The following is a 144179-nucleotide window of genomic DNA, read 5'->3' as shown; positions in this document are numbered from 1 at the left end:
AATCTCCTTTCTTTACCTTTGTACTTTACATTCACCACTATATCTTTATTACTTTATTAGCTATATGTATCTTCACATTTGTTTGGTTTTCTTTCTTTATTACTATAGGCTAGAAACTCTTTGCTGGAGACAGTTATATATTTTGATTTATTTATTAAACAAATTTATTGAGGGACAATGTGTTAACCATCTAGGTGCTCCTCTTTCTTCTTCTTCAGTGTACAGTAAAAATGGAAGTCCCCAAACTCCTGTAGTTACCAAATGCGACTCTGAGTTTTTAGGTTGCATAAGGGTTTTTTATCTATTTCGCTGAGAAGAGAGAAAAACAAGAGATTTTGTTTTATTCATAAGTTTTTTATACTTTAATTCTTGGAATCTTAAATTGACAATCCATACTTAGGGATTTGAAACTCTAGATGTTCCTTTACATTTTGATTCCTCTTAATCACATCCTTTTGTATTCCTAGACAGCATACTTCAATCCTATTCTTAATAAATGAGAGTATAACTTTCCTGTTAAGTGTTATTTCCATTGGAAGTGGATTTGTCTATCCACTTATCTTTGAAGCTCTTTGATACATTATTTAAAATATTCTAATGTTAATGCTTTATTTCAGAAATAAACAGTATTTAATTGCATTGTGAATATCTCTATTACTCTGTGATTTTGTGTTTTTCCTCAGAAATTGGCAGAGTTAAAACGACAGACTATACCTCTGAAGAGAAAACTAGAGTCCTATTTAGATTTAATGCCGGTAATTATTCTTACAAATTAAAAAAAACCTCATTCCTTCAACCTTCCCCAAGGACACTTACATGATCATTAAAATAGTCTGTGTTTTAAGATTTAAAGTCAGTGCTCAGCTATGCAGTTGCTTCTGTATATAATCCCAGAACTTTGGGAGGCTGAGGTGGGAGGATTAGCTTGAAGCTAGGTGTTTAAGACCAGCCTCAGAAATATATCAAGACCTTGTCTCTGCAAAAAATAGAAAAATTAGCCAGATGTGGTGGTGGTGCATGCCTATAGTCCTAGCTACTTGGGAGGCTAAGCCAGGAGGATCACTTGAGCCTAGAAGTTGGAGGTTGCAGTGAGCTATGATCACTCCACTGTACTCCAGTCTGGGCAATGGAGTGAGACCCTGTCTCACCAAAAAAAAAAAAAAAAGTCAGTATTGAATTTCAGTATTATATGTACATTGGATATTCCCTCTGTAAGGTTTATTTACCTTTTGAAAAAGATTGTGATTTTTTTTTTCTCCTTGAGTCTGAATTAAGGCAATATAACCTTTCTTTGTTTTATTTTTCTTCTAAAGAATCCATCTCTTGCTCAAGTGAAAATTGAAGAAGCAAAGCGAGAATTAGTAAGTAGTTTCTAGTTTTTTTCTTCAGATTTTTTTAAAAAGAAATAAAATAAATGCTGATATAGCTAAAGCCCCCTTCATCCTTCTTTCCTTTCTCCTCAGAGGTAAACTGCAGTCCCAGAGTTGCTGTGTTATTCCCATGCATCTTTTAATACTTTTTTGGCTGTGTGTGTGTTTTCCATTAAAAAATACATAGCAGCAATGTTATAGCTCTTTTAGAATTTCTCTAGCAGCTTTTCCAGCCCTCACCAGAAGACCTCCTTAACTCCCAAAGACATAGTGGTGTTTTATGCCTTTTAAAATTTTGCATACATTTTCATAGTGAAAAAGGGGTGCTGAGAGATATAGAATATTCTAGGCAAAAAGAATTAGTAAAGTCATAAGACTGAAAAATGGAGAACGTATCTAAGCTGTGGCAAGTGATGAGGTCCCAGCTGCTTAAGAGCAAGCAACGTAAGACAGGGTTGAAAAAGGTCACTCGATTTATGATATAAAGGTCCTCCAATATAAAGAGGGTTGAACTTAGAGGCTATAGGACCACTGAAAGTTGCTGTATATTTCCTTGTTTTTTAAGCTCAAGAGAAATGTGATCGAAGCCAGGCTTTTTGATCAGGGTAGTGCTTTAGGAAGATTATTCTGTAACCGGTGTATAGGGTGGATCGGGACAGGGAGAAAGAAAATTGCAGAAACCAGTTGGCCTATTTAGGCCAGACAAGAAGTAATAACAGTGGTGATGAAAATGGAAAAGAGGTGATATGAGAGATATTGTGGAAGTATTTGCTTTAGGAGTAAAGGTCAGAACAATCTATTCATGTATCATTACAGATCTAAAGATTTTTTCCCTTTCCTTCTGATATTTATTAGAATTAATTAGGAGTCTGAAAACTTTCTGGGGAGGGTTTGGGGGAAATTGAGGGGGAGTGGAAAAGCAAGGAAATGTCTAAAAGCATATTTGATATTCATAATAGGATTTTTAAAAATTTCTGTTTTAATGTTTTTCAGTTTTGCTTCCCTTATTTTAAATAATATTAGAAGTTAAAACATCTGTTTTATGGTATTTCTCTATTCCTCTAGGATTCCATTGAAGCTGAACTTACAAAGAAAGTGGATATGATGGAACTGTGACCAAAGCCAAAATAAACAACCTTTTCCCTAACAAAGTAAATTTAATAGGACTTTACAGAATTTGTTTCCCTTTATCATTTCTTAATAATGTAATTTCTGTGTTCTTAGTTGAGATGATAATGTCATTATTGATAGAATAATGGTTTCCTGTTGTATATTGCATTTTTGTGCCCAAATATAAAGTTTTCTTATTAAAAAACCTTTTCTCTTACTTGTTGGTTTTCTATGTGGCTGGTGGTTAGGAATCCTTCAGGAGCTCTATTAGGTGAACAGTACAACAGTTGTCATGCATGTGCTTATTAGTTCAGCTGCAGTGAAAAGGAAAGGTTCTGCCACTCCGCTTATGTTTCTCCCACTCTCTTCCTTCTCCAGCGGTTTGCTGTCATTCTTTCTGATCAGCTCACCTGCCTACCTTTAAATGTTAATATATGCAGGATTTTAGTTTATGAAAAAAATGACCTTTTAAATGAGTAGTAGAAAGATGGATAATTCAACACTTGGCACTAGATCCATGCCTTATACCTTATGTTGGGATAATTCAAAGGATCAAAGATTTAAATATAAAAAATTTAAAAATAAAGGTGCTAGAACAAATCATAGGGGAGTTTTAATGTTTTGATTTTTAAATAATCATAGAGTTGGAAATACATGACCAAGCCCAGGAATCATAAATGAAATGATTTAAATATTTTGAAATATTAAAAATAGCTGCATGGCAAAATCTTTCATAAGTAAAATCAATGGACATGACATATGCAGTACAAGGAAGAGGAAAGAGATTTTTCCACTATGTATCTTTCTGTACTTTTTAAAGTTTTATACCATGTAATTAAAAATCAATCCATTTTTTAAATATTATCTAATGCCATTAAAAATTTTCCTCCTCTCCTTTCCCTTGTTCCCAGCTAAGAAAGACATTTGTGTTTCCTTTTGGAAACTGTCTGTATCCTTTAGCCATCATGTATTAGCTTCTCGTCTGTTTCTTAATTTAGTCAAGCTTCTTGAGTATTAGTTAAATTAACCTTTTGTAATTTGAGTTGCAAATGGTTTTCCAAGTTTGTCATTTGGAAAGCATTTACCACGCTTTCTGTAAGGCAATTGGTAGACTGATTATGGAAATGACCACAGTAATTCCTCCCATCCCTGTGCACTCACCCCTTTGCAACACGACTTTGCTACTTCTTTCATCAAAAGGCAGAGTCTGTATCTTCACCTCTTACAGGAGGGCTTGGTCCTGTGACTTGTTTTGACCAAGGAGACAGCATCAAATGTGACAAAAACTAAGGAATAAAAACTGTTTGTGGGCCGGGCGCCATGGCTCACGCCTGTAATCCTAGCACTCTGGGAGGCCGAGGCAGGCAGATTGCTCGAGGTCAGGAGTTCGAAACCAGCCTGAGCAAGAGTGAGACCCTGTCTCTACTATAAATAGAAAGAAATTAATTGGCCAACTAATATATATAGAAAAAATTAGCCGGATATGGTGGTGCATGCCTGTAGTCCCAGCTACTTGGGAGGCTGAGGCAGTAGGATCGCTTGAGCCCAGGAGTTTGAGGTTGCTGTGAGCTAGGCTGACACGACGGCACTCACTCTAGCCTGGACAACAAAGTGAGACTCTGTCTCAATAAAAAAAAAAAAAACTGCTTGTGGGCTGGGCACGGTGGCTCACACCTGTAAATCCTAGTGCTCTGGGAGGCCTAGGTGGGAGGATCACTTGAAGTCAAGAGTTTGAGACCAGCCTGAGCAAGAGCAAGACCCAGTCTCTACCAAAAACAGAAAAAATTAGCCAGACGTGGTGGCGAAAGCCTATAGTCCCAGCTACTCCGTAGGCTGAGGCTGGAGGATTGCTTGAGCCCAAGAGTTTGAGGTTGCAGTGAACTATGATCATGCCACTGGGTTCTACCAGGGGTGGCAGAGTGAGACTTTGTCTCAAAAAATAAATACATAAATAACAGTGCTTGTGCATTGAAGCTTGCCATCTCTTACTGCTCTTTGGAATTTTGAGACCACTTCATAAAGAAGCCTGGACAAGTCTACTGGAGGATGAGAAGCTACATGGAGCAGAGAGACAAGTAATTCCAACTGAACCCTGCCCTCAACCCTCAAGGCCAAACTGGCTGCCAACTGCTAGATGTATGGATGAGGCCTTAGACTATTTAGCTGCAACTGAGTCACCAGCAGACTGCAGAGATCAACCAAGCTAGCCCAAGCTAGAAGCCCAACTGATTTGAAACATTAATTACATTTGCAAAATCCCTTATACAGAAGGACCTGGCTAGTGCATAACTGAATAACTGAGAGAAGGTGTGTGTATGCTACAAATCGTCTGCTGCCCCTCCGGATTTTACTCTCTGGCTCTCACGAGAGGATCTCCCATGTAACCCACCCTAAGTGAAGACATACTAGAAAGGGAAATCAATAGAGCTTACCCTCTCTTACTCTACCCAAGTTTACCCATCACAAAGCCATCCCACCCATATTCAAGAAGTTAGAAAATTCCAAGCAGGATATATACAAAGAAATCACACATAAACACAGACAAGGAGAAACTCTTGAAAGCAGAGGAAAAAAAGTATTTTCAAGAGTGCATAGTTTTTGTCAGAGAATTTATGTGTAAAAAAAAAAAAGTTTAAAAATTTTAAAAAAGTGCATAGTTTTAACTGACAGTGAATTCTCAGTAGTGACAATGGGAGCAAAAGTTCAGAGGAATAATATCTTTAAGGAAAAGTATCATTCAAGAAAGCAAATGAAATAAAGACCTCAGACAAATGTGGAGACAGTTCATTGACAGCAGAGCTACCTTAATAGAAATTTTAAAAAAATTTCAGAAGGAAAATGATTCCAGATGGAAGGCTTGGAGCACAGCGAAGAATCAAATGCAAAAATGTGGGTAAATATAATAAACATTAACCAAGAAAACAGTAACAAAATGATTAGTGGATTAAAAAAAATTCAGGAAGAAGAGGAAAAATATATTTTGATAACTTAAGTTTATGTTGTAGTTTTTAGTTGTGTGAAATATATATACAATTTTACACTCATGGAGAGAATGAGATGTCCAAAATATTTAGACAGTCCGGGCGAGGTGGCTCATGCCTGTAATCCTAGCATTCTGGGAGGCTGAGGCAGGTGGATTGTTTGGGCTCAGAAGTTCGAGACCAGCCTGAGCAAAAGCAAGACCCCGTCTCTACTAAAAAAATAGAAAGAAATTAGCTGGACAACTAAAAAATATATATAAATAAATTAGCCGGGCATGGTGGCGCATGCCTGTAGTCCCAGCTACTCGGGAGACTGAGGCAGAAGGATCGCTTGAGCCCAGGAGTTTGAGGTTGCTGTGAGCTAGGCTGACGCCACGACACTCTAGCCAGGACAACAGAGTGAGACTCTGTCTCAAAAAAATAAAAATAAATAAATAAATAAAAGTAAGGATTCAGAAAGGGTAAAAGCTAAAGGATTTTTATGCAAATACTAACCAAACAAAGATGGATATAGCTGTATTTTGTTTTCTTAGACACAAAATCTCACTATGTCACCGTGGCTAGAGTGCAGTGGTGTCATCATAGCTCACAACAACCTCAAACTCCTGAGCTCAGGCAATCCTCTGCCTGAGCCTCCCTAGTAGCTGGGACTATAGGTAAGTGCCACCATGCCCAAATAATTTTTTTTAATTTTATTTTTTGTGGATAATGGGGTCTCGATATGTTAATATCAGATAAAATAGATTTTATAGCAAAGGCCATTACTAGAGAGAAAGAGGCTACTTTATGACAAACCATATTTTCAGAAAGGTAAAACAATTTATATGTACGTAAAACATCTAAAAATATATAAATCAAATTTACTAAAATCAAAAGAAAAATAGATGGGTCTACAATCTTGGTAGATAGATTACACACTTCTCTCAGTAGTTGATAAAACAGGCAGGGAAAAAAATCAGCAAGTTATTGAAAATATTTAAACAACACCATTAGGCCTAGCATGGTGGCTTATGCCTATAATCCCAGCACTTTGGGAGGCCAAGGTGGGAGGATTATTTCAGGTCAGGAGTTCAACTTTAGCCTGGTCAACATAGTGAGACACCCCCATCTCTACACAAAAAAAATTAAAAAATTAGCCAGGCATGGTGGTGCGTGCCTGTAATCCCAGCTACTAAGGAAGTTTATGTTGGGGGATCCCTTGAGCCCAGGAGTTCAAGGGTACAGTGAGCTGTGGTCGCACCACTGCACGCCAACCTAGGCAACAGAGAGAGACTCTTGTCTCAGAAAAAACAAAAAACAAAAAAGGCTGGGCGAGGTGGCTCACATCCGTAATCCTATGTAATCCTAGCACTTGGGAGGCCTAGGCAGGAGGACCTCTTGAGGCCAGGAGTTCAAGACCAGCCTCATTAAGAGGGAGACCCTGTTTCTGCAAAAAGTAGAAAAAACTTAAGAGGGGATGGCAGCACACACCTGTTGTCCCAGCTACTCAGGGGGCTGAGGCAGGAAGATCACATGAGTCCAGGAGTTTGAGCTTGCATTGAGCTATGATGATGCCACTGCACTCTAGCCCTGGGTGAAAGAGATAAATTCTGTCTAAAAAAAAAAAAAAAAAAAAAAATTATGCACTAAGTGGGATTTATCTCAGAAACATAAGATTGGTTTAACAACAAAAGACTTATGTAATACAGGGGTATCATTAGAATTTAAAACACAACTCACATGATCATCTCAGTAAACACAAAAAAAGCATTTGATAAAATCCAACACCCTTTCATGATAAAAACACTCAGCAAACTGGGATTAGAAGGGAACATCTTCAACTTGATAAAGAGCATCTATGAAAAAGCAACAGCTTTTTCTTAAAGGATTGAATACTTTTAAGATCAGGAATAAGACAAGGATGTCTGTTCTTGCCACTTCTATTCAACATTGTACAAGAGGTTTTGGCCAGGAAATTAGGTGAGAAAAATAAATAAAAACCACCCAGTTTAGAAAGAATGAAGTAAACTATCGTAATTTGCAGATAAAAAATTATAATCTTGTATATAGAAACTCATAAGGAGTCAACCAAAAAAGTGGGTTCAGCAAGGTTGCAGATACAAGATCAACACACAAAAAAATCAATTGTATAGGCTGGGCATGGTGGCTCACACCTGTAATCCTAGCACTCAGGGAGGCTGAGGAAGGAGGATGACTTGAAGTCAGGAGTTCAAGAATAGTCTCAGGAAGAGCAAGACCCTATCTCCGCTAAAAATAGAAATTAGCTGGGTAACTAAAATAGAAAAAATTATCTGGGCATGGTGGTGCACACCTGTAGTCCCAGGTACTCGGGAGGCTGAGGCAGGAGAATTGGTTGAGCCCAGCAGTTTGAGGTTGCTGTGAGCTAGGCTGGTCCCATGGCATACTAGCCCAGGCAACAGAGCAAGACTCTGTCTCAAAAAAAAAAAAAAAAAAAAAATCAATTGTGTGCACACTTGCAATTAAGAATCCTACAATGAAATTAAAAAATAATTTAATGTACAATATAATCAAAAAGAATAAAATAGGAATAAATTTAATGAAAGGAGAAACTGATATTCTGAAACAAAACATTATTGAAAGAAATTAAAGATGTAAATAATTAGAAAACATCACATTCATGGATCAGAAGAGTTAATATTATTAAGATAGCAATACTCCCCAGATTTATCTACAGATTCAATGCAGTTCCTATCAAAATCTTGCCCGACTTCTTTGTAAAAATCAACAAGCTGATCAACAAGCTGAAATTCATATCAAATTGCAAGTGACCCAGAATATAAAAAAATGATCTTAAAAAAGAACAAAGTAGGAGGACTCTCACATTCTGATTTTAAAACACTACAAAGTCATGGTAAACAAAACAGTATTGTACTGTATACAGGAACAGACATATAGATACGATCAACTTGTTTTTGATAAGGATGCCAAAGTCATTCAACGGAGAGAGTAGTCTTTAATAAATGGTGCTGGAACAATTGGTTTTTTGTTTTGGTTTGGTTTTTGGTTTCTTTCTTTTTGTTTTTTTTTTTTCCCCATGGAGTCTTGCTCTGTCACCTAGGCTAGAGTGCCATAGTATGGCATCAGCCTAGCTCACAGCAACCTCAAACTCTTGGGCCCAAGTGATCCTCCTGCCTCAGCCTCTTGAGTAGCTGGGACTACAGGCGCGTGCCACCACTCCTGGCTAATTTATTTCTATTTTTAGTAGAGACAGGGTCTTACTCTTGCTCTGACTGGTCTCAAACTCCTGAGCTCAAGCGATCCTCCTGCCTCAGTCTCCCAGAGTGCTAGGATTACAGGCGTGAGCCACCGCACGAGGCCTGGGACAATTGAATCCACATGCAAGAGAGTAAAGTTGAACCCTTACCTTATACCGTACACAAAAACTAACTCAAAATGGATTAAAGACCTAAATGTAAGAGCTGAAATTGTGAAACTCTTAAAAGGTCTTCGTGACTCCTATTTCTAGGTCTATGAAAATGTCTTCCCCAAATTCAGTTGTCTGAGCTAGTCAGACAGGGTGGTATAAACCTACAGACCATTGCAAATTGAGGTGTAAGCCATGAAAGGTCACTATAATTTGCCCCAAAGTTCTGCCCTGTGGGAGGGACAGTACTGTCAATAGATATGCCTTTGCCTATACTAAATTAAGAACTCATGACCTAGGCAGAGGCTCCAGTTACCAGCAGAACAGAATTACAAGTAACAGCTTCTGTTCTCTGGGAAGCACACAAAACTAGATCTTGGGTAAGAAGTGCAGCATGAATGAAAAGAGGTTCCTTGTGAAAATGTGTCGGAAGCTATTTTAAGGGTGGACTGAGGATTGTGTGTGAATGTCCTTGGAACCCATTTGGTTGCCAGGAGAACATTTTCTTGTGGGTTGTCACAGGAGCACGTGACAGATGGCTCACCCTAGGCTAGCTGCGACCCTGTGCCTGGATTGCTGATGTTGTGGGTTAGATGAGACGCCACCCAAAGAGGCCAGCCTGTCAGCTTTATTTAGCACCATGCTGCATGGACGTCCTTCAGATCTTAGCACAGCTTCCTCTCACGTTGTGCAGGTATATATTTTTAGGCTTATCTAGCAGTGCCCTGAGCTCACATTTACAGTTTTCTTTAAATTCTGCAGCAGCAGTTGTGGGCTGACAGCCTGCCCCCACAGCTTTGGGAGGGAGAATTGCGCTCTCTCTCTCTTCAGGATCCAGATTTTCTGCAGCATGTTCAGACACTGGGCAGGAAACCTACCTAGCAATGTGACCTTACAAACATCATGTAAACTCTGGGGTATCAAACGGGTGTCACAGCTGCCCTGCCTTCCTGACTGCTCGCTCACTCATTTATTAGCAAGCATTATTAAACACTATGTGTTAGGTAGTAGGGTTACAAAGATAAGTAAAAATTTCCCTTTAATCTCAGAGTGGCAGTTTATAAATTCACAAAACACCAAACTGAAAGGTACTGTCTAGTCCAAGTTTCAGTCTTGTAGCCAAGGAAAACTAAGGGCCAAAGAAGCAAAATGGATGCCCAGATGTCACACTCAGTCAGGGTGGAAACCCAGACTGCTCATTTCTCAGCCCCAAGAGCTTTCCTCCCCATCACTTGCTTTTGGCTAAACTGTAATAAGTCTCAATCTCCCTAGTTAGCTGTTAGCTACTTTAGAAATCTAGGCTGGGTATGCCTAAGCTCCTCAAATGTAAAACAAAAACAAAAACGAAACAATAAAAAACTTTTAGCCTGACATTTTGCCTGTAATCCCAGCACTTTAGAAAGCCAAGGTGGTAGGATTACCACTTGAGACCAGAGTTGGAGACTAGCCTGGGCAACATAGCAAGACCCCATCATTACAAAAAATAAGAAAAATTAGCTGGGTGTGGTGACATATGCCTGTAATCCTAGCTACTTGGGAGGCTGAGGTGGGAGGATCGCTTGAACCCAGGAGTTTGAGGCTGCAGTGTGCTATGATGGTGCCACAGCACTAAAGCCCAGCCGACAGAGCCAGAGCCTGTCACACACACACACACACACACAAAACGACTCCAAAGTACTTTTAACTACAAAAATACCTGCTTATTCTAAACAATTCTAACAATCAAATGTATATAAAATTTAAAATTTTAAGCTCTTTCCTACCCTCATCCCCAATTCTAGTCCATAAGAGTAAATAACTGCTATCATTAGAGTATGCCTCTCTAGACTTTTATTGATGCAAACCCAAAATGTACATATATTTTTATATTCTTTTTAACACAATGTAGTATTTTAACTTCAAACTCTTGGGCTCAAGCTGAGGCAGGAGAATAGCTTGAGTCCAGGAGTTTGAGCCTGCTGTGAGCTAGGCTGACGCCACTGCACTCTAGCCCAAGTGACAGAGAAACTCTGTCTCAAAAAAAAATTACTTCATGGGCCGGGCGCGGTGGCTCACGCCTGTAATCCTAGCTCTCTGGGAGGCCAAGGTGGGCGGATTGCTCAAGGTCAGGAGTTCAAAACCAGCCTGAGCAAGAGCGAGACCCCGTCTCTACTATAAATAGAAAGAAATTAATTGGCCAACTGATATGTATATAAAAAATTAGCCGGGCATGGTGGCGCATGCCTGTAGTCCCAGCTACTCGGGAGGCTGAGGCAGAAGGATCGCTGGAGCCCAGGAGTGTGAGGTTGCTGTGAGCTAGGCTGACGCCACGGCACTCACTCTAGCCTGGGCAACAAAGCGAGACTCTGTCTCAAAAAAAAAAAAAAAAAAAAATTACTTCATATTCTAGAATTACTTCTGTCTTCATCTACAAATTCACAAATATATATTCTTAAGTAAACTTTAGCTTGATAAATTGCCACGAAGGAACACAGTCATGTAAACATTATCCAGATTAGGGTATATACAGAGTATTATAAGGAGACCACCTTTCTTCTTCTTCTTTTTTTTTTTTTTTTTTGAGACAGAGAATCATTCCATTGCCCTGAGTAGAGTGCTGTGGTGTCAGCCTAGCTTACAGCAACCTCAAACTGCTACACACAAATGGTCCTCCTGCCTCAGCCTCCCTAGTAGCTGGGACTACAGGCCACACCACAATGCCCCGCTAATTTTTCTATTTTTAGTATATGGGCTCTCACTCTTGCTCAGGCTGGTCTCTAACTCCTGACCTCAAGCAATCCTCCACCTCAGCCTCCCAGAGTACTAGGATTACAGGTGTGAGCTACAGGGCAGAAGACCACCTTTCTTACATTCCTTCCCACTCATTATTCTCCCCAAAGTAATGAAAATCCCAACTGCTATTAATTACATAGATCAATTTAGCCGGTTTTAGAACTTTATTCAAATAAAATCATATAGCAAGTACTCTTGTGTCTAGCTGCTTTCACACACATTATATATTTGACATTTGTCTGCAATGCTACATGTAGCAGAAGTTTGTGTATTTTTATTGCCCTAGAGCAGTGATTTTTGGAAGTGGGAGTGGGAGGTAATTTAATCTCCCCAGGAAACGTTGGACAATGGAGACATTATTGGTTGTCACAACTAGCGCACTACTACTGGCTTCTGGTGGATGGATACCATGGGTGCTGCTAAATATCCTACAGTGCACAGGGCAGCCCCTCACAACAAAGAATTGTCTAGCCCCAAATGGCAATAGTGCCCGACTTTAGAATACTTCATTGTTTTATTTATCCATTCTATTGTTGATGGACATCTCTGTTCCTTTCATTTAAGGTTCTTATGAGTAAAGTTGCTAGGTACATTCTTATGCATATGTATGTGTTTATGTAAAGTGTATATCTAGGATTAAAATTGCTGGTATATTCAACTTTAGAAAATTCTACCAAAATGGTTTCCAAGATGATTGTATCAACTTACACTCTCACCAGTTGTGTGTGTGAGGGCTCCGCATCCTCTTAAATCCTTGGTATTGTCATTAAAAAATATGTTTAAGCCATTTTGTGGGTGTTAGTAATATCCCATTATAGTTTTAATTTGAAGTTTCCAGATAATTAATGAGGTTTAGAACATTTTCACATACTCGTTAGCCATTTGGGTACCCTATTTTGTGAATTACTTGTCTAGTCTTTTGTTTATTTTTATATTAGACTGTTTGCCTTTTTCTTATTGATTTGTAGGAATTCTTTGTATATTCTGAATATGAAGTCTTTATCAGCTATAAATATTGCAAATGTTTTCTCTCATTTTGTGGTTTGCCTTTTTACCCTTTTAGTAGAATCTTTTGATGAATGGATTTAATGTTAATATCTGATTTATCATTCTTTTTTAAGAGTTAGTATTATACTTTCACCTGCAATTTTAAAGATATTTTCACTGCGTTTATAATTATAGGATGGCAGTAATTTTCTTTTAACACTTTAAATACATAATTCAAGTGTTTTCATTCTTCCATCATGTATTAGTTTTCTATTGCCAAGTGACGTTATTACCACATACTTAGCATCTTAAAACAAAACAGATGGTTGTCTGTAGATCAACCATCTGAACACAGTTTAGCTGGGTCCTGTATAAGGCTGCAATTAAAGTGTTGGCCAGGGCCCGGTGTGCTGGCTCACTAATCCTAGCACTTTGGGAGGCCAAGGAGGGAGGATCGCTTGAGCTCAGGAGTTCGAGACCAGCCTGAGCAAGAGCGAGACTCCCATATCTACAAAACAAACAAACAAACAAACAAACAAACAAAAAGAAAGTAAAATGTTGGCCAGGACTTGCTTCTCATCCCGAGCTTAGGTAGAAATGAATATGCCTCCAAGCTCATTCCATTTGTTGGCAGAATTCAGTTACTTGAGGTGGTAGGAATGAGGGCTTCAGTTTCTTGCTAGCTGTCAGTGGAGGCAGCCCTCAGCTCCTAGCCACCACCCACAGGTCCTCGCCAAGTGAGTGACCCCAGGATGACCACCTATTTCTCAAAGTCAGCAAGGGAGGTGAGCCCTCAGTAAGACAGGTGCTAAAATCCTATTTAACAGTATCATGTAGTCTTGTAATCCCGGTAGTCACATACATGTAACTACGTATATCTCGTCACCATTGCCCTGTTCTATTGGTTAGAAGTAGGTCACAGGTCCTGCCTGCACTCAAAAGGAGGGAATCACACAAAGGCATGAGCACCAGAGGCAGGGGTCCTGGGGCCCACCCTAGGAGTCTGTCCACACAGCATTTCTGCAGAGAAGTCACCTGTCCATCCTAACATCATTCATGTGAAAGTCATGTGTACTTTTTCTTTGTCTTTTTGCTTTCAAGATTGTCTATCTTTGGTTTTCAGCAATCCTGTGATGTGCTAGATTTTTTTTAACTTTTCTTAATTGGGATTCATAGAATTCCTTGTATTAGTAGGTTGATTTATTTCCGCTGTTTGGAAAAATTTAGCTGTTACCTCCCCTAAGTATTGCTTCTGCTCCATCCTCCTTCTCTTCCTTCCTGATACCTCTGATGATCTAGATCAGGGATCCTCAAACTTTTTAAACAGGGGGCCAGTTCACTCTCCCTCAGACCGTTGGAGGGCTGTTGGAAAGTGCAGTGCACATTCTACACATGCGCACTGTGGGCCTGGGACAAGTCGGCTGCTAAGCAGGACAGGCAGCGGGGGCAAAAACACCAGGCGGGCTGGATAAATGTACTCCGCAGGATGAATATGGCCCTCAGGCCGTAGTTTGAGGACCCCTGGTCTAGATGTTAGACTTTATCACTGTCTCCTATATATCTCTTACACTCTTTTCTGTATTTTCCATCCTCTTTTTCTCTCCATTTTTTCCCATCTTTTTTTCCTCCTTCAGTCTGGATATTTTTACTGTCCTCTGTATATTCCAGATCACTAATCTTGTTCTGATTAGTCTGCTGTTAGACACATCAATTGCATACTTAACTTTAATTGTTATCTTTATGAGTTTATCATTTCACTTTTATTCTTTTTAAAGAAATAATTTCTAGGCTGGGCGCGATGGCTCACGCCTGTAATCCCAGCACTCTGGGAGGCCGAGGCGGGCGGATTGCTCAAGGTCAGGAGTTTGAAACCAGCCTGAGCAAGAGCGAGACCCCGTCTCTACTATAAATAGAAAGAAATTAATTGGCCAACTAATATATATAGAAAAAATTAGCCGGGCATGGTGGTGCATGCCTGTAGTCCCAGCTACTCGGGTGGCTGAGGCAGGAGGATTACTTGAGCTCAGGAGTGTGAGGTTGCTGTGAGCTAGGCTGACGCCATGGCACTCACTCTAGCCTGGGCAACAAAGCGAGACTCTGTCTCAAAAAAAAAAAGAAAGAATTTCTAGTTATTTAGTGAAATTCTCCATTTTCTGTTTTCCTGAATGCATCAATCACAGTTGTTTTAAAGCCCACATCTGACACACCAGTATCTTTAGCTCCCATGGGTCTGTGGGTATTTTCTTTTTTTCTCTTAGTTCTGTTGCTTGGCACGTCTGGTAATTTTTGACTGAACATAAGACATTGAGGATGAAAAATAGGAGAACCTCTACATCTGTGATTCTATTAATAGACTCTGTATGCATCAGCATTCCTTGAGAACTTGCCAAAAATGAAAATCCTGGCCCAGCACAGTGGTTGACACCTGTAGTCTCAGCTACTTGGGAGGCTGAGGCAGGAGGATTGCTTGAGCCCTGGAGTTCTAGCAAGACTTTATCTCAACAAAAGAAAAAGAAAGAAAGAAGAAAGAAGGAAAGAAAGAAAAGAAGAGAAGAGGAAAGAAAAGAAAAGAAAAGAAAAGAAAAGAAAAGAAAAGAAAAGAAAAGAAAACTTGGTCCTACCCTAAGCCCACTGAGTCAGAAACTCCAGGACAGTACCCTCATATCTGTGTTTTAACAAGCCCTCCAGGTGATTCTGGTAGATGCTGAAGCTCAAAGCCCACTGCAACTTTACAATATTATCTTCCGCCATACGGGAACGTTTTTTTTATTTTTATTTTTTTTTATTTCGGCATATTATGGGGGTATAGATTTTAAGGTTTCAATAAATGCCCATTTCCCCCATACGGGAACGTCTAACTTCTGGCAGGCAGTTAGACTGTGAACAAGGATCGAGCTGAGGCTGAGGTGGGTTTCAATACTCGTGAGAACTGTTTTATTTCCAGTTCATGCTTACATTGAGGGTCTAGCCCTTCAGGGCTTCCTTCACACCACCCCTTCTCCGTGGTGGCCCCTGAGCGCAGAGGGTTGTGTCCCCAGCACTAGGACGCTGCTGTGTCCTGCACTTAGTGCCTCTGCTTCTTCCCCTGTGCTGCTTACACTGGGAAGAACGCCTTAGGGAGAAAAGACAAGGAGACAGGTGGGGCCACTTCCCTGAGCCTCCTTTCCTTCTCGGATCTTGATGTCTCAAGTTCTGACTGTTCCGATTGTCCAGAACTCCAGGTTTTTTCTTCCCAGCCCTTTAAGACCATTAAAAACAGATTCCCTGCCTCTTGGCAACCTTTGTTTGCTCAGCTTTTTAGCATGTCTATCCCGTACTATTTATGATTCAGCGCTAGAGACTCTGCTCCTTGTTTTCCTTCTCTCTGCAAACTTAGCTCTTCAGATGCTGGCTGCCTGGGCAGCTCTCTCACGCTTTCAAACAGATCCTTCCCTTTTCGTTTTTCCAGCGTTTCTAGTTGTTGTCAGGAAAAGTCCACCCATATAGGCCTGCATTTATACGTCACATAATAATTTCTCCTTATCACCCTAGCTGGTCTGAAGTTAACCACTACAGTTCACATTCTTTTTACGGGAAGCGAATATCAGATCACAATCCTGATATGAATGGGGCATATATTTGTAACTGACTTACAGATCTCAGCAACATTGTAGATATATAAAGGTACAAATACTTGAAATTCATCTTTTGTCTCCTCTTTTATTATTCACATGGGATGCAAGAAAGAACATACCCATTCAATTCAACACTGGCTGGGAAAACCTCTAAGCCCCTGGCTCATCTATTATGAATATACTAAAATCATTGCTCAAGCAAGATATTCCTGAGGGAAGGTATCCAGGCTTGCTCTCTGAGCAGCAGTTTCTATTTGGAATAAAATGGATTTCTCAGGAAAATTTATGAAAGGGGTGTCGGATGCCTCTAAGTAGCCCGCAATGATCCCTGCCTTCTGGTATCGCCTTCTTTATCTGATCTCCACCTCGAGGGGGCTGAGTTTATGGACACGCTTCTAACAAGTAGAAACCATGGGACATAGTAATACCAACGAGTTTTCTTTTTTTTTATCTGAAATTCACCATTAACTGGGTATCCTATATTTTTATTTGCTATCTTGGCAACCCTAAAAGAAACAATGTGCACCCTCCACGGATGTTTCTAAGTTAGACTTCCAATTGGGAGCAGTCAATGTTACAGAAATCTTGACAATGGGAGTCACAGCTTTTTTATTTTTGTTTTACTTTTATTTTTAATATAGCAGAGACGGGATCTCACTATGTTGCCCAGGCTGGGTTCAAACTCCTAACCTCAATTGATCCTCCCGTCTTGGCTCCTGAGTTGCTGGGATTACAAGCATGAATCACCGCACCCAGCTGGAGTCACAAATTTGCCACTAAATCGGTCATTAAAAGAAGTGAAAAATGGAAAGAAATTAGGTTTTTAAGTCAGCCCTTTACTGGAATTCTCTTATTGTTCCAATACTTTTTCAGTTGATTCTCTGGGCATTTCTAGATATATTATATAATTAGTTCACATGAAAATAATGATAACCTTACTTCTTCCTTATCAATTTTTAGTTATTCTACTTTTTTTCTCAGGAGGTACTATCATGTTATGATTGAGAACCACCGAATTCTCAGAACATAATGACTCTGTTTCAATCTCTGCTCGAACAGACTACCAAACTAACATGACTTCTAGCAGCATAAGGCCATGTCCCTAGCATGACCCTGGCCCCCCATTGAAATGTCTGCCTAAAATAGCTCAGCACTGTCAGGAGAATTGACTGCTTGTTCCAGCCCAAACCTGATGACAGCCGCACCCCATTGTTAGAGCATTTACTAAGAAAGGCTTACAATTATGAATACTCCATTTGTCCCTTTGAGGAATGTATGTATTTCCTACGATTCAGAAGTGTCTTTCTCAAGGACCTGAGAGTGTCTCTGGGCAGGTAGAATCGTACTTCCTAACTGCCAGTCAGCAGACACAGCAGGCCCAACTGCCTTGACACCGACCAGCCCTTTGCAGCTTCTCACTTCCCTGATTTTACTGAGCCCTGCTTGTCGGTGTCTCTCATTCAAGCCCGTGGTCTCTTCAGCACACCTCAGAATGGAGCTCTGCTCTTTCCGCACTGCCAGTAGTTACTGAATAACATGTTTTCACCGCTCTACCTACCGAGCAGCTGCGTTTGCCTTCGACAGGTAATACCAGCGTGGTGATGGCGGCACTAACAAATGTTCTAGTCATTATTGCCGTGTAACAGACTATTCCAAAACTGGCATAAAACCTTCATGGATTCTGCAGGGCATGGTGGCTCACGCCTGTAATCTTAGCACTCTGGGAGGCCGAGGTGGGCGGATCGTTTGAGCTCAGGAGTTCGAGACCAGCCTGAGCAAGAGCGAGACCCCCATCTCTACTGAAAATAGAAACAAATTAATTGGCCAACTAAAAAATATATAGAAAAAAATTAACCAGGCATTGTGGCGCATGCCTGTAGTCCCCAGCTACTCAAGAGGGTGAGGCAGGAGGATCGCTTGTGCCCAGGAGTTTGAGGTTGCTGTGAGGTAGGCTGACGCCACAGCACTCACTCTAGCCTGGACAACAGAGTGAGACTCTGTCTCAAACAAAAAAACCATCATGGATTCTGCGGTGAGAAATTAGGACAGGGTACATCGGGCATGGCTTATCCTTGCCCCTTACTGTCTGGGTTCTCAAGTTAGGAATATTTAAAGACTGGGGATGCTCCAGTAGCTGAGGGGTAGAGTCATCTAGAGATGTCCGCACCCACATGCCTGGATGTTCTTGCTGGTTGTTTGCTGGGATCTCACCTGGGCTGTCAGCCTCTGGCTGAAACACTTGTACAGGACCTGAGTTGCTTCTCCATGATGACTAGTTTGGGTTTCTTCCCAAAATGATGTTTGGCCTTTTTTTTGAGACAGAGTCTCACTTTGTTGCTCAGGCTAGAGTGAGTGCCATGGCATCAGCCTAGCTCACAGCAACCTCAAACTCCTGGGCTCAAGCGATCTTCCTGCCTCAGCCTCCCGAGTAGCTGGGACTACAGGCATGCGCCACCATGCCCGGCTAATTTTTTCTATATATACTAGTTGGCCAATTAATTTCTTTCTATTTATAGTAGAGACGGGGTCTCACTCTTGCTCAGGCTGGTTTCGAACTCCTGACCTCAAGCAATCCGCCCGCCTCGGCCTCCCAGAGTGCTAGGATTACAGGTGTGAGCCACCACGCCTGGCCGGCTTTTTCTTTTAATTGCAATATCTATCTATCTATCTATCTATCTATCTATCTATCTATCTATCTATCTATATTTATTTCAGAATATTACAGGGGTAAAATGCTTTAGTTACATATACTGCCTTTGCACTGCCCAAGTCAGAGCTACAAGCACGTCCAACCCTCAGACATCGCACACCATACCCATTAGGTGTGAATTCACCCACCTCCTCCTGCCCCCTCCCACTCACCTGACACCCTGTGAATGTTACTTCCATGTGATGGTTGGCTTTTAAGAGTAAAGATCTCAATAGAGCAAGGCAGAAGTGTGTGACGTTTTTATGACCTAACCTGGGTGTCATAGAGCATCCACCACACGATATCAATCAAGGCAGTCACAAAAATTCACCCAGAGTCAAAGGAAGGTGACAGGTACTTTCCACCCAACGGGTGGATTATCAGGATTACATCATAAGGAAAGCATGTGACCACCTTTGGAAAATACAATCTGCCAAAAGGAACAACCTTGTTGTGCTTCCTGAGTTGAGTGGAAATCCTTCTACTAAAGAGGCTTCGCCTTTAAGCTTGGGTTCAGATTTTATTTATTTATCAGGTTAAGGAATCCATCTAATCCAATTTTATTGGATATTTATTTATTTGAGATACAGTCTCACTATATTGCCTAGGTTGGCCTCAACCTCCTTGCTTAAGTAATCCTCCCACCTCAGCCTCCTGGGATTGCAAGCACATGCCAATACACCTGCCTTGGGTTTTAAAAAAATAAATACAAAATAAATGATGGGCCGAGCATGGTGGCTCACGCCTGTTATCCTAGCACTCTGGGAGGGCGAGGCAGGAGAATCTCTTGAGGTCAGGAGTTTGAGATTGCTGTGAGCTACGATGATGCCACTCTAGCCTGGGCAACAGAGCGAGACTGTGTCTCAAAAAGATATATATATATATATAATAGGCTGGGCACAGAGGCTCACACCTGTAATCCTAGCACTCTGGGAGGCCAAGGAGGGCGGACTGCTCGAGGTCAGGAGTTCGAAACCAGCCTGAGCAAGAGCGAGACCCTATCTCTACTATAAATAGAAAGAAATTAATTGGCCAACTAATATATATGGAAAAAAATTAGCCGGGCATGGTGGTGCATGCTTGTAGTCCCAGCTACTCAGGAGGCTGAGGCAGTAGGATTGCTTGAGCCCAGGAGTTTGAGGTTGCTGTGAGCTAGGCTGATGCCATGGCACTCACTCTAGCCTGGGCAACAAAGTGAGACTCTGTCTCAAAAAAAAAATTAAATAAAAATAAATAAATTTAAAAAAATATATATATAATAAATAAGTAAATAAAGAAAGAAAGAATGGGGAATTTTTTCATATGCTTTTATTAGCATCTATGAAGAGGCAGCAAAATGAGGTAAAAATGAATGAGATCGTGATTGCACCCTTTGAGGAAGCAGTTCATTCGTTCATTCAATAAACATTTTTGAGCACTTATTGTATGCTAGGCAATCTGCTAGACACTAGGACAAAACACTGAGCCAAACAGAGCCCTGCCCTTGTGAAGGTTACAGCTGAAATGATCCAGATCCAATTAACTACCTGAAGTCTGGTTTCCATGCCAGCAAACACAGAGAGAAGTGTTATCACCCATTCTCCTACCCCTGATCCCAAACAAAGTCAGTAACCTAACCCAGCAACTCTCATCCCTGTGACACTGAATCATTTGTCTGGATCATGTGTGAAGGGCATGGGGCACTGACATATGCAATTTCAGCCACCAGAGGGCAGTCGTATCTTTAAGATACTTTCAAAGCGAACAGGAAAAGGGACATACCCAGCTGGTAATAAGGCTATTCCTGGGGTCCTGGAGCCAGAGTCAAATCCCATGGTAAGACTCACTCCCAAAGGGACACAAGCCCAGCACCCAAACCACTCTCCTCCTTCAGGCCTGCAGATTGCACCAATTCATGAGGCTCTGATCCCTTGAGTGGAGGATGATGTCATAACATCTGATACAAGCCATGATGAAATAGATCAGAGGGTCTCCTAACTAAAGGAAACACTTCAGAGGAAGTTAACTGGACAGGAACCCCTAGAGGGAGGGGCCCAGAGACCCACAGACCTGCCACCTTTCAAGTACTCACTGAAGAGAGTCTGTCAATGAGCACTTACTGAGCAGTATCTATTCAACAACCAGCTCTGTGCTTGGGCTAGAGAGAAATAGGCTTGAAGAAAAGACTTAGCTTACACAACTTTATGAGAACGCAATAGGGCCTGGCACGGTGGCTTACACCTGTAATCCTAACACTCTGTGAGGCCGAGGCGGGAGGATTGCTTGAGGTCAGGAGTTCAAGACCAGCCTCAGCAAGAGCGAGACCCTGTCTGTACTAAAAAAGTAGAAAAGAAATTAGCTGGGCAACTAAAAAAAAAAAAAATAGAAAAAATTAGCTGGGCGTGGTAGTGTGCCCCTACTTGTAGTCCCAGCTACTCAGGAGGCTGAGGCAAGAGGATTGCTTGAGCCCAGGAGTGTGAGGTTGCTGTGAGCTAGCCTAATGCCACGGCACTCTAGTACAGGCAAGAGAGTGAGACTCTGTCTCAAGAAAAAAAATTAATTAATTAAATTAAAAAGAAAAAGGAAAAAATGAGAAAGCAATAAGGACAGCCCGAGCCAAGCAGTGTGGAGATAAGAAACGCCTCCCTCCACTGGAGGGGACGCTGGTTTATCTGGACCTGGCTGCAGCCCTTACCCTTGTGGTCCTGCCAGCTCAGGAAGCTTCCAGAAGCCCCCAGCCTTTCTTCTCTCCGTAGCCTGGCGTGGGGAATCTATTTCCAGTCTTTGATTTTTTGTTTGTTTGTTTGCTTTGTGTTTTGTTTTTACTTGTCTGAAGTATTTTTATCAAAACTCTACATCCTCTCCGCATTCTGGGGCTTGAGCAGCTTTTGGGCAAAAGCAAAGCATAAGTGAGAGAGAGTTCAGGCTCTGCCTCCTACCCCGCATCAGTGAGTGCAGAGCCCACTTGAATGAGAAGAAGAGAAGGAGAGGAGATATAAGGAGGAAAATGGTTAATATTTTTAAAATTCATATCCGCCCACAGGGCTGTGAGAATGTGTGTCATTTTTTTTTTTTAATTGTATTGTTTTTTTCTTCCCGTCTTGGGAAACTGGGAGAGAATGCGTGTCCTTAGCCTAAGTCTGGCATATGGTCAGAACTCAATGAGTGTCAGTTATTATAGGTTCACAATCCCTTACTGGAATTTCCAAAGCCCCCAAAGGTCTAAAAACCCAAAAGGTTTTTCATAATTCATTTGGCAAAACTTGATCTGACCTGAATTCATTTGGCAACAGCACCTCACCTGAACCACCGTTTTGGTCTACGGCAGGAATCTGAAGCATGTGACTACTGGGTGCTATTCCAGAGCCCACTGGGGCTATTGGCAGTTTATAGTGTAAGCACCTGATTACCTTTTTAAAATCTGGAACATTCTGTAACACAACTGGCCCTGGGGACTTGTTTCTATATGAAATCTTGTCTCTGCTATTCCCCAGCTGTGTGACGTTAGATGTGATGGACAGACGCTGCGGTGGCCCTGAGATTCCCATTTCCTGCTATTCCTGCCCTGTGCAGCCCCCTCTTTTGGAGGGGGGACCTGTGGCTTGTGGGTGGGACCTGTGACTTGCTTCTAACCAACGGAATAGGGCAAAGGTGAAGAGACTGGGAAGATGTAATTAAGCTCTCAAATCAGTTGATTTTATTTCATTAAAAGTGAGGTTATCTGGCATATATATAAAGGCTTTTACCTGATCAAGTAAAAGCCTTTAAAAGAGGATCTGGGCCGTCCCTGAGGTCAGAGACTCTCTGGCAGTTGTTGGCTTTGAAGAAGTTGCCCTGGCCCAGCTTGTGGTGGCTCATGCCTGTAATCCTAGTACTCTGGGATTACACTCTGGAATGAGGCGGAAGGATCACTTGAGGTCAGGAGTTTGAGACCAGCCTCCACAAGAAGACCCTATCTCTACTAAAAATAGAAAAACTAGCTGGACAACTAAAATATATATGTATAAGAAATTAGCTGGGCACGGTGGCATGTGCCTGTCATCCCAGCTACTTGGGAGGCTGAGGCAGGAGGATGGCTTGAGCCCAGGAGTTTGAGGCTGCTGTGAGCTAGGCTGACACCACTGCACTCTAGCCCAGGCAACAGAGTGAGACTCTGTCTACAAAAAAAAAAAAAAAAAAAGGAAGTTTCCCTGTTGTGCAAAGACCTATGGATGGAGAGGGGCAATTGGCAAAGGAGCGGTGAACAGCCTTTTGTCGTGACAGCATCTGGCCTCAATGCTGTGCATAGAAACTTGAAAAAAATGAAAAAGAAAGAAAGAAAATGGGGACCTCAGTCCTACAACTACTTGAAGATGAATTCTGCCAGCTACCTGAGTTAGCCTAGAAGCAGACCTTCCCCCACTTGAGCCTCTGATGGGACCATAGCCCCAGGTGACACCTTGATTTTGGCCTGGTAAAATCCTGGAGCCGAGGAGCCAGCTAAGCTGAACTCAGACCCTGACCCATGGACCCCAGCCAATAAGTGCGTGTTGTTTTAATCTACTAGATGATAGTGATTCGTTTTGCAGCATAGAAAATTATATGCTAGGGCCATCCCTTAACCTCCCTGGGCCCCGTTTGCTCATCTGTAAATCAGGAAGATGGTTGTACTAGGTCATGCTTAGGAGTCTTTCAGGCTCTAGCTTTTGGAGACTCTATGTAAGAGGCAGGTGCTGAGTGCTGCAGTGTTGGGAGAAGGAAGAATGGTCCCCTAATGGGAGCTGTGGGTGCCAGGGAGGTGTGCTGTTGCAGAGGCTGGTGCACAGGCAGAGAAAAATGCAGACAGCTGAGGACTCACCCTGAGTCCCTGATGACCCATCTGCCAGGCTGGACGCTGACCACGGCTGGCACTGCTCCTGGCTGCAGAGGTGATCAGCTTTCAAGAGCAGGAAAAACAAACATCCTCTTCTCCCTGCTCTGTAAAAGAAGCTCCACCATGCTCGGCATCCGCCCCCATCTCTCTTAGTGTAGCAGGGGGCAAAGGGCCCGCTCTCAGCAATCTTCTTTCCTTTAGGTGGAGACACATAAAGCTCATGGGCTTGTGACCTCAAGAACTGACCTGGGGAACTCAAGGGAAGCTGAGTCAGGGAAGGCGTCAGGTTTCCTGCTAGCTCTTGGCAAACTTCTAAAGTAGGTGAGCTTGTAGCTTCTGTGTTCTCCCAGCCGGGCGACCTGCCAAGGCTGCCTGCTTCCCACATCCCCTGCTGCCTGTCCCAGGGGTCCTGGACCACCAACACACCCCACAGGGGGAGGATCATCCCTCCGCCTTCCCTCCCCCAAACACTTCCTCACACACAGCTGGCGCTCTCATCTGACTGGCTAAAGGGATTGTCCCTTATTAAATTCCTTGGGGGATGATCTCATTAAGCCTTGTTATGGGTCACTTCTATTTCAGGGAGAGTAAATTTGCTGCAATCTATGGACAGCTAGTTAATTGAAACCTGAGGAAGGGGCTGGGGGGAGGGGGAGGTGCAGGTGCGGTGGCAGGGGAGGTCTGACTGACCGTGGGACTGTCTGGCCCGGGGAGGAGCTGGGCAGTGGTTGGAAGCAGGCTGGGGGCACATATGAGGGGAGCCGATAAGGGGAGGGGGAAGGGAGACAAAGTCAAGTGTCAAGTGCAGCCTGATCTACTGAGATAGCCTCCCCACTGCCTCCCGGGTCTCTGCGCTCGGCCCTGCCCAGACACATGAGTCCGGACCAGCACGAAATGATAGGGACCTAGGCCAGGACGTTGCAACAGAGAATGGAAAAGAAGGAGATATGAGAGAACTTGGAAACGAACTTGATATAGGGATGAAGGAGAGGAAGGAGCCAGAGATGACCTTTAAAGATCCCTGAAGAATGGGGAGAAGTGCCAGAGCACTAGCCCAGCAGAGGCTTCAGGGCAAGGCCAAGTTCACGGCTCTGTTGTTTGAAGAATCCTTCTTTGCCCATTTCCAAAAAAACGTTTCCTGTCTCCAGTCTTCTGGCTCTACAACCATTTATTCATGCCAGCGTGCATTCGCTTCACAGTAACTGACGCCTACTGTGGTCCTCTCCCCATCAGCCCCTGTGCTGAACACTGGCAATGCAAACATAAGCAAGTATGTTTCCTGGGCCAAGTTACTTGAGTCCACCCAGAGCGGTTAGCTGCTTTCAAATCTCTTTTACTTCAATCCCCTCTTTTCAAACCACTGGGCTGATTTTCAGGTTCGCTGCTGGAGAGAAGAGAATACAGAGATGGAGGATTATGCTTTGGGGACCTAAAGTCAAAGGAACTTGTGATTTTCAGTAGCGCGGGGAGGCAGCTGACCACCAACTAATTGCGTGGCCCTTGGCCGGTCTCTTAATGGTCTACGCCTGGGTTTTATCATCCGTAAGAGGAGGGAGTAGGCTTAGGTGATTTCTGAAAGCTCTTCTACTTTCTTTCTGTGCTCTTATTTTATGGATGCGAAAGTGCTTTGAAAAGTTTGACTCCTACATAAACGTAAGGCAGTTCTTTGTTTCAGAAAGCAACACCATGTGAGTAGCTACAGAGTGGACGTGGATTGTGACTCCATCCCCTACTTTTTGTGTTTCCATGTGGAGGGGGCTCCATTTCAGCCATATTCCTGGAGACACTCTGGCCTATCTCTCTTGGGAAGAAGAATGACTGATTGGATTGGAAAGTTTCAGGAGAGAAACTGAGCATGCTTAGCTCAGCCTTGCTGGGTCTTCCCTTTAGGACACACCTCCCGCCCATCGTGCAAGGCACCTGCCTTTTGTGGGAAGGGCTGAGGTTTTTCTGCACTCCCTGCACCTGGGTGGATGTCGTCTGCATTAGTTGTGACATATTGGGAAGTCAAGGGGGAACTGCACATTTGCACTGCGTCCCCCAGTCAAGCTTTGATCTGCCACAAGGCTGACATTTCAATGTTCACCTGCTACCTGTGTCTTATTTCTCAATAGGTTCCCAGCTCGAAGAGAGTAAGAGAGTTATTTATTACACACACATACACCCCGCCTCAGCAGGAAAAAAAATACAATTCATCACAGTCCTTGTTATGAATAAGTCTTCCTTAGGGGTGTAGTTCTTTCTTTCTAAACTCCACCCTCACCGTTGGTTTTGCCACTTCCAGATGAGTATCTGCAATAAGGCACACTCGCTTCCAGAATGGCCTAGTTCTTTCATTCTACTGTGACATCTTTCAAGAATGCTTTTCCTCTTCTTCTCTATGCTACAAAATTCTTTTCATTCTTGGAGTGGTGGCTCAGGGTTCGTCTACTAGGTGAGCCCTCCCCAAAGAGGGCCAGGCTGAGTGTGCAGCTTCCTTGTCTCCGTTCCGAGGATCTGGGTGCATATTTCTATTATGTTGTCATACAGTCCGAATGTGTAGCAACACGTGAACAGGCCTCATGTGTGTCTTCCCCACTGCAGCAGACCAGCTTGAGGCTGGACCAGGAGGGGCTTCCTCTGGGCTTCAGAAGAGGAGGGGTCTGCACGGGTGGAAGAGCCCTTGAGACTTTCTACGCACTAGGACTCTGGGATGACAGGGTGGGGACGGGAGGTGAGGCTGGGCAATGACAGAGACAGACTGTCCTACTTGGGTGGGGACCTTACAGTGGAAATTAAATTGATGTATAGGAAATCAAGAAAGTGATGTTTCCACTTCCATTTCCTTATAGGCAGAAAAGAAAGAAAGAAAATAAAAACTCCCCAAAAAGCCAAAAATAAAGTGATGCTTCTTGCATTCTGGAGTGGAAGACTAGCTCATCACTCACTACATGTGAATTCCAAATCCCTTGTTTATTTCCTAAAATGTTGCTTTCCCTCCTTGTATTGTACCCTAGAAATTTTGCTAAGGCCTGAACTGACCCAAAATTTACTCTATCCTTCCCTCACCTGCTGCCTGCAATGGGTCAGTTTAGGGAGTGTTTTTCTTTCTTTCTTTCTTTCTTTCTTTCTTTCTTTCTTTCTTTCTTTCTTTCTTTCTTTCTTTCTTTCTTTCTTTCTTTCTTTCTTTCTTTCTTTCTTTCATCTTTCCATTCCTTTCCGAGGGTAGTGTTCTATCATTCCTGAGACCGCAAGCCCGACACAGAGGGGGAATCTTTCCAGCAGTGGGTGCTCCCTGCCAAAGATGAAAGGCCCCATAAATAAAGTTTTGTCGGTAAGGACAGAGAGAGGAGGGACTGCGTAAGGCGAAGCTGTACACCTGGGAGGCGGGGAAGGAAGCCCCATGCACGGAGAGGGCCCAGCAGAGCTGTGCGGGGTGGGAAGAACACCTTGAGACCTGAAGATCACACCACCAGCCAGCACCAGGCCTCCCCCCAAGGAACACGGGGGCCCCAAGAGGAGCATTTCTCTCTCTCTCTGTCTCAGTCTGGTCCAGTCCCTTCTATCCCAGAGAAGACATCTTAGGGCTGCAAGCATCTCTGTCCTGCGTTTAGCCCCTCTCTTGTCCTGCTGTCCTCCTCTCCCTGGGTGCTGAGCCCAGAGCTCCAGGGAACCACAAGGAGAGGGAATCTCCAACTTCCTGGCACGTGGTCTGTCTCTGAGCAGACTGAGGAGGAGACCTTGAGACGAGGAGAAGAGCAGCACCGGGAAGAGGGAAAAGCAGAGTGGGGAACGGGCAAAAGGACAGAAGGAGAGAAGGAAAGAAGGTATTGGTCAGGGTTCCCCAGATGCAGAATCTGAGCCAAGAGTTTGCACAAGGGTCATTTGTTTTGGGAATTACCCCAGGAACAGGAGTGAGGGACTGGGAAGAACAGCCCAAGGAAGGGACGGCCATGCCAAGGTATGTCGTCTCATCAAGCTGATCTCCTGGTCCTCCTGGTTGCCCCTAAAGAGACCCATACAATCAGCTTCAGAATTGTCCACCTGAGCAAAGAGGAGGAGACATTTCCCTACCAGCTCCTGCCACCACCGGTAAAGGTTGCCCTGTAGGGTGTTAATCCCTTTTCTCTTCCAGATTTGTCCCTGCATGGTTGTCCCAAGTGCCCCAGGAGGGAGCCCCAGGGCAAGTGACATCCACGTGCAGCTGCAAGGATGGCTGGAGTGGAAATGTGGGCCAAGATGGGGGAGGGCACCATTCAGAGCGGACGGGGAGGAAGAAGATGCAGGCACAAATGGAGGTGAGAAGGAAGGGGGCGGTACTGGGGAGGAGAGGACAACTCAGGAGGACAAATCAAACATGAACAGTCCCTGTTTCTGGAGAGATTGGAGCAGGGCAGAGCAGCTCTTCAGCAGCTGGGGACCGCTGCCGAGCTCCTGGAACTGGCTGGGACAGGCTAGTGTCACAGAGTCCTTCCTGCCACGAGACTGGCAGGACCGCTGGCAGGGATGAGTGGCCTTGGCAGTGACCTACATCCCCACCCCATGGTAGCCAGGGGCTATCTCTTTTGGGCTTCCCAGGATCATGAGCTGTCTCCTTGGTATTCCTGGCCCTTCCAGTTCAACAACATCCATGTAGGGTTTCTGGATAAGAGCACACCTGTCCCACAGGGCAGGTTGAAGGATTATGTAAAAGGGTCATGAATTGCCAGAGTGGAAGCAAGCTTCCTGCAGTCCATATGGCCACGGCCCTCCAGTTTGGGTTACGGCTGCCCCTACTGCCACCACAACCCCCAGTGTTGGGTAGATTTGAGGAGATGGGCTCTAGAAGCTTCTGAAATTGAAGTGGAAATCTTGGGAAAAGTGAAGGGGCAGGAGAACCTTTTTAGTACCTTTTGAAAAGGTCTGGAATGTTCCATATTTATATCCTATCTACAATTTAGACTCAGTCTCCCCCCCATCATAGAGTGGGACTCTTTCCACATAGCAATGATCTTTTCCTTCTGTGAATTATTACAGCTCTAATAATCAATAGCACAGATTTAGCTCTCAATTGTCTACTTGTTGTTCTTTTCCTTGGAGTTATTCTCTTTCTTCTAGGACAAGAATATGATTTGAGGATTCTGTAAAACCTGGCTTAACAAAAATGTCTCCCTCTCCTCAGTGGACCTGCCTTGCTGCCTGAAATTCCTATCTTGTGGGTCACTCCTTGATGGCTTCTAGAGAAGTGTTTATTTTAGTTGGACAGAAGTAGTCTGTCTCCTAGGAGGGGTAATATATAAGTCTGCTATCACTCTAGTAAGAGTTAGTTTCCAAAATTAGTTGTTAAGACATGGAGTCTGGAAGCTTTAGAGATCGAGTCCTAGATCAGGAAAGTCTGGTTGTTGTTAGTGGGGAGGGACAAGGAGAGCTGAAGTCTTAGGGTCTTGAGTGGTGACAGAAGGCACTGGCTGGGTTAAGGAGGGTCCTCAGCATAGTGGGGAAAAACACACCAGACAAACTTTGATTTCACAGTTTTGCCTTAGGTAAAGCTTCCTGTAGTGAAGGTAACTCATTCAGGAGACAGTGTGCCGTTCATTTTATTAACAACGTCTTAGCTGTCCAAGGACAGGGACTGGCTCTTACACATCTTATACGCCCCTCAGTCTGACCCAAAGTGCAGGGGTGTGTGTTCTCTTGGATTGCCGGGATGGGGCCGGCTTCCCAGCTCTCCTTCCAGAACTTTGCAGGCCGCCTGGACTTGCGGTGGGACTGGCTCCACTCAGCAAGGCCTCCCGGTTCTCCCAGGGAGGGATTTGGGGATGCCATCCTGAGGAGCTGGACTTCTGCCCTTCTGGCGACTTGAACACGCCATATTTGTATTCTGTTTACCATTTAGACTCAGTCTTACCCTATCATGGAGTGGGACTATTGCAAGGACTAATGAAAGAAACCACAAGCAGAATGAAAAGGCTAGAGCAGCTGTCCTAAGCACTTTAGGAACGGATTTCTCCAAAAAGTGAAGTTAGTGAAAAGACACTATTACTCAGGGCCTTGGCACCCACTCTTGCCAAATAAGACGGTGATCTCCAGGCCTGGCGCTTGCTCATGGAAATGAGTAAATAAATGACAGCTACTTATGAATCCAGGAGGCCTTTGGAAGCTTCCAGTGTCCTGTGGTCCTGGGGGCTTGCCTGCCTGGCTGGGGGCCCTCCCAGCCTGCTGCCCTCCACCCACCGCCAGGTTCTGTAAGTCTCTGTTTTGTCTTTCTCCCAGGGAGCCCCATCCTGTTTCCCCAAGGCCTGGTGCTTTTGCACTGGCTCCTCAGGAGAAGAGTCACATGAGAGACACTGCTTCATTTAATTTTAGGTTATTGTTGCTGCTGTCCGTCTGTTGAAGTACTTTAATGAATGCTTATATTGTTCTCATGCCCAGAGCTTTTTCCAATGGTCAGCACATTATAAAACACAATAATGAGCCTAATTCCCCACCCCCCAATACACACACACAATGGCATTGTTAAGTCCCCCAAATATGTATGATTGTAAAAAGAGTTTGGGATTTGGAAGCAGCTAAATAAGGTTTGGTCCCAATTCTCCCATTTGGTGTTGGTGACCTTGACCAAATCATTCTGTTAGGGTGGAAGGCCTCGTAGGTGCTCACGGAGAGAGTGGAGAAGGATTTCTCATGCAGAGATTAGGATAGAAAAAAGAGGTTTATTTACTTTTCCTTGGGAAGGACCAACACCAAGGTGGAAATAGAAAGAATGTGCTGGCCGGGTACAGTGGCTCATGCTTGTAATCCTAGCACTCTGGGAGGCCCAGGTGGGAGGACTGCTTGAGCTCAGGAGTTTGAGATCAGTCTGAGCAAGAGTGAGACCCCTTCTCTACTAAAAATAGAAAAAAAATTAGCCTGGTAACTAAAAATACAAAAAATAGCCAGTGTGGTGGCACTTGCCTATAGTCCCAGGCACTCGGGAGGCTGAGGTAGGAGGATTGCTTGAGCCCAGGAATTTGAGGTTGCAGTGAGCTATGATCACACCACTGCACTCCAGCCTGGGTGACAGAGCAAGACTCTGTCTCAAAAAAAAAAAAAAAAAAAAAAATGCTGGCCCGAAAACCAGCTATTGGGACTTTTTTAAAGGGGTTGTAAAAATGGCAGGGTACATAGTCAAGAAACTGCTGCATCCACTCCTTTCTTTCTTCTTGGTGGCAGGTAGATAACAAACACTGCAAGGATGTGAAAGTCCAAGAGTTGGCTCTCCCGCCTTTCCCTGGAGAAGGGACTATCACAGGAGATGCGACTCTGTCCTGGAGATACGGTTGAGGCTTGGAGTTGCTCACTCAGGAACTGTTTAAGCTGCAAACAGCAGATTCTCAAGAAGAAAAAAAACATTTTTTTGAAAGAGAGAGATTTACATCTCTTTTCTGTTCATTCAGCTCTTTTCAGAGGCTATGTAAACAGAACTCCTGCAGGGTTTCTGTTAGAGAACTCATAGGATTGATCTTTAACTGTTACTTGGGAAATTCTGGAATTAATATTTTCCTGTTATTTCTGCAAGGCCGCCCCTTTGAATTCTTTCATTCATTCATTCAATAAGTATTTATTCATTCTGAAATAAATCTCCTTGTGTTAGTCATGTAATCTCTGCACAATGGTAGCAATACCCACTCTAACTGCTTTTCAGGGCTGTTTTGGGAGCTAATGAAATCCTAGTTATGAAAAGGTTCAAGTTAAGCTTGTGAACTAAAATAAAGTCTTAAGACTCCTAGCTGACTGAATGGACCCTCTCTTGGGCCAAGGATCCTAGAAATACTTGAAAGCTGAGTTGTTGGCCACGTGAAAGGAGGTCAGACACAGCATAGTCTTGTCCCACTTCCTTGTAGGAGATGTCTTTTGTAACTCATTAGCAGGCCTAAGGCTACACAAGGCAAAGCTTAAACCACACCTGCAGGTCCTCAATTTACCCAACAGATCTCTTGAGTCTATGTCCAGTGGTGGCTTATCTCTGATTAACAGACTTCCTTATCTTAAAACATTCCAAGCCTTTAGAAAAAGCTTCATTTCTTCCTTTTTTTCCTGAGGCAGAGTCTGGTTCTCTTGCCCTGGCTAGAGTGTTGTGGTGTCAGACTAGCTCACAGCAATTTCAAGCTCCTGGCCTCAAGGGATCCTCCCGCCTCAGCCTCCCAAGTAGCTGGGTCTATAGGTGTGCACCCACATGCCCAGCTAATTTTTTCTATTTTTAGTAGAGACGGGGCAGGTGGTGTCGCTCTTGCTCAGGCTGGTCTCAAACTCCAGAGATCGAGTGATCCTCCTGCCTAGGCCTCCCAGAGTGCTAGGATTATAGGAATGAGCCACCACGCCTGGCCTTAAAGCTTCTTTTCTTTAACCACTTACAAATCAAAGAATCTTTAAATCCACCTATTACCTATAATTCCCCCACTTCTAGATGTCCCACCTTTTTGGGCCAAACCAATGTACACCTTCCATATATTGATTTATAACTTTACGTGTAATTCCTGCCTCCCTGAAATGTGTAAAACCAAACTGTAGCCCACCCACCATGGGGAGACCACTTGCTCAAGGCTTCTCGGGCATGGCTCCTGACCACGGTCCTCAAACTTGACTTAGAATAAACCTCTTTAAGATATTTCACAGAGTTTGGGTTCTTTACAGTTCTATACAAATGTACATTGTTGGTATTAATAAGCAAAAAAGATAAAAACGAAATTGGAGGGCTGGGAGGTAAGGGCCCAAACCACAACACTTGCTATGTCATCTGTATGAACGATGCTCATATTCGAGGATCTGGCTGTGCCCTGCACTCTCCCGACCCCAGCCTTTCCTCATACCAGACTCAGCCCAGAAAATGCCATTCTCCTCATATCTGTCCTTGGAAGTTCTGTTCTTTCTCCAAGGCCCTCATCAAAAGCTTCCTTTTTCAGGAAGTCCTGGGTGCTCTTGGGAGTTAATTTCTCCCTCTTATGTGTCCCTATATTCTATGGATCCTCCTCTGCATTGCCACTTGTTTCCAGGCTGAGCCCTGTTACTAGACACACAGTGCAGCGGTGTTCTTGTGGGAGGTGACCACGTTCTTTTCCAGGAATCCTGAGAATACCCCTATGACCTTGGTCAGGTGAACCATTTTCTCTGAGCCTCAATTTCCTCCTCCTTTAAACCTACCCACCCTTGCCGGTTGTCTTGAAGGTTACCTGCCAAGGGCCCAACACGTGCCTTCTGTTCAGTGAGCAGGCTTCTGATCAGCATCTTTTGAATAAACCTGAACTGCCTGCATCATTTGTCGGGCTCTCCTAATCCACACATAGAGGTGACTACTTAAGATTATGTGCAATGCAGAATGTTGGGGTGATCCCAACCCAGTAATATTTACCCAACCCAGATTTTGGTACCTGAAATGTCACCAGGAAAGATTAATTCCTGTGGATGCCTCCTTAGAGGCACTCACTTATGTTTCAATACCACTGGGCGAGGCAGAGCATGAAACCAATTCCCGTTCTGGTGTCTGGGGTACTGACAGCTTTGGCTGCCACCTGAAAGGTGAAGAGGGTCACATGGAAGGGAGGCAGGAGCCTCCAGTACCAACAGGAAGTTCTCAAACCCTGTTGTTTTGGGGATTTTTAATGAGGTTTCCTTACACAGAAATGGATACTAAACCATAGGCCTGGGCTGGGTGCAGTAGCTCACACCTGTAATCCTAGCACTCTGGGAGCCCGAGGCCCGAGGATTGCTTGAGCTCAAGAGTTTGAGACCAGCCTGAGCAAGAGGCAAGACCCCATTTCTACTAAAAATAGAAAAAATTAGCTGGGCATGGTGGTGCTTGCCTGTAGTCCCAGATACTTGGGAGGCTGAGGCAGGAGGATCGCTTGGGCCCAGCTGTCTGAGGTTGCTGTGAACTAGGCTGATGCCACAACACTCTAGCCCGGGCAACAGAGTGAGACTCTGTGTTAAAAATAAATAAATAAATAAAATAAACCATAGGCCTGGAAGTTGGGAGTGGGAGGTGGGACTGAAAATTCCAACCCTCTAATCACCTGCTTGTTTCCAGTGGTGACTGGCCCCCATCCTAAAGCTATCTAAGGACTCTCCAAGAGCCACCTTATTAGCCTAAACTCAGGTGTGTTGCTAAGGGACTTGTTTGAACAACAAAAGACACTCCTATCTCTCAGGAAATTCCATGGGTTTTAGGAGCTCTGTGCCAGGAACCCGGGCAAAGACTAAATGCATTAATTTTTAAATCCACTACAGATCCCCTGATGTTGCTCTAATTTAAAATACTGTAGTTCTCAGAGCTGGGGAGGGGAAATGGAGTCATTCTCCGTACAGCTGGTGTTTGAAGTGTTTTCGGAATCCTTTCTTCCAAAACACAGGGTCTGCTGTCGCCATCCACATGGAAGATCCCTAGGGCCGGAGGGCCTTCTCTCCTTTCCTAATATTTTCCTTTCTCTCTTCTTTCTGCAGTCCTTAGTTTGAGACTTTTCTTCTCGCAGAGGCCTACCTGCCTCCTGGTGTGGTCAGCATGGAGCCCTTCTTCCTCGCCAAGTTGTCAATGCGCTAGGGCAGGATGCGGTTTCCTGCAGGTCGTGGCTACACCACTCGGTGGAAGTCTAGTGAGCACATCACACCTGCTTCCTCATTAGTGCTGCAAAAGTAAAGTGCAGACCCCTTGCACTCCATTCAGCCCCCCAGCTTCCCTTGCTGCCTTCTCCGTCCTCACTCCTCTGCTGGCTGGCCCTTGGGTTGTTGTCCTCCGCATATCCCAGGGGCTGTTACACCTCTCCACACCCCCCAGGTCAGCTTCTGTGCACACTTGTCCCTCCAGTCACAAACATTTACTGGACGTGTCCCATCTGCCAGGCTCTGTGGAGACACGCAGGGGGGCTTTGAGGAGGGATGACCTGCTGGAGCTCTGCCCTCCAAGGCCCTGACACCCTCCCTCCTTTTTAACCTCTTGCAGGCAGGTTCCAGACCCTCCCCGAGGTATTCCCCATTGCCCTGTCTAAAGGGCTCCCTGCCTCCTCCCAGCCTTTCACCCACTTGGCACCTGGCACCACTTCCTTATTTTGACATCCTTGCAGTTTCTGAATCTTACATCTACTTCCTCCACTCACTACACGTGTACTGAGTGTGTCTGGGCCCGGCAGTGAGGCACGGGCCCGCTCCCTCGAGGCTTTGGTGTGTCAGATGGATGAGAAAGAGGAAATGCACAGCAGGAACACACCAGGGCAGATGTTATGAAGGAAACAGGTGTTGTGATGGGGAGTGGGGTGCTAGTCGAGATGGGGTGTCAGAGGAGCCTCCTCCCCACTCAGGAGGTACTACAAGGTCAGGCACTGTGTCATACAAGACAATCTTTTTCATTAAAAAATGAGAGGCTGATTCATACTTGTTAAGAAATTTAGGGTTGGATGTGGAAGCTCATGCCTATACTCCTAGAACTCTGGGAAGCCGAGGCAGGAGAATTGCTTGAGGATAGGAGTTCAAACCAGCCTGGGCAACATTGCGAGACCCTGTCTCTACAAAAAAAAAAAAAAAAAAAAAAAAAATATATATATATATATATATATATATATATATATATATATATATATATTAGCCGGGTGTGGTGGCACATGCCCGTAGTCCCAGCTACTTGGGAGGCTGAGTCAGGAAGATCACTTGAGCCTGGATTACAGTGAGCTATGATGACGCCACTACACTCTATCCAGGGCTACAAAGTGAGACTCTGTCTCAAAAAATAAAAAAATAATAAAAGAAGGAAGAGGGGCCAGGCGTCCCAGTGGCTCATGCCTGTAATCCCAGCACTTTGAAAGGCAGAAGCGGGAGAATTGCTTGAGGATAGGAGTTCAAGACCAACCTGAACAACATGGCAAGATCCCATTGATACAAAAGAAATATGGTTGGGTGCAGTGGCTCATGCTTGTAATCTTAGCACTCTGGGAGGCCAAGGTAGGAAGATAGCTTCAGCTCAGGAGTTTGAGGATGCAGTGAGCTAGGATGACACCACTGCACTCTAGCGAAACTGTCTCAAAAAAAGAAAAGAAAAGAAAAAAAAGAAAAGAAATTTAAAACGGTCTTTTGCATTCACTTCCACTTTATTTTAGAAGTTACAGACTTTAATATAGAGTTTCAGGGGGACTCACCTGATTGGAAAGAGGAACTTGGAGCTGGGTCCCAGAGCACTTTGCTCAAGAGGAGCCTCAGTCAGTTGTCCAGCCCAGGGTACATGGGGGGCACGGTGCTGAGGGAGATGCCCCTTCCACCCTTGCCTCCACTTTCCTGAGGTCCTTCTGTACCCATCCATTCTCCTTCCCCATGAACTTTGTCACTTTGGACAAAAGAGTCCATTGAGATGGAAATGTCACTGTATTTGACCAGTATGTGTGGCCTAGGAGGTGCTGGCCTGGAGTGCTGTCATAAGAGCCACAGCCCCATTCTACAGTGTTCTCTCTGAGCCAAGCATGGATGGTATGAGAGCTTTGCATATATAACTCATTTCACCTTGCTCCTCATGACAGCCTGCAAGGGAGTAGTAGGGAGTCATGTGTATTTGACAGGTGACAGCACTGAGGCCCAGTGAGGTCACATAACTGCCTGAGGGTCCCCATCCTGGAGCCCAAAGACAGACCTGTCAAACTCCAGAGCCCCCGGTCCTGGCGACCATCTGAACCTCCACTACCCAAATCCCTAGAATATTTCTGGACGGCTTCCTCACAGAGGGCGTGATTCAATTCTGTGGAATAACACCATGAGGCAGGGCGGCTCATGTTAATCCAGGAAGTGGTGACTTGTCTGAGGTGCTGGGGTCACCACAGTGCAGAGGGCCAGCATTTCCCCAGCTGTCCCTGCCTTATGGCAGGAGTTGGGGATCCTAGTGTGTCCTTGTTACGCTGGGGGAGGCCAGATTGCCCAGTTCTTAGCAATCTGAGAAGGAAGGGAAGGGGTGGCCCAGAGCCCAGAGATGATGGTTCTGTCCCTTGTATCCCCACACCTTTGTCATCTAAAGAGTAGTTCTAATAAGAGAACCCACCTTACGGGGCAAGTGGTGGGCAAGAGATGGTGGGCTAGAGTACGGGGCAAGAGATTCTGTCCGATTAACTTGCTCGGTCAGGAGGGAACAGACAAAGCCAGGCCAGTCACACTCTGATGCTGCTGTCCAGGCCAAGTCTAGCAGGCACCTGCTATGGGCTCAGCTCCAGTCCAGGCTCTGCGACAAGTGCAAGAAACGATGCTGAAGAATGATTCTGACAAGCTTAGCTCTGGCCTCTAGGGCTGCGACAGAAGTTGAGAGGAAACACATTGATATGATTTAGTAGTAACTCCACAGACAGGCCAAGGGACAGACGTGTGTAGGAGACTGTCTGTGAACAGAGGAGTCTTGACCAGCAGTGAAGGGCCAGGATTGAGGGGGTAATGAGGGTAGTGGTGATGCAGGTGGTGTGTGGGTTGAACTGGTTTTAAGGGGGAGATAGCATTTCAGGCGTAGATAAGATATGTAATAGGCACACAGTATGTTCTCTGTGAATCTCAAGAAGGCAGTTGGTGGCTGTGGTTAAGAAAGCAGGCTCTAGAGAGGACTGTCTCTTGGAATCTAATACAGCCACTTACTGAGTGTCACCTTGGGCGGGTCACTCTGTGCCTCAGTTTCCACCTTTGTAAACGGGTGGAAACTGACACAACTCATAGGATTGTTATGAAAATTAAAGGAATGAATCCATTTAAATGCATAGCACAGTGCTTGGCACTTAGTAAGCATTCAATAAAAGTTACTATTACCTCATTTTCTTAACTTACTCATTTGGTCAGGGATGGAAAACTCCCATGCCTGTAGGCAGTTAGCAAAAATGAGTGAAGTCAAGGAACTGAAGGACCTGGTCTAAAAGGGAGGCTGATGTTAAGGGGTTTATGCTGTCAGATGTTCAGAATTTCATCTTGAGGCATCTCACCCACGGGTTCCAGCACAGCTCTTTAAAAGGTAAAGATCTTGGCCAGGTGTAGTGGCTGACGCCTATGGTCCTAGCACTCTGGGAGGCCTAGGCGAGAGAATCCCTTGAGGAGTTTGAGATCAGCCTGAGCAAGAGCAAAAGCAACATCCTGTCTCTACTAAAAATAGAAAAAATTAGCAGGGCGTGGTGGCATGCACCTGTAGTCTCAGCTACACTGGAGGCTGAGGCAGGAGGATCGCTTGAGCCCAGGAGTTTGAGGTTGCGTTGAGCTATGATCACACCACTGCACTCTAGCCAGAGCAACAGAGACAGATTCTGTCCAAGAAAAAAAAAAAAGTAAAAACCTTTTGCATTTTTCTCCTCAAGTCTATTTTTTTCTCTCTCTCTTCCTCTCCTCCACAACCCTGCCCTGCTTTTACGGAGTGCGAGTGCGGGCCGGGCCGTTGGCCAGATCTTGAGTTGTGAGGTTTGTTGTCCTCAGCATCTCCTCTTCCTCCTTGGGAAGCCCTCTACCCGCCAGGTGGCTTGTGCCCACCTTGACTTTCTCTAGTTCCGCGTCCACCACGTATGCCCCGTCCCCTTGAACTGAACTCAAGTGTGGGGCTCGGAAACTCATAGAGCGCGCTGGCGCGCCACCCTTCCCAGGGCGAACTGCAAACCCGAGGAGTGACTCTGCAGAGGCGGAATTCGGGGCGTCCTGAGCGCGCGGGGGCGGAGCGGGGTCTCCCCGGCGGGTGGCAGTCTGTTCGCTGGGCCTGCAAGGTGCCCGTGCAGAAACTTGAACGGGGTGTTGGCGCCACTGCACGAGAGGAGCACGGCCGATCCTCCCCGAGCCTAGCTGTGGGCATCCGCGAGAAAGTGGGGAGAGGCGGGAGCGGGCTCCTCGCTGGAGTGACTCAAGGACTCAGACTCCGCAAGCTTCAAGCGGGAAGGCTTCCGGAGGGAGTGAGTGCTGGGCAGCGCACGGAAAAGGGAGCGCCGTCCTATTCTTAAGGCATTGTCCTTGGCTTCCACTGACTGGCTTTCCCAACCTCAGAGAAAGACATTTCTGGAAGGGAACTGCCTGAACCCAAGGAGCGAGCACAGGAAAGCAGCCCGGGAAGCCGGCGCCTGCACGCCCGGCTCTCTGCAGCGGGAGGAGCGTGGGTTCCTCTCCGCCAGGTGGCGCTGTTTGGCTTCCCCCCCCCCCGGCCTCCGGCTCTGGTCCCCAGAGGCCCCAGCCGCAGTGGCCGCTCTAGCCGGCCGGCGCGGGCTCTGTGGTTCCGGGCGGAAGTGAGGCGCGGAGCGGAACGGCCTCTGGTGACATTTTCTTGGGGCGGCGCGGACGACTGAAGGGACTTGGTGGTGAAGGCTGCGGAGGCGACGAGGTTCACTCTGGTCCCGGCGAGGGCTCTGGCCGCGACCTTCTGCTCGCCACTGGGGCTTGTGCCGAGGAGGCGAAGGCGGAAGTGGCCGTCGCATCCCGAGTCACCGCGGCCGGGACAGTCCCGGCCGGGGGTCCGTGCGTGCCCCGACGGGGCGCGCGGAGCGGGTGAAGAGGCACGGAGCCGCCGCGGAGCGCAGGTGAGGCGGGAAGGGGCGCAGGGCCGCGGCCTGGCTACTAGTCGAGCTGCGGGGCCCGGGCTGCGTCCCAAGGAGGGGTCGGGCGAGTCGGAGGGGTGCGGGCCGCAGGTGAGGGATCTGCGGCGTCTGGGCGCTGGGGTTCCGAGGAGCCCGGCTGGTGGGCGCCGGGGGTTCGCACCCAGACTTGGCGGGAGGCGCGGCCTTGGGGGGGCTGACACAAGGGGGCCGAACAGCTCCGACCTCCTTGCTCGCCCGCCGCCGGTGACCCTCTCGTCCTCCGGCCCAGCTGAGTTGGCGCCCCCACCCTCCCCAGTCGCTGGGACCAGGTCGCGGCGAGTCCTTTCCCGCGGGGGCTAAGGGGAGCCTAGGGATGCCGCAGCCTCCGGCCTGCGCGGGGAGCGGCTTCGCGGCCCTGGAGTTGTCTTCGAGCAACTTTCCGGCTCCCCGTCCCGCAGGGGAAGCAGTGGCAGCAGCTCCGGGAGCCGGAGGAGCTGGGGTCTGGCGCGGGTACCTGCCCCTGCGGCGGCTGCCGTGGCCTTGGAGGAGGGAGAAAAGGCTTTCTTAGGCTTGGCGCCGCCTGCCTCTAGGCGCTTCTACTAACTTCCGTTCGCAAACATCTCCAGTCTATGCGAGAGATGTGTCAGTCTTCAAAATTGACCTCTTCTGGAGAGTTTGTCCAGTTTATTTAAAAACCGGCGAGTATGTATACATACTGATGAGCCCTGGGTTAAAGACTATTGCCTTCCCGGACTCTTCCCAGAGAGTTCTTTTTCCCGGGAGCATTTGGTACCTTATTTTTTATAGCACGGATCTTAATGTATTGTGCTAGCAGCCCCTATCGGAACTGCACGTCATTCATTCTTACTTTTAAATTGCCCTGCCCTGTCACAAAATATTAATAGATGCTCACTGGTTGAAGGAAAGAACGTCTGTACTAGTCCTCCCAGAATCTGGAACTCAGATTCTTAACTTCTCTGGCAGTTTGTTCTTGGATGGACTTTTGCGTGAGCTTTTGCTTTCTGAATCCCTCCACCCAGTAGGATGGAAATCCCACCGATGATGCTTTGTCCAGGTTGGGCCTCTTAATTATAAATACATCTGGCAGTTCTGGTTAGGCTGTTATTATGTAGTATCATTGGGCACTTGCTAACAGTTTGAATCACTCCCTTTCTTCTCTTGGGATATTTTAAGAATGGAGGCTATTAACTTTCTAATGTGGTTTTGCTGATCCTGGCAATCCGGATTCCTCCGGTAATCAGAGCATTGCCTTATTGGTTTAACAAGCATTTTTAGAGGCCTACAATTGATAGTTTTCACCTGATGTCCTGAGGAGTCACATCGCTAACCATTTTTTAAGTAGGAAGTAGAATATTTTGGCCTAATAATATGTCCAGTACAATGCCTAGTTGAGTGTTTGTGCAACTGTAGGTACTCAGTTAATGTAAAACTGTGAATTAAATTTGAGTTCAGGAAACCAAGATGATATTGACTTCAGTGACCTGTATGTTGCTTTAAAAAGAACCTTAGTGGAATTTTATGCAGTTCCATTAAATGTTAAATAAAAATATTTCTTAGACATTTGTAAATTGATTTCATTTAGAGTGCTTTTCAGTACTACTGTAATCTTAAAATTTCAAGCTACATCTTTTTCATAATGTTAACATGTTATAGATGTAAACTTCAATGGGTTTATACAATCTGAGAGGGAAAAATGTCAAGGTAATTTATACCTAAAGGACCAGCTGAATCAGATTTCTTTTTTTTTTTTTTTTTTTTTTTTTTTTTTGAGACAGAGTCTCACTTTGTTGCCCAGGCTAGAGTGAGTGCCGTGGCGTCAGCCTAGCTCACAGCAACCTCAAACTCCTGGGCTCGAGTGATCCTTCTGCCTCAGCCTCCCGAGTAGCTGGGACTACAGGCATGTGCCACTATGCCCGGCTAATTTTTTATATATATATATCAGTTGGCCAATTAATTTCTTTCTGTTTATAGTAGAGACGGGGTCTCGCTCTTGCTCAGGCTGGTTTTGAACTCCTGACCTTGAGCAATCCGCCCGCCTCGGCCTCCCAAGAGCTAGGATTACAGGCGTGAGCCACAGCGCCCGGCCTATGTGTGTTCTTTTGAAGCATACTGAGTTCAATATTTTATATTAGAGAGTTTGGGAACAAATAAAGTTTCTTGGATAGCTATAATTATGTAGGCAAAATAAAATGGACATATAACTTGAGTAAAAGGCTATGAGACTATGAAAGTGGAGAAGAGGTAGTGAGAAAAATTCCGGACAAAATATTCACGTGGAGCCTCTTTATTCTCACAGCACTAGTTTATTGTTTACTGTGTGCCAGCAGTGCTGTAGTTGCAAGAGTTACATGGTGAATAAGACCAACAAGGTCTCCTGGTGCTCAGATAACTTAAACATTTAAATCTGAGGTTTGAGATGGATTTCCAGGTGAGCATTCCAGGCTAGGGAGTATCCTAAGCAAAGTTTTTTTTGAAACATAGTCTTGCTCTGTTGCCCAGGCTAGAGTGCTGTGGCATCAGCCTAGCTCACAGCAACCTCAAACTCCAGGGCCCAAGTGATCCTCCTGCCTCAACCTCCCGAGTAGCTGGGACTACAGGCACATACCACCATGCCCTGCTAATATTCTACTTTTAGTAGAGATGGAGTCATGCTCTTGCTCAGGCTGGTCTCCAACTCCTGACCTCAAAAGTGATCCTCCTGCCTCAGCCTCCCAGAGTGCTAAGATTACAGATGTGAGCCATCATGCCTGGCCCCTAAGCCAAGTTTTGAGTATTGATGCTCTTTAATGGTTAAGTGGGGCCAGTAAGTTTTCAGAGGGATGGGTAGGGTGGATGGAGGTAGGGCCAAGTTGTTAGGGTACCCTAGTCTGATAATGGGTTATGTATTTTCTTCTTTTAGGGAAAAAAGTGAGGTAGATTATAAAGGATGAGATAAGCATTTCTTTTTAAAGACTGTTCTTTATTCATCCTGAAGTTCAGTGAGTAGAAATTTTATTGGTTTTATTTATTTGTGTTTTGTTTGTTTATTTTGATTTTTTGGTTATCAGATTAATGAAATTTAGTATTTTTCTTTAGTTGTCAAATTCCAGTCTTAAATTTGACTGTTGTCATGAAATTTTTCTAAATTCTTTTATCCTTTATCTTTACTTGTACCTCCTTTCCTTTACTCTTTCAAAATTCTTATGTGATTCAACTTAAGCGAAAGAAGCATTGTTTTCTGCTTCTGTGTGGGCAGCTTCTCTCAGAACTGGGATTGATGTTCAGTCGTTCAGTTTTCACACTCAGCCTACAGGGTCTTGTGGTAAAAGGAAGGAGCAGGGTGAAACTAAAAATTGTCTTGCTTGTTTTTATTCACTTCTATGTTTCTGAACTGCTAGGAGAGGAAGTGTGTGTTGTATATATTATACAAATTTATCAGAACATATTAGTAGCAGCTGATAATAGATAATAGTAAATGTTATTTAAAAATACTTTAAAATAGCCAGTATGACTTAGATTTGATTGGTTGGCTTATTCAGGACTTGTGGCTTTAATTTACAGTGTTTATTTGAAGTTTCTTTTCTCTTTCATGTCCTTATTCAAAATAAAGAACCTCATTCGTCTTTGGTCAGATACTGTCACTTAGTAGTCAGTAGGTAGATGGTAAATCCCTAAGTTATTAACTTGGCTTTATTTAATTTTTTTTTTTTTGACAGTCTTGCTTTGTTGCCCCAGGTAGTGTGTAGTGGCATCATCATAGCTCACAGCAACTTCGAACTTCCTGGTTTAAGTCATCCTCTGCTTCAGCCTCCTGAGTAGCTGGGACTACAGGTGCATGCCTGTATTTTATCTATTATCTATTTTTTTTTTTTTTGATAGAGATGGAGCCTTGTTCTCGCTCAGGCTAGTCTCAAACTCTCAAGCTCAAGTAATACTCCCACCTTGGCCTCTCAGAGTGCTAGGATTACAGGCATGAGCCATCACGCCTGGCCCAGCATTATTTAATTTTAAAACTTACCTGGATGATTATTTTCTAGTTTTGTGAAGATTAATCAGAAGTAGAAATCTATCAGCAGCCTTTTACTTTTTGTGAACATGGGAGGTATTTATACCTGGTTAAATTTAAAATCTACTTACTGAGCACTTAATGTGCTAGTTGGGTATGGATACATAGATAAGAAAAACCATTTCTGCCCAGGGAACTCAACTTAGTGAACCAAATGATTTCTAAGTTTACTTCTTGCTCTAAAATGTGGAGAAGAAAAAGTAGGTTGTAGGGAGAAAAAGTACTGCATAGCAAAACAACTGTAGTATGGAGCTAGTCTTTTCCTTTATAAAATCATTTTAAATAACTGATTGGAAAATAGCATTTACTTTAAATGGGCTCTAAGCTTAAAATAACTGGAGACTTGAATGTTCTTTTTTGTACTGCCAGTTCATTTGCAAAATACTTTTTTCCTTTGCCTGTAATTCAAGTACATGTATTATAAGTTCTGATTGTTGTTCAACGAGCAAAATTAAATCTGTTAAAACTTATTTATAGCAGGCATTCCTAAGAATATGTGTAAACTAGGATTGTGCTTAGGTAGTCTAGAAATTAAGTTTTCATTAGCATAGTTAACATTTCATTAGAGAAACAAGATACTGACCAAAGGAATCCATAGAAGTAATTTTTTTTGCTGAAGTTGTTTGGTTTAAAAAATGACTTTCATGATGTTTGGAGTCAGCATTTTGTTAGGTGCTTTATAATTTGTGAAAGGTATTGTTGGGATAGGGAAGTTGGGTGTGGACTAAAACTTTAGGAAAACAGGATTGTTTTCCTTTCTGTATTAAGAACAAAAACCTCATGTAGTTAAAATTTTAAGCAGTATCCTGTCTGCCTTAGCTTTAACCTAGCATAGAAGCATAGTTTATTCTTAAGTCAACAATTTGTCATCAAGGATTTCCCATTATTTTTCTCTGCTGAAATCAACTAAACAATTTGCAGTGTGCCTGAGGGTATGTATAGTGGATAGATTTTTGGCAGCATTTATCTTGGGGACCTCAAGTTCCAGCACGTCGTGACCCATCTTTATGTGAACTGTCTTCTGAGGGAGACAGAAAATGGTCAGAACAGAATTCTTAGGGAAAATTTAGAACCTTTGTTTTAAATTATTCTTGATTTACACTGATGGTGCTTTTGAATACTTTAGAGGGTCTCTCATTAGCCACAGTACATTGTTTTGCATTTGGTAACTTCGTTGGCTTCTGACTTGATGCTAGTTTGTTCACAGCCCTGGTGCTGGTCCAGGTACATGTCAGAAGTGGTAGTATCTGCAATATGAAGTGATACGAGCAGCTATTATCACTCTTGGCCTATTTATAGAACTTATATCAGTGGAGAAAGGTTGGTTCGTAAGCAAGCAAAGCTGCTGTCTTCTTGTGGGTGCAATCTCACAATTTATACTTCAGTTCTGGGTAGGCCAAATTCAGCACATTATGGACAAATCCATTCAGCTATATTAATTTTAGTGTTCCCTTTCTTTTCTGTACTCAAACCCATTAGCACTGAAGTTTCTTAGTCAACTTTTTTTTTTTTTTTCTTTTTAAGAGGCAAGGTCTTGCTCTGATGCCCAGGCTGGAGTGCTGTGGCATAGTAATAGCTCACTATAACCTCAAACTCCTGGGCTTAAGCAGTCCTCCAGACTCAGCCTCCCAAGTTGGTAGGACTACAGGTGTGTCCTGCCACACTTGGCAAATTTTTAAAATTTTTTGTAGAGATGGAATTTTGCTATGTTGCCCAGGCTGGTCTCGAATTCCTGTCCTCAAGTGATCTTCCCACATTGGCCTCTCAAAGTAGTGGAATTGCGAGCCTACGCTAATTGCACAAATTGTCTTTGGCCTCAATTTCACCTTTGAAGGAAAGAAACCAAATAACTTGTCACACTAAAAATAATTAGTAATAATTCTTTAATGTTATATAATAGTGTTCAGATGTCTCCACTGTCTCATAAATGTGTTCAGATTAAGAGCCAAATAAGGTGCGTTGTTTTGTAATATTTAGGTTCCCACCTCCATTCCTTTTCCCCAGCAAGTAATTTGTTGAAGAAGAAGGGTTTTTCTACAGTCTGGATTTGCCAGTTAGATTCATGTGGTAGGTGGCGTTAAACATATTTCTCTGACCCTAGTGTTTCTTGTTAATTGGTTTTAGATTTAGAGGCTTGATCAGATTGCATTTCTATAATGTATGTTCTCTATTTCTTTTTTCTTTTAATTTTTTAAAAAATTAACCACATTTCAAGTTCTCAAAATCTTTTTCTTTTGAGGGGGCAAAAATACTTTATAGGTGATATTCAGTACTTGAATCAGGAGCCACATATTGTTTGGTTCTCTCTGATGTTAGCAGCTGTTGGTGATCATTGCTCAGCTCTACTAATTAATTACTCATAATTTCTCACTCTGAATGCCTCTCATCATTCCCTGTTTGAGTCTTTTGTACTGTGTCTGGTTTATGGCCTCTTTAGCCTTTTCCTTTTTAGAGTTAAGGGAAAGGATGAGTTGCTGTGGAGAAAAAGGCGGTTTCTACCGTATACTAATTTGCAGGTGTTTTTTTATTTCAACCCCATCTTTGGTTCCTGCAATGTCCATATCGTCTGTGCTACAACTTCTTGCTGGAAAAACCAACCCTAAATCCTGTCAGATAATTGAAAGAAATCCTTCGAAACAAAATTTGTTCTAAGATATTGGTGTTTATTGAAGATAGTAGTACTCTTGTCATTTAAGTTAATGTTTATATATAGAAATTAGAAAAGAGGTTATTTTTTCTGTTTTAGAAAATTTGGGAACATCACTGTAAGTGATGCAATGGAGTCTTTTCCTAGAACTGAATGTCTGAGGGGAGGGGCCTTCATTTTAACTGCTTTTTACCTCATTTTGTTCTATGTGGCTTAAGATATTTAGTTTCATAGTGTCTGATTCTTGCATCTTTATGCAAAAATACACAATCATTTTATATATTCTAAATGTAAGGAAACAGCTTTACTAGGCTATTAACAGTTGTGTCAGTTTTTGTCTTATGTTTTATATGGAAAAGTAAAAAGGAAGTTATGAGAAATCATGTTGATTTTATGTAATGGAATACATTTTTATATACAAATGAATAATAGTATGAAGCAAGCAAATTGTTTTCTTTAGTGGTCTTGGTGATTTTTAAAAATGACTCAGTTCATCAGTTCAACAAGTTTTATGAAATTTTCCTTATGTGTTAGGAACTGTGAGTGAACTGATTAACATGATCCCTGTTTTCATGGGAGACTGTAGCATAGTGGGGCCGAAGGGACGAGTAAGAACATTTACACACATAACTTGTCTTTTGATTACTTTTCTTATAATGAGGTATTTATTCCCCTCCACCCCAGGTATAAAGTTAACTTTCAATTTTGGGGGCTTAAATTTCCTCAGCCTTTACTCTGTGTGTGTGTGTGTGTGTGTGTTTGGTTTTGTACCCTCTTAAAGCAGTGTATTTGTGTACCACAGTCAGAAAAATCAGGTAATAATTGTTAGGTGTTAATTTTCTTGCATGATTACTAGTATTGTGATTTTTCTCACCATTAGATTGTCCTTCTTTTCTGATAGCCAACTCGTCTAACACTATGAAATAACTTTTAAATCTTTTTATGATATTTACTAAAACCAGCAGGAAGTAGGCATATAATACAGTTTGAAAGCTCTGCTTCAATCTGTTTTATCTTAATGTGTTGCAGTTTGTCTCTTGGTTTCCAGTCTGCGTTTTCTCTGTCCCCTATTCTTGTTTACATTTAAAAAACTAAGCAAAACCTCAAAACAACTCAAGTTGGGCATATGGAGGGGGCTTTTTTTTTAAGTGTCTAGATGTAGAACAAGCAAAGTTTGACAAAGAGATAAGAGAGTGGTTTTATTTTTAAATTTTTAAAAATTATTGGTTTAAAATTTTTTTTAAATAGTGGTTTTAAAGACCCACAACTGATTGTCGTGGATTTTTTTTAAGCCCTCCCAACTACTGGGAAATTACTTCTTCTTTTAAAAGATGAATTAACAGTAGATGCAAGCTATGATCTGTTTTATAGTATAATTGTCTTGGAGGCAGAAATTTCTATTGTCTTGGAGTTAGCTATATTCTTCTTAGTGATCTTATGTTACCATGTGTGTGTGTGTGTGTGTTGTGTGTGTGTGTGTGTGTTTTATTCTCATCTATAGAAGAAGTGTTTTTGCAACAGTATAGTAGTGTAATTGCCTTGAGTTTTGGTGCTAGGATAGTGCATAATTTTTGAATCACAAATTCAGTAAAATAACGGTTGAATATTTAAACTGTAAATCAGGTAACAATCTTTGGATTTTGAAGCTAAACCTGTTAAAAAAGTAACTTCAAAAATGTATTTAGGCTGCTGTTAGGCTAAACTGAAACTTCCTTAATAACTCTCTCCTCTCTATATGGCATGGTTTTCCTTTTATTGATTAACCATTTGGGATGCCTTGAGCATAATTTTAAGTAAGTGCAATATCAAAACTGTATATTTTTCTTCAAATATAATATTAAAGATACCAAAGGAATGGTGGTTGTGTGGTTTCTGTAAAAGGAATTAAAACAATGGATGTTTTGTTTTTAGGAAAAGTTATCAAAGCAGCAGCACCTAAATTCATGAAGTGGCTTAGTATTTGTCATTTAAACGTTAGTAACTTGTAGTAATTGAGCCCTAGATCTAAGCAAGGATATGGCATACTGTTTGTGTATCCTGTGGCTGCTATATTGAAAAAGTAATTCATTTCTAAAGTCTTGTATCATTATTATATATATATCTGAAGGGCACATATATTAATGATGCATTTGTAGATAAAGTCAGTGTTGAGATTTGTATGTATAGTTCTTTATTTTTCTCTTTAAGAGTTTGCTCTTAAAAATTTTAAATGGTTAGGAAATTATTAACATAAATATAGGATTTTAAAATGTCCACTGAATTTCTAAAAAATCAAAATGTCCTTAAGATTCTATTTTAACAAAACTTTTTTTTTTTTTTTTTGAGACAGAGTCTCGCTTTGTTGCACAGGCTAGAGTGAGTGCCGCTTCGTTGCACAGGCTAGAGTGTGTGCCGTAGCATCAGCCTAGTTCGCAGCAACCTCAAACTCCTGGGCTCAAGCAATCCTCTTGCCTCAGCCTTCCGAGTAGCTGGGACTACAGGCATGCACCATCGTGCCCGGCTAATTTTTTTCTATATATATTAGTTGGCCAATTAATTTCTTTCTATATTTATAATAGAGACGGGGTCTCACTCTTGCTCAGGCTGGTTTTGAACTCCTGACCTCGAGCAATCCGCCCCCCCTCGGCCTCCCAGAGTGCTAGGATTACAGGCGTGAGCCACCATGCCCGGCCAAAACATTTTTTTAAAAAGCAAAAGTATGGGGCTCCATATCCATAGGGCCTAGGAAAATCTCTTTTGCTTAATAAATACTGAATACTGAACAAAGCACATCTATATTTCACACTTAAGAAGGTAAACAAGATTCCTCCTTGCCTAGACCTGTAGTTTCTTTATATATGTTTCCTTTCAATTAGAATTAAAATTTGATTTTTTAAGGCCTACAAAATATGTATCACTCAAATCTCATTTTCAGCATCATTTTCCCTCATTAGGGTCCAGATCCTTCAACATACCAAGCTATTTCCTGATGGGAGGAGGGGAGGGTTGCACTCCCTTATTTATTTATTTATTTATTTAGTTAGTTAGTTAGTTAGTTAGTTAGTTAGTTTAGTTAGTTAGTTAGTTAGTTAGTTAGTTAGTTATAAGGCAGAGTCTCACTCTGTTTCCCAGGCTAGAGTGCTGTGGTGTCACCCTACTTCACAGCAACCTCAAACACCTGTGCTCAAGGGATCCTCCTGTCTCATCTTCCCAAGTAGCTGGGTCTACAGGCATGTGCCACCACTCCCCAGCCAATTTTTTCTATTTTTAGTAGAGATGGATCTTGCTCTTGCTCAGGCTGGTCTTGAACTCTTTACCGCAAGTGATCCTCCTGCCTCGGCCTCCCAGAGTGCTAGGATTACGGGTGAACCACTGTGCTCCAGCCACACTCCCCTCTTTCTGAGGCTGGCTGCCTGTTACATTTTCAATCTCAACTTCATCTTTCAAATGTGCCTTAGTTCATATGGGCTGCTAGAACAAAATATAGACTGGGTGGTTTAAACAAGAGAAATTTATTTCTCACAGTTGTGGAGGCTAGGAAGTCCCAGATGAAGGCACCATTGAGATTTGGTGTCTGGTGAGGGTTTACTTCCTTGTTCACAGACTGTGCCTTCTCATTGTGTTCTTAGACAGTGGAAGGGGCAAGGAGTCTCTCTTTGGCCTCTTTGATAAGGACACTAATCCCATTCATGGGGGCAGAACTCTGATGATTTAATCACCTTCCAAAGGCCCCTTTTAAGTGTATAAACTAATTTATCTTTTGTAAAGATCCAGATGTTCAAAACTTTCATGTTTGGTTGAAGGAGGCTACTTGTGTAGCATGATCTAGTCTTAGGCTAAGAAGCAGCTTGGAAGTTCAGAAACTGTTCTAAATATATCTGTCTAAATCTATCTAAATATATCTTGGCCATTGACCTACATATGCTTTTCTTAGTTCTGAGGATTATGCATTTTAGGTTAGCTATGACAATAATTAATAAAAATAATTAAGTGTTCTGAAAACCCAAATAGAGTTGTTTAGAGATAGTTGTCAGCATGGGTAGGCAATTTATCCTGTGCAATGCTTTAAAATTACAGCTTTTTTAAAAGCTTAAAAATAAGCAATAAATCTTTCATCAATTAAAAACAAAATCATTAGTGACCCAAGCATTGTTTTGGTGAGTTTTTGAAATGAAGTTGCCTACATCTTTTTTTGCTTTTTAAATGTACCTTGAAACTTTTTAAAAACATTGAGGTCTTGGCTAATTCATGGCAAGATTCTTTATGCTGTGTCTAATATTTACCAGCAACACCAGTGACACCTTGTAGTGTATCTTGGAGGCACTGGTTTTTATTGCTGAGAAGCAAAGGCCAGGGTTGTGCAGACTGTTCCCATATTGCTTTATCCATGGAGTCTAGAAGTAGAGCCATTAACTGCACTGATTTTCTGTATGTTATGCACCTAGCTCCTACAAAGATGTTTTTGTGGAAGATGACTATAGTGTGTGTGTATGTGTATGTGTGCATGCATCATTTATACTTTTTTAAAAGCTAAAATGAGATTTAATGGGTTCATATAAGTGTGATAAATCCAGTGTGCAACTGGTCTCTGGCCCCGTTGGATCCAGGGCCTCATTTGATGTTATCTAGGTACTATTTTTCTCTGTGTACTAGCTCTGTGTACTGCTTTTGGGCTTAATTTTCAGTTAGGCTTTCCTCTCATGAGGACAGAGTTGGTTCCAGCAGCTCTAAACTTTCTCAGCATTAAAAAAAAATCATCATAATAATAGACTTTATTTTTTAGAACAGTTTTAGGTTTGCAGAAAAATTTAGCAGAAAGTAGAGTTCCCACCACCAGCCCAGTTTGATCTATTACTAACATCTTGCATTAGTTTGATACATTTATTACAATTGATGAGCCAATATTGTTACGTTATTAAAGTCCATAGTTTACATTAGAGTTCATTCTTTTTCTGCGTTGAATGACATAGAGATTCTATGTTGAATATCAGTTGTATGGGTTTGGACAAAGTCTAATGCCAAGTATCAGTGTCTCCCATCAGAGTGATATACGTTTGTTATAATTGATGAACCTATATTGACTTGTCATTGTCACCCAAAGTCCATAGTTTATATTATGTGGTTCGCCCTTGGTATTATACATTTTAGGGGTTTGTACTAATTTATAATGACATGTATCCACTGTTATATTATCATACAGAGTAGTTTTACTGACCCCCAAAAAACCCTCTGTGCTCTGCCTCTTCATTCCTTTCTCTGCCCTGTTGGTAACCACTGATCTTTTTATTGTCTCTGTAATTTTGCCTTTTCCAGAGGTCATATAGTTGGAATGATAGAGTATGTAGCTTTTTCAGATTGGTTTCTTTCATGTAATAATACACATTTAAGTTTCTTCCATATTTTTTCATGGCTTGATACCTCATTTCTTCTTATCACTGAATAATATTCCTTTGGATATACTGAAAGACATCTTGGTTGCTTCCAGTTTTTGGCAGTATGTTTTCAGCATTTTTTGACTGAAAATCACAATATTAAGAGTAGAATTATTATAGAAGCACCCTTTCTCTTGACTTTATTACTACCAATAGCAAATATTTATTTAACAGCTCATTATTATAGGGTGTAGTGCTAGGTGAGATATGCTGTAGAGTAGGGAATGGTTAGGAATGTAGACTCTGGAACGACTTTGGTTAAAATCCTGACTCTACGGTATTGATTCTGTGAGTTTGCACAAATTCTCTATCCTTGCATCTTAGTGAATATTAAACACCTGTAAGTTATCTCAAATGAAACGTTGAAATCCCTTCTTGGGTTTTGAGTCCAGTGCCTGTGACATTTCTTGATTATTTTGATTTTTCTTGTGTCTTTCTTTTTTTGGAATAGAGGTTTAAGATTCTGTTGTAGTGCCTTTTACTCTTGTTTTTACTTATTGAAATCATTCTAAGTCCACTTTATTATCCTTTTTCTTTTTTTGAGACTGGTCTCATTGTGTTGGCCAAGCTAGAGTGCATTGGCATCTCACTGCAGCCTCAAACTCCTGGGCTGAAGTGATCCTCTGGCCTCAGCCTTCCGAGTAGCTGGGACTACAGGTGTGTGCCACCGCATCTGACTATTTTTAATATTTTTATTTATTTATTTATTTATTTTTTTTGAGACAGAGTCTCGCTTTGTTGCCCAGGCTAGAGTGAGTGCCATGGCATCAGCCTAGCTCACAGCAACCTCAAACTCCTGGCTCAAGCAATCCTGCTGCCTCAGCCTCCCAAGTAGCTGGGACTACAGGCATGCGCCACCATGCCCGGCTAATTTTTTGTATATATATTAGTTGGCCAATTAATTTCTTTCTATTTATAGTAGAGACGAGGTCTCACTCTTGCTCAGGCTGGTTTCGAACTCCTGACCTTGAGCAATCCGCCCGCCTCAGCCTCCCAGAGAGCTAGGATTACAGGCGTGAGCCACCGCGCCCGGCAATTTTTAATATTTTTTATGGAGATGTGAGGTCTCAGTCTGTTGCTCAGGCTGGTCTTGAACTCCTAGCCTCAAGGGATACTCCCACCTTAGCCTCTCAAAGTGCTAGGATTACAGGCATGAGCCACCATACCTGGCCAATTTATTATCCTTTTCATAGTTACTTTTCCTAACTCTAATCTTATGAATGCCTACAGTTCTTTAAACCTCTCCTGTAACACTTGTACACATCCTGTTCATTTGTGTGACCTGCTATCTTTAACTGCCCTATAACACTTAATAGTAGACTTTCAACAGATATTTGTTATTGATTACACTTGAGAGTGAGTAGCTGATTAGAGATGATTTATTCATTTTTGTAATCCTGTGCCTAGCATGTTCCCGACACAAGGCATTTGATATATGTTGGCTGAATTAAATGTCTTCCTTCCTAGTGTTTTTTAAAAAAATAGTTTTAGTATTTTGGAGACCTTAACTAGAGGTATAGCAAGATCAGTTTTTCATTTTTAAACAAAAATATTCTGCCCGGCCGCGGTGGTTCACGCCTGTAATCCTAGCACTCTGGGAGGCCAAGGTGGGCAGATAGCTCGAGGTCAAGAGTTCAAAACCAGCCTGAGCAAGAGCGAGACCCTATCTCTACTATAAATAGAAAGAAATTAATTGGCCAACTAATATATATAGAAAAAATTAGCCGGGCATGGTGGCACATACCGGTAGTCCCAGCTACTCGGGAGGCTGAGGCAGTAGGATCTCTTGAACCCAGGAGTTTGAGGTTGCTGTGAGCTAGGCTGACGCCATGGCACTCACTCTAGCCTGGGCAACAGAGTGAGACTCTGTCTCAAAAAAAAAAAAAAAAGGAAATTCTGGCTGCATTTGTAGTGATCAGCATTGGATGTGGGGAGACCATTAATGTTGTTATACTAGTTCAGGTAGCTAGATCATGGTAGCTTGGACTAGGCGGTAGAGAAATGAATGGACTTGAAAAAAAACAACAAATGAATACTTGAAGGGTAGTGGGTATTTGAACTTTTACTGTGTGTCAGGTATTATGCCAAGTGCTATGTATATGTACCTGTATGTAATAATCCTTATGGCAGAGTATAATCCTAACTTTACAGAAATGGACAGAAAGGTTTAGATAACAAATCTTAGAATCTAATACTCATGTGTTACTTAATGATGGAGATATGTTTTCAGCAGTGTGCCGTCAGGCGATTTTATCCTTATGTGGATTTTATCCTTATGTGGACATCATACAATGTAATTAAACACACCTAGATTGTATTTGCCTAGTACACACCTAGGCTATATGGTATGTAACCTGTTGCTTAGGCTATAAACCTGTTGTAGAATGTTACTGTACTGAATACTGTAGGCAATTGTAACACAGTGGTAAGTATTTGTGTATCTAAACATGGGAAAGGAACAATAACAATAGGATATTACAATTTTGTTGGCCCCTGGTTATGTATGTGGTCCATTGTTGACTGAAACATGGTTATGTGGCACATGACTGTACATTAAAAAATTCAAATATATTTTCAAAAATTTAAAAAAGTTTGTGCACAGATAGAAATGTTTAATAATGATTCTCTATGTACCTATCTGTTACCTAGCTTCAGTAATTATCCACATTTTACCATTTATGTTTTATCTATTCTTTCTGCTTTTAGTTTTTCCTAAAGTCTTTTATTTACACTTTTTAAAATGGAAAATTTCAAAAGTAAACAGAAGTATAGAGGATTGTATAATGAATTTGAATATGCCTATCACCTAGTGTCAATAGTTGTCAGCATTTGGCAAATCTTGTTTCATCTGTTTTCCTTCACCTAACCTCCATCTTATTTTAATTGTAAGTACTTTGTGTCACTAATGGGTAGGGTTAAAAATGGCAATTACAATAGCTCTATATAACCTAACAAAATTAGCAAAAATTTTAAAGTATGTGGGTAAAAAAAATCTGGCTTTCAAGTTATTTCACCCATAAATAAACTTCAGAGTGTTTTCCTAACAGGTAAACTTTTTTTTTTTTTTTTTTTTGAGATAGGGTCTCATTCTGTCACCAGGCTAGAGTGCAATCATGCAATCGTAACTCACTGTAACCTTAAACTCCTGGGCTCAAGTGATCCTCCTCCCTCAGCCTCCCTCCTCAGTAGCCAGGACTATGTGGCATACCACTAAACCTGGCTAATTAAAAAGAATTTTTTTTTTGTAGAGATGGGGTCTTGCTCTGTTGCCTAGGCTCTTCTCAACTCTTGGCCTCATGATCCTCTGGCCTTAGGCCTTCCAAAGTGCTAAGATTACAGGTGTGAGCCACCATGCTTGGCCTCCTTGTAGATTTTTAAAATGCACAAATACAGGTAGATTTTCTTTTTTACAAAGATTGTAGCATATTGTACATGTCTTTTTTTTTTTTCTTAAAAATGAAACTTTGGAGATCCTTTCTGATACGGAAAAGAATTTCTAATTCTTTTTCCTTTTGTAGTTTAGTTTTCTTGTAATAATCATAAACTTAAATCTGTAGTCCAGCTAGAATTAGAAGAACATATGGGAAATAAGGACTCCAAAGAATTGTAGCAAATCAACACATAAAAATTATGGATTTGAGAACAGCCTGGGAGTAAATAAGATAAAATCAAAGCTGAGAATTATCCTCAGACAGTATTTGTGACCTTCTTGCTTGTGTTGCATTCCTATACCCCAAACCCTCTTTTGCTTTCCCAATATTTATGCCATCTTTTACCTTTCTGTGGTGACCTTATAATATGTCAGTTTAGTTAGGCTAAACTATTAATACAATTCCAGAATTCCCTTTCCTTTATGTTTCTAGTAAGGTTGGGTATAAGAGATTATTGTGGGAGATTTGGAGGGCAAGAGTGAAGCAGCAACCATTTTGTAGCTTATACACATTGTTGCTTATTTGTTGACTCACCTCTTTATAGTGAGGCAGCTTTTGGGATTGCAACTGTTCCACTTTCCCCTGGATCTTTCTTCAGGTTTGCTGACTCCTGGGCCAGGTATATGTTCAGCTTTTTGACAAAGGGCCTCAGTTCTATACCAGCAAGGTCAGAGGCAAGAAGAACTAACACAGAGTTCAGTCTGTCCTGTAGATTTAGCTTGTGCTTGTGAGTTCCAGCTTGTTCTTACTCTCTTCCTACTTGCTGTCCACCACATCCATCTTCCCTTCTTGACTCCTGCTCTGTGGTTTATAAGCTCCTGCATCAGATGCAAAGATTAACAGCCTTATAGAAACTTATTAACCATTCTCCCAATTGCATAAGGGCACATTTCTATAGTGTGTGTGTGTGTGTGTGTGTGTGTGTGCGCGCGCGCACGCGTGCATGCAAGCATATGCGTAAGACCTAGTGGCTCTTTTTCTAATCCAACTCTAAATTATACATTTTCCAAAGATCGCTTACTTGCTTTCTAATCAGTCTTAGCACAAATAGAAACTGAGAGTCATTTAGATTGGGTTCAAGGTTTGCCATGGACAAGATGTCAGGACCTGGATGTTGCAGGATACAGTTATTATTAGCAAATTTCTTACCACAGATGGGCTTGGCCACTAATGCCATTATGGTATATGAAGTCATCACTTTGACACAAATCTCAGGAATAATTCTGTGAAAGAAGAAACCCTTCTGTTCATATCCTTTCTCTCCAGTATGGGCATGGAAGTTTTCTGCTGTCATTGGAACTTTGCAAACAGCTGGAAGGAGATGTGGCCCAGGTGCTTGCCATGAACATGTGGTTTTGTCTTGAAGTACAGTATGGGATTGTCTGTGGTTGGCTTTGGCAAAGCTAGGGCAGCTGAAGCCTGGTTCTAGGTAGCAGTGTTCATGAAGTGGCTTCTTCATTCACTCTAAGCAGCAGGGTGTTGCATTGGAACTGTAGATGTTTTTGAATATCTCTTGTTCGCTGCTTATTTTGATTGTATCCTTTTCATATTTTTTGTTTTGTTTTGGAATATTTCTCCTATAGGCTTTAAAAAACATCTGTGTGGGATAATTCCTTGGGTTTGAATATATGTTTGTAGCTTCATCTGACTCTGTCAGGTGGATTCGTTTCCTTGTGCATTTTGGAGGTTTCTTTTTTTTATTATAAACTCCTATTTGGTTAAACTTAAGTGGTAGAGATCCTGAGACCCTAGGTTGGCAGTGCTTTTCCTTCATTGCAGATTTCTTTGCTTTTTCAGGGTTTTTGATCACATGGACAATGTAAATTTGAATTTTATATCCAACTAAGAATAAAACAGTGATATCTAATTCTCTGAGTACTGATCTTTCCATAAGTTTTCTGGTAAGCCCTGTTGTGGGCAGATGTTTTGTCCCTGTATCTCCTTTCATTAGTGGTATAAACCACTGTGAGGATCCCAGCTCAATGCAGGAGATCTAGTTTTCTTAACTTTGCCCTAGCCTAAAGCTCAATCTCTCCTGTTCTTAAACTGATATGGCATTTGTCCCCAGGGCAAGTCTGCTATTTTTAAGTTGCTTTATGCTCAGGTTTCAGCATACTATTTTTTTTGTGTGTGTGTACGGGGAGGAGGGAGGGCACTTTGAATATTTTTCTTTCTAGATAGTTTAGCAAAATATTAAAAACATTTATTTTTTTCAGAATCTACCTGCCCTCTTTGGGCAGCATGCATGCTAGATGCTCAAAGCGCCCTGTTAGCATCCATGTATTTGTGACATAGAAAAGGCATTCAACTATTGAGTGTAATTAGAATGAACTAGACATTTTAATTAAGGGGGAAATAAGATATTCTCATGTAACCACTGCTAAGGCAGCATTGTGGTGTCATTGGAGGGATTATACAGAAGGAAGAGACTGTATTTGGGATTTTATTGAAGTTTGATTTTTTTTTCTCTTGGAGACTCTGAAATAGAAATGTATAGATCAGGGTTGTATCACATCAGGTTATATTTCTACTAAATATGATAGACTTAGAGGGAATACTATTTTACTTCCACCAGAATGACTAAAATAAATGTTCAAAACAAGCAAAACAACAACAGTGCTGGTATTCGTAAAGATAAGGGAAAAAAATGCCAGATGTTGGTGAGAGAACAAATTGGTAGAAACATTTGGGAAAACGTTTTACCAAAGCTGAATGTAAGCATATTCCATGACCTAAAAACCTAGGAGTGTATTAACTCCTAGGTATATATAAAACAGAAATATGTGCAAATGTGGACAAGAAGGCATGCACAAAACTTTCATGAGTGCATTGATCGTGATACCCCAAACTGAAAAAACCAAATGTCCATCAAGAGTAGAATGGATAAGTAAATTGTGATATAGTCATACCATGGAAAACTTTGCAGCAATGAAAATGAACTGTTACTGTATATAATTGCGTGGATGAATCTCAGAGACGGAATGTGGAACTAAAAAGCTTGACATAAAAATTTTAAAAATATTGTATAATTCTATTTACATGAAGGTCAAAAACAGGCAAAACTGATCTGTGGTGATAAAAAGGTCAGAATAGTAGTGTTTACTTTTGGGGAGTAATGACTAGTAGAGGCATGAGAGATGCTTCTGGGATGTTGGCAATGTTCTGTACCTCTGTAGTCATCACATGGATATGTTCATTTTGTAAAAATCTGTCAAGATGCATATTTACGTTGTATACTTCTCTGTGGTAGTTTCATTTTTTTATTTTTACATTTTTTGTTTTTTGCTTTGTTTTCTGTGTACTATTTCAATCAAATTTTCTTAAAAAATAAAAAGGTAAAGGAGTCTCATTGACTTGATTTAAAGAGCAGAGAACTCAGCCCCTAACTTTTTTAGTGGTCTGACACCTGTTGACTGTTTTTGAAAATTTGTGGGTATAGAGATTTTTGGGGGAGGGAAGTGGGTAAATGTAAATATTGAAAGTAAGGGTGGACTTATGATGAAAGGTCGATCTGTAGTGTTATGGATTGTTTTTATGTTTGGTGTTTTTTTGGTAAGAGGTATAGACAGAGTTTTTAGTGTCAATTAAAAAGAAAAAGGAAAGACTGAGGTAATCTTGGAAAAGACTCATAAATTCTATTAAAAACACAGTGTTCTTTCAAAGGAGATTGGTATAAGCCCTATCACTTGGTATTCGAAGCTAGATTAGATAAAAAAGCAAAAGATGTCCTGTTTGGACTCATTCTTATTGCAAGGGAATAGACAGGATCAGTTGTAAGGCTTTTCTTTTTCCTTTTTCCTTTTTTTTTTTTTTTTGTTGTTGTTAAAGCTTAAATTTTTGTGACGGGAAGATATAGCCTCTAGTGGGCAAAAGCTTTCTTGTTTTATTAATAAAACATTGCTCCTCATTAAAGTTGCTTTTCTTTTTTTGTCTAAATAGAATGCCATATTTAGTTCAGAGTATTGTTTTGTGTAAGAGAGCAAAGTTGGAATTTGTGAATTATCTAATGTACATATGAAGCAACAGTATACATTAATTGGTTCATATAGGTCATGTTTGAGAATTAGCTGCATATATTTCTTATAGTTCTAGAGTGGTGATAAAATAAATAGATGCAAGAGTGCTAGCAATTAGAATGCCCTATTTTACATGACTGTAGAGCAAAATCTTACCTAGAGACTTATCATTTAATGGGCTGTGCTTTTGTTGTCAGTTTATGGTGTCAATTTGTGGTTTCAACGGAAAAGTGACTGTGGCAACAGTAAATTTGTAACAGCAGATGATTTCGGTTTGCAATACAGTTTAGTATTAGGACAATACAGTTTAGTTTATTTATTTATTTTAATGGAAGTGTCACTTCTCATAGTGGTGTAAAAGGATGGTTGATGAAAGTTGTTGTTCACAAAGGGATAAAGTTGAAAGGAATAAAAGACAAGCCTATTGAGTCCTTAATGATTTCATACATTGCTATGTCAGAACCTTCAGGGAGGGTTTCCTGTTGTGGTTGTTTTTTGGTAAGACTCCATTAATCATGATCCTTTCTCACAGTTCTAAGTCTATAGGAAGTTGTTAATTATCATAGAAGGGCATTATAAAAAGGAAAGCTTCATGGAAACTAGAAACATGGTGATGGAAAAGAAAAAAAAAAGGAAAGCTTCTCTCTCTGTGTTTTATGGATATCTTTGTCTTTTTGTTTTATCTTTGAAAAGATAATTCTTTGCCTACCAGTTAATACAGAAAAGTAATGGGTTCACTTCGTTTTTACTTTAATATTTGTTAAACTCTCCTTTGTTCACTATATGCTTTCTCCCTGGAAAGCTGATGTATTCAGATATCCTTCTATCACCTATCCTTCTATTAATGGATGTCCAAATCTGTGTTTTTATTTGCTTTCATTGAGACCTGTGTTCTTATCAGGATTTTCCAGTCCACATCCAAGTTGATTATTTCTCTACTGCCAGACTTTTTACTCTTCCTTTAGCCTACCTGTAATCACTCAGAAGTGGTGTTCGTCAGCCCCATTTTTCCTTTTTGAAAGAATTTCCCTGACCTGTTACGAAGGCTTTTTCTGAAGTCATTTTTTTTGAGTTGTTCTCTTAGTGATTACCAGTGATTGTATCCATATCTTCATTTATTACAGACTTCTTCATGTTAATACTTAATTCCAATAAAATATCTAGAAACATTGCTCTAGTGTAGCTCCATCTCCTACCTATTTTTATGCTATTATTTTCATGTTCATATTTTCATGTCTATGTGTAAGTCTAACGATACAGTGTTACAATGATTGCTTTGTATAGTCATCTTTTATTAAAGAAAGTAAGAGAAGAAATAGATTGTTTATAAACTGTTTTTAAGGTAAGCCACATATTTACCACCTTATATCGTCATTATTCCTTTTTGATGATATTTCTTTCAGCCTAAAGATTTTTTTTATTGCTTGTAAAGCAGGTCTGCTGCCAAGGAAATCTCTTCCATTTTTGTTTATCTGGTAATTTTTTTTTCTTAGTCTTCATTTGGAAAGAATCGTTTTGCTGGATATAGGAATTCTTGGTTAACAGTCCCTCCCCCCGCAGGAGTCCTGCCACCCCCAGCACTTTGAATATATTGTTCCATTACTTTCTGGCCACAGTGTTTCAGATGAGGTATCAGCTGAATTGGGGTTCCCTTATGTATTGTGTGTTATTTTTCTTTTGCTGCTTTCAAGATTTTTTTTTTTGTCTTTCACATGTTTGACTATGATGTGTCTGTGGATTTCTGTGTGTTTCTTCTATTTGAGATTTGTTCAGCTTTTAGGGCGGATTAATGTTTTTCATCAAATTTAGAGGATGTTTTGGACTATTAATTTTTGTTTATTTTGTTTTTTAATTTTTTTTTTTTTTTGAGACAGAGTCTCGCTTTGTTGTCCAGGCTAGAGTGAGTGCCGTGGCGTCAGCCTAGCTCACAGCAACCTCAAACTCCTGGGCTCGAGTGATCCTTCTGCCTCAGCCTCCCGAGTAGCTGGGACTACAGGCATGAGCTACCATGCCCGGCTAATTTTTTTTTTTTATATATATATCAGTTGGCCAATTAATTTCTTTCTATTTATAGTAGAGACGGGGTCTCGCTCTTACTCAGGCTGGTTTTGAACTCCTGATCTTGAGCAATCCGCCCGCCTCGGCCTCCCAAGAGCTAGGATTACAGGCGTGAGCCACCGCGCCCGGCTTTAATTTTTTTTTATTTCAGCATATTATGGGGGTACAAATGTTTAGGTTACATATGTTGCCCTTGCCCAGCCCAAGTCAGAGCTTCAAGCATATCCATCCCCCAGACGGTGCAAACTGCACCCATTAGGTGTGGATATACCCATCCCCTCCAGCCCCCTCCCATCTGCCCGAATTAATTTTTCAAATATTTTTCTGCATCTTACTCAGTTGGAGGGGGTTCCATTAAATATATGTTGGTATTTTTTATTTTAATTTTTTTCTAAGCCTTTATAATCACATGAAATGTTGTTATCCTTGATGTTATATTATTCCATTAAGTCTCTGAGGCTCTGCTCATTTTTCTTTAATCTTTTTTCTCTGTTCTTCAGATTGAGCAATTTCTCTTGACCTCTCATCATGTTTGCTGATTCTTTTGCCATCTTGAACTTGCTATTGAGTGCTTCTAGTGAGGTTTTCATTTCAGGTCTTGTCTTTTCTTTTCTTTTCTTTTCTTTTCTTTTCTTTTCTTTTCTTTTCTTTTCTTTTCTTTTCTTTCTCTCTCTCTCTCTCTCTCTCTTTTTCTCTTTCTCTCTTCCTTCCTTCCTTTCCTTCCTTTCCTTTCTTTCCTTTCTTTTCTTTCCTTCTTTCCTTCTTCCCTCCCTCCCTCCCTCCCTCCCTCCCTCCCTTCCTCCATTGCCCAGGCTGAAGTGCAGTGTCCTAATCATAGCTCACTGCAGCCTCAAACCCCTGGGCTCAAGCAATCCTCCTGTCTCAGCCTCCCAAGTAACTGGGACTATAAGCACATGCCATCACATCCAGCTTATTTTTTTTTTTTTTTTCATTTTGAGACAGAGTCTTGCTCTGTTGCCCCAGGTAGAATGTAGTACGGTGGCATTATCATAGCTCACTGCAACCTCAAACTCCTGGACTCAAGCAATTCTTTTGCCTCAACCTCTTGAGTAGCTGAACTACAGGTGTGCGCCTCCATGTCTGGCTAATTTTTCTTATTTTTTGTAGAGACAGGATCTTGCTGTTGCTCAGGCTAATCTTGAACTCCCGACCTCAAGAGATCCTCCTGCCTCAGCCCCCAAAAGTGCTGGGATTACAAGGCATGAGCCACCGTGCCTAGCCCCTTTTTTCTTGATAACAGTTTTTGCATTAAGGTCTATTTTATTTACTACAGATAGAGATAAATCAACTGGGGTGGTAGTTGGTTATATCATTTTCTGTTCTTAAATCTTTTATTTGTCCTTATTTATGGAGAATGGACTTTTCTTTCTTTTTTTTTTTGAGACAGAGTCTCCCTTTGTTGCCTAGGCTAGAGTGAGTGCTGTGGAGTCAGACTAGCTCACAGCAACCTCAAACCCCTGGGCTCAAGCAATCCTCCTGCCTCAGCCTCCCAAGTAGCTGGGACTACAGGCACACGCCACCATGCCTGGCTAATTTTTTCTATATATATTAGGTGGCCAATTAATTTATTTCTATTTATAGTAGAGACAGGGTCTTGCTCTTGCTCAGGCTGGTTTTGAACTCCTGACCTCGAGCAATCCACCCGCCTCGGCCTCCCAGAGAGCTAGGATTACAGGCGTGAGCCACCGCGCCCAGCCGAGAATGGACATTGACCAGTTACAGTGTGTGTTTATTTAACTCCAGTTATGCAGAGCCCTGTGAAGGAAGATTATATGAGTAATATGCACGTAATAGGGGTAATATTAGTCTGTAATATTATCAAAAGCTACTCAAAGAAGTTATGTTTATTCTAATTTCTGTGAAGAGTAGCCAGCAAGAAGATGGGCAAAAAATGAGTGTGAAAAGCCAGAGATCTCAAAAAACTCTGTATATGTTCATTCTTTGTAGCTGGGGAGAGTTAGGGTATGAATTGTCCAAGATGAAACTGGAGAGATGCATGGGGGTATTGAACAGGGGAGATCAATCACATTTCCCCCCATAACATTGTGTTAATGGTCCCTTAACTTTAACTTCCTCCTTAACTTTGTATTAATGATGACATCATGGAAATTGACTGGGTACTATGAATTGTTCTTTTTGATTGTATAAATTATTGTACTCAGTAGTTTGATTCTTTATAGCAGATGTTATATAACTCTTCTGTTTTTTACAAACCCCCAAGCTTGCCTTCTTTTTTAGCTTGTGTTAAGCTTTGCTGACCAAGAAGAAGGTCTGACATGAAACAAATTCCCTGAACTTTTTCTCTTCCACGTTTTCACAATACCCTCATTCAGCTCTATACTTTCCATTTCCTGTTTTTTCTTTGGGAAAAAACAGGAAATGTTTTTTCCCAAATGTTTCAGTGTACTGCTTCCATTCCATGGTTTAACTCTTTGACATATACTCATCTTCTGTTATCTTAGTTTCTTAAAGAGTATAAGGAGTAATAAATGCATTTTCATTGTCCAGAATTAGCCTAGTTTTTTAGATTACTGCATATAATCCCCTTTTAAGGGGAGATTAAAACATCAGATAAAACTCAAATTGCCTTAAACTATCCTCCTCTTGATTATCCATCCCTCCTCCTTACCCCAAACTTCTAGGACTTTTAAAAAATATTTTCTTAGGTGGGTGTGATGTCATATTGGGAGACTATGCAAAGAGGATCACTTGAGCCCAGGAATTCGAGGCTGCAGTGAGTGAGGATTGTGCCACTGCACCCTAGCCTGGGCAATAGAATGAGACCCTATCTCATACAAAGTTGTCATATTTGCTTTGTAAAAATGTTGTTTCGCTTGCTGCATGGAGAACAGGGAGCAAGATGGGAGCAAGATTAAATATGGAGAGAGGCAGGTTATGATTGTCAGGACTTCCATTGAGAAATAAATTATGTAGGTTGTGCCTACGATGGTGAAAGTGGAGATGGAGAATAGTGGCCAGGCTAGAAAACTATTAAGGAGGTAAGATTGATAGGAATTAGTGAATAATAGAGTGCAGTGAATAAAGAGGAAGGTATTGTTAAGGATAACTCTTATGTTTTTGGGGGGAGCAACTGAGATAATAGCAATAGTAGTGCCATTTCTTAGAAAAGGAGCAGACTGGAGTAGGTCAGAGATGACTAATTTGGTTTTGGATATGATGGGATTGTGGTACCTTTGTAAAAATCTACATTTAGATGTCAACTGGGTATTTGGGTGGAGTAGTAAAGAGCTCAGAGAAGAACTGAGCTGGTGAAACAAAATTACAAGTGTAGCAATGGTACTGGAAGATGTGCATTTAGAAGAGTTCACTTTGATGCATGGAGTCCTAGACCTAGGACCAAATCCATAGGTTTGGTAGAGGAAGTTAAGCCTACAAAGTAGACTGAGAAGGAGCAGCCAGAAGAATAGGGAAACTTTGAAGCCAAAGAAAGGCATTAGTTTAAGCTTCAGAAGGAGTGGTCAGGCATAAAATGTTAAAATGAGGGTCAAACTATGTTGGATTTAGAGATGTGGGCGATCATTAATGACTCTGGTGTAAGAACTGTTCCACTGGTTTGATAGAAGCAGATGTCAGATTGAATTTGGTTGGAGAAGGGAGTGTGAGAGATAAGGAAATAGAGACAGGGAGTTGAGATAAATCTTACAATAAAATCGGCTGTGAGAGAAGAGAGGGATACCTGGAGAGGGAGATTTGAGGTTGAGGTGGTAGGTAGGAGTATTTTAAAGATGAATGAATGAGTGAGTGATTCATTTGAGTGTAAGTGGTTGATGGGAGCCAAGAAATAATCAATCCTGTAAAAGGCTCTGGGGAAGAGAGAGGGGCATGAGCTCTGATACTCATATGAGTGGGTGGGTGGGTGGTTTCCCTTTAGATTGGAGGGAAGAACAGCATGGGGAAAATGCTATTCTAATAGGAAAAATGTTGTATATTTAATACTTCACTGTAAGTTTACTGTCAGCCTTAATCCCAAGGGTTGAGAACCTTTTATTTACATGGTGCAGTTCCCATTTGACAATTTTATCATTTTCTATTGCTAGCTACTTGACTACCCCTCCCAGAAACATCCACTTTTCCCCCCAAAACAATATATGTAGCAAATAATCTGGTTGCTTGGAAAGATTAATCTTTATCTATGATATCTTTCCCTCATGTTTAGAACACTTCATTCTTATTCAACTGAAGTGAGTTTTGTAAGAGCTTGTATTTCCACTTCCTGTGACTTTTTCTTTTCCTGTGCATTTAATTAATTATAACAAAAAATTACACTATAAGGAGAAAGCTAGTAGAATTCATTGACCAAATTTGATCTCAAGAGTGGTCTGATGTCATGACCAGAAGAGAAAAACACAACTCCTTTTTCTTTAGAAGACTTTTCATGTCAGAGTGGTATATGTTACAAAGTTCAAGAAGTCCAAAACTGTATACAGTGTCTTCTGTTCCTTTTCTCTCGTTTACCCTTTTTCCTTCCCAAGGTAGCTGTTATTACTATTTTCAACTATGGTTGAAATGGTATGAAATTACCATTACCAACTCCTTAAGTATCCTTCCAGAGATTCTGTGTATATACAAACTCATATCAGTATAATTTTGTTTTTTTTTATTTATACAAATGTTAGAATGTACATTTTTTGTTCATTTAACTTTTGTTTATGAGAATTGCTCCATATCACTATATAAAGAGCTTTCTCATTTTTTTATGGTCACCTTGTATAGATATACCATAATGAGCTAACTAGTGTTATATTTATGGTTGATGCTAGTCATTTGTGATTGATTTGACCATATTTAAATGGATAATACTGGTTACTAATTTAGGCAGCAGAAATTAAAGCTAATACTTAAATTTAAGCAACTTGAAAGATAGTCATTTGATTCATGTATCATGTTGAAAGTCATTGATACCATCATGTTTTCTTACAAGGAAAAACAATATTTATTTGTTGTACTCATACGACTTATTTCCTGAAGAAACAAGAGTTTTATGGTTATTTTTAACAGATTTAGCTTTTAGTCTAATACTGTATTATATACTTTGAAATGGTCCAGTGCTACCTTCTTTCAAAAATTATTTGAGACTTTTGATGCTTATCCTTTATGGCTGCCATTAATTTCATTTGAGTATATTTTTCAGATACTTCAACTTTAAGAAGAATCTTTATTCCAGAATATATAACTTGATTCTCTACAGAAACAACTCTAATTTTTATTCAGTTAGAAAATCTTGGGTTTATTCCTTGTGCTTGGGGGTGTTTTATATCTGTGAATATTTTATTATTTCATGTTTGTATTGGCAGCATGCTTCATTTATAACAATCTGTTGGTTTAACTTTTACTCCCTGTTAGTTTTCAGAGGTACTACCTGTTTTGGGTAATGGTGTTAGGAAAAATATTATGTTTATTTACATTTAACTCCAAAATTAATGATACAGATATGCTTATGAAGTAGGCTACACATGGGATTTTTTTTAAATTAATAAATGTTCCAGTAACCATAAATGTTCTGGCTTTCATGAATATGTCAAGGAAACTTTATCACAATGCCTGCTTTATCAGCAACTGAGAACAGGGCTATGAAAAACAAAAACAGATGTTTAGAATATTCCTGTTTGTAATTAAGCAAAAGTGGACTTGGCATGTTAGATCAATACAAAGAATTTCCAGGTATTTTCTGGTTTCTGTCTATATATTGAACCATCAGGTAACTTCATGGAGTGAAATGACGGAGATGCCATATTGCACTTGAGTAGCATACTGTCTAGATTAATGTTTTTGTCTGTCTGTGACCTATGGGTCATCATGATAGTTGCCTTCCGTAATATCACATGTACAGGGCAAAGTTTTTACTTGCCTTCCACATTCTTAGCATCCCCTTAAAAATGACCAGTTAATGAAGTTTGCACTGCACAATAAAGTCCTCACTTAATGTTGTTGATAGATTCTTGGAAACTGCAACCGTAAGTGAAATGAAGTATAGCAGGTCCTGGAATAACGTCCTTGACAAGAAAAACAAATTGGTTTTGTTAAAAGTCATTTCATTTTAAGTTGTAGTTTCCAAGAACCTATCAATGTTGTTTAAGTGAGGTCTTGCTATATAGGTCACAACCTCTTGTGGTTAGAGATTATGCCCTACACCTCTGTGATTAATTGGAATTGTATCACTCACAGTGGTGGTGGGTGTGTTAAATTCTAAATTTAGCATACAAGTGTAAAATGTGTGTAGGGTGTTTTCTCCTAAATGCCTTAAGTCATTCATTAAATAGAATATACTAGGTTTTCTGTGTTCACAGAGTAGTTGAACTCTGTTTAGTGGTTATTGTTTATGAAATAAAACATGTGTTTCAACACTAGACTCACATTCAGCGTGATGAGGGGTATGTGGGAACTAGGAAGGACTAAGGGAACAGCAGATTCTGGCCTTTCATCTTAATGCTCCTCTAGAGCAACCCTATTGAGGGGAATGCAGACAGGTTTGATGCATATAATTACTTTGGTTGCTCATTTGCCAAGTGCATGTAGTTGAGGTTTTTTTTTTTTTTTCGTTCTTATTCTTTCTTTTTTTTTAGAGATGGGATTTCATTCTGTCACAAGGCTAGAGTGCAGTGGCATGATCATAGCTCGCTGCAGCCTTGAACTGCTGGGCTCAAGCCATCGTCCTGAGCAGCTGGGACTACAGGTGCATGTCACCATGCCTGGCTAATTAAAAAAAAAGTTTTTTTAAAGAGTGGGTGGTCTCACCATATTGTCCAGTCTGTTCCCAAACCCCTGGCCTCAAGTGATCCTTTCAAGCCCTTCACTGGGGTTACAGGCATGAGTCACTGCTCTTGACACAGTTCCCCCCACCCCCAACATAAGTACATTTGATGTTTCTCCACTGTAAACCACCTCTACCCGCCTCCAGAAAGGAGGATTTGAGTGTAAAATAAATTGAGGATTTGAGTATAAAAGTAATCATTACAGTTAACTCATTGCTTTCTAGACTAGTTTTTTTTTGAAACATTCTTTTTTGTTTATATTAAAGTCAAAACATACATGTTAACTGGATTTATATATTTTGAAGGTCCCTTTCTTGAACACTTTGAATAAAGTTGTAAACTTGAAAATTCTTGTTTGAATAATGGCCTTGCAAGTTCAGTAATAGAGAATTAATATTGTGCCATTTTTAGTAGCTGAGTTTGCTAGGATTTCGATGGTATTAAGTCCTTTGAATTTGTTGATAAAGCAAACAGATAATAAATATATGTATTTTAAAGGCCTGTGTAATGGTAACTATTGCTACCCATTTAAACAGGTAGGCATGTTGTGTTGATTAAATAATCTGCCATTTCTTTTTATTGATTTTTTTTTTGTGTTTTCATACAGGTTGCTTTCCTGTTGCTTCTTTGATATCGTTTCCTAGACCCTGCTCCATGATTTAATTCAAAATTCTGAAATGAAGATGGAGGAGGCAGTGGGAAAAGTCGAAGAACTCATTGAATCCGAAGTCCCACCAAAAACATCTGAACAAGAAACAGCCAAAGAGGAAGATGGCTCTGTAGAACTGGAATCTCAAGTTCAGAAAGATGGTGTAGCGGATTCTACAGTTCTTTCTTCAATGCCCTGCTTGTTGATGGAACTGAGGAGGGACTCTTCTGAGTCTCAGTTAGCATCCACAGAGAGTGACAAGCCGACAACTGGCCGAGTTTATGAGAGTGACTCCTCTAATCACTGCATGCTTTCCCCTTCCTCTAGTGGTCACCTGGCTGATTCAGATACATTGTCTTCTGCAGAAGAGAATGAACCCTCTCAGGCAGAAACCACTGTAGAAGGAGACCCTTCAGGAGTGTCTGGTGCCACAGTTGGGCGCAAGTCTAGGCGTTCCCGGTCTGAAAGTGAAACGTCCACTATGGCTGCCAAGAAAAACCGGCAATCCAGTGATAAACAGAATGGCCGAGTTGCCAAGGTTAAAGGTCATCGGAGCCAAAAGCACAAGGAGAGGATCAGACTACTGAGGCAGAAACGGGAGGCTGCTGCAAGGAAGAAATACAACCTGCTGCAGGACAGTAGTACCAGTGATAGTGACCTGACTTGTGACTCAAGCACGAGCTCATCAGATGATGATGAAGAGGTTTCAGGGAGCAGCAAGACAATCACTGCAGAGATACCAGGTAGAGGATGTTTTTTAAACTGACTGTAAACCACCTGATGGCATTTCTCAGCTATAAGGCTCAGTTAGATGAGTGACACTTGAAAAAATCCAGGAGGCCTGCAGCTCTGTGTAAATTTGAAGACTGCAGTCTATTAACAAGACATGGCCAATATAAAAAACCTGTTCTGAGGTTTCCAGTGCACTTTAGCACATCAGCAAAAAAAAAAAAATGTTAATGGTAGGGACAAGATTATTTTTAAATAATGGAATTTCTCACAAGTCTCTTTCTCTGTAACGTAAGACCTGAACTCCCATCATTGCCTTTTTAGCACTGCTTAGCATAATTACTGTTCAGCATAATTACTAAGTATGTTTTCCTCAGGAATAGGCACCTTGCTCTATTATAGCCACTGCACTTGAGCTTATAGTGTCTGAAATTACACTTTCTATCTTTCGTTAAAGTTTTCTAACAACTGTTCCTTCTAAAACGGTAGTTTTATGTGTTTTCCCTCAGATGCAGTGCATGATAAGCTAGTTATCCTTGTTGCACATCTTTCTATCCTCAGTTGTTACTTGCATTGAGAAGAATATATTTTCCATAACTGCCCCTTAAACCTCTAAGCTTTAAAAAGTTTGTTAGGAATCTGCTTGTTTCAGCTATCATTGGTATAAGAATCTGTAATTCATTATTATACATGTTTGACAAATCCGATTTCCCCGTATTTATCAAATCTGGTACTGTATACTACAAAGGCAGTCTTGAGATTTCATAGTGGAAGAAAGATGATATCTGAATGGTTCTTAAGTGGTGAATTCTCATTATTAAAGAGACTCTTATAATCAGGAACATTTTGTAAAGTACATGGCATTTAATAGGTCATAACAGCATTGTTTATTGCTACATTAAAGAGGGAGAAGTTTTGGTTTTCTAAAGTTTTATGAGTGCCTATGTTTTTTTCTCTCTAGTTTTCTGAAAGTTTTCTGATTCTACATGTGAAGACAGCATATTGCTGATATACAAAGAATATTTAAAGAAAAATCATATTGGTTAATTAAACCTATAGCTATCCAAACTTATATAAACTCAATAACTAGAATGATTGGTTTTAAAGCTCTTTATAGGTGTTCAACTTAAAATAATAAAAGTCTCATCCATATAACATATTAAATATGAGTTATAAAGTATTTAGAATTGCTTTTTCCTTTTTTAATGTCTCTATTGATTTCCTTTGCTGTAATTCCTTATATTAAACCTACTGGAAGGGAATTGAACTAAAGCTCATCAGTTAAATGCATGAGAGAAACAGACTTTGAGGTTCTAAGACTGAGGTTCTTAGAACCAGACAAAGGCAGGTTTAAGGTATATTTCAATTTTACTTTTTGTTTTTTTTTTCTTCTGAGACAGAGTCTCACTCTCTTGCCCATGCTAGAGTGCAGTGGTGTCATCATAGCTCACTGCAACCTCAAACTCCTGGGCTCAAGAGATCTTCTTGTTCAGCCTCTGGAGTAGCTGGGACTACAGGCATGTGCCGCCATGCCCAGCTAATTTTTCTGTTTTTTTTGTAAAGATGAGGGTCTTGCTGTGTTGCTCAGGCTAGTCTCGAACTCCTGGGCTCAGGCAGTCCTCCCGCCTTGGCCTAGGGATTACAGGCATGAGCCACCATGCCTGGCCCAATTTTACATTTAAAAATATTTTTAGCAAAGTCTTACTAGCACCTGTAAAATTATTTATGCATTCTTATATCCTGTTCTATTAATCAAGATCCTGATGGATCTCTTGACATAGTACTTAATTCCACTTACCAATTTTTTTTTTTAATGTAACCACCCCAATACTTTGCTTTTATATGGATAGGGAGAAGGCAGGTGAACAAAATTCTCTTTGAAGACAGAATCTCATTGTAGAGATGGCATGAGAAATGTCTTCATGGGCATTTTCCCTGTTTGGCTTACATAGGTTAAATGTGCTTTGTTCATATTTTCCTAATCTCTTTGCTAATTGACTATCTTGACCTATGCTTAAAACGTAAAACACCAGTGGTCTCTGTTTTGTCTATTCTGAATTATATACTAACCAGACACCAAAGTAATTTGAATTTATAATTTAGTTTCTCTTGTTCACACCATTTAGTCAATTTGTAGCTTTTGAAAACATGCAGAATTTTTTAAGGTAATCCTGGAGAATCAAATTGTAGGTTAAGGTGCAGGGGCACTATGTGATTGCCTATGCTGTGTACTGCAGTTTTGGGAGGTGCCATTCACTTAAGACAGGTATGCATAGTCTTTCCTGAAATTAAGCAAAGCAATAAAGATAGAACAACCTAGAATTTAAGTATTAGGAATTTCAGTTCAGTTGTCCATATTACTATCTCTGAAAAATTGTCACATTGTGTATTTTTAATGTAACAGTTATGTATCCTTCAGTTTCCTGAGTCACATTACGACTTTGGGGAAGAGAGGAGGCACACTCAACTTTATAAGAAGACCAGTTGTTGAAAAGTTGTATAAATTGTAAAGGGTAGGATAAATTATGAACTGACATGAGTGCGATGACATGAACATCCAGGTGAACTTAAATTGGATGGGCCTAACAGAATCTCTTGGATGGTGAAATTTGAATCCAGCTTTTTACACAGAATGGAAACCAAGTGGAAAAGTAAAAAAATTATTGCTGTACTCTTTAATTGAGGTACAGATCATTTAGTAATTCAGAAAATGCTTTATTTATAAGCTTTTGTTTGGCAGCAGCTTAAAAGTTGAAGAAATGATCCTAAATGTTTTCTTATGCCAAATAATTTGACAGTTAGTGCATTTTTTGTTAAAGAGTGCAAATAATGATGATGAAGACTAGTATGGTTCATGATCATATTTAATAATTAAGTTTGATAGCTGGGCAATAAATGTTTATGAAGTTTTTAAGTTAGCCATTAACCAACAGGCAGCTCAGTATTGGCACAAGATCGTTTTCTCCTTGAAGTTTTTGGAAATACATTGATGTTTTAAGAATTCGGAGTTATACCAAAATAATTCTGGCAGTACTTTCATTGGGGGACATAGAGATGAGTAAAGATAGAATATTTTATAATAAATTGATAGTATTTCATAATGAATTAGTATAAAAATACTATGTGGTAGTTATATTGAATATTCGAAGCTTTATCAAGTGTCTGATTTATCTTTATAGATTATCTTTTTGTGCTTTGATTATTCTTTGCAGTTTTATGGTTAGAGCATTATTTTTATTGGGGAAGCAGTTTCTCTGTAAAATCGCCTTTGAGACTAGCCTTGTAAAGTCTGCTGTTGGGGGGTTTTTGGTTTGAGTTAATATGAATAATGAACATTAGACTTGATTCAATTAAAGAAATTCTCTAAACTAACATGCGTGCATCAGTATACATGGGTAGTGGGGAAAAATTCTTTTTCATAAATATTTAGCATAGAATGAACCTCTATACAGCATTGTTTTAGCTTGTCTTGACTGTAATGACCTGCTTTTGTGTGATTTAATAGTCCACCATGTAAATACTTATTCAGACCGAGGTTCCAAAAATAATACCCACCAGGGTAGGTAAGACTCAGTTGTCTTGGCTGGTTTGCCTTTAGAAAATTTAATTGGTCTCTTTTGGAGAATGCCAGGGAGGCTAAGATCACCTGAATTCTCAATCTATGTGGCCAGGCCAGGCCAGGCCAGACCAGCTCAGCCCTACTTCAAGCCAGGATCTCAGCACCCATTACTCACCATATATATTTATGCACTGAACTGCATCATGTCAAGCTATCATCTTATCTCACAGTTTTTTCCTTTGGTAGAGATTATTATACTTGATCAATTAACTCTTGCTTGGAAACTAAAAAAAAAATTTTTTTTAAGTGGTAAATTCTTTGTCAACATTTTTGAAAGAAAAATGTGAAATAGAAGATTAAAATCACCCATAATTCTTTTGTTAACATTTCAGTATGTTGCCTTTCATAACATATAACAAAATTTTTCATACTGGGTATTACTTTTATCTTTCTTTCTCTTTTAACATTGCATTTTGAGCATTTAACCAAAACACTGTTCTCTCCAGAATGTATGGATTTTGAATAATTTAGCTAATTATAAAAACAACTTCTCTAATATTGGTACTTTGGGCTGTTTTTAGTTTTTGCTATTATGAGTTAAGGGTATGAACACTTAAGCCTCTTGATGACATACTGCCATACTGTTTTTTTTTTGTTTTTTTTTTGAGGCAGAGTCTCACTTTGTTCCCCAAGCTAGAATGAGTGCCATGGCGTCAGCCTGGCTCACAGCAACCTCAATCTCCTGGGCTCAGCTATCCTGCTGCCTCAGCCTCCCGAGTAGCTGGGACTACAGGCATGTGCTACCATGCCCGGCTAATTTTTTTGTATATATATATATTTTTAGTTGGTCAATTAATTTCTTTCTATTTTTGGTAGAGACGGGGTCTCGCTCAGGCTGGTTTCGAACTCCTGACCTTGAGCAATCCGCCCGCCTCAGCCTCCCAAAGTGCTAGGATTACAGGCGTGAGCCACCGCGCCCGGCTTGCCATACTGTTTTTTGAAAATAAATTTATTCCATCCAGGAGTTTGAGTGTTCATGCATTATATTCTTGCTATTGAGTAATATAATGCATGAACACTCAAACTCCTGGATGGAATAAATTTATTTTCAAAATAAGTTTGCAACTTGCTGTTGATTATTTTTGAAAATTTTGCTAATTTGATGAAAGAATTGTATCTTAGTGTTAATTTGCATTTCTTTGATCACTAGTGAAGTTAAAATCATATTTGGCCATTTGTATTCTTTTGGTAAATAGTCTAGTCATGTACTCTGCACACTTTCCTCCTGACACATGTTTTTCTGAATTCATTTGGGAGGCTTCTTAACCTACTGGGCGTTTAATTGCTTGGAAAAATTTTTCCCCCGGTCTGGATGTTTTCTAAAGGAAAATTTTAATATTAATTTAGGCAGTGGTCCCTCATGGTAGAAGACCCCAAGCCCATATGGGGAATCCCATGAAGTGTAATTGACATTTTTCCTAAATTGAATATGAAGTGATTTAATGGCTAAAAGCTCCATGTCTCTCTTTTAAGCTTTTGTAATCTGGTTGCATTTTGGTAGCTATTTAGGAGACTTGTAAATATTGATACATTGATAACAAAACACCAAAAGAGTCAGGTAGTAGTAACTGTCTCTTTTCAACTTAGTAAATGCAAATCAAGCAGGTTAATATTGAGCAAGTATTTGAGCACTTCAGCTCCATTAAATCAGAATCTTTGGGGTCTGACTACTGGCATCAACTTAAAAAATGATGACTTTGTAAAGTGTTTAGCTTTAAAAGGTGAAGACAATGAGCATTCAGGCATAAGTTAAGCAGTGATTTGTTGTCTCCCATAGCTAAAAGTCTGGTTCAGTTAAGTTCTCTTAACTGCTAACAGTTATCAAATTCTAAAACAGTGGAGTCTGTAGTTTTTTGAAATCATATTAGTCATAAACCACTGTATGGTGCTATATTAACAAGCTTAAGCGCCTTTTTCTTTTACTCCATTTAAGTGATTATTTGAAAAGCACGAATTGTTAAATGTGGTTTTCTATATGTTACAGTGTCTGGATAGTGTTAAGTTAAATTTATAAGCTTTCAAGTCTTTACTGGTGGATATCCTTTGGCAGTCTCTCATGTTAAAGCACCAGATATTATTTTCAGCCTGCTTTTCCTAACTTATTTGCTAAAGTGAGTGCCTATATTAACTTTGTATATGTAAAAGCATACCTTTGCTTTTGATATGTCTTTTTTTCAAAATAGGATATATCTTAGTGTTAATAAAAGGACTTGTGTGCTTACGGTGAGAATATGTCCTTGGTTTTCTCTTTTTAAATTATTTTAGAATAGTTTTGGGTTCACAGCAAAAATGATCAGCAAGTACAGGAGAGTTCCCCCTTGCTCCACATTCCCGCAGCCTCCCTCACTATCAGCATCCTGCACTAGAGTGGACATTTGTTACACTGATGAACCTACATTGACACATCATTATCACCCAAAGTCCATAGTTTACTTTTAAGGTTCACTCTTGGTGGTGTAAGTTCTCTGGGTTTTGACAAATGTTTAATTGGTCTCTGTTTTTAAAGCTTCAGAATGTCTTGCTTATCAGTGTTTATTGCTGGTAATCATCCTTAGGAGGCTGCAACTTATCTCACTGCCTCCAGCATAAAAGTGTTCTCACACCATTTTCTGAGTTTAGCTTTTAAATGCTCATTTTCAGTATTCCTTGAGAAATAAGTAACACTAGAATCTAAAGCAGATCAAAGTAGCCATCTGATTTCCTGTCCTATATTTAAGTTTACCTAACACTTATAATGGAGCTTAAAAGAAGTTTCATATGCTTTAAATTCCATTTAGTCTTTTTTTCTCCCGATAAGCTAAATATACTACACATTGGGGAAGGGTATGTCCTTCTTGAGGAAATATATATATATATTTCTTTAAAAAGTGAAGACAGCATAGGGGATGGCTTAATCAGAGGAAAAAGGAATAATGCTTCAGGGGGAAGGTTGCTAACAGACTTCGTGAAGTTTTTATTTGCTAGGTTGAATGGGGCTAAAAATTTGTCCCACAGCCTCTTAGGCATTGAAAATAGATGGCATAACTGATTAAAAAGTTCCTTTTGTCTAGGAGAAACAGTTATTCTTGATACTGAGAAATGGGAAATTTTTCTTTGTCATCTTTATAAAAAGCTACTATGTGATAAAGTGAACCATGTTGTTAGAAACACCATGGGGTAAATTCAATAGAGCATTTCATGGGAGTGTTCATTATGAGACTGCTTGATGTAGATAGATATATAAGGCCAAGATGGATTGATTCCATCACTTTACAATCACTTTACAATCAATCAGCAAGTATTGGAGCACCTAGTATGTGCCATTGGGAACATTACAGTGATCGAAGTCTCTGCCCTCATGGAACTTAAATCTTCATTGAGGAGATAGTTAATAAATCAATGCTACAGAATAAATATATGCTGTGAATAATAATAAAACAGGATATAAGAGATAAAGATAGACTAGGAATGGAGTAGAAAAGCTATTTTAGATGGTGTAGTTAAGAATGGTCTGAAGAGGTAACATTTTTAATAGGCCCCTTAGAACAAAGAGTTCAACATAATTGGTTTTATTAGAGACAAAAAGTGTATAGGGGATCCAAACCAGAGATGATCTAGCCTCATTCAAGGATAAAACGGTATATATATAGGATCAAATCCTAAACTGAAATCCTGTGAAAACACTATTCTACTGAATATTAATAGCTGTATACATGTTCACATATTTAAAAAGTGCTGGATTATGTGTTACCAGGTTTTTTTGTTGTTGGTTTTCTTTTTAGGGTTTTTTGGTTTGTTTTTTACAGCAGGACAATCCAGCCATTAATGTGCTTTCCAGAGGGGAAGGGTATGATTTCTTGCATATCCCACTTTACCACTAAACTTTTTTTTTTTCTGGTGGCATACATACATACACCTTGCATAAATTAGGGTTTGTAAAAAGCTGACACAAGTGTATTCATGGATTATGCAAATCCTTTATGTGGTTTTCCATAAGAATTTCTTTAAACTTAAAACACAGCTTATGATAAGAGTCAATCAGCTGGAAATTATTGTCTACTGATTTATTGTGGGCCAGCTGTCAAAAAACTTTTTAGAATGTGAAAGCCAGAGTAGTTAAAATACTCCAATAGGCTTGATGTGGTGGCTCATGCCTATAATCCTACTACTCTAGGAGGCCAAAGCTGGAGGATTGCTTGAGGCCAGGAGTTCAACACTAGCCTGAGCAAAAGTGAGACCCCATCCCTACAAAAAAATAGAAGAATTAGCCGTGGTGGTGGTATGCACCTGTAGTCCCAGCTACTTGGGAGGCTTGAGCGGAAAGATCACTTAAGCCCAGGAGTTTGAGGTTGCAGTGAGCTATGATGATGCCACTGCATACTACCCCGTGTGACAGAGTGAGACCCTGTCTCACCAAAAAAACCCAAAAAAAAAAACAAAACCGTCAAAGATACAATGGTTCTGAACCAAAGCTGTGCATTAAAATCACCTGGGGAGATTGAAACAAACTTCAGATACCTTGGAGCCACCCTAGGTTTTGGTATTTCTTAAACCATTTCAGGTTCTTATGTTCAGCAAAGGTTGAAACCATTGTTACAGATTAAGTCAGTTGTATAGTAACAGAATACATGCTTCCAGGTAGATACATTGAAGCTATGAAAAATGGTAATGTTGATCATTTTATTATTTTTCTTAGAATTAGTGGCTCTGGTTAATGACTTTAAACAGTGGCTTTTGACTGCTAGATCTATCAGGCTATTTTTAGTAATGCTTATGTCATTTTCCTGAGTTAGCATGTCTTAATAAAAAAGACAATTTTCTGAATAAATAATGTTTTATCAAATGGCCTCAATGTCTTTAAAGCTGACTTCAGTCATGTTGGGGAATCTGAAGAAGCGCCCAGAGAAAGTCCAGGATTACTTGACAGGGGTCCTGTGTGTGGTAGGAACTGCATAGGCTGTGTTCCAGAAGAGGCCATGAGCTGCCTTTCCAAGATGGAGAGGCAAACAGAGAAGTTCTACGTGTGGATGGAAATGCAAACTCACCTTGATACAGACAAAGAGAACAGCAGCTGCTGGAACCTAGGTGACCTAAAATGCAACTAGTTTGCTAAAGAATTTCCCCTATCACCCAATCAGGTGCTTAAATGCAGATGCCTGATTCCCAAGTACTGCCACAGCAGCCCTTTGGTTCTTATGTGACTTCTCCAAATGTTAAAAGTACATTAAAATTCCCAAAGATGTATGATAACAGTTTACCAATTAATGTTAGTGAAAATGGGAATATTTATAGAACAACCTTTGAATCTATCACAAAATTGTTAACTATTTGCTTTTTGGATTATGTAAGAAATATGCTTTTGTCCATGGTAAGTTTTTTTCAATGATCTTTTAAAAACTATGGTAGTAAACCATTTCTTTTTTTAAAATTAGGTATTCAAAACAGAAAGCTGCAGAATTGATAAATTTTAGCTTGAGTTTTTTATATATGGTGGGAACATAGAACCATATTTATACAATAATAGGACTGATCCTCTTTGTGTTTTTTTTAATGAGAAATAAAAATACAATTAAAAATTGGGAATTTTAGTGAACCCAGATAGGTCAATATTTAATTTCTTGAGAATCTCTTAGCATTTATTCTCTACAGACACTGTTGAGTCCCTTCTGATTCTAATTGGGGAATAACGTAATTAATCCCACTGTGAAGATCATGAATGAATGTACTGTATGAAGATTTTTATATCATTCTATGTCATTTAATGAACTAATTTGTTGCTAGTCTTTCATGAATTATAATATTAAATAGCATTTGTATGCAGGAAGAATGCATTACTTTTTTTGAGCAAATATTTGCTCTGTACCTACTATGCAGGGTACTGTAGGAAAAGCAGATTAGACTGCAGTTTGACTTCATGCATGACAAAAATAATATTTTTCACTGATACATAGATGGATTTTTATCTTGAGCTTTAATTTAAAGCTCAGTGCCTGAGGCAATAACCTGGTAGGCATCATCCAGTGGAATTTCTGGTAACCTGATATAAAGGGTACTCTAGAGCAGTGGTCCCCAATGTTTTTGGCACCAGGGACCAGTTTTATGGAAGATAGTTTTTTAATGTTGGGGAGCAAGGGGGGATGGTTTTAGCATGACTCAAGCCCATTACATTTATTGTGCAGTCAAACCTCTCTGCTAATGATAATCTGTATTTGCAGCTACTCCCTAGTGCCTCAGCTCCACCTTAGATCATCAGGCCTTAGATTCTCATAAGGAGCATTATAGATCCCTAAAATGCACACTTTGAGAATCTACTGCTGCCGCTGATGTGACAGGAGGCAGAGCCTATGCTTATGCAGTGATGTGAGTGATGGGGAGCTGGGGAGAGGCTGTAAAGATAGATAAGGCTAGCTGGCTTCTGCTCACCTCCTGCTGTACAGCCTGGTTCCTTAACAGGCCACAGACCGGTACCAGTCCTTGGTCTGGGGTTGAGGACTGCAGCTGTAGAAGATAAAAGTAAAATGGTCACTCTATCAAGGTATTGAATGGGTTTTTGAATTGCTAGTGACTGAGCTTATTAGCTAATGAACTACCAGTTTTAACACATTGACTGCTATGTGAGTTGTAGTTAGTTCAGGCTAGTTTTGAGCCCAGGGACATGTGAAGCAAAACCTTGCAGTTGGTTCATGAAAATCTTACTTTATGTTCCTATTGTTACAATTAATATTGACCATTTAATTCTAAAAATGTGGATTGCGTTGATTATAACTCATTCACAGAAAACAATAAACAATAACAAGTTAGAATGGATCATTTTGTTTTTTAATAAAACACCATGGCCCCAGGGAAAATTTTTTTTTTCTAGTGTAGCAATGTGTTAATTTTGTTTTCAATCCCTGAACTGAAAATAAATGGCCCTTGGTTATTATGTTAAAAGGCGCAGAGAGTGTGTCAAAGGGAAGAAAATATCACAGGATTGAAAGTCTTGCAACATGATAGATGTTTTTATGTGTGGCCTGGGATTGGGAAATACTGGTATTTTATCTTTTCAGGGTTTATAAGAATATTGTGAGAAACAGCTAAATTAGGATGAAAATCTTCAACAGGAATATGTAACTTTGCCAACACTAAGTGGTTTTGTAAAATTGTTTTCTACTGGATTTACTTTTAAGAGAAATTTAGTTTTTCTCTTTACATTTATAACTTAATATGAAAAGGTTAATTTTATTTAATGAAGTTGCAACTTTGGAAAAAGTGTTTTATAAGAGGATGGATAGACATGGTATATTTGGAATTTCATGTGTAAACGTTAATTTATCTTAATGTTTGACGGGATCTTTTACTCAGAAAAACCATCACTGCTTTTTAAAAAAATGGTTCTGTATCCAGATATTTGCAACTTACAAGTTATCAATAATATTGAGCCAAGTTCTTTTCCTTTTTTGGTTTTGAATTGAAAACTAGCCTTGTGATCTGATTCCCCCCCCCACCCCCCCAGAACTTGATGTCTGAAAATTGGTAGTTAACTTTGGGGAAGGCTTGTTTATGTGCTTAGTTTTTGTTTAATAATATATATAAATATATAAATTGATGAAAAAGACTAGTGGTCTCTTCTGTAATTATATAATGACTGTCAGATTTCCTGAATTTAGTATTTGACCAGTAGTGATAAGGTTTGAACACCAAGCACCTTGCAATACATAATGTTCATATGATTTTTCACCATGAAATATATATGAGTTTATTGTAACTGATAGGTTTTTCTCTGAAATGAATTACAACTTTTGTAAACTTCAGCAATTTTTTTTTTTTAAGTAAGCTTTACATCAACAGGAAGAACAAACTAGTTTTGGGTGACTGAATTTTAACTAATCTGTAATCTTTACTTGACATTGATGTTTTCAGGAAAGTTTGTTCTGTCTTCACCTTCTTCCTAGAATCACAGACTTTACTAGGCTTGGATTTTTAGACATAAGAAAATATTAATTTCAGCATGTTAATGGCTACTTTTCTGTGCATGTGTAAACTGGTTAAAGCACTTAACAGGTTTTGTTTTTTGTTTTACAATATAAAATCTAATATGTTAAGCATATCCTGAAGTGCTGCTTATTTTTAAAGTGGAAAAAAATCTTTTAAGAATAACATATAGACAGGTTATTGCTAATATCGTATTACCTGTATAAATTCTAATTTTTATTATTGGATAATTGGGCAAGAGCTCTGTAGGTTATTTTGCCTTTAAGAAAAAAAATGAAAAGAAATTTCAGTGCAATGCAGTTATCAAACACAAGTTTTAATAATTGGTACTCAAGAATAACATTTTGAATATTTGAAAAGGTATTGAAAACTAATAGTTTTAAAAAGCTTTTCTTCAAAATTTTGGATAAAGATATGAAAAGGTTTTGGTAGAAAGAGAAGGAATGCTACAATACATTGATTTAATTCATAGAACGTATGCCAAAATATTAAAAATTATCCCAGAGTAAAGCTTGACATTCTGTGGTTTGAAGACTTGAACCTTAAGAATAATTTTGTAGCAGAAACATGTACAAAAGGTTTTTATCCTGATTTTCACTTTTGTATAGTGCTTTGAAGATGTGTTGTTGTCTTAAGGAGTAATTTGAAAAATAGGTTTTGCTTTAAAATTATTACACCTTTTCCAGATTACATAGTTAAAAGATTTATCTTCCAAAATAATTTGTTTTTGATTATGGACATTTAAGGAAGTATTAAATATTTGAAGTAATTTTAATACTTTTTCATGTGACTGGTACTATAGGTTATTGTATTCTTTCAGTGAGGTAGAGTCTTATTTTTAAGATTACAGGTACATACTAATACTTGTAAGTGGGAATTACTTTTGGATTATGTGATGGTGTTTTTATGTAGCTATTATTTAAGTGCTTAAATGGTCTTCCTTTCATTTTCTTTGAGTTCCCTTAGTTTTCCTAGAGTTTTAAGAAGGTTAAGGACCATATCCCATTTGGATTTATTTACAATCAATAAATGGCTGATGCTGGAAAGAAATGTCTTTGAACCTATAACACTAATCCAGATGTGGTTGAAATGCTTTTTATTTAAGAATAAGATCTCATATCTGGACCATTTCATCTCTCCAATAAGTGCATGTGAAATTTACCTTCGTCTAATCTGTCAGATGACATTTTTCATTTGCAGCTTGTTTTCATGCGATAGAGAAAAGGATTAAGCTACAGACTTTAAAAAAAGTTATTCCATTTAAAAATTACTGAGCATTGTAGAAAGAAAACTTTGGAAATATTAGGTAACAAATTATAGTCATAACTATAGTCATAACTCTGTTACTGGTTGTTGATATTTTCTTGTATTATTTCTTTAGTTGGTGGCATTTTGGAGGGTGTTATCTGCTCACTAAAGATAAATGTGTTTTCTGTTAATCTATCTACAGCCTGCTTTCTGCCTAGTTTGTACTAGTTCATTGTCCTAGGACAATAGATACCTAATCACCTTAAGTGAATTTAACCAACAGATTAGAATGATCTGGCTATTTGAGCCACTTATTAGATAATAATAACTCTCTTAATCATATTGATGCATACTTTTCATGCATAATTAAAATTGAGTGTAACTTATAAAAGCCTAAATAATTTTAATTTAGAGCACAATGTAAAATTAAAAGGTGTAATATTTTGCATGAAGTTTTTTTCTTTAATTAGAAGTAGCATAAAGGATTCCATTATTTGGGGTCTTCAAGAGAAAAGCCCATTTTTTGTTTTTAATTATTAAATCAGAGCAATATGCCTAGTCTCAGGGATATGTATATATGTGTATATGTGTGCATGTGTATACCCATTTTCAAAATGCTGAAATAATCCTGAATTTCATTAACATTATATTTGACAAATGGCTGGAGGCAGATAGCTGTGCAGTAGTATACAGTGATTCTAATGGATTCAGGTCATTAATATAATATCCCTTTATTGCTTCCTAAGGTATGTAAGAATAAAAAAGTTGTCCACAGATAAACCTAGTAATGGTAATTAAACTGGAGAAAACAGCTTTTTAAATAATTAACTAAAGATTTTGAGTTTTTTTAAAAAAAATCTCATTAGCAGACTGAAAAAAAGAATATACAGGGACTAATTTATTTTGCTTATTGCTTTTGTCATTTACTATTGTTATGTAGATTTGACAGCAAGGGTCTCTGGGTAGAGATATATCTCAATTTACACAAGATTTATTATTTAAAAGTTGTAGGCAAAATCATTTGAATTGTATTAAATCTGCTTGTTAATGAAAGAAATAGTACGCTCCATTCTTTTGTTGAGCACAGCACCCGAAATTGCTATTACTGATCATTTTTATTTTTAATATACAACTGACTTTGCCTAATGGTACAATTAGGTGAGAGTTACAGGAAAGATGGCAAAAACAGGCTTTGTATTATCATTTGTTTAGAATAGCAGATTTATGGGCAAATTATCTTATAAAAGGTGATCTTTTAAAGAAATTATACCTTTTTTTTAGCTTATATTGAGTTTCCTCTGTTCATTTTTTTAATTTAAATAGTGTAATAGGTACGATGAAAAAGATTTTATAGAATGCCACTTGTCAGAAAATACAGTATCAAAACAATTCAAAATTTTTTCTCAAAATCCTCTTCAAAAATGGCATGTGTCCTCAATTATAGTCTAGATAAGAAACTTATTTTAATTTGTCTAGAAGTTATGAGTTTATGAATTATAAATAACTTGAATAACTTATGAGTTTCAGTATTTTCTATTTTTTTTTTTTTGATTCTTGTTTTTACTTCCTCTGAAGTTTAGGAGAGTTAGTAAGAGTTGGAATGAAACCGGTAGTTTACTAGTATTGATTAGATATTTTCATATTAAGTGACCACAGTGTGAAGTAGAAGACATCATAAAAAATGAAGGAATAATCTGCAAAGAAGTGTGTTCTTTGGTGATGAAATCTTATTCATATTATAACTTTCAGATTTGGGAAAAATGTTATCAAATTACTGTTTTTACTTTATTGCATTTTCTTTACCTCACTGTGCATTTGAAGTGTAACTAATCTAGATAAATAAAAATTTTGAAAAAGAAATGTTTCTTGTTGCTCTTTGAGGATGGTATTATGTTAGTGATTCTCTACCAGTTAATTTACATTAGGTGTTCCTGAATCAAGAAACTGGCTTTTCTGTAATGAAATAAATGGTATTAGTTTGTAGTTAGTATAATTAAATAATAGGTTTTACATGATATTTTTGGGATAATTTTCACTTTTTTTGTTATGGATATATTGAAAAAGGAAATAAAGTACCACTGAGAACATAATATATCAATTCTTTTTCTTTAAATTATATGTCCTACTAAGCTGTCCTATTAAAAATTGAGGAATATTTGGGAAATAGCAAAATTTAGACTACATCAAGGAAGAATTAAAAGGCTGGAATGGATGAATCTCTAGCAAGGTAGATAGACATGGGATGTGATTAATATATCTAAATTTTGTGCTCTTGTATATGTAGTGCAGATATTTTAGTTTTGTTCTCTATAGATCTGAATCCTCAAAGCAGTAGGTCAAGGATTTGTCCCTGAAATAGAAAGATAAATTGAAAGATGGTGACCTCTTCAAGTGCTCTGTTTCTGTATTTATTCTTTATTTATAGGTTCCCTTAAAAATACCCAGATAAATTACCTGAGCTGTCTTTTGAATAATCTCACTTTATTCAGAGCTTTTTCAACTTTGTAATTAGTAGTAAAGCATTAAATTATTTTTTTCTTTTCATCAACTTTTTAATTACTCTGATAATCATGAATTTTTTTTTTTTTTTTTAGACAGAATCTTACTTGTTGCCTAGAGTAGAGTGCCGTGGCATCAGCCTAGCTCATAGCAACCCCAAAGTCCTGGGCTCAAGCGAGCCTCCTGAGAAGCTGGGACTACAGGCCCACACAATGTCACCCAGCTAATTTTTCTATTTTTAGTAGAGGTGGATCTCGCTCTTGTTCATTGTTCAGGCTGGTCTTGAACTCCTGACTTCAAGTTATCCTTCCGCACAAGCCTCCCAGAGTGCTAGGATTACAGGCGTGAGCTACCACTTGAATTTTTGTTTTTACCTATACTTTGATCCTTTCAAAATGATAAATGACCTCTTCATCAGTATCACAAATAGCTTTTCTGGGTGGACAGAATTACCTGACATTTATGAGTATAAGGACAAATGTAATCCTTAAAACTTTATTTCCATGTTAGAAACTTTATAAAGTTTAAATTTTTAAATAATTGAGATGAGTCTAATGGAAAAGGCATAAAGTAGACATTGATTCCATTTTGTTTTAAAAATTATAACTCTTAAACAAAATTTCAGTGCATATTAATGTGTTTCATTTCCATTTAGTCCTATCTTCTTAGATATTTTTATTTTTACTAAACTAGTTTTGTGATATTCTGTAGAAAATATGCACATGCAGTTTTTGGCATTTAAGGCTTTTTTTGGAGATGGCACTTTTCTGTATAGATTTTTGGTCTTCTGTTGATGTAATTATTTTCTAAGAGATGGTTTGAAAATGAGTGCTTTCTATTCAGATTGTTTTGTGTATATTTTCTGGCTTTTGATAGTAATAAATTACAGCATAAGTATTCTTTTAAATATTTTTTTCTCATTTGTAAATATATATTTTCATCTTGGTAAATATTCTGTATAATCAAACTGCTCTTTTTTTCTTAAGTAGGTTTTGCTAAAATGCAAATTCCCTTCTGTAGCTCTTGAAGTTTGCCTCTTCCCCTCATTCTCTGACACTCACACCCCATTCCCCCTTTTTACATTTTTTTTAGCTAGATAATTTCTAAGAAGACTTCTTTTAGGTGTAACATTTTTTGAGTCTCACTATCTGGATTGAGGCTGAGTGTGATGTCTATCTCTCCCTGTCCCTATCCTCCCCTTGATGTTGTATAGATAGATAATAGCACTGGATCTTGCTATTATGACTGGGCAGAAGGAGCCTGAATAGGGTCCTTTGATAGCAAGACAGATTTTTGCTTCTCTTAATGAGAGGATTATAGAGATTGGGCATGGCAGGGAGGAAAGAAGAAATTTTTTTGTGGGCTTTATTGTATATTACTATGGCTGTATTACTCTAGCCATAGAAATGGGGGTCAAAGGGGCAAACCAGGTATTGGTCCATTGTCCCACCTTTCCTTGGGCTTAAGACTCAGCAATAGAGAGGAAAGGAGGAGTAGTGTATCCAGGTGTCTCTGGGATATAAGAGGAATTCTTGTTTCCTAAGATTTAATTATACTTCATAATGAGAAACTGACAACACTTATGTTAGTAGAGGTGTGCTGTAGGCTGGGATGATGCTAAATATGGATTAATCCAATGTGATTTCTATTTGGCTTTGAAACTAACTATCTATCTATCTATCTATCTATCTATCTATCTATCTATCTATCTATCTTTTTATTTTCTTTGTTTTTCTTTTTTTTTTTTTTTTTTCACACATGCATCAGGAATATATTTTATTTTTTTTGAAACAGAGTCTCCCTTTGTTGCCCAGGCTAGAGTGAGTGCTGTGGTGTCAGCCTAGCTCACAGCAACCTCAAACTCCTGGGCTCAAGCAATCTTGCTGCCTCAGCCTCCCGAGTAGCTGGGACTACAGGCATGTGCCACCATGCCTGACTAATTTTTTCTATATATATTAGTTGGCCAATTAATTTCTTCCTATTTATAGTAGAGACGGGGTCTTGCTCTTGATCAGGCTGGTTTCGAACTCCTGACCTTGAGCGATCCACCTGCCTCGGCCTCCCAGAGTGCTAGGATTACAGGCGTGAGCCACTGCGCCCAGCCTGAAACACTTATTTATTATTAGTTTTTTTAGAGACAGGGTCTTGCTCTGTCACCCAGGTTGGAGTAGAGTGGTACAATCATAGCTCACTGCAACCTTGAACTCTTGGGCTCAAACAGTTTCCCTGTCTCAACCTCTTGAGTAACTGGGATTACAGATGTGACCCACTGCACCCAGCTGAAACACTTTATGTGCTTACATGCAAGCTGACATTTTACTTTAAACAAAAATGCAAAAGCCACATTTGTGATGAGCTCATATAACTATTAATCTTAAAGCATTTATGTAACAAGTTGGGTTCATCTATGACCAGTGTAAAGAACCAACCTAGGCAGTGATGTTTCCTCAAAGTTTCTTGCATGCAGGCTGTGTACAGAAGAGTATATATGCAAAGGTAAGCAAACAAATAATGAAGTGGGGCAGGTGCTGATTATAATGGAAAGGTGGCACAATGGATCAATATGTGAATTCCTGTTGTGTTCTGTGCTGTGCCTTCTTTAACCCCCACTATAACCCTATGAAGAAACTGAGAGGTAAAATAATTTATCAGAATCATATAGCTAAGAGATAGTAGGCAGGACTTTAACCTGTGTGTCTGCTGCCAAATATCTGTATTTCCTGTGCTGCTCCTAATTTCATCTTGTATATTCTTTTTCCCCTCAACAATGAGAACAACTGTCGTCTGTTCTGGTTTTACCTAATTAGGACTCAAATTTCTCATCTGTAAAATGAGAGTAGTGAATTATGTAATTACCTTGTATAGTTTTGTGCTTCTGGTTGTCAAATTTGAAAAGAGGAATTTGTCATGATTAAACATAGAAAAGGAAAAGTTAAGTTTTGTTTTGCTTTGTTTTGTGATTCAGATTTTTTTCCTTGAGATTTTAGAACATACTTGAAAGGAAACTAATTCATAAAAGTAACCATTTGATAGCAATGATGCAGAAGGTTTGAGATCATAAAAGGGCAAAACTCACTGTATCACTAATGTTGACAACACAGGTACATGTATATTTTGGTGTTTGAAAAGTTAGAACCTATTTATTATAGGCTAGGAGATTAGCGAGAGGATACAAGCCCATTTCTAGAAAAAATTGGTATATTTATTTATTTAGCCAAATTTAGTAGTGGGGGGTTGTATACCAACTTTAGTCACACTAATGTTAATAAGCTGTGATAACCCATTACCACTGAACCAGCCTAGAGTAAATTGATATTTTTAAGTAAAAAGTAATTGGTGGATTGTTTGACTTTTAATTTTTCTTGTAATAAACTGCAACCGGTTTGAAAGATTTCAGTCAGAAGGAGAAATAGCACCGGAATTAACTATAAATAGTTGATAACTACTTACCTTTACAGAGAGGTGGTTTTAATGATTGTAGGAAAACTAATAAGTTTATTATTAAAAATTTATGTTTTAAGATTGTGACAAACATCAAAGTCTGCAGATGGGAGACGTGTGGTTTGTATAGCCTTAAATGTCATAAGCATGGAATGTGCTTATGTTAATGACTAAATCAAATTGGAAATGTTTCCATGTATAGCTTTACTTGAAGTGACTATTTTGATGTTCTTGGAAGTCAAAATAACATCTTAGTAACAATGCAATTGTTTTAACAGCTTAAAGGGATAATCAAGTGAGAGCAAGGACAGTATTCTCATGTTTATTCTGTCCTGTAATGAATTGATAGTCAAATAGATTGCTGCTCCTGTTATTAATGTGCTGAGTTTTCCTAGCTCTTAGTGATCTGATTTTTTTTCTTCAAGAGATACTTTTTAGAAAGCAGATAAAATAACTACAGAATCTTACCTATTGCATACTTCTGTGTAGCGAGAATCATGTTCTAAAAGAATACTACAAATTGTCACCATCAGTTAGCTAATATTCATGTAGTATTTCAGAGTACAAGTCCTGATATCACTGCCTTAAACATAGCATATTTAATCTTGGTTTGTTAATGATGGGTATAAGATGACCTTAGAACACAAGATCCTTAATTGTGGTTTCTTATTGGAAGACAAAGTTGAAAAGGCAACCATTCCATTATTTTATTGAAGTTTGTATAGTATTGACTTGTCATTGTTTGACTATATCGGAAAAGAAAAATGACAGTGGCCATAATTTAACTGTTAAGTATAATTAAAATATGAAAATATTGCTGTCTTTGTTTATGATGAATACTAAATTTAAGCTAAGTTATAAGGTATGCTGTTTGGAAATATGGAAGATACAAGAATGAAGCCAGATAACAAGTTTGTGCTTATATTTCCTACTGATGAAGACTTTCAGACAAGTTATTTCCATGGGTAGGTGATGTCACTCTGCATGTATATATACATTTATACTTTTTGCATGATTATACATGTAGGAGTGGTACAATTTTGACTTGACTGTTGACCTATTGCCTCAATTGGGGGGTAGTGGTGGGGAATGTGAGGGCGAGAGTCTCTGAATGGTATTAGTCATATAAATTTTTAAAAATCACTAAAATAATTTATTGCAAACACCTTTAAAAAGAGCCCTTTAATAATCAGAATATGTGGTCAAATAGTCAATATTGTACTTGGCCCTCATACCTTCTGCACCCGAGTATTTGGGCATCACACAGTATCTTGATTCCATAGTAATCATTTTGAACTCTGACGAGAACTCCATAGAATGATGCAGCTTTCTTTTCTTTTTTAGAAAAGAAAAAAGGAAAACCTCAAACCTCAAATGTGAATCATTTTTTTGCTTTTGAACTAAAATTTATTACCAACTGATATGAAGGGCCACACTGTTGAATTTTATGGTCATTGATTAACTTGATTTACCCTTTGAGGGGAGCTGGAAATTATTTTTGAGTCGTCAAGTAAAATTGTCATGATCGTCAGAATTTCATATTGTGACATGTCTGTTCTTTATACAGTGGCACCTAACAACTCATTTGCTTTTATGTTTGGTCATTTTTCATTTTAAAAATGTTGTATATAAACCTATGGTTTGGGAGTTTAGTTTTAAGGCATCACTACCCCAAGTAAGTGTGTTTTTGTTCAGTGACAATTTACACAATGGATGTTTGTATTAAAACAATAATCCTTCATTGTGTTATATATTTATGATTCATTGGTGTATGTATTCCTTCATAGTCAAGAGTTTCATAAAATAAGTGTGTTTAATATTCATTTGTTGGATGATATTTAAAAATCTTAAGGAAATAAATGGTTTGCTTGCACTTCATAAATAGCTATAGAGAAACAGCATTCCTTTATTTCTGCTTCATCTTAAAATAGGGGTAGTAAAGGTATTTTCTTACTTGAATGAAACTTTATTTTTGCTTTTTGCTGTTATGTTAAAAAAAAAAAAGGGCAGCATTAGCATTTTAAAGCATGTATCTATTCTACAAGCATGAATATTGAGTTATTTTAGCATGAGCTGCTGCAGTGTAATTACTTTGAAACTCAGGTGCCTTTTTCAGCTACTTAGGGTGATTGGGGGGTGGAAGGGATCTCTTATTTTTCCAGTAAGAATTTTAATATCTTCCTGTAAAATTACCTGTAAGATTGCATATTGTTTATTTGGAATGTGAGCTGGTTTTTTTCCTTTGGAAATGAAAATATAAGTACCCCTCATAAAACATCCAAAGCAAAATCCTGAAAGTGGATTTTGTGAGTATTGTCTTTTTGTAGAATGTCGTAAATTGTATAACATCCCTGTTATTATAAAAGACTTTACTGGAAATAGATAAGTCAGTCAAATAGAGCTCTAGTGTTAACTTTATTTCTTTAGGAAGTATGAAAGTATATTTGATTTTCTTCTCTGAATCTGCTAGGGACTTTTAGCTACTAAGAGAAAGAACTAGATTCATTCTCTTAAAACATAAATTAGGTTTTAATAGTTTGCATCAGTTTTTTCTTTAAGAAATCAGTTTCACTTTCTCTGTGGGGTCATCCCTTTTTTCTTAATCTGTTGCTCTTTAGGAGTGTCACAAGAATTCATTGTAACATTGTTCAGTATAGTCTTGTCTTCTGTTCTTCCTAATAACACTCCCTTTCCTCCTTCCAAAATGTGTCCATCATCTTTGTAAACTTGGGTTATCTTTCACAACATTTAAAAATATTAGATGTATAAAGTACAGCTTTTCTCATCAGATAGAATAAGGTAAAGGCAACTGGCATTTAGAGGGTTCTTAGTTTCAGAAGCATTTTGTACCCCACAAGTTAGATACAAGTATACATTTTTTTTCCTCCCTAGATGGACCTCCAGTTGTAGCTCATTATGATATGTCTGACACCAGCTCTGACCCAGAAGTGGTAAATGTGGACAATTTATTGGCGGCTGCAGTAGTTCAAGAGCACAGTAATTCTGTAGGCGGCCAGGACACAGGAGCTACCTGGAGGACCAGCGGGCTTCTAGAGGAGCTGGATGCGGAGGCAGGTTGGTCTCCCCTCCCCCCCTTCTCTAATGGTGTAATGTGCGTGTGTCCTGGCAGCTGTTTTCCTTGTAGTGGGCCCTGCTGAGAACAGTTCATACCAGAGACATCTGGTGGTGAATGATCGTGACTATCCAGGCTGCCATTTATAAACGAAAGATTTGGTTAGTTTGTCATTCATTTTTCAGAAGGAAGCAAAAATAAGAGTTATAAGACATTAATTGTAGGTATCAGGAGATTTCAGTAGGCATATTTCTTGGGTTAAAAATGCCCAGCATATGCAAAAACAATCCAGACACCCTCATATCCTTTGACCATTTCTTTCCCTCACTTAACTCTGCATGGCGACCTAGCTGCTTGGACAGGAAACTGTTGAATCTCTCCCTGTGGGGCTGTTCATACACAGCACTGCCACTGTTTCTTGTGCCTCTTGCTGTGGAGTATCCCTGTTAATTCCTCTTCAGTAAGTTCTCATTTGTCCTTTCTAACCCTTTGCTTTCAGTTTCTACATCTTTTAGCTCAGGGAAAAAAAAAATCTCTGCCTGTCTTGTATTATTTATCTCAGTTTTGTGATTATTCTTGAGTGATATATATTCACTAATAAATCCACTGCAAAACCTTTCACAGTGCCTCCAAGTCTCCTTCAGTATTTTCCTCAAAATTCTTTCAATATTCTTTCTAATGCAAACCTTAAAGAAAAAAATATACTAGTACTTACGTTTAAGAAAGAGGGGTAGGGGATTGAGAGACAGAATGCTTAGTAGTGTATAATTTCTTTAGTATTATTGAAGGATTATAGTTTTCTAGTTTATAAATGGATTGGTTTTATGAACTAATCTTTAATCACTACCTAAAATATTATTTTTATGAAAAATGAGTTCTATATTACCAGAAAAAGAATTAGGTTTAAAACTTTCTATATTGAGACAGAACTCCACTGATTGTTGTCCTGAATTCTTTCTTTCATAATCTTTGATTGGAGCTAAAGAAAAACCACTTATTTGTTGACCTTCTGATTAATTTATTGTAGTGAATTTTGGAACAGGGGCTAGATTTAGTTTTGACTTTCATTGCTGTCTGTTTGACCTTGGACCAGTCCAGTCATGTCTCCTCTGGACTTGAGTTTTTTTTTTTTCTTCTTCTTCTTCTTTCCCTAACCACTAGACTGTGGGATGGACTTGTGTTTTTGTATGTACAAATACTTGTTTTGCTCAACAAGGATCTTTTAAGGATTTTTTAATATGATAAGTTAGTACTTTGAAAAGAAGTAATACTTTACGTCAAAGGAGAGTAGTTTGACTATATTTTGTGCAGCATGTTTCTAAGTTATGTAATTTGTTTTGTACACTGCATGGTTTATCTTTGTTTTTCGTCCTTTGATAATTAAGTGATTCATTCCACTTCAGTTTTAGTTCCCTGCTTCTTTAGCCTTGCCATTAAATATAGACCACTTTATAGTGAATTCTTGGGGGAAATATGATTATCAGCATTATGGTCTTCACATGAAGAATTCTTAATATTAGGTTGAGCCATGTGGAGTTGTTACTCTTTGACCTTTTGACTTACAACAAACCCAACAATTTCATATGATTCACCCTACTGGTCACATTTTTAGATTCAAGTAATTGTTAGCTTGATTGTTTAAAAATCACTCAGGTCCCTATCACCATTCTTTTTAAGAAATAAAAAATGATGAAAGTATGTCAGGAGGGAAACAGCTATGGCTTCCACTCTGTTCTCTTTCCTTTTCCCCTTCCCCACCCTACAGGTATCCTAAATTTGATTTTTAAGGTTTGGTATTCTTCTTTATGTATTTTTACTGTATTTGTTATTATGTAGCTGTAAATAAGCATGTTTTAAAACTAATTGGCATCACATTGAAGGTAATCATTTGCAACTTGCTTTCTTAGTTCAGCATTTTGTGAGCTTTATTCTTATGTGTAACTCTAATTCACTCAAGTTTTCTGCTGCTGTTTAGTATTCCAATATATGAATATTTACCTGTTTTCTTGGTAGACATTTGGGGTGCTATTTTAAGTGATGCTATTAATATTTCTTGTATGTGACTCTTTGTATATGTGTGTGATAATTTCTGTGGGATATAATTAACATAGAGACAGCACATGTACGTATTGGGCCATAAATTATGTGTAGGGTTTTGTATTTCATAAGATGTGGTTACCATTGTTCAACAGAACCCCATGACATTTTTTATGAAGCCATTTATTGGTTCTTTGAAAGTAATTTTTTGTTCAAATCTGACAATATAGGTGAGTAAGTAATAAATAATACTGTACTGTAGTCTTGATGTAATTATAGTGGGAACTCATCTTGTGAATCTGAATATGCTTACAGTGTCACAATAAAATGTTAACAGAGTTTATGCTTGATTGCCAGTTTATGGTTTTGAGACATGGACTACTAGTATCAGTCAGATGGTTATTGTTATGGTTTGAGTGTAAGTTAAATGTTTTAATGGTTAATCTGGATTGTCCCTTTCCCCATCACAACAAAATAAAAGTCTAGTTACTGAAAACTATTTAGGGGTTCACTTCAATCAATAGCAGCATCTCAACCAAAATCTACGGCTTCACTCCATTTAAGTTCACATAAGTAATCACTAGAAATAGAGTAGCTTCCCTTTCCCCAAGCAATTGGATGATATTCTTATATCCAAAATAGTTATTCTGTTTGGTTTTAGTTTTAACCTAGGCAAAAGAGTTGAATCACAAGCAGATTTAAAAACTTAGTTGCAGTCAGGGAAGCCACTGATCAACAAAAGACCTAAGTTTTCCATTTCAACTTTTGCCACGTGTTTACTTTTTCTTATTTGATGCTAGTGTTTTGGGTGGTTTCAAACTAGCAGCCACTTACAAACTGTGACCTCAGGTAAATTATGTAAAGCCTTAGTTTTCCCAACTTACAAAACTGGGATAGAACTAGTATCTACTCTAAAAGGTTATTGTTACCATTAAGTGAAATAACATATACAGTGTGTTTAGTACAGGGTTACAGCACACAGTAGGCCTTCAGGAATGCTACCCAGCATTATGTTAATATTATTATGCTGAAGTATACTGAGTAAGGAAGTGATTAATGGATCAATTAATGGATCAATTCTAATTTATTCTCTTATACCGGAGTGAATTGCTCTTGCTACAATATTTCTTAAACTTTGAGCATAGAAACTTATTCAGGGTACCTGTAAAAGTTCATACTCCTAGGTTTCTCCATGAAGATTCTATCAATAGGTCTGAAATGGGGTCTGGGAATTTCATTTTAATAATAACCCTCCAGGTAACTCTTGTATGTAGCATGTTTAGGGAATTATCAGTATAACTGGAAATGGCTTCATTTTTGTTAATTGATAATAACAGCTTACTGCAAGCATAAATATAGTTGGGGCTGAAAGAAGCAGAAATCTGAAGTACTCTTGGTGGAGAAGGTTTTATAAGTGTGATAAATTGAATTATACTTTTTTCCCCTTGGACATTATAAATTTGAAACATCTTTTCTATCAGCCTTCTTGTCAAGAAGGTAGACTCTAAGCATTTTCCCCATTCTTAAAATAGGGATGGTAATTTTGATTTGTCCCTAACCCAAACACAGTAGCAGTGAAGAGAAACAAATCATGGGTTTTCTGTTACTAGTGTAGGACTTCTTTATACTCAGATCAGAATGACCGTGTTTCTATTATTAGCACTTTAGAGCCCATATATCAGTCCTGTGAAGGAGATAGCTTGATTATGTTCTTCTTGTTTACCTGCTTCATATTGACTGTGAGATTTTAGATTTCTGACCTTTTCCTCCACTTTTTAAGGTTGTCTTTAACATTCTTGTTGAAAGAACTAAACACAAAGTAATTATTCACTTGTTTTTAAAGGTAAATGAATGGCCAGGCATGGTGGCTCACACTTGTAATCTCAGCACTTTGGGAGGTCAAGGCGAGAGGATTGCTTGAGTCCAGAAGTTTGAGACCAGTTTGGGCAACACAGTGAGACCCCATCTCTAAAAGTAAAAAAGCTAAATGAGTAATGACTTAAGATAGTAATCTTTTTTTCTTTTTGTATATACCTAGCATGTGGCTGTCATCCAGTGTGTAGTACTTTACTTCAATGTGCTGCAAGTAGGGTCAGACCTAGTTCTTATCCAGTAAATTCACAATTTAAAAAGTAGCTACATTATTATTATTATTTTGAAGATAAACTGTTTGCCAGGATAATTTAGTTACTACCTTTTCTATCCTTTTTATTACCTTATCTTGGTAACTGTTTCTTATTTATTTATGTGTTGAAAAGGTCTGTAGTGAGAGGACAAAAATTTAGAATTTTCTCATAGAGTAAAAGAAGTTATCCTTGCAAACACCTACACAGGGACAGCCAGCTGCCACAATAGCTAAATATAAGTGCTCTGCTTTATTTTCAGTTTAATATATAGTAATTATGGTATTTACATTTTTCTCTACAGGGCTTGTTCTTGTCTTAGAACTGGAAAAGATTACTACCACTGACAGTATTTGAAGAACCTCAGAGATCTTTGGCTCACTTTTGTGTATGCTTTGGAGAATTCTCTGAGGTCATGGAGGGGGCGGGGCAGGAGCAGACAAGGCCCAAAGATCAGAGAAGGTCAGGCTCTGCAGAAGCCCCCTGTGGACTGTGTGGCATGCTGAAGAGGGTTATATTTTTATTCTTTCTCTTTCTTTTTCTTATTTTATATGTTTAAAGAGTACAGCATGATGTTTTAATTTAGACATGCATAGAAAATGATAACTATAGTCCAGAAAATTAACATATTCATCACCTAACATAGTTACCTTTTTGTGTGTGTATCATAAGAGCACCCAGAATCTACTCTCTTAGCAACTTTTCAAAATATATTCTGATATTGGCCTTATGCTGTACATTAAATGTTAGATACTCATCCTACATAAGTACAGCTTTGTACCCTCTTTAATAAGTCAGGATAAAATATAAAAGAATAAATAGCCCATTAACACTTGACCATAATGTAGATTATGTGAGAATCCTGCAACAGGGAAGGACAGGAAAAAAAAAACAAACAAACAGTTTCTGTTTGGCTTTGAGGAACAAAAAATAGATAAGACTATCTAAAACATAGCTTCTTGTCTAGAAAAGGAAAAGGAAAAAAAACAAATCATGAACTTTGAGGAAATTCTATTCCCTGAGAACACTACACCTTGCCACAATTCCTGGTCCACATTTGCATCATCTTTTAGATTATTTCCATAGTCTCCTGAATTCCTTTTCCCTACCTTGGTTTCCTCTGTGTATTCTCATCACATCTGCCAGAGTGAGCTTAGAAAACATGAGCCCGATACTGTCATTCCAGTGCTTCAAATCCTCCCATGGCTTTTTATCTCATTCAGAATAAGACTGATATCGCACTTGGGAAAGATCTATAGATGCCCTGGTATCTCCTGCCTCCTTGAGCTCCTATACAGTTCCTTTCCTTTTTGCTGACTCAGTTCTAGTATTTCCCAACTCTTAAATGTGCTGAAATTTGTCATGCCTCAAGGCCCTTGCTTTTCTGTGCCTTCTGCCTGTGGCACTGTCCCAGATAGAGGAAAAGCATGAGCTTTCACTTCTTTTGGAGGCTGATAAACTTCCACCTTATCAGTGAAGCTCAACCATTCAGACTACTTAAAGCTCCACTTCTTTCCCTCAAAACTCCCTGTTTTCTTCCATGGTTTATTTATTGCCATAGATGTCCATCATCTGACACACTTACTTACTTGTTGAATTTTAATTTCTATTTCCCTTACCTTTTTTAAACATTGCTACATTCCTATCACCTTGAACATGACCTGGCACAGAGTAGTAAGTGCTCAATAAAAATGGGTTTGAATAAATGAAAGGATGAATGATGGATGGAATTTTCAATGTAACTAAAGCTTGTGAATGAGTCTTTATGGATTAGATGTGTTTCCTGGAGAAGCAGATACTAGTCTGGTATTTTTTCATTCATTCAGCCAGCCTGTGTCTCTTGAGTGGGGAATTCAAGCCTTTCATGTTTATTCAAAGAATTGATTAAGTGGGATGCATTTCTGTTCATCCTGTAGGGTGGAACCGTATTGCTTTGTTTTACGGCTTCAGCCATTATTTTATGTGGGCTCTGAACTTTAGCTTTTGGGTGATTTTACACTGGTGGGTTTCTATCATGCTGATCGATGTATAATGCAGATCTGAGTACCTCCTGCAGGGCAGGATCTGGTCTTGACAAATTCCCTCAGTGTTTGCTTGTCAGAAAAAGTCTTTATTTCACCCTCATATAAGAAACTTAGTTTTGTAGGATATATGAAGAGGGTTACATCGAAAGAAAAGGACTGGCTCTAAAATGGAAGAGGGGAGGCATCCCAGAATGCCTTTGGTGTCTCTTACAGAGCATGGCATCTCATATAGCCTTGGTGTTTGCCTCAGCTGACTTGTATCTGCATAACATACTTTATCTAATGGCTCTGACAGGAAATGTGACAAAAGTCTCACTGTATTAGTCTAGGAGTTCTTAACGTTCACCTGGAAGTTTGTTGTCCCCTTCACTTCCTTATATCCCTTACTTTAGCTTGTACTGATTTTTTGATTAAGTAATACAAATATTAGCTATAAGAGCAGACCCTGATTTTAAGTGATCAATTTAGAGCATCATACAGGCTCCGTAATAATGCTAAATGCCAGCCAGGTTGGATTGCAATTTTTATGGCCAAAATTGCACTGCCAAAATTCTTTGGATTGATCTAATAATGTGAAAATAGCACATAAATGTTTACTTTCTGGATCCATAATGGATGAATAAAGTTAAAAGAATTTGAAATATTGGTGGGGGGTACCTTGTTTTTCTTAAAGACAGTATAAAATTAACAAAAATAGCATAGTAACTTTTTGTTTCTTTCCTCCACCCCATGCTTTTTATTTTTCTTTTTAAGAAAAAAAGGTAGAGTTATATTTTTAGCTCTGAAAGGCTTTCAGTGGTGGTAAGGTCTGAATGGAAGTGGGCTATTAAGTGAAGACTGCTTATTTGGAAATATTGATGACTCAAGGCATTTCACAAAAGATTCCTACCAAAAAAGGTAGAATTATAAAATAGAACTGTGGTGCTAGAACGAGGCACAGAGATACAAAGAATTGACTAATTCTGTTGTATTCTGGTTGTGTTTTCTTAATTACTGTCATTTAAAGGCATCGAGTAGTCAAGGAGGGAAGAGTTTGGTTGTAGCAACCGTAACTCTCACAATCTGCCTTTTTAATTTGGTTTAATTCATTTCACTTATTTATTTTTAGGACCATAACAAGCTGAACCCCCTGCTGTGAGTCTACCACAAGTGGCTTTAAGTGTCTCTTGGAGCTCAGCTCCTTTCTTCTTAGTGAGTAGGCACAGATTGCTTTGAGGTGTTTATTCACATAAATAATGATATTCACAATAGCAGGACTTGAAAGTGGAGAGAGCAACACTAAGCCAGGTGCCAGGAATGTTTCATGAATGACTGAAACTGGGAGTAAGTATATGACAGTGAAAGGGTAACCTCCTGGTATTGGTACAGAGGGATGGAGACCAGTAATTTATAAGTCATCCTAATCCCAAGATTGAGGGCCAGGAGCAGCTTCCTTTTCACAGGAGTTTAGGGGGTCAGATTTCCATGAGGAGGTGGAGAGACTGTTCAGTGCAGTTTACCATGGAGCTGGCATTCCAGAGGGCACTGGAAACATCTAGGAAGGTGAGTGGAGCAAAGGAGAACAACAGCAGAGTGGGAGATGAGATGGGAGAAAATGGATGGTCCAGTGGCTTGTGTTTTGTAGGTAGCTAAAGAGGGTAGAAGGTATAGTGTTTACTTCTCACAACCACTGGTTTTCCTCCTCCTTTTTTTTTTTTTTTTTTTTTTTTTTTTACTGATTTCTCCTTTTCCACTGGGAGCTTTTCTATATTCATACTGTTACTTCCACCACACTTCAGCCTCATTGACCTATCCCCCAGCCCTTTATCAGTCCTCCCTAGCAAGCCTAACTCTTCTTTGCCAGTATCGTTTGAGAGTTCCCTTGTAGAGTTGACTTTCCTCTTATACCTACCTGGCAAAGTCTGACACCTGGATGTACACTTTAAACCTATATCCACACTGCTAAGCATGCCTGGAGAAAAATCACATACATAGTTGCAGAGTTAAGGGTTGCCTTAATTTCCTAATCTGCAGCTTCGTTCAGTCTCAGCACTGCCCAGCAATTCCCCCTTTTCCTTAGGCAGCATTCTTTTTTCATAGTGGCTGCTTTACTTTTCTAAACCCCTCCCCTGCTACCCCAGCCACACCTATTCTCTGCAGGTGGCCTTGCCACAATTTTCACAGAGCAAGATCACCTCAGCTTTCTGCCATCTAACCTTTTTGTTCCCTGCCTTTTTTCTGATTATGACCAGGTCTGTCTCATCTTTAAAACTATCCACCAATATAAATATCTCTCCCTCAAGCCCATATGCCTCATTTGTTAGCATCCCATTTCCCTTTCCTCCATAGCTAAACTTCTTCAAATTTGTCTGCTCTTGCTTCCCTTCCATTGGCTTCAGCTCCATCATTGCTCTGAAGCTCCCCTTGCCAAGGTCATCTATGATTATCTTATGGCTGATTCTAGTGGGCTCTGCTTAGTCTGTCTTATCTGACCGCACAGTTGGGCAATGTTGGGCACTTCTTCCTAGAAATGCTCTTTGGTGTCCATGGCCTCACATCTTTGGGTTTTTTTCTACCTCATGCTTTCCTTTGAGTGCTCCCCTTTCCCTCCCACCTCTTAATTATTGGTGTTCATCAGTTTTGTTCTAGGTCCCCTGCACTCTTCTGGATAACCTTTATTCTCCTACTTGTTGCTGGGGACTTAATGAGTCTATACTGCTAGACCTCTGACCTGAGCTTTAGAACAGTGCTTCCAGCTGCCTATTGGACATCTCAAAGGCACATTATCATCATGTCCTAAGCAACCACCCTCAGCTTTTAGCAATGCACTGAATGGCATTGTAACTCTGTCCAGTTACCCAAATCAGAAACCTAAGCATCATTTTTGACTTACTGTGCTCTTTCATTTGCCTGATTCTTAACATTACTAATCCTCCATACATAGACGCACACAGAATATTCCCCATTTTGTTCCTTCCCAAATTCAGACAGTTATTTCTCACACAGGAAACTAGAGCAGTCTAACTGGTTTCCTTGCCTCCAGTATTTCCTGTCCTGCTATCAGTTTCAACTCCAAAAGGAAATTCTTTAAAATGCAAAACCAGATCATGTCACTCCTCTGCTTAAATTCTTCAGTGGCTTCCTGCTTCTCAGGGTAAAGTCCAGACTCTTTACCATGATCCTGACCTCTGCTGACTTTGCCTACTTTGTTTCTGATTAGTCTTTTAGTGCCATTACTTCAAATCTCACCAAACTTTTCTATCCTAAAGCAGTGGTCCTCAACCTTTTTGGCACCAGGGACCGGTTTTATGGAAGACATTTTCCATAGACCTGGGGGAGGTGGGGGATGGTTTCAGAATGATTCACGTGCATTACATTTATTGTGCGGTCAGACCTTTCTGCTAATGACAATCTGTATTTGCAGCCACTCGCCAGCACTACCATCACTGCCTCAGCGCCACATCAGATCATCAGGCATTAGATTCTCGTAAGGAACATGCAACCTAGCTCCCTCGCATGTGCAGTTTACAGTAGGGTTCGTGCTTCTATTAGAATCTGATGCCACTGCTGATGTGACAAGAAGTGAAGCTTATGCAGTGATGGAAGCAATGGGGTGTGGCTGTAAATACAGATGAAACCTCACTTGCTTGCCCTGTCACTCACCTGCGGCTGTGTGACCACGGTTCCTAACAGGCCACGGACTGGTACTGGTCTATGGTACGGGGGATGGGGACCACATTCCTAGAGAACCACAAAATGTTTCTTATGCTACTTACTCTCACCTGTGTCTTCTTTCCCCTGAGAACTCAGCTTCCTTGGTCACTCTCAAGTCTGGGAATGTGCCTTCTCTGTCAGAGCAGTTTTCACGCAATAGTGCAATGGATTGCTTTTTATTGTCCCTGAATATATTGTAGATTCACTGAGAGTGGAGACTATGCCTGTCTTGTTTGCTATAGTATTCCTAGCACCTGGCACAGTGCATAGCATGTTACAAACAAGTATTTATTGTAGGTACAAACAGATGAAGTAAACACTATTGACTGCTTGAATTATTGAATATGGAGAAGTTGAAGGCTTTAAAAAAGAGAGACTATCAATTTGTATTCCTCCCCAGCAGTGCAGTTGGAACAGTGTGCATGATGATAGCCGTAACTAAACCATTTAACTAGAAATTGGGTACAAGACTTAGCCACAAGCAAGATATTGGGAATCAGAGCAAAAATCTAGGTTTACCAAAGCTTGACTTAACCAAATTCCAAAGCAGCCTCCCTAGGTTTAACAAAACTGGGTTTTGTCTGGCAAATGTCATCTTTTGTATGCTTGTAGAGTTCAACATAAGTGCCTACTGCCACTGCCACATAGGATCCTATCTAGCTTACAAACCCACCCAGTTTGCAATATAATCTCCATCATTAGCTGTAGCTAGAAGCTGTTCTAAGCTTTTAAATCTTTTTTTCTCATATGTGCATCATTTTCAGTTGAAGAAAAAAGGGTAAAAATAATGTTAAAGAATTGTGAAAAAGACCCACAATCATATTCAAACTTGATTACTTCTCATGTTTTTACCTAGCACCTATGTATTTTTATAGTGTTATATGTGGTACTTTTTATGTTGTGTATACATTTTCCTATGTTTCTGCGTAGCACTGCGGTGACTATCTTTGGACATAACATTTTGCTTATTTAAAGGCTTTTCCCTTAGGGGTAAATTCTCAGGTCAGAGGGTATATAAATTGTGAGGTTTGCTTTGAGACTGTCTATAGCTTTCCAAAAGGGTTCCACTAAAAGTTAACAGGAGTATGAAAGCACAAGGTTTTTCAATGACCTGGAAGCATTGGATTGAGCAGTGGGAGCAGAGAGAGAGTAGTATGTGTAGAGTTTTCTTTTCTTTACATTGGCTTAGTTTATATTAGGTTTCATGAAGAATTTTTTTTAATGAGAAATAATTTTCTATCAGATGACAATATATTTAAATAAATATACCCCTTTTAGAGTTAATGAAAATTTGTACTTGTAGCAACTCTGTTATTTTGTGTTAATTTCTAATTATTCTAAAATTTATCCTTTTAAGTCAGAACATCCAGGAGCTGGGTACATAGGCTGAATTATTTTAACTCTTGCTAGAATTGTTTTTAGAACTATATATTTTGATGCTATGCCATTAGCCTTTATTGAGAGTTCTGTGAAGCTCATGTTTTCTGTGATGTTGGAAAATGTGTTTTACTGCATCATAAAATATGTGCTTTATGAAGACCCTTGTGAAAAAAATCGTTGTATGCCCCAGTGCCACAAACTGTTGTGCTTTTCCAGAGTATGTGGTTTGTTTCTGTCTAAGGAGAACATTCAGCAGTGTACAGGTTGTGTTTTGGTTGCTCAGAGCCAAAATCATGATTTACGTGTAGCCTTTCTTTTTAGATATAGTTTTGGGTCAAATTTCGTCAAATCTGCATTACTTTAGAGAGAAAAATGTTAAATCTTTCACAAAGCATCCTAATATACATATGGTATTAATGATTACTTCTATTATTATTCCCTTTATGCTTTTGAGCTTTTTTGGTTTAAGATTTTGCTTATTAAAATGATAAGCAGTGGAGAAAACCCCATTGCCCTCTGTACGATTATACAGGTCATTTAAAAGCCTACTGGAGTTGAGTGCAAAAAAAAAGTATTACAGAATAAAGTATGTAGTACTATTACATTTCACGCATATATATATATAGAAAGAGTGAGAGACTTTGAATTTATACTCTTATGTACTGCTATGTTGTTGGAATATATGCCATGCGTATTTTTAAAAGATCAATTAAAAAAATAAACTGCCCCAGCTTATTTGGCGTGGGTAACAGTTCTGTAACTATTCTGTATCTGTGATTAAACCTGGATGATAGATCTGTCAGTGAGTAGTTTCTGCTATTTGTAAGAAATCAAACTAGTGCATGTTTTTTCTCCCTTCTCTCTTAGGTCATTTGGATCCAGGATTCTTGACAAGTGACAAAACATCTGCTGGCAATGCACCACTCAATGAAGAAATTAATATTGCCTCTTCAGACAGTGAAGTAGAGATTGTGGGAGTTCAGGAACATGCAAGGTAGGATATTCATTGTAGTATTGTGATACTTTTTTATTTTATTCCACTATTATACTAACAAGGATCTGATATTTTAAATTGTAAATCTTATTTTAACCAGAAAACAAGCATTAAAAAATGGTAGACCTCATTCATGGCTGGCATGAATGGTGAGAGCTAGCTGTCAGTTTTCTTTGGCTTAAGAGACATTTTTTTGTTTAGACATGTTACGAGCCTCAGAATGTGTTGTATATCATCTCGTATTAAGAACTTCTCAGCCATACGTGTGTGTGTGAACTAGAAATGACATTTTTCTCTTTTATTTTAAGCAAATGTCTAGATAGCTTGACAGACTTTTCTTTAAAGGCAGAAGTATCATTGTATGTTCTCCCCCTCATTCATACTTTTTTATCTTTCACTTTACCTTGAAGTATATTGGGAGCAAACATTTGGGGAACATGCACCTGATGTCATACTTCTTTGTCCAGTTTCCTAGATTACCTCTCCTTGTCTTTCATTAAAAGCAAACTTGCAAGTTATTTTGGTCTGTTCTTACAGAGTGTATTTCTAGTGATGTTCATATGACTAAGGGAGTCCTGTTTCTTAGGATTAAAAAGAAAGCCACAAGACATCAAATTAGTGTGCAGTATTATGAAAATAATTTATGAAGTTTACTGTTCTTCAGGGTAGAGGTCAGCAAACTATGGCCCATAAGCCAAATCTGGCCTGTTGCCTGTTTTTATATGGACCATAAGCTAAGGATGGTTTGTTTTTACATTTTTAAATGGTTGGGTGAAAAAAATCAAATGAAGAATGATATTTTGTGACATGAAAATTATATGAATTCAAATTTTAGTGTCTGTAAATAAAATTCTTTTATAACTGAACCATGCTTGTTAATTTTACATATCTTCTATAGCTGTTTATACACTCTAGAGGCAAAGTTGAATAGTTTCAACAGAGATTGTATGATTTCCCCTGCCCCCAAGCATAATATACTTGCTATCTGAAAAGTAAATACCTTTGTAGAAAAATTTGCTGATTCTGCTTTAAGGTATGTTCATAGGAATTGGTTACAACCCTCTCAGAGAGGTACTCTTCTGAGATATTTCTCACACACGCCCCCAAAATGTAGAACTTACATATTCTGTATAGCAAACAACTTCTTTCTTATGCCACAGTTTAGTTGTGATTTTCTGATAAATAGGTGCATAACACAGTATCTTCATTACATTGCTCTTTGATCTGATTTTATTCTTTGGTTGGCCAGGTAATAAAACACATTCACTAGCATTTCTTCTGTTTCTTTTATAAAATATGGATTTAGAAGTATAAAATGGGGATGAAATACAGATGCATATAAATTGAGGGTACCTTTATTCTAGTGAGACCCAGTTTTACTTTCTGAAAGCATTTTTTAGTTAAATAATTAGAACTTTAAGGATGTTGATTTAACTCATAATTTTTTTTTTTTTATTTTTTTTTTATTTTTTTTTTTGAGACAGAGTCTCACTTGTTGACCAGGCTAGAGTGAGTGCCGTGGCGTCAGCCTAGCTCACAGCAACCTCAATCTCCTGGGCTCAAGCAATCCTCCTGCCTCAGCCTCCCAAGTAGCTGGGACTACAGGCATGCGCCACCATGCCCAGCTAATTTTATATATATATATATTAGGTGGCCAATTAATTTTCTTTCTATTTATAGTAGAGACGGGGTCTCACTCTTGCTCAGGCTGGTTTTGAACTCCTGACCTCGAGCAATCCGCCCGCCTCAGCCTCCCAGAGTGCTGGGATTACAGGCGTGAGCCACCGCGCCCGGCTTAACTCATAATTTAGCATGCTACCTACCCCAAAGTGGCGGATTCTGTCTTTGTCAGAACTAGTATTGTCCTAGCACTTTGTCCTTTATTTTTATGCCCTTACTATGCTTGCATGGCTGGGTGTTTCCCTTTTTTTTCCTCCCTCTTTTTTTTTTTTTTTAAATGGTTATTTTCTCTATTCTGGTGGGAAAGACTTTTTCTTCTTCAGTCTTTATCTCATTTTTTTTTTCTGGCCTTAAACTTCTTTTTATTAAATTCGTTTCCATTTTTCTGTCTCTTCTTTTAAGCTGACTTATTCATCAGACGAGGAAGCTAGAACTACTGATTTCTTCCTTTACTTCAGCATTTGTTTGCCATTATTTTAGTTCACCACTGTTCCTTACAATATAGAAGACGTTATCCTGAGTCCTGTGTCAGGATCTTTCTCTAGAATGTTGTATTTTTTAATTTTAGGGGACCTACTATAATACTTTACCTATTGGCAGATTGATGTGGGTTAGTTATCTTCAGTTGTGCCAGGAGCACATTATTCATTCACCAACTCCCTCTTGAGTTACATTTCAAATTTTAATTCATTGTACTCAGGTGTTCCCACTTAAGCAAGAAGGAGTAGGTAATAACCTATATTTTTAATCTAATTTCTTACTCTGTGCTAGGATATATTATTTGGTCCTGTTGTCTATTAATTTCTACCATCTACCTTTTTTCATTTTCTTATGCCTAGAATTGTTATAGCACGGGCCACCCTTCTTTTTAGCTTCTTTGTTCACTTTTCTTCCATCATGACATCTTTAGCTTTCTCTCTTTTTTTTTAACCAATATTTTGGTATCTGGAGTTAAAATTATCATTATATTTCTATTAAAACTTAAATTCTCAGTCCTCCCCACCCGTAACACACACACACACACACACACACACACACACACACACACTCCTCCTCATCACATGCCTTTCTTTGAACTTGTTAGATCTTTTATATCTAGAGTGTCATTTTACTCATTTCACATATTTGTTCCACACTTGAACAAAGTCAAATGACTTTGGCTACATTTTAAATAACATAACATGATTTTCAAGGACTTTTTCATAGAGATGCTGAAGCATTAAGCTGTGTTTACTCTTATCCATTGATTTGAATCCTGGGGGAATCATATCTTGTAGGTGACGTCCATTTGGAAACCTTGGTGGTGATTAATACTGTACTAACAATGGAATGAATGTGTGGAGCTTACAGATTCTGTTCAGCATTTTTAACTTAATCCTGTATAATTTTGAGAGTTCTTTTATTTTGGCCTTGGGTCTAAGGCAGAGTAAAGTCTCACTGACTGTTCTTTCTGAACATTTTTTCAGCACTTTCTATAAAAGTAGCCTGAAAATCTTACAAACATTGAGATTAAAAATCTGAGAATTGGGTAGGGGGAGTGGCTTTCTTGTTGGTTGTTGGTTACTTAAGAATTATTCCTCTGGCTGACTGTATCTCATTTGGAATTTATTTCTTTTACAGGCATAGGGTTGCAGTTATGAAGTATTGATGTGCTTCTGGCAGGGCTATCGCTCGGAAAAGGTTTTAGGTTTTGATCCACATCTTTTTGTTCTAATTTGATTTGCACGTATACAGTAGATGTTTTGTTTGGATTTAGCTGTCCTGTTCTTATTTTTTCTTTTGATAATTCTACATTGTTATGGGCTTTCTGAGAGTTTTAAAAACCCAGATTTGGTCCTTGAGTTGTTCTTTTGGGATTGTGGTTGCTCTGATTTGTGTTGGGTGCCATTTTACCATATCACAAGCATTTTGTTTGGCCTTTGCACTGAGTATTTAGAGTTGTGATGTTGCCTTCTCTTTCCCTTTTGATAAAGTTGTTTTTCTTTTCTTGCATGTTAATATCTTTCCCTATTCTTTTGTTTTAGTTTCTGTTGTATTCACTTAGCTTTTGTGTTTCTCCTAGTCCTAGCGTAGAAAGCATGCTTTCTGAACTATTGGTTGAATGTATCTATTATGGCTGCCTTGTATTGCTGTGGTGAACTCCTGACATTACCTAAATGTTATTTCCAAATATTAATTTTTGGACAGTCCAGTTTCACAGATGCTCTTTGCTAGTGAGATGGAGCCTTTCCTAACATCTCTAGTTCTTCTGTGCCCACTTAATTTTGCCAGAAGTTTTAACTCATGATCCTCATACCAATCAATATGTATCTATTTTTGTTCTTGGTCCTTTTTCTTTCTCTCTTCTCCCAGCCTCATTGATAATTGCTCTGGGAAGATGACTGCATATACTGCAGATCTTTCTCTTATGGAACTGTGTTGGGATAGTTCCTTTGGTACCTGTTCTGAGGTTTTTGTGAATAATTAGACTCTTACCTTATCTTAGTGTTGTGGTTATTGGTGTTAATATTGGCTCATTCCTCAGCGAAAGAATTGATGCAGGAAGTTTTTGCATTTAAGACTAATTGCTTCATAGAATCAGTTGCTAGCATTAATCCTAAAAAAAACCTTGAGAGGCAGATGAGCATTTCCCCCAAATCACAAGGATTCATTTCATCTTCAGTTAGGAAAAATAAGTAGGAATGTTATCTAAGAGGTCACCTTCAGGCTCTGTAAATGAGAGCAAAAATGATTAATTTTTAATGTTGTTTTCTTAGAATAGTAAGGTAACTATATCAAAAGCTGGCCATCAGAGCCTGCTCTCTTTCTGTGTTTTTTTCCTTCATTTCCACTGTGAAATCTCTCCTTTATTGATTTCAATGTATGAAGAACAGAAAATTATTCTGTTAAGACTTACTGTTTATAAAGTGTTTTTTCTAGCATTTTGGGAAGTGAGGCCTGGAACATTTTCTTAATTATAAAATGCAAAGTATGGCTCTAAGTAGTGTCTCATACATGCTACCAGTCATATGCAGATCAAATGCTTTATGAGAACAAGGACTGTATCTGCACTAGAATTGGACTGGACCAACTGAAAACCAGCCAAGTATGCTCCCCCTAAATCTTCATAGTGCAGAAAAAGCATATGTGATGATGCATGTCTCTTTGTTATGTTAGTTGCCTCACAAAATTTTGAGTCTCTCTGATTCTTATTGTTCTGTTCTCATCTACCTCCTAGCTATTAGTTTATTCAATGTGGTTGAGGTCATTAAAACATAACATATTTTTTGAATGTTTTACTGTCTTATAACACACATAGAAAAGTCATAGTGTACACTTTAATTTTTGCAAAGTGCTCATACCCAAGTAACCAGTACTTAGATCAAAATAAGAATGGAAGTCCCAGTGTGCTACTTTCCAGCCACAACTTCCCTCTTGTCTTTCCCCCTATAACTGTCCTGACTTATAAGAATAGTTTTGCCTATTTTCGAACAAATCTTAAAGTCATTGGTGACTTTAGAGATCATCTTAGAATCTTCTTTAACATTCCTGACAGATCCCCAACAATTACTTGAGTATTTAAAAGGCAGTTTATTCCAATTTATAGTGGCTGTAATTGTGTAGTAATGATCATCCAAAACCTGCCCTCCAGAAACTGATTCATGGTTCTTATTATGCTTTCAAGATCTCTGTACAAGGGAGAGTAACACCTTTCATGGTGGCTACCCAGCTCACAGTGGTTCTCCCTTCTTTAGGAGCTGTCCTTCTATCCACAAATAATGAGAACCAGGAAAGCTTTTGCCCAAAGATAGGACTGTCACATTTTCCAGAGAATCTAAAATTTTAAAGTAAGAGAAATTGACTGTAAGAGGGTTGGTGCTTGTTCTAACATCCCTAGGTTCTTTGAGGTGCTCCACTATCCTCCTAATAAATTCCCTTTTTTGCTTAAAGTAGCTGAAGTTGGTTTCTGGTAACTGAATCATTGGTAACATAACTGCAGGAGTAGTCTCTTGAGATGGTGGTAGTGTCTCATCTCCTCTTTTCTTTCAGCCTTTCATTACATTAGTAGTACATAAGGTCTCTAAACCTCTCATTCTCCTAGTTCTCTTCCTATACCAGACTCTCTTTAGAATCTGCTTTGCTGTTTATTGAAGGCCCCTGGGAACTTGAGTGCCCCTTTCAATCAAACATAGTAGAATACTTCAGGTGTAGTCTGAGGAAGGCATAGTTGTATAGTGGAAAATAAACCTGTGAGTGGAGACCTGATTCTCTTCTGCCTGGGTAGTTATCTTTTTTTTTTTTTTTGAGACAAAGTCTCACTCCATTTCTCGGGCTAAAGTGCCTTGGCATCAGCTTAGCTCACAGCAACCTCAAACTCCTGGGCTCAAGCGATCCTTCTGCTTCAGCCTCCCGGATAGCTGGGACTACAGGCACGTGCCACTATGTCTAGCAAACTTTTTCTATTTTTAGTTTGGCTAATTTCTTTCTATTTTTAATAGAGACGGGGTCTTGCTCTTGCTCAGGCTGGTCTTGAACTCCCCAGCTCAAGCAATCCTCCTGCCTCGGCCTCCCAGAGTGCTAGGATTACAGGCGTGAGCCACCGCGCCCAGCCTGCAGTCGTCTTTTGGCCTCAGTTTTTCCTTCTGTAAAATGAAGATTAGATCAGATCTCCTTTAAAGCCACTGCCTGATGTTACATTGTGTGATTACTTAGGGAGCAGTGCAGAGTAACAATTGGGACTACAAACCTCTTTTATTTTAGAGATATTTCTAGGAATTCTGCCAAAAATTATATTGACTTTGTTTTGCCTGAATTCTTACTAAATGTTTAGCCAGCTTTAGTCAGTGTTTGTACAGATGAGCTTTTGAACTGTTAGAGAACTTTATATTTGTATTATTTTTTATTTTTTAAATGTTTTTACAATGTAACAAAACTTTATAATTTTAAGTTGTTAGTCTGGGCCTTTTTACTCTGATGACTCTTACTGTATTTTGCCTCATCCAATTTAATACACACCTCTATAAAGTAACAACATGATATGGAAAGTATTAGACCTGAAATCAGACCTGTCTCGATGGAAGTTCCTTGGCCTGCCACTTTCAAGTGGTGTAGCCCCAGGCAAATCATGCAACCTGTTTAAGCTTCCGTCTCCCTTTCTATAGATTGTGGATAGTAACTTCCTTGCCTACCTCATAGGTCCATTGGAATCGTCAAATGAAGTAATATATTTGAAACTGCTTAGTAAAACTTAGTATCTTGGCCATCAGTGGTATAGGTGTTGAATGGGCTCCTTTGGCTGACATTCTTCCATGACTACATGGTCACTTAATCTGAGTTTAGTTAATGGGTTGGACAGATAAGGATTAAACATTGAGCTTTATGGCCCTTATTTTACTGCTTTTCACTAGCTAATCTTTGAAAATGTAGTCGCCTCTGGGTTAGCAGGTACTTAGCCCATTTCTGAACAGATGGCAGGCCTCTGGTGCTGTAACAAATCTGTATTCCGCCCCCTGTGTTGATCCTGAGGGCTCTTTTCTTCAGCATCTCTCTCAGAAGGGAGTAGTTTTCAGGCTAGCCTTTGTTGGACAGGGCATCTTTCCAGGAGCTTAAGGGTCCTTGAGACAGTTTTGCAACTGCATCTTGTTCATTGTTACCTAATGTTCTTTTGAACCAGGTGGTGCAGGTAATATTAAATCAAAGCTGGAATTCTCAAGTGACCCAGCATCACTCTTTGTATATAGATCATCAGAACATCTGCTCAGGAGCCACTGTGGTAGTTGGTGTGACTAAACTCATGACACTTGTTACTTCTCACATAAATAAGCTATGTGGGACTTTTCAGCAATTTAGATTTGAGGACATACTTGAGGACAATGATAGCTTGAGCTGCCTGCCTTCCTCTGATTTGAGTGAAAACTTAGTGTTTCATCCTGCAGCCTCACAATTCTATCATTTGGCTGGAATGTGGAATTCAAGCTGTCAGTGTTTCTGAAACAATTTTCTTCTGGTGAACTCTTGGTGTGATTTGTCAGCAAGGTAGTTCTGTCCTCTAATAGGACCCTTTAGGGACCTTTAACTGAGGACTTTAGCTTTGTTACTTTCACTGAACCAAATTATAAGTGGTTCTGATGAATGAGCCAAGGGTTTCTGTTGTGACCTCAAGAACAAGGGAAATTGATCCTTTATACATGACCTAGTACTTACCGACTTTTAGAAATCTAATCTGTAAAGGGATATTACTGTTGCTGTCATTGTATGTTCAAACTAAGATTGTTTGGGCATCTTAATTTTGTTCTGGATTTATATGTTTGTTGCCCTGCCTTGAAGATTCCAGAGATTTAAATGAGTTCAGAGGAACATCACCTTAATGATGGTCAGTGACTTATTTGGATACAACTCCAGAGTTTCTATTTAGTTTCAGTTGTTACTGAGATGAGACTTTTGGCCTTTTTAAGGCTAAACTGAGGGAGTACAGGTGGAGACAGACAGACATGGAGAGAAGAATATTGATTGCAGGTTTCATGAACTTCCATGAGTTTCAATTCTACAAATGCCACAAACAGCTTCTGAAGCTGAAGCTATGACAATGAACTTCCGTGTTCACAGTAGGCTTATCTTAGTAAAAATGTTGATCAGTACAACTGGAGTCATATTGTCTTCTACTTTTCCTACGGTGGGATTAACTATGCTTTTGTTCGTTCTCTCAATTGCAGGTGTGTGCATCCTCGAGGAGGTGTGATTCAGAGTGTTTCTTCATGGAAGCACGGTCCAGGCACGCAGTATGTTAGCACCCGGCAAACACAGTCATGGACTGCTGTGACTCCCCAGCAGACTTGGGCTTCACCAGCAGAAGTTGTTGACCTTACTTTGGATGAGGATAGCAGACGTAAATACCTACTGTAATACAATGTCACTGTGTTTCCTCTGCACTGTTCCCTTCTACTTCCTCCTCCTATTTGTGACACGGAAGTTCATTGTCATAGCTTCAGCTTCAGAAGCTGTTTGTGGCATTTGTAGAATTGAAACTCATGGAAAACCCATTCCCCCCTCCTTTTAATTAAAAGAAGTCATTTAGGAGATAACTTAACCACAGAGAAAAGAATTTCTTTTCTTCTTTCCTGTAGTAGGAATATGAGAATGATGAATTTTATTAGACAACTTCATTTTACTTGGTAACTTTTAACCTTAGAAAACTCCGTCTTCCTTTTAGAATAATATTTTACTTACCAGGTAAAATGGGTTTTCAGTTTTTGAATCTTATATTTATTTTTGTGTATAATGAAATTAATATCTAAACTTGACCACTATCTGCCCACCCCATTGGCACTCCTGTCTTAGGGCATTCGCACACGTATCATTCAGGTCCTTATTGGCACCTACTAGGGCATGTGCATTTAACAACCTGTCCTTAAAAATAGAAAACAAAAATATTTAAAAGTATTTTTTTCTTTTAGCTTAAGTCTTCTGCCTTCTTTCCTTTGTTTTTGGTTGACTTCTCACAACACAAATAATTGACATTTTCTGTTTATAAATACTACTAAGGTGACTTAGTTGGTCTCCTTGTTGCAATAATTCATAACTCTTTGGAAAATGTCTCCTTTGGGGCAGAGGCATTTCGGATAGATACCCACCATGAGGTTTTCTGGGCATCTGAGGAGAGCACTGAGAGATCAGTGGGGAAATCTTTCTCCCTCAACTTTTGTTCTCAAATAACAGGAGAACATAGAAACCTGTTACCTAGGAAGAATATGGAAAGTTGTGTGGCTTCTAAGGCTACAGGCACTTGCAAATCATTGGAAAGTGCCTCCTTTCATAGCTGGTCTGTCTATAAAGGGTGTATAACAACTGATTTTAACACTTGAGCTGAAGCAGACCTAATGTTATATTTGGGTATTTTTCTCCTCTACCTTCTAAAAATAATTCATATAATAAAAACAAAAATATATCATAAGAAATCAGATGCAAAGCACATAAATGGCATTGTAAGTTTTACAGTATCTAAAAGGAATAGCAAAGGGTAGTAGGAGCTTCAGGGATTTCAGGAAATGCCGGCATTGGAGTTTTGTGGCATTAGTTACTACCTTTTTTCCTTTAACATGTAGTTACTAGTGAATTATTTTAAAAGCAATACCTAGAGTTAGAACACTATGTATTGTGCACAGGGGGGAGCAAAGTAATTTTGGCTTAGAAGACCTCATGTTTTGTTTGCTTTTTTTGTTTTTGTTTCCATTGTTACTGTTGCTATGGCCCTTGCCTCCCTCTCCAAATGCCTTGGTGGCTCTTCCTTGTAAGAATGTGAGAACCTAGCATTGGCAGTTTCCATTTAGCAAACACACGTTTACCAAGTGCCTGCTCTGCATAAGGCACTGTGAGCGGTAGGTGCTGTGGGGGCTGCTGAGATGAATGGGACACACCCTGCGTGTACATGCATCAGAGTCTGCCTGGCTCCACCTGTCTGGCCTTTGGCCTTTTCATTTCCTTTTTTTTTTTTCTTTTTCTTTTTTTTGTAAAGACAAGTTTATTCCTTCACCCTTCCTGTTAATTCTCCTGTACACCCCTCCTTCTAAGGGAGTGTATTCAAGCATGTGTTCTTTGATCTTCTCTGATAGCATCTCATTTGATCTGGCCTCTGTTCTTCATCAACTTTTTGTTTTTCCTCCAATCTACTTTTACTAGATCAGGCTTTTAAGATCATGAACCTCCAGCTTTAGCACCTCATATATCAGTATCTCCCACGGCCACAATTCTAGACAAAAACCAAAGACCCAGAGGCCAGAGCAAAATAGGACCTTCTGCAGATTCACTACTGGTGTATCCTTGGACCCTCATATTTTACTTTAGGATTAATTTATTGAATTTTACTGTTACACATTGTTTTTGACTTGAATTAAAATCCTAGAAGCAGAAATGTATCATTTCTGGTCTGTGTTTTCCAGGAAAATCAATGGGAAGAGAAGAGTGGATTATATGACTTGAAGTTTTTACAGCTTATTTTTTTCCCCAGTATCAGGGCAGAGCCCCATTTTAAAGAATGTTTTTGCATTACCTATTCTTATGTTAACAGTATATTTTTCCCAATTCCACACAGCAGGTGATTTCCCATGATATGTTTTCTTTAGTCTGTAACAGTCATCCTCTAAAGAGAGGATTTTTGTGGTGTGCTGTTGTGCACTGTGGATTGGGAGCAGAGAGTAGAGTGTGTAACCCAGCTCTTTTTTGTCCCTTTGCATTTATATCAGGTTGCACTTTCCCCTCACTAGTTCCTATTTAAGCTCTCTAACTACCTGACTTGATGCACCAGAACAGAAATTTAGATATTAAGATGCAAAAAAGAGGAAGAGGGATGGTAGAGACAGTCAACCCTCTTTCCTACTAGGTTGGGGGCTTTTCCACCTAATAACTAACTAGAGAGAGACTGTGATTCAACACTTCTTTCACTGCTCTGTCTAGAAGAATGGGGATGTGATTTCAGACAAGATATTAATGAGAAAATTCTGTAACATATACTTCTGTTACGTGAAATTTCTTTTAAAGGGATTTTTTTTTAAAACCAAAGTTTTGCATTTGGTAGCATAAATAGTACTTTATGCTTCACAGGACATTGTTCAAAGTAATATCTCTGTTAAAATGGTACAAGCAGATCACAGATTGGTTTATGCCACTGAGGTTGTTTCCCTCCCCTCCAATTTGAACAAAATCAGAGCAGTGACCTAGCTATTGCATCAGCATGACTGCCCTTAACTTATAATTACTGCTCTTCAGTAATTGTCTTTCATTTTGATGGTAGAGGCCAGACTGAATGGACTCCATTATTCTTTATAATCAAGCATCCCATGAACTCTGCTTTTATTGTTATTAATTGTGAATATGAACCATCCGATTTGCTAATCTAGTCATTTGTTCATCATTACTTTCAGCAGGTTAGTACCATAGGTCACTAAAATTTGTTGCCTGCTTTTTATACTGTCACAAGGTGTTTGAAAAAGCTGGGGACACAATTTTGTCTTTTAGTTTTAAACCTTTTTTTTAAAGGCGAAGAGCCCCTAATCCCTGTTCTCTAATATGTGTATGATGTGACTTCCATGTATATATAAAAATGATTGTGCCCTAACCAAACTTCCTCAGATTGTGCACTGTTTAAAATAATCACGTATTTTAGTCCATTGCTGTTGTATTTTTTCATTTTATTTAAAACACTACTTATTCTTTTAACAAATTTTAAAGGGTAGTGATCTTAAAAGAAAAAATCACTGGATAACTAGGAAATATTTTTGTTGTTGTTTTGTTTTTTAAAGAGTACAAAGGTCATTGAAACCTTTTGCTCCTCTTACCGTGAAAATGAAATGTTAGCCATTGTATGGCTAGGAACCAATGCACTTGGCGGTGAACAGATATGCTGTTGCTGGAGTGTGAGCGTGGACTTGATGCAGTGACGACAAATCATTGCTTAGAATTAATGTTTTCAAATGTGCAACTCTAGTTTTTAAAACAAAATTTGGTTCTTTACATTCATTATTTAGTTTTTGTTTCCATTTAGTATTTAATGGTCTTTGGAGAAAAAAAATAATAAAACAGAGTGTTATATATATTTTTTGGTGCAAGATAAGATTTTCTGTTTTTTGAAATAAGTCTGTAGCATAAAGGTTAAACTATTTTAAGATAAAATAAAATAGAGTGTATTTAAACAATTATATTTTCTGAGGATTTTTTATTCTGTCTGCTTCAGTTGATTGGGTGGTGCCTGGAGCAGCTCCCTATTTACTTTTTGGATGTGAAAGTGGATTATATTTTGTTAACAGATCTTATTGTTATAAGATGCCTGCTTTTGCCAAGCAATAGCTATGTCCTATTCCCAAGATGTTTTGCAAGTAACCTGTGGTGTGTCAGATCTTGATTAAGCAAATCGAATTAGCTCTCCTGTAGCCGCTACCTCCCTTTGCGGCTAGAACCAGTGAGATTTTAAAGAGGGCCAAAGGCTTCTAGTTCTAGACACCTTTGTTCCTGAGAAAAACCACCTCTGGTCCCATCCCAGAGACCAGCGCATGAGGGAACATACGATGCTGCAACTGCATATACTTTGCACTTGGTTGAACATTTGAAGCAAGTATATGATGTTTGAAAAATATCCTAAAGAACTTTTCCCCTCATCTGGTTCTTATTTATTACAAAAAAAATATTTTTAGAAATGGGATCTTCCTCTGTTGCCCAACCTCGGGTACAATGGTGTGATCATAGCTCACTGAAGCCTCGAACTCCTGGGTTCAAGTGATCCTCCTGCCGTCGCCTCCCGAATAACTGGGACCACAGGAGCACCATCATGCCTGGCTAATTTTTCTATTTTTTTGTAGAGACAGGCTCTTGCTCTTACTTAGTCTGGTATTTTCAAAGTTTTAAAAGAATGTTTATTTCTAAATTTCTGCATGGAGGAAGAAGTAGTACAGATTGCTGTCCTGGAAAATGGAGAACAAAAGAATAACAATATCTAGAGTTACATAGCTAGCATAGCTAGACTTTGCAAGAACTGATTTTTTAAAAAATGATTCAAATTAGGACTTTTTTTTTTTCCCTGAGACAGAGTCTTACTCCGTTGCCCAGGCTAGAGTGCCATGGTGTAAGCCTAGCTCACAGCAACCTCAAACTCCTGGGCTCAAGCAATCCTTCTGCCTCAGCCTCCCGAGTAGCTGGGACTACAGGCATGCGCCACCATGTCCAGCTGATTTTTTCTATATATTTTTAGTTGGCCAATCAATTTCTTTCTATATTTAGTAGAGATGGGGATCTCGCTCTTGATCAAGCTGGTTTCAAACTCCTGACCTTGAGCGATCCACCCTCCTCGGCCTCCCAGAGTGCTAGGATTACAGGTTTGAGCCACCGCACCCGGCTAGGACTTTTTAACTTTTAAGAAAACTCATTTCTTAACACCTCATTTCTCTGCCTGATTTCTCTGCCTGTTTACATGGAGGGGAGAAAAAGCAAGTTGCAGAATATGTACTACATGATGCTATTTATCTAAATTTTAAAAGATGATATACTACATATTGATAAAGGATACATACATATATAATAAGAGTATAAAAATGCACGAGAATAATAAACACCAAATTCAGAATAATGGTTACCTCTGGAAGCGGAGATATGGAGGGACACAGGGGACTTTAGCTTTATTGGTAAAATTTCTTAAGTTGGGTAGTGGGGAAAAAGATGTGTTATTCTTTATACCTTTTTGCATATCTTAAATATTTCATAATCAAATTAAAATTAAAGTTTTTCTCTGTTTCAGGTAGAAAGAATAAAAGCTCTTTTATGACAGTCCCAATATTAGTAGAAATGAATAAGATGGAATCAAGCTGATTCCATTTAGGTGTCCTCAACACTTCTTAGATGTGTCACCAAGAACATAAGCAACAACAAAAAATAAATTTGATAAACTGGACTTTGTCAAAATTAAAAGCTTTTGTGTTTCAAAAGACACCATCAAAAAAGTGAAAAGACAACCCTTAGAATGAGAGAAAATATTTGCAAATCTTATATCTGATAAGAGACTTTTATCTAGAATATATAAAGAACTCTGACAACTCAATAACAAAAAGGCAAAAACCCAGTTAAAAAATGATTTGAACGGTCAGGTCTCTGAGGGAAATATACAAGTATCAACAAACACATGAAAAGATGCTCAACATTTCCATGTGGTCAGAAAGACACCAATCAAAACCACGAGTTACTATTACTTCACACCCACTGGGGTGGCTAGAATCAAAAAGTAACAAGTGTTGGGGAGGATATGGAGAAATCAGAACCCTCATATACTGCTGGTGGGAATATAAAATGGTGTAGCCACTTTGGAAAACAGTTTAGCTGTTAATGCAAATGGTTAAACAGAAGAGTTACCATATGACTCAGACATTCTATGTCTAGATATATACCCCCCCCAAAATGAAAACAGATGTCCACACAAAAACTTGTACACAAATGTTTATGGCAGCATTATTCATAATAGCCAAAAAGTGGAAAGAATCCAAATGTCTATCAGCTGATGAGTAGATAAGCAAAATGTGATATGGCCATATAATTGAATATTATTCAGCCATAAATAGAAATGAAGTACTGATACATGCTTCAACATGGTTAATCCTTGAAATCATTATGTTAAATGAAAGAAACCAGTTACAAAAGACCACACATTCTTCCATTTATAGGAAATGTCCAGAATAGACATATGTGTAGAAACAGATTAATGGTTGCTAGAGGCAGGGGAGGGGGAGGGGCGGGGGGGAGGGGGAAATAGGGAGTGGCTGCTAATGGGTAAGGGGTTTGTTTTGGGGGTGATCAAAATATTCTAAAATTATATAGTAGTGATGGTTGTACCTCTCTTAATATACGGCAGTCTTCCCTTATTGAGGGTTTTGCTTTCCATGGATTCAGTTACCTGTAGTCAGCCATGGTCTGAAAATATTAATGGAAAATTCCAGAATAAACAATTTGTAAGTTAAATTTCACACTGTTTTGAGTTAGCATGATGGAATCTTGGGCCATCACACTCTGTCTCACTCAGGAAGTAATTGTCCCCTTGTTTAGCATATCCACACCGTATATGCCATCTACCCATTAGTCACTTAGTAGCTGTCTTGATTATCAGATTGACAGATCACAAGAAGGGTGAGTACAATGCAATAAGGTATTTTAAGAGAGACCACAGTCATTTAGCTTTTATTGCAGTGTATTATAATTGTTCTCTTTTATTGTTAATCTCTTACTGTGCCTAAGTTGTAAATTAAACTTTATCATATGTATGTATAGGAAAAAATAGTACATATGGGGCTTGGTACTAATAGTTTCTGGCATCCACTGGGGGTCTTTGCATGTATGCCCCATGGATAAGAAGAGACTGTTGTACTAAAAAGCACTAAATTGTACACTTTAGAAGAGTGGATTTTATGGTATGTGAATTATATCTGTGTTAACCTTTGCAATTGAGGGTACAGCATTTTAAGCTGTTAATATCTTGTGATGAGTAGGTGCTGCACACTTTGAGGAAATGAGTTTAGATAGTGGGAGTAAAAACAATGGTAGGAAGGTACAAGTCCACCTCCAGGAGAGCCAGACACCAGGATGGCAGTAGTTGAAGGCAAGCTTTACCAGCTTTCTCACTGGCTGCAGACGACACTGGCTCCGAGATGTGCCTTTAGGAGGCGACCTACCTTCTGTGAAGAAAATGTGGCTTGCTGAGGTTTCTGGACCATCTGAACCTGCCACTCAAGGGTGAAGAGTATTCAGAAAGAAACTGACCTTTATTCCCTGCTGAAATGTGAGTGCTTACCAACTTCCAGGGAAGGTCCCACAGGCAGGCTACCTATGGGAGGTGGGGTAAAGGGTGCAACCTCAGGACAAGAGTGTGACCCCAGCCTATGAACTCCTAGGACCCGCTACTGGCTTGGCTCCCTGGCTTTACCCAGAAAATTTTGCAGGCACTCTGAGAGGATCATATCTGACAACTTGACATCCTGTCAGGATGCATCCATGACTGCATCCTTTGCACATTGGGGTGGGGACAATTTGTTATTATGCATGCCCTTTCCCCCTCTGGGGTTCTCATGCAATGATTCCCACCCCCTGTCTTGGTTGCAAGCTCTGAGAGTCACAGTCACATAACTGCATGTTGTTCTTGGTGTCCTTCAAAGGTACTAAGGCAGAAAACATGTCAGGTCCTTGGCTTTAGTCAGCGCTGGGTACTTTCATCCATTTAATAGTCTTCCATATCTCAAAGTCTTGGCTAAATTCTGCTTGTTAACTCTTTCGGCTCTTGGCAGAGTGTATTTGTTTGCTATTATATTAAAAAATATATATATATATATCATTTAAAAAACAAACCCTTCACTCGGGTGAAATATCAAAAAAAAATTTCAGCATCCTTTCAGGCACCAGCCAGTCAGAACACTGGAGGTGTTGCTGGCACAGGCTTCTAGAAACCCCCATCTTTGGCAGGTATGGCATGAACCCCATCCCTGCTAGCCTGCGGCTCCTGGGAGGCACTCCAGCAGCTCAGGGCCGGGGCTGTTTGCCAGACGGAATTGACTATGTCATCATTTTAACAACTGATAGAACCAAACCAGTGCACCCACTTAACCTCTCTGTGCCTCAGGTTCCTCACTCATAAAACAGGGTAATAATCCCCATGTGTGGATTGTCATAAAGAGTAAATGAGTATAGGCCAAGTCCATGCCATCAGTCTTGCCTGCCTTGCACCAGTCCTTGTGCTTTGGCCAGCTCAGCTGAGAAGTGTGTAGACCAAATAAAATCTGTCTGTGGGCCTGCTAACAGTTTCACAGCAACACACTTAAAGCATTACAGACGTTCCAAAGTGGAGTACTTCAAAGACGGCAGCAAGCAACGGTTGGATATGTGATAACTGGCATGGGATAATGAAAAATCACAAGTTCTAAGATCCGGGCTTGGGTTGTGTCTTCATTGCTGACAGACTGCAACCTATGAGGCCAGCCACCTCTCTGTCCTTAACTTCTTCATCTGTGAAGGGAGGATATCTGTGGGGCTACCACCATGCCTAGATTTTGAGAGGTATCAAATAAGATAACAGGATGGTGTAGGGTGATCCACAGCACTTTAGAAGTTGCACTCAAATGACTCTAGAAGCAAGGCTGGTAATGGAAATAACCCTTCGGGCCAGATAAAAGATAAGTGGGAACTGTGGCAAATGGGAGAGCTTTAGGCTTGGCCAAAGGGGGAGGCTGCAGCTCTTGTCAGAGAGGGCATTTTTTGATGTTGCCAGATCTATGGGTTTTTCAAGAGAAGATGTAAATCTGGATTTTAAAAATATAAATGTGAAATTTCTGATTTGTATGTGTGTGGCAGGGCAGCAGGTCTGCTGAATATACAACTTGAATGGACCAGTTGGAGGCAGGAAGAAATGAAAATAGGATGGACTGTCCCTGATGTGCCACCTCCCCCGCCTCTACACCCTCTGAGCCTTCATGGCAAGAGATAAAAAGCAGTGAGCCTGGTCCCGCATTTTCTGCAGGCTACTGAGGCTGTGAGTGGCAGGAGAGCCACTTGTGTAAGGAACTGTGTGCCCAGGGAGCTGTGGTCACTTTCATCCTTGGTCCAGTGTGTTTTCTGTGTACATCTCTGGCTGGCTAGATAGTCGACTAAAGAGAATGGAGGCCAAGTGCATGTCATTAGTCTGCCAGTCATATAACCAGGATCAATCCCATTTGGTGTCTAGCTCAGCTGGCAACTGTGTGGACCAAATTTATCTGCAGGCCTGATTACCTCTTTCTTACTTCCTCTGAACTACGCAGATTTCACTATGCAGATTTAACCAACACTTAGTATTTGCTATGTGCTAGGCATTGGACCAGACCTCAGGGCTAGTCCTCACCCTCAAGTAGCTGGCTCTGTCTGATAGAGCTGTGGTCCCCAACCCACAGGCTGCGGCCCAGTAATGGTCCATGGCCTCTTAGGAAAACGGCTGCACATCACCACCTGAGCTCCACCTCCCTACGCCACCACGCGCCCCTCAGTCCCTGTCCATGGAAAAATTGTCTTCCATGAAACTGATCCCTGGTGCCAAAAAGTGGGAGACCACTGTGATAGAGCAAACCATTATCACAATGCTAAGGTTAGAGCTCAAGGGAGGGCGCTCTTTGAAGAAAAGCAAGGCTCCCATCAACACCTAAATGCACATATAGGAATAACATTTATCAGGCATCGGGCAGATGGGAGTGGGGAGGAGGGGCTGGGTACAGACATACATAATGAGTGCAATGCACACCATCTGGGGGATGGACACGTTTGAAGCTCTGACTCGGGGGGTGAAAGGTAACACGTAACCTAAACATTTGTGCCCCCACAATATGCTGAAATAAAAAAATCTAAAAGAGAAGTGGAAAAAAGAAAAAAAAAAAGCAAGGCTCCCTAAGCCAGCCGAGGGCATGGAATGAATGAATGATGGAAGAGCTCTTGCAGAAAGCGATAGTTCAGCTAAGTTTGAAAAATGGGTAGAACTTTGGGGTCTGGGAAAGTAGAGAATGGAGGGTGTGGGTGGGTCCCATGTAGATTAAAAACTCAGGCCAGGCTTGGAGGTGAGAGAGAGCATGGCTTAGTAGAGCAACTGCTGGCTGGGAGAAAGGGATGGTGGAGAAGCTGGAGACATAAGAGCCCTGTATCAAAGGGTGCCTCGCTGGTGTCAGAGTGTCAGATGCCTCGCTGACATCCCACAGACGTGCCCACTATGGACACCAGTAGAACATCTCTATTAGCTCAAAAGCCACATTTGGGGGTAGAAAGTGGCCACCTAGATACATAAATGCAATAAAGGCATACCTCTGAAATGATGGGGAGGACTAAGGTATTGCCGGATGGGAGGAATAAGAGCAGCTCTCCCTGGCAATGAAGGGAATTGGAAGAGACTTAGAGGGGGAATTAAAGGATAATTGATACTGGGAGTGAGGAATTATTAGAAATCTTCTGCAGGAATCAGACAGATAAATGATGAAGCCTGAATCAGACAGGAATGGGGTGGTGGAAAGGAGAGGTCAGACTGAAGAAAGAGGGTGACTTCAGGATTTGGTGATGGTGTGTTTCTGGGGGCTGGAGGTGGGATGCAGAGCACGGGTATAAGGAAGAAAGGCTGCTAGATACATGTTGCATCCACTGAGTAGGAATTGTAGAGAAGGGGTCAAGTTTGGAGAGTGTAGCAGATGCTTTCAGATGCCCCATGTCACACCCCTCTAAGGTGAGGATAGTGTTGCCTTTTGTATCCTTGACTGTCAAGAAGATGACACAGTGATCTTTGGCTTTGGAGCATAATACATACCATATCTTGAAATACTGCCCCAGCCCATTCATTGGGTGACTTGGAGCAAGGAGAGCTTTGCAGCATAAGTCATGCTACGATGCAAGCTGCCCTGTTGTCCGGACCGTACGCCCCAGCCAGTCCAGTGATGCTGGAGGTCTTCACAGTGGATACGTGTGCAGTGTGAGACGCTGGCAAGCCCCAATTGGAGAGATGTATCATAGACGCCTAAGGTCCCTAGAGCAAGGTAAGGCCTCCTGCAGCAGAGAACTGTTCACCTTTTGAAAGGCAACTCCCAGCATGTTTTGGGCCCTGGTAGAGAGACAGAGCATCTGACCATGGGACATAATTGATCAAGACATCAAAAATGCTAATCATGAGCTGGGTTTTGTACCACTCAGGTCATAAATTCAGGCAGGCCCAACAGCAGTTCATTCTAAGATGGAAAGTTTGCATCTAGAATCAGGCATGAGCAGGACCAGAGGCCACAAGTAAGCTGCACATGCCTCTTCCTCAGGCATCCGAGGCATGTCTCCTGTTGCTTAAAGCCCCAGTTAAGGTGGCCCTGAAAGACAGTAGTAAGGGGAAATGCTCCCAATGGGCAGAGCTTTAAGCCTTTTCAAGTATATCTGTTCATCAGTTCAGTGTAGAGGGGAAAGTATGCATTCCGTTAGGATACCTGTGGAGTCTTGGGCAGTGAATGACTTGGTTGGTTGGTCAGGGGCCTGCCGGGAGAAAGATGAGAGGTAGACAAGGAGGTCTGGGGATGAGGGATGTGCAGAATCCCGTGCCGGAGAGCATCCACTGCAGAAGAGGTGCTGACCCACTAGGTAGACAACACGGCTCATCCTGTGCTGATCAGCCTTGTCCTTGGGGCTTACATGATAGGCCCATGAATGCAGTAGCCATGGTGATAGGGATGCCGCTGAGAGGCCCGGGCCCAGGGATACAGCTACTGCCTCTGCTCACTGATCTGTCAGCACAGAGACAGGCCTGAGCCCTCGATCGGCCAGCTACTGAAGGCATATTGATTACATTGGCCCTTCCACCTTGGAAAGGGCAGCTAATCATCTTTCCTGGGTTAGATACCCACTCTAGTGTTAAGCTGAGGGTTTCCGGCATGCCTGATTTATCTACGTATGTTGCCCTATAACATCATCTCAGATTGAGAGGCCTATCTTATGGCAAAGGAGGTGCAATAATGGGTGCATGACCAGAGGACCCACTGGTCTGCTGTATACCAAATTGGTGGAAGCAGTGGACCTAAGAGAATGATGGAGTAGCTTATTAAAAACTCAGCTAAGGGCCCAGCTCAAGGCCAATACACTGGAGTTGGCTGTTGTCATCCAGAATATAGCTGATATTTGGTGCTGTGTCCCCAAATGGCAGAATACACAGGTTCAGGAATGAAGCATAGACGTAGGATTGGTCTCTCTTCACCATCACTCTCTATCCACTGGCACCATGGTGAAAAAATGTCTGGAACTCAGATGATTCACTAAGACTGTGTCTGAAACTCCTGGTGCTTCCATGCCTGGGGATATCAGAGAATGGGCCCTTAAAGGGCCAAGTCAGCTGAGAGCTCAGACCCCTCAGGCATGTAGGTCTGGGTCATCCCATGAAGCATGACAATGAAGGAAATCTAGGATGGAGGGTGGAGAAGGAAGACGATGAGCACCACTTTCAGCCTCTGATCTCTGCAGCAAGGGTTATAGCTTGTCCCACTAACTTTCCTGCACAAAGTGTTTTTGCTAGTTCATGACTGGCTACCACCAGGAAGACTTGGTGACAGAATGGACTTACTGTGGGGCATGAGTGGATTAGAGTGGTGCAAGCAAGGAGCAGACCACTTTGGGGGCCTTCATCACGCCCCCTTCGCCAGCCTCTGGCTTTCCTGCAGCTGAGATAGACAGGCCTGGCCTCGTGCTGCACCCCAGTTCAAGTGCATGGAGTGCATCCTTCTGATTTCTATCTGGGGGCCCTCTCAGAGCCATAGAGTGTGTTCAGTTTGTGTGGCTCAGGTATAGCCCAGAGGTAAGGGGAATTGATAGCCCTGGGACAGCCTCAGCTACGGAGGCTAGGAGCCAGGGCCTTAATGGCCCTGGCTGCTTGTGGTTGGACAAGTCCGGGAGTCGTTCTGTCTGCTGCATAGGAGATCACAGTGGAATTGAGCCCCCTTGCTCATGGCAGTGACTTTGATGATGGACCTTATGTTGGCTTTTCCTCCTGCACTCCCTAATTCTCTTCTTCAATTTCTCACTCTTATTTGCTGAGATCACCTCCCAGTTAAACCACCTGCATCTAAATTCTTGTCTCAGGCTCTGCTTCTAGGACAATCCAAACTAAGACAGGGAGGAAGCGGTTGAGTTCACTCTGAGCTTGACATGCTGAAGGGATACCCAGTGAAAGTGGGCAGCAGGCAGTGGCCACGTGACCTTTGGAGGTGTAGATTTATATATCAGCATATGGCGGCAGATAAAACCACAGGCCAGAGAAAACTCATCCTTCAGAGGCCAGTGGGGGAAGCATGCCTGGGCACCCTTTTGAGGCAGTGCTTCTCAACCAGGAGCCGGTTTACTCCCCGGCAGACATTTGACAGTGCCTGAAGATGTTCTTGGTTGTCACAACAGGGGCACGGGTGCTGCTACTGGCATCTAGTGAGGAGAAGTCAGGGACGCTGCACAGGTCAGACCCCCATAACAAGGAATGGCCCAGCCCCAAGTGTCGGGAGTGCTGGCACAGGGGAATCGTGTCCTGAGACGATCGCAGAGGAGCGGGGAGAGTGGCGCTGTGATAGGTGGTTTCACGGGGCCGGCAGGGCAATGCCAGGAGCAGTCAAGGAAGAACCAATAATTGTCCATTTAGCTTAGCAACAAGGACCTTCACCAAAACAGTTTCGGCAGTGTGGGGCAGACGCTGGTTTGGAGTCCGGGAGGGCACGGCTGGAAGACAGAGACGATGAGTACAGGCTCTTCCCGGGAGCTCCCTGGGGAGGAGCAGGGAGGGTGGCGGGGTTGGCTGGAAGGAGCTGTAGAGGAAGGAGGAGCTTTAAAAGATACTGGAATGACAACATCCTGTGTATGCTGACAATAAAGCCAGTAGGGACACCAGAAAGGGGATGATCGGTGGGAGGGAGAGCCCAGGGACACATGTGGCACCACAACCAGGGCACGGATGAGCCAACTTGGATCATCGGGAAAACTTCTTGCAGGAAGCTGGGAGGAGGCCGGGGTGGGTGGGCAGGGTCACACCTGCAGTTGTGGGGAAAGAGGTGTAGGCTGTTGCGGGAGTTGACCTGGGGCCTTTTCTGTTCTGTGTTGGGCAGAGGACGGCAGTGTGCGGGTGCAAGGGCAGCGGTGGGCGGGTAGGAGCCCCGGTGCTACTACCTGCTGCCTGACCACATGTGCTTGTTAACTGCGATTTGTAATTGCTCTGCTCTCCCAAAAGGGTCTCCTTGGGCAGTTTGTCCTTTTTCTTGCCTAGTGTATTCCAGAGTGAGCGCAAGGCTACTGTGGAAACGCGGGTTTCCCTTGAGGTGTCAGCTGAAGCTCCCCTTCTCTGTGGAATGCCCCGTGGAAACTCAGAGTTCCCTCCAAGATGTTCGTGGACTTAGGATTGAGGTTCTTGGGATCACCTCTGCCTCCTGGGTCCTGTGTCGCACGTTTGCTTCCTCTAATCTGCCATGGACTTATAACTTGGACGGGAAACCCTTCTCTTGTTCTGCAGAACTGCCTGGCCCCAAGTATCTGGGTGTAGGTGGGGTCTGGAGTCTTGTCGCCCCCCCACCCCTCGTACCATTTTGTGAGCACCATGCTTTCCCACTCCTTTCACTGCTCCTCGTCTATTTCCCCACAAATTGCCCACATCTCCAAATCTTCCATCCACCCTGCCCTGCTGAGCTCCCCACCCCAAAACTGGCTTAGCCCCAATCATGGTGCACCGTGAACAAGAAATCCGCCTATTAGTCGGATTCACCCTCCAGTAGAAGGCAGTTATGGTTGAAAATAGTGAAAATGTGCTTTCTGTAAGACCACAGATTTAGTCGTTAGGGTTTGGGGACCTCTAAAAGGTCTAAACTAGGAAGGCGCCACTCCTCAGAGATGATTGTCTCATCTTGTAAGGGGCAGTGTAAGGTGAAGTTGAAGGCGGAACACAGCTAGAGCTGGGAGAGGTGTCCCGCCCCACTTGTCTCCAGTGGGCTGGCTTAGAAATGAGAAGGAAATTGGAAGTTGTTTCTGGAAGTTGCTCTTCTGCTCCTCAGCCTGTGATCGTAGGCCTCAGGGTTCTCACATGTGAAGTGAGGATAGTAAGGTAGGAACAAAGATTTAATGAAGTAGGATACACATTATTTACCCTCTTTGTTTTTGTAACAAAACAAACAAACAAAAAGACGTGGGCCTTGATGTTTCTTCCCCGGGTGTTCAGATCATTAGCTACATGATCCGACAGCTTCCTTCTTCCATGCTGGTCAGTCAGCCACCCACAGGGGTCCGGGTGGAGCTATCCCTGCTGTCCCCAGGAGTGTCGTCTCTACCGGGGACGCTGAAATGATTTCAGACAAAGCCATCAGACCAGGGTGAAGACTGAGTGTGGGACAGACGACCAGAGTAGTATTTATTTTAGAAATTGGAAATTGAAATTAATTAACATTTCAATTTTTTTTTTAATTCTCCCATGAGGAAATTGGTGCTCCGTAACCCCATAGCCATGCACGTGGCGGGGCCCTGGCCAAGCCGCGCTTGACCGCTCCCGGTGCAATCCCGGCGGCGCCCAGCAGAGGCCGGCCTCGCCCTTCCCTAGCTCCTGCGGGCAGGGGAACTGAGGACGCGCGTGGAGATTTGCTGGAGGCTCTCTAGGCTGGTGCTTTGCAGACCTTTTTGATCATGACCCGTAGTCAGACCTGCATTTTACAGCACGACCCAGTCGAGGTTTATGCTCATGTATATTTTGCTGAACTGCATGAGGGCAGTCTGCTCGATTTCTGCGCAGGCCTCTCAGATTTGGTCATGTAAAAGATACACCCACTTGGTTGATCTCACGGCCCACCGATAGATGGAGACCTGTACCCTGAAACCCACTGTGGGTCTGGGCTAGAGAAGGGGTCTGGGGTGCGAAGGGAGCTTTGGGGTCACCTGGAAAAAGGCCTCCCAGTACAGTGGTTAAAGTGGAATCCCAGCTCTGCCTGTTTTTCCATCTGTGCCTCAGTTTCCTTGTTGACGAAATGGAATGATAGTGGCACCTGCCTCGTAGGGTTGGGAAGATTAGAGCCCTTTGTGTGAGGCACTCAGGACGGTGCCTGGCCCCCAGGAGGTGCTCAGTAAAAGACAGCACTAATTAAAATTGCAGCTCTTTTTCCTCTCTGGGACAAGGATTGCTGAGGCATGTGAAGCCTGCCTGGGCGTCTCATGGATTCATTCATGGATCCAACCTATACTGACACCTTTTACCAAAGATTAAACTGAGCAGATTGCTCTGGGGCTCGCTGGGTGGCAGATTAGCACACAGACAGTTACGACAGATGTGACTTAGGTGGTGACCAGCACTGGGTGCTCTGGGAACACTAGGGCTCCTACTCGGTGGCTCTCAGAATGTGCTCCCTGGACCACCAGCAGCACAACATGGGAACCTGGGAACATGTCAGAAGTGCAGATTCTTGGGCCTTAACCCCGATGTCCCGAATGCGAAACTCCAAGGTGAGCCCAGCCATCTACGCTTTAGTGAGCCCTCCTGGTGACAGTGAGGCATGCCCGAGTCTGAGAACTGCTGATGGTGACTAGACTGGCTTAGACTCAGGGGGTGGGGGTGGGGCTGTCCAAAATGGGCCCGGTGGCTCACGCCTGTAATCCTAGCACTCTGGGAGGCTGAGGCAGGAGGATTGCTCAAGGTCAGGAGTTCAAAACCAGCCTGAGCAAGAGCGAGACCCCGTCTCTACTATAAATAGAAAGAAATTAATTGGCCAACTAATATATATAGAAAAAATTAGCCTGGCATGGTGGTGCATGCCTGTCCCAGCTACTTGGGAGGCTGAGGCAGGAGGATCGCTTGAGCCCAGGAGTTTGAGGTTGCTGTGAGCTAAGCTGACACTATGGCACTCTAGCCCGGGCAACAAAAGTGAGACTTTGTCTCCAAAAAAAAAATCACAGTGTCTAGGAGCAGGAGTCTGGCAGCAAAGATTCCCAGGTGATTCCAACGTGCGGTGAAGTAGGGAAACCACTGCCCTAACCCAAACCTGGATGGTGGGGCACCAGAGAAAGCGTACTGGAGGGTGTCATATAAGAGGAATCCGTGCATGAAGTTGGGGCTTGCTAGTGACCATGGGATAAGGGGAATGTTGAGTGGTGGAGTGGTGAGGGGCTGCTGGAAGCCCCTCTTTAGAACCATAGAAGGTTCTAAAGAGACTGTACTCTAGTGTTTAAGGAGCTAGGCTGTGAAGACAAGCCACCTGAGTGTGAATCCTGCTCCATTCTTACTAGCTGTGTGACTACAGGCAAGTTACTTAACCTCTCTGTTCCCCATCCACATGGGGTCCCGTGACAATTAAACACATAAGAAGTTCTGTTGGAAAGTGTGTTATAATCGTATGTTGAGCTAACGGCCCAGAACTAAACCAGAATATTTTGGGGAGCTTAGTGTGGCAAGAAATGACACTGGAAAGATTGGGGGGGGACAAAGCCACAGATGGCTCTGGACCTGGGGGCGGTAGGAAGCTGCTGCATGGGGAGCTACGTGGAGATGTGTGTGGGGAATGTCTAGAGAGCAGCAAGGCAGAGGAGAGTGATCAGGAAGGGGCTTGTCCCCATGAGACAGGAGATGTGACAGTGCTCGCCTGTCAGAGAGTTGAAGAGCTCTCCCCACCATCCAGACAAGATCTCCTCGCTCTGTCACCGGGGCTGGAGTGCTGTGGCGTCATCATAGCTCACGGCAACCTCAAACTCCTGGGCTCAAACGATCCTCCTGCCTCAGCCTCCCAAGTAGCTGGGACTACAGGTGTGTGCCACCATGCCTAGCTGATTTTTGGATTTTTAGTAGAGACGGGGGTCTCACTCTTGCTCAGGCTGGTATCAAACTCCTGTCCTCGAGAGATCCTTCTGCCTCGGCCTCCCAGAGTGCTGGGATTACAGGCATGAGCCACAGCGCCTGGCCAATCGTACTTGAAGAGCTACTAGATGGGGAAATAGGAAGGACTTGGAGATGAATTGGCTTAGGTGGGAGTGGGGAAGAGGAGGTGAGGAAGTGCCCCCATTTGTGGGCTGGGAAAACTGGGTGGTTGTGTCCTGAGCTGGGTCCCCCTGTTCACCCAGGCCCAGCAGCAGCTCCTCTGTCCTGTAGACCATGGCTGGGTCATAGGCATAGTGAGACTGTGACTTGGACACCCCCCAACACACACACACACACACACACACACACACACACACACACTTCCCAGGAACTAGCTGAGCATTTTGATGTCATTTGTCATTCCTCAGTTGAAGGCAGTGAAGGCCCATCTAGGCAGGGTTACTTCTTGTCACTTGAACGTGTCACGCGTGTTCCCATCTCCAGGCCTTTGCCCTTCCTCCCGTCTACCAGAGCCCAGCTGTCTGTCTGTCATTGCTTCCTCCAGGCACACGCCTCCTTCAAGCCTCACCTCCCTGCAGCCCTCCTGACCTCAGCGACTGTCCGAAATGGGCAGCAGTCACGCATGTGCCGCTCAACCAGATGTCAGTCCCTGCACCTGTGGCAGCTGAAATAGAAGCTCCTGGAAGGGACTCTGAATAGAAGCTCCTGGATAGGGCCTCTCAGTTCTGCCCCTCCCAAGATGCCTGGCCCAGTGTTTTATCAGATGAGGCCCCCTGATTGGGCTGGGAGGAAATCACAGAATCCAATACCAGCCAGGAAGGCCTTGCTGAGAATTAGATTATCAGAGTTGTTGGCGGGGGCCCCAGCTCCTAGGGGCTCAGTGGGAGAGAACAGAAGGTGGAAACTTGGCACAGTGTTGTCCTCCCAGGGTCTCAGGGGATTGGGAACATCCCTTGGTTTCTGCCCTGTGGTGCCTGCCCCATCCTGCTGGCCCCCCTCCGCTGGGCCCTCTGCCCAGCCCCTTTCGGCTGGCTTCTCCCAGTGCCCGGAGGTGGAGGTGAAGGAGGCTGCCCGAACTCAGGACAGGCAGGGCCGGGGCTCTAGAAAAATCACTTAGCCACTAAGGACCCACTAACTGTGTGCCTGGGGCCATTTTAGGTGCTGCACAGGAGACATATTAAGATGAAATCTCCAGAAATAATAGAAAGCCCCAGAAATAATGCCTGGGGGGATTGAGGAAGCAAGAACTTGGACTTTGGACCCACATAAACCCAGTGGAATCATGACTCTGCCATTGTTCACTGACAAAGGTTTGCTGGGCAACGCAGGAGCCTGAACCTCTCTGAGTCTCAGTTTCTTCTTCTGCTAAATGACAGTAATAGCAGCTGTTATTCAAATGATGACAACTTTAGTCATACATATTCAAAAGTACGCTATAGTGATGAGTGGTACACGCGGTAAAGTCTGTGAAGTCCTTTAGCGCGTTGGCTGGCACGGAGCAAGCTCTCAGTAAGTGGTGGCTAGTATTGTGCTATTGCTGTTGTTTCCTTCTGGTTGCGAATGATTCCAGGAGTTCCAGAAAGGGTGGATCCACTGAGTGAGCCTTGTAATGGATGGATATAACATGCACTAAGGTGAATCTAGATAAAGGTACAATTAGTCTAGCCTGTAGGGGTCAAGGAAAGGACCAGAGAGGTGACATCTGAGTTGGATGTGTGAAGAGTTCCCTAGGATGGTCCAGCGGTGGGAAGGGAGGTAGAGGTAATTCCCAGCAGATGGAAAAATATTCTAGTATACGGTACAGTCGAAGGATGATGGCAAGGTCCTTCTCAGTCTACCTGGTGTGCGCATTTACTTCCAGATATTCTTTAAAGGCTGGTTGGACTGCCAGCCCAAGCAGTCTTTCCTCTTTCTGACAACTGCTCCATCCCCAACTCCACGGTTACGTCAAGAGGTGTTATGAGGACATATGTGTCTGCCCGTCTGTGCAGAGCTGATTGGTCCAAGGATGGAATCCTTACCGAACTGGGCCACTCAGGGTCCTTCCCGGGATTTGGAATGGAGACACTAGACACCCTAGCCAGTCTCAGCGATCTCTTGCAGTCTGTAAGTGTGGGAGCCATGGGTCTCCTGTCCTATCTTGTGAATTGGGCGTCACAAGGAGCCAGTTTGCTTAGAGAGAGAGAGAGAGAGAGAGAGAGAGAGAGCGGAGCTTGATGTTCCAAGAGAGGCAGAGGAGGGACATATGGCAGGGGACCGTCCACATGTCCTCCAAGTGCTCCAATCCCTGGCTCCAGCTCATTTCTGAATCCCATTGTGGAGTCTATGGGAGGCTGACCACGTGGGGGAGAGGTGAAGGGCAACAAGCACTCCCACACCCCTGGAGAGGGACCCACCAGCACTTAGGGAGTTCATATTCTATATCCGTGTAGTGCAGAGTGTATCTCTGTATCAGAAATACACTATATCGGAGTCTATTCTAATTCATGTAGGTGTTAAAAAGTGGGGATGAACACTTTAGCCCAGGGCAGAAAGCAGATAGAGAAGAATAAATGTTCCACGACATAACAGGTCCTTTCTGCTAAAGCCACTAATCTGAGATGACTGAAGGATCAGAAATCCATTTGCCTTGGTCAATTGCAGATGCAAAATTCTGTCACAGCCCATTTCTAAATCTGATTTTAGTTTGTAGATTATGAATCTGGGTGATTGGAATGAGGATATTAATGAAGAGTGAGAGTTATCAGGGAAAACAGGTCTCTGGACCTCTCCGAGATACTTCTTGCTGTGCAGCCTCCATGTCTGTGTCATCAGGAAAGGTTGTGAGGCGCCTCAAGGCACAGCCAATTCCCTGGAGTACTGCCCTGGCGTGGGGTCGGTCATTCCCTCCCCATGCCCCTATAGCCTAAGCGCTCTGTCTCTGTGCTCCTAGAGCATGGTCCTTTCTGGGTCATGGGGTGTATTTCACTATTGTGACAGTTCACTGTCGTGTCTGTCCCTCTCACACATTCTGAGCTCTTTCTGCACAGAGCTGCATCCCCAGTGAAGAGCGTAGTGCCCGGCACATAACGGGACTGGGTACGTATTTGTCAAGTGACTGAGTGCACCGCAGATCCGTGGGGCGAGAGCCTGGAGAGACAGAGAGGAGGCAGATGCTGTAATCTTAGCAGTCATGGGAGCGTTCAGGAGGGCAGGGACTTGAGGGCACGTCCCTGCTCACCGGTGGCCCTTGGGGCTGCCTAGATGGGGGCTCACACGCCACTCAGTGCCGCTGAGGAGCAGCAGGAAGCAAGTGGCCCAGACACTGACCTGGTGCCTGCAGGACGGCCAGGTTGGGGGCATTTTTCACTCCTTATGATCAGAAGACTTTCTGAAACTCATTTAACAAGGACAGGTCACACCTGGCTCCGGTAGTACCCACTGGCTGCTCTGCAGCTGTTTCCTCCGCTGTCTCCTCTGTCACACTTCCTCTCCTCATGACAGATGGTGTTGGAGTGGCTCTGGGTATTTGGGGGGTCTAGCTAAGGGAAGTCGGGTTGGAGGGACTTTGAATTAGGGTTAAATGGGGTTTATTTACGTAGCTCGCAGTCACGTCCATGGATGGGTAGCTAATTGCTAGTCATCCCAGTGTAGAAATGGCTTCCAGAGCTATTCTCATGGCTCACTGTGCTGAGTCTTCCAAAACCATGAGCCAGGGCATTGAGTTCAGGGCCAGAGGTTGTATTGCAATAGGAGCATGTCCTGTGAGGCTGGATTATGGGATATGTGGGTTGTGTTGGGAAGCAAGGTTTGAAATGACAGCCAGAAGCTGCCAGTCTGGGGAACATTCTTTTGATCATCGAATGCATAAAATTTGAGGCTTTGATTCTTATCAATCCCTAGTCAAAATGAAAGTACAATCCTATAATATATACCATACTATTTTTTTTTTTTAATGAGAATCATGTGAAATAGAATTCATCAGGTTTTTTGTGTTTAGGTTTCTGGCTGATTTGAACAAGAAAACTTGAAATGCCCTGAAATCTTATACTTCATATCCGAGAGTAATAGAAGTTTCCCCAAGTTTAACAATAATCCTAAACATTTACATGACAGTACCAATCATAATTTGTGAATGTGAATATTTTCTAAACTATCCATAATAAAAAATGAAATTTGGATTAACCATGTTAGAGGAAAGACTAAAATATCTTTCTATTTTCTCTATGAAAAAAAGAAACTACAAAATTGTCACAAGAACAGGTAATCAAAAAGTATACAGCCAAAAAATATAGAGAAAAACTGTAACAGAGGTGGACTGGGCTGTTAATTAACACAAATGTTATATTATTTTCCTGAATTTTGTGATATTTGTGGTATTACTTTTTTAACTTTGCTATGCTTTCTTTTCTCATTCTATTAATAAATGAATTTTCATGTTTCTACTAAATTTGCCCCTGTTACTTTTTATTATTTTCTTACAGACACACACACTATATGAGGTTCAGGGCCTTTCGTCCCTGCCCTGCAGATCCATGATTCAGTCACTCTCTTTGAGCCTCTAAGTCTTTCCTCCCAGTCTAGGGTGATGTCCTGATCTTCCATCAGACCCTCTTCCAGGGAGAATTAAAGAGATGAGCCAGTTAATTGTTTGTTCCTCCCTCTGGCCTGCAGAGGCAAAGCACATGGCATCTATGGCATTATTTGATCCTCACTGCAAACCATTAGAAAAAACTTTTTCACTGCAGCAATGCTCAAACGGTGCAAAAGGCAGTGGAATACCCATGGCGAATGTTGCACGTGGCTTGGTGAGGTCCTATGGCACTGGGCTTGGCAGTGGAGGGGCCTGTGGGGCACGGTGTCAACGCCATTTACAAGTTGGCGCCTGTTTCCGGCTTTGCCTAGAGCAGCAAACAAGTTCAGCGCACGCGCAATTGTCGGTTGCCCTGTGGCGCGAGCATGCAAACGAAGGGTCCTGCTATGGACTAATGCTTTGGTGGCTCCACAGCTGAGCGGCCTATTCCAGCTTAGGGGTTGTGCTTCTGGGGTTTATAGCAGCCTGCGCGCTGCCGGGCTGGGTCTTCCGCATCATGTAAGTCTAAAGGGAACCCCATTAAAGCACTGTCAGAAGAATTCCGGTTGCCGCGTCTTCCTTGCTGGCGAGGCGGGCGCGACAGGGGCCAAGAGTTAAATCTCTGTAGTCTGACTCCTCTCTCCATGCTGTCCCTACACTTCATGGTGCATGCCCTGCATAATTATGTGGTCACATCTGCACCTTCCGCCTGGCTTGCAAAGGGGCAGAACCTCTGACCCTCAGGGTGGGGGCAGGAAGCCAGTGACAGCCTGAGTGCTGTCCCCAGCTGAGCTGACGGGCTGCTTCTGCACATGGAAAGGGACTGAGACTGTTTCTCCTGGGAGTCTGCTGGGCACAAGTTCCTGGACACAGCTCTCCTGGCAGCATCAGAATCATCTGGGGCACTGTCCCCATGCATGTGCTGGGCACCTCATCCCCGCCTGATCTAGTGCAAGCAGGGGAGGGAGAAGATGGGTGCATTTTGGAAAATTTCCCAGGCAAGTCTGAAACCCACCCACTCTCAGGGTGAGAACACAGCCTGAGGGGCTCACAGGAGTGACCCTGTCCATGGGGACCCAGATCAGCTTGCAGCTGAATGGGGCCGTCTTCCCCCAGAGGCGCATGGAGTTGGGGCCGTGAGTACAGCCAGGGCTGGGAGGAGGCTGCGGGGTGAATCCCCCGCCCACCTCCTCAGGAGCTATTTGACCTGGGCAAGCCACTTGACCTTAAAATCCTCTGTCTGCTGATCTACAAAATGGAAATAATCAAAGTCCTTCCTTTAAAGGAGATAACACACTTAGCACAGAACCGGAAACACCGCACTCAAGCTGTTAGCCACTGCTGGTGTTTCCCAGGCTGATGTCCGACGGACAAGGGTGAAGAGGAAGGAATGTTCTCTGCTTGGAGGCCCGAGTGAGCCGAGGGCTCCTCTCCCCCTTCACACAGGGAGGCGCCATGCCAATGGCCAGAAGCTCATGGGAAATCCAGCCCCGACAGATCTCCTTTCAGCCCAGGGCTGGGGACCACCCGCCTTTGTCTGGGTCTGGGTCTCTGGTGTCACCTGTGTCCTGTCTCTTCTGGGGGCTGTCCCCGGTGAGGGGAGAGCCGTGCAGACAGGCTTTCCTTTTCAGCATGAACAGGTGGGAAGCTTGGAACCAGAGAAGGAGGCTGGGGGAGGGCGGGGAGGGCTGGCGCCACTGGAGGCTTTGGCAGTTGTGACGGAGGCAGCGTTTCACAGGCTCCGGCCTCCGTCTCCCCTCTCCTTTGGCAGCCCTGGTCACCAAGGTGCTCAGGCACTCACGTGGCCAAAGCACCCCCCCTCCCTGTGCAGGGAAAAGGGTTTAATAAACTCATGCCCATTAAGGTGCTGAGGACCAAATGCATTCACATTTAAGATGGGGTGATGCCTTGCAGTGATTTTCTGTGGCACCAGAGCCTTTTCTTCAAATGCTCTCACTCAAGTGCTCAGCCTGGAGAGAGACTAGGGACTTGGAGTCCTCCCCCCACACACACGCAGCAGCCCTGGGGTGCCTCTGTGGGCCCCTGGAGCTGGGGAAGCAAAGGAGAGACTGCGATGGGGGTCATGGCCACGAGAGCCTCTGAGGCTCACCGGATCCCTGTCCCCTTCCCCTGTGAGCCACGCGCCCCCCAGTCCTGCAACCAGTGAGGGGGAACTCAGCGAGCCGGCAGTGGGACTGAGAGAAGTGTTCATGCCACTTGCCCAGCCTGGCCGGCGCTGGCCTGCAGGGCCCCTTGGATGTACAGGCACGGACCCAGCGCTAGACAGACCCTTTCTGCCCCAGCCTGGGGCTGCTGCATTTGTCCGAAGGATTTCCGTTCCCTGGTCCTGGGAGCCTGGGGAGAAGGGACAAAGATGAAGATGTAACCCCAACACTCTGGCCTCCCCCACCCAGGGATCAGGAAAAGAGGTAGGGGGCATTTTCGAAACAGTTTTGGAGCCTAGTGGAGGCAATGAGATGAGCGGCCACCCCATGTCACCCCTCCTGTCCCCACCTTCACGCCCCCCTATCCCCTGAAATGCCAGGGGTAGTTCCCCAGTCTCTGCTGGGTCCCCAGCCCCACCTCCCAACAAAGGTCAACGCCTCTGAAATGGATGGAGCCGGGCTGCTGGGGGACGGACACACAAGGCCACAGCATCCACCTCGCCAAAGTGGCCACGGAGCTGGGCCCTGCTGTGGCAAAAGAGGAGGGGCCTGGTGTCTGAGGGCCCCCCTCACCCCCGCCCCGCCCCGCCGGCTCCGCCTCTCAGATAACTTAACCCCCTGGGTCCTCACACACGGATCATCCTGGACGCCAGCGCTCCCGTTCTAGCCTCTGATCGGTCGGATGCCAAAGCCGGAGTTCCCTCCTCCCGCGCGCACAGGCGTCTGAAGCAACAGATTTGATGTTCGCTAGGCCAAATGGAGCGGCTTAAAACAGAGCCGAGAGCGAGATCCATAACAACGCGTTTACATGCATTAGAATCCGCGCCCCCAGTAAGAACGTGCATGCACGGAAAACACGACCGGTTAGAAAAGTGTCCACGGAGGGGAGAGGGAGAGAAGAGAGCGTGGAGTCAGAAGGAAATGGGAGAACAAAGGGAGGGAGGGAAGAAAAAAAGAAAAATGAATGCAAGCAAACTCCTGATGAACCACTTCTGACTTTTCCTTCTGCGGAAAAAATTTGAATTTATTTAAAATGTATCGAGGTTTTTTTTTTTTTTAATCTAAAAACATAAGACCTACACAATTTTCAAAAGTGGAAAATTGTTTTGGTTAGTAATTTTTCAGAGCAGACTTATTTTTTCTTTTGCCTAAAGGCCACTTCATGGCTTGTAGCACAAAAGACAAAGGACAGATACAGTGTTTTCCTGGAAAGATGGTAGAAACAGAAAAAGGAGAAGCTTTCTGTATAGGAGGGGAAAGGAGTGTCTGGAGCCAGTCCCACATGCGTGAGGGTGGCTGGACCATTGTCGTGTCAAGGCCACTGGAGGTGCTGTCCCTGCGGGCTCTGACCACACGAAGGCACAGGAGGTTCCACAGGGAGACCCGAACCAGGCGGGTGGAGAACTGTGTGTGCATTCTCCTCTGAGTTATACTCCAGTGAAGGAAAGGGTCCCCCTAGACTAAGTGACTCTGGAACTTTCCACAGAATGAACACGAACCACCTAAATGAGCCCTCACCGAGGGCTGGCATGGTGGGCTGCGGTCAGGAGTGCTGACCCAGGAGGCTTCGTGGAGCAGGTGAGCGCCAGAAGCCACAGGCACCAGCCAGAGGCTGAGTGGGCGGGGTAGGAGACATTGCTGGGGCTTCTGGAAGCAGGAGCAGTGGGTTTGCTTTTGTCTGCAGGAGGATACAAGATAACACCCTCCTGGGCACACTCTCCTAATTAGCCTTTCTCAGTACCATTGAGAGGGGCCCAAGCCAAGGCTGGGTCAACCTGGACCTGGGCAGCGTTCTTCAGGCCCCGTGGGGGAGGCACCCCTAGGGACAAGTGTCCAGGGCAGGCTGTGCGTGTGTGTGTGTGTGTGTGTGTGTGTGTGTGTGTCCATGTGCAGGCAAGCAAACGTGTGCATGTAGACATGAGGGAAGGAGTGGTCAGGGAGCAGATTTATCTAGTGACAAAAGCCTAGGGTTGCAGTTTAGGTCACCAGGAAATGTGGGGATCCAGGCCAGCAAACCTCCTGGGGGGACCCAGGCGGCAGGCTCAGGTCCACAGGGGAGGGGCTGGAGTCTGTGCCTCTTGCAGGGCCCATTGAAGAGAACAGGGCGAAGGGCCCCAAGTGGAGGAGTGGCCACCATCGCCCGGGGCATGAGTGCAAATGATGCGTCTTGTTTGTGGGCTGGGTTTTATTTATTGACAAATAAAAAATTGCATATATTTATGGTGTACAGCATGATGTTTTGAAATCTGTATGCATTGTGGAATGGCTAAAGCGTGCTAATTGACATATATTACCTCACACATATCAGGTTTTTTTGTGGTGAGACACTTATAAAATCTACTTACGTAGCAATTTTCAAGTATACAACACATTATTAACTCTAGTCACCATGTTGTACAGTAGATCTCTTGATCATAATTCTCCTAACTGAAATTTTACATCCTTTGACCAATGTCTCCCTAATCCACCCACTCCTGCCCCAAGCTGGGGCTTTTAAGGATTGAGCAGCCTCCTACACATTTTCTTTCCACCAGGAAGTTGAGGATGACATGGCCTTAGGCCAGGGGGACCACAAAAGAGAATGAGCTTGGATGCCCCAATCACCACCTGAAGAAAGCTGTCCCCAGGTGGGCTCAGACTGTGCCTCAGACTGGGACACGAGGCATGGTTTGCATCTTGTTCAAACCCCTCTGCAACTAGAGATCACAGCAGTTCACCTGTCCTACCACTGCCAGCGTCCCCAGGCTTGTGCCTGCCCGAGCTTTACCCTGTTGGCGCTGTCTCTCCTAGGGTCTCCATCCAGACAGTCCGCCCAGCCCCCCAGCCCTCAGATGTTACTCACCTTGGTTTGTGTTCGTGCCATGCCCAGTGCAGGACCCACCTCCTCCCGTCGTGCTGCTAGCGCCCCGCTGCCTCCCCGGTGTCTCTGCACCCTACTCCACCTCCCAGGCTTGTCTAGACCCATGTCTGCCCAGAAGCCCTGCCCGGCCACCACAGGCCAGGCCGCTGGCAGCCTCGTCCTTCCTGCCCAGCCAATCCGCGAACCCCTGCCTCCGGGTCTGGGATCGTAGGAGTTCCAGGGGGCAGAAGGGAGGTCTGCTGATTTTAACCACAACCCCCGCAGGCTTTGAGCATGTGGAGGAAACAGGACCTCTCGGGAACGGATGACATTTCTCTTGGGTGTTCCTGGGTGAGAGCTCTCGAGTGTGTTGGATGGGAGTGGGGACACAAACATGACAGCAAGGTCAGTTGTGCCTGAAACAGCTGAAAAGCTGGGTCCTAACCAACGTCGGTAAGTGACAGTAGCTGCAGCCGCTGGCAGGCCCGTGGCTGACCACCTACCAGGCAGAGTATGACTCCATGGGAGGAAATGGGCTGGCCCAGGAGGGTGCTTGGATGGGAGGCGGCTGAGCTCCACTCCCAGCCAAGGGGCCCGGGTCAGAGGCCAGAGGTGCTAAAGGGAGGCCCGGAGCTGGATCACCTCCTCTGTTTTTCTGTTTTAGAGACAGTGTCTGGCTCTGTCACCCTCTCTGTGACCACGACAGACCACAAAAGAAATAAGACCTCTCTCTGCATGAGCACAGACAAAACCAAGAGTACTCACCAAAGCACGGGAAAACACAGACACCTGCCGCCCTAGCTGACAGGGTGGCCGCCGCTTCTTTACCAAGTACAGCTTCAGCCGTTTCCTTCCTCCCCTTCTAGATCAAATCATGAAGATACTCATGACTGTGCACAGTGGAGAGAAAATCCCTGAACCCTCCCCAAAGTCACCAAACACAAGCCCAAACCCTATAGCAACCTCCTCCCCCAACAAGCTTCTTACTGGGGCGTGCCATTGTTCCCCAGGTGCGCAGACTCCCTTGTTAATAACAGCTGCATCCACAGCCAACTGCAGCCCACGGCAGGTGTGTTCCCAGGGGTCTTTGACAGATAGCATCAACTGGCTAAAGATGCTCTTAATGACAGCAGGGTGTCTTTAGGTGGCCTCCACGTTGTTGTTCATCCTTTCTGACACTGCTCCCAGGCTGGACTTGGACTCGAAAGCCCTTCATTCCAGACCCGACTCATGTCCCTGCCACCAGCTAATGACCTTGTGCAAGGCCTTAACCTAAGTGTCTCTCGGTGTCCTCGGCTGCAAGATGGAGCAGGACTTGCGGCCACTTGGGCAAAGGCAGCTGGGATGAGACACCATATGCTGTGGGGTGAAACACGGTATCTATCTCCATAGAATCTATTTTGAACACTTTCGAGAGCGAAAGGGACACTTTTGATAACTGCACCAAGGCGACAGGTGTAAACCAGGCCCCTCCCCAGCGAAGTGGGAGGGGAGGTCACCTGCCCTTAGAGGAGCTGTTGGAAATGAAGGCAGACAGACTGGGAGGTGCCCCTCGAGTTGGTGGGCGTAGTGGGGGTGAATGAGGACTCCCCCCAAAATATGTGCACATCCTAACCTTTGGAAGCTGTGAATGTGACCTTATTTGGGAAAAGGATCTTTCCGATGTTATTAAGCTAAGGATCTTGAGATGGAGTCATCTTGGATCACCCGGGGGCCCTGATTCCGATAACAAGTGTCTTTATGGAGCTGGAAGCCAGGGGACCAGGGGCACAGGGAAGCCACATGAAGGTGTAGGCAGGGATTGGAGTGACATGGCCACAAGCCAAGGGACACCTGGAGCCACCAGGCGCTGGATGGGGCCAGGAGGGGTTCTCTCCTAGATCCTTTGAAGAAAGTGTGGCCCTGTGACGTTTGATTTTGGACATCAGGCCCCCAGAACTGCGAGAAGATAAATTCCTGTTGTTTCCAACATCAAGTTTTGTTACAGCAGTCCTGGAACACAAATCCAGTGGGCGAGGGGGGCTTTAAGGACACTCTCCCCAGATGCTCTGTCCCTCCCAGGGGCTCTCTCTGGAAGCACACAGTTCAGTTGTAACAGAGGTCACCCGCCAACCCCCAAGGCGGACCTCCTGCCCCCAGCGTCAGCCCGGTGCAGGGAGGAGGCAGAGCTCCAGGCCTGCAGGCGTCTCTCCTGAGAGCTGAGCCCCCAGACCCCTGTCCCCGCCGCTGTGAGCAGGGCGCAGCTGTCTAAGCAGCTCTAAGCAGCTGAGGGCTGCGGATGGCTCTTGTGCAGTGGTGAGAGAGGCCTAATCCGCTCTGTCTTCAGGGGCATCTGGCAGGCCCTGGCCCAGGACTCCGGGTCAGCAGGACTGGCTGGGGGCCAGATGAGGGGGAACAGGGGCGGGTGAAGTCAGACAGCCTGCAAGCTCCTTTTTTTTTTTTTTTTTTTTAAAGACAGGGTCTTACTTTGTTGTCCAGGCTAGAGTGCAGTGGCATCATCATAGCTTACTGCAACCTTGAACTTCTGGGCTCAAAGGATTCTGTGGCCTCAGCCTCGAGAGTCACTAGGACTGTAGGTACGGGCCACCATACCCGACTAATTTTTTAAAATTTATTGTAGAGACAGGGTTTTACTATTGCCCAGGCTGGTCTTGAATTTTTGACCTCAAGTGATCCTCCCACCTCCGTCTCCCAAAGTGCTAGGATTACAGGTGTGAGCCACAGCACCCGGCCTCCTTTCTGAAGGCTCTAGAGGACAATCCATTTGTTTCCTTGCCTTGTACCCCCGGATGACTTGGCTCATGGTCCCCTTCCTTCATCTTCAAAACCACTATATATTTTCCCCTTTCATTACTTCTAAGAGGGTCTAATAAACTGACTTCTTCTCCTTTGGGTATATGGGGTCGGGGAGGCCGGAAACGCTGCCTCGAGTTCAGGGCAGGATTTCAGATATTATGCCCAGCCCCTGGGGACTCCTTTCAGGGCAGTGTCCCTCCCTCTCCTCCCATCTCATTCCCCGTCACCCCATCACACTTTTCAACAAGTCTGAAATTCCTCCATTATGCAGATAGGATCTGTAATATCCTGCAATGACTTTTAATATGCAAATGCATAAGATAGGAGCCACCAAGGGCACCTGTACGATTCCCTGATGGGGGAAGCAGACCCTGGGAGGAAGGTACGGGAGGAGAGAGGAGGAATCCACAGGGAAATTGCATTTGCTACCACATTTCACCTGGGCCAGGCCTGGGGCCATGGATACAGGAACAGTTAGCAAGGGCTGGGAAGTGTTTGGATTTGCATTTCCATTTCCAGTGGCTTCCTCCTTTCTCCACCCACTTCCAGCCTTGCTCTTCCATGTCAACCCCTATACTCCCCAAAGCTAGAGCTCTGAGCTGGGCTGCTCAAAGAATGTCAATCACCTTCTCCATTCTCAGCAAATTCACAACAGGAAAGGCTAGAGAAATCATTGAATTTTTTAAATTTTTACATGCAATAATTTACTCTCCATGGTGTATAGTTTTAAGGGCTTTGGCCAATGTATTCTGTAATGTATACACCACCACAGACCTGATACTGTTCCATCACCCCCAAAATCCCACATGTGCCCCCTGGCTGCCACTGATCTGTTCTCTGTCCCTATAGTTCTGGCTTTAGTCTAGAATGTCGTAGAAACGGAATAATTCAATATGTAGCCTTTTGGATCTGGCTTCAAAATCCATTTGAGTTTCCTTCCTGTTGTGATTTAAGTGTGAGTCAAGTGTTGTCTCCTTTTCATTACTGAATAATATTCCATTGCACAATGTAACACAATTGGTTTATACATTCATCAGTCGAAGGACCTGCAGGTGGTTTCCCCTTTGGGGAGATTATGAATAAACTAGAGCTGCTATGAACATTTGTATAAGGCTTCATGAACATAGATTTTCATTTCCCTTGAGTAAACACCTAGGGATGGGATTGTTAGGTCATGTGGTAAGTATATGCTTAATTTTACAAGAAATTGCCAAAGTTTACCAAAGCAGCTTTGCCATTTTTCCTTTTTTTCTTTTTCTCTTTTTTTGAGACAGAGTCTTGCTCTGTCACCTGGCCTAGAGTGCCATGGCATCAGCCTAGCTCCCAGCAACCTCAAACTCCTGGGCTAAGTGATCTCCTGCCTCAGCCTCCCAAGTAGCTGGGACTACAAGCACAAGCCACCATGGCCAGCTAATTTTTTCTGCTTTTAGTAGAGACGGGCTCTTGCCCTTGCTCAGGCTGGTATCGAACTCCTGAGCTCAAGCGACCCTCACACCTCAGCCTCCTAGAGTGCTAGCATTACAAGCCTGAGCCACCGCACCTGGCCTTGTTTTGCCATTTTTCATTCTCACCAGCTTGTCCAATTGTTCTAGACATTTGTTAAAGACTATCTTTTCTCCATTTAATTATCTTTGTGCCCTTATCAAAAATCAAGTAAGTATATTAGTGTGGGTCTATTTCTGGATTTTCTATTCTATGTTGTTAAGGTATGTGTCTGTCCTTTTGCAATACCACATTGATCACTGTAGCTTAATAGTAAGTCTTGAAGTCAGACAGTTTGAGTCCTTCAATGTTGTTCTTTTTAAAAATTGTTTTGGCTATTCTAATTCATTTGCCTTTCTATATACATTTTAGAACCAGTTTTTTTACATCTACCAAAACAATTTTAAATGGGGTTGCATTGACTCTATAGATCAATTTGGGGATAACTGACATCTTAACAATATTGAGTCTTTTTTGCCATGAACAATCTGTGTGTATCCATTTGTCTTTGATTTCTTTTAGTAGTATTTTATAGTTTTCAACAGATAGATCCTACACATATGTTATTAGATTTATACTTAATTTTTTGGTGCTGTTATAAATGGTATTTAAAAGATTTGAATTCCAATTGCTCACAGCTGGGATAGATGCAATTATATAAAATGCAATTGATTTTTTATTTTTATCTTATATCCTGCAACCTTGCTAAACTTAC

General features: G+C 41.3%; 2 protein-coding genes and 1 non-coding gene across 6 annotated transcripts in view; all 3 read left to right on the top strand.

Annotated features, from left to right (window-relative positions):
• HAUS1 (HAUS augmin like complex subunit 1) overlaps positions 1-2697 on the top strand; it is an 11172-nt gene extending 8475 nt beyond the window's left edge. For both annotated transcript variants that reach the window (XM_075993479.1, XM_075993480.1), the window contains 3 exons: positions 684-755; positions 1314-1361; positions 2436-2697. In XM_075993479.1, coding sequence (XP_075849594.1) covers positions 684-755; positions 1314-1361; positions 2436-2486 — 171 coding nt within the window. In that variant the 3' untranslated portion in view covers positions 2487-2697. The remainder of the gene's footprint in view (positions 1-683; positions 756-1313; positions 1362-2435) is intronic.
• LOC142861778 (U7 small nuclear RNA) lies at positions 1561-1622 on the top strand. Its single transcript, XR_012912929.1, has one exon. It is a non-coding gene; the product is annotated as a U7 small nuclear RNA (small nuclear RNA).
• A 36229-nt stretch (positions 2698-38926) lies between the features above and the next one.
• ARK2N (arkadia (RNF111) N-terminal like PKA signaling regulator 2N) lies at positions 38927-112717 on the top strand. 3 transcript variants are annotated; one of them, XM_075993478.1, is made up of 5 exons: positions 38927-39217; positions 68249-69033; positions 90672-90854; positions 102977-103103; positions 111476-112717. In XM_075993478.1, exons 2-5 carry the CDS (start codon positions 68319-68321, stop codon positions 111663-111665), a joined length of 1215 nt encoding a protein of 404 aa, XP_075849593.1. In that variant the 5' UTR covers positions 38927-39217; positions 68249-68318; the 3' UTR covers positions 111666-112717. The 3 variants fall into 3 exon arrangements, with proteins under 3 accessions (XP_075849593.1, XP_012645770.1, XP_012645774.1); XM_012790316.3 differs by having other exon boundaries at positions 38927-39221; XM_012790320.2 differs by lacking the exon at positions 90672-90854 and having other exon boundaries at positions 38927-39221.
• Positions 112718-144179: the final 31462 nt, after the last annotated feature.

The sequence above is a fragment of the Microcebus murinus genome, chromosome 17 (assembly GCF_040939455.1).
Source record: "Microcebus murinus isolate Inina chromosome 17, M.murinus_Inina_mat1.0, whole genome shotgun sequence".
Lineage (NCBI taxonomy): Eukaryota > Metazoa > Chordata > Mammalia > Primates > Cheirogaleidae > Microcebus > Microcebus murinus.
Note: the sequence above shows the minus strand (reverse complement) of the source record. Positions and strands in the feature narration are given on the sequence as shown.

What these genes read in the sequence shown, in the direction of transcription:
- ARK2N (XM_075993478.1), top strand. Translation starts at nt 68,319, where the DNA reads ATGAAGATGGAGGAGGCAGTGGGAAAAGTCGAAGAACTCATTGAATCC. An exon ending in AATCACTGCAGAGATACCAG is followed by an intron (nt 69,034 to 90,671) that starts GTAGAGGATGTT and finishes TTTCCTCCCTAG; the next exon opens with ATGGACCTCCAGTTGTAGCT. An exon ending in GGAGTTCAGGAACATGCAAG is followed by an intron (nt 103,104 to 111,475) that starts GTAGGATATTCA and finishes TCTCAATTGCAG; the next exon opens with GTGTGTGCATCCTCGAGGAG.